We start from the raw sequence: 114,508 nt of genomic DNA, 5'->3' as shown, positions 1-114,508 counted from the left end.
ACTACCTGTATACTGTTTAATTGTATTTCAACAAATCCTTATTCCATTAGAAGTAGCTTAGCTTTCGCTGTGATGCTCAGTGAGCTTACTGAAAGTATCAGGGCAACAGTAAGTGGACAATCGTATTCCTTCAATGCTTGAGGCAGAGCAAAATTAACTGCTCTGCTGAGTTTTGGCGACCAGGGCTCTATGTTTGTGCAGGGGCAGATCTGCTCGGGAGAGGGCAGTGATGCACAGAGGCACACTCCGGCAAGGGCTGCTGGTGGCTTGCATAAACACAGACTTTTAATAGCCATCTGCTGCACCTACAGCTGAACTGTTCTTCTTCTGATTTAGTTTACTCTAAATGTGAAGTGTTTAATGCAAGATAAACAAGTGCGATACCACTGGATGGAAGCGTGAGGCTTCTTTGACCCTTTCCAGTTCAGGAGTGAAAAGTGTTTCAGTGTCGTGATTTTTCTCTTTACTTCCATGTCAGCAAGGAGAGCAGTGTCACGAGGGGCTTTCAGGTGCTGTCAGGCCAGCATCAGCGTAAAAGGGAGCCTTTAGCCTGCTCTTCACCATAATAGCCATGGTGGGGAAAGTACAATATGTCAGATAGGAAGGACCATACAGACAGGAGGATATTAGATATGACACAGAATAATCACTCAAATGCAAGCCACAGTAGGGGGATTTCAGTGGAATATGGCAGCCAGAAACATGCTCTCCTGCTGGAGGAGATGCTGTTCAGGAATCTGTACAAGAAGGCTCTTGCAAAGGGCTGAAGATGGGAAGGCATTACAGCATATTGACTCCATAGATACCTGGGCTTAAGTATTACAGTTTTCCCAACAAGTGCTGATGATTACTATGATTAATATTTCAGTCTAGTTTGTGGAATAGAAGATACTAGGATATACCTGGATGCAGAGGGCTGAAGGTTTTATTCTCAGTATCTTGTAACACAATTGCATAAAGCTAGATTGCTTGGGCTTTACTCTTAAAAGATGCAGTAAGTACCAAAAGATGCTATTACTTGCTCTCTTATAGGTGACACTGCAGAGAATCCTCTGGCCAAGGCAGTCCTGTTCCTTTATGTTTTACCACAGAGCAGGATCAGCACAAAAGGTTCAAATACCAAAATACTCCACAAAATTAAGTTTCACCTGATTTATTCAAATAGAGAAGGTAATAAAGGATTAGCAGTGATTATCAACAGATTAAAAGCAATAGCATTTAAAGGTAATGCATCTAATCATTACTACATGAAAATAAGTATAGTGATTAAGAAAGATACATTACCAGTTGCCCTATCAATACATTACCATCATCCAGATCCACAGTCACTGGGGAGCCCGGGTTGCAGCGAGGATTTGGAGAGCCTGTCCTGGCAATTGGGAGGTCCACTCATAGATGAAACAGTGCATCCACTCATAGGTGAGTTCTCCAAAGTTACTGCAAGAGGCTCCAACCTTTTATAGTCCTAAATAAACAACTTTCATTCTTCTAAAATGTGGAACCACCTGGTTTTAGTTACCCCGTTGCGCCCCACCTCTAGAGCTTGGCCAGAGCTCCAAAGAGGTAACAAGGGAGTTGCTGTGATGTAACGCTTCTCTCTTGCATATCTTCTGTTTTTTCATACACAAGGCCAAAGAGTTGTTACCCATTCTTATGATGTACTTTCTCACACTCTATGTATACTGAAGAAGTTACAATTAAAACAACACAAGGCTAAGGAGTTGTTAGTTATTTTTATTATGTACTTTCTCACACTCTGTGTATACTGAAGAAGTTATGATTAAAACAACACAATCCTGCTGAACATAGCAGTGTGATACGGATCATCCATGGGTCAACTCTGGCTCAGGCCTATTAATCAGGCCCGGTCACTTCATCACCTAAGCTGTTCATCTCCATGAACACCAATGGCATAATTTTTATTTAGCTGGATTCTCTGTAAATTCTGTCAGCCTTTTTTTTCGCCTTCTTTTTATTTTTTCCTAACAATAGAAGTTGAAATGAAAAAGTCTGAGACTATTATATAGCACATACTGTTCAGGATTTACAAAACGGTTGATCATGTTCTTGGATGTACTCTGTACAATGTACTCTGAAAAGTACAATGATAGATCCATGGAGTAAAGAGGATTTTAGCTCTCGGGACAGTATTTATATAGGAGTTACGTGCTATGGGGAAGGTATACCTGTGGGTCACGTTTATGCCCTTGTTCCTCACACTGTAGAGAAAAAGAGCCTTGAGGCTGTTCTAACTTGTATCTAACTACAGCTGCACCTGGATGGTTACAACATCAGCCAGAGATATCAGGAATGCAGTAGCAACGAAATCTTGCTTCTTTCCGTCCTCTGCTACTTGCTAATTAAATTAGCATCAAGGTGAAGAGTCACCGTAGAGGAGTGTAGAGGCAGACACTGAATGTGGCTGTAACTTCTGTTCCGAGGAGAAAACAAGAGCAAGTTTCTGGCAGCAACAACTAGCAACAGCCAGTTGTTAGAGACTTTTTTAAAAGTAGAGTCACCAGGTTACATTTGTGAAAGCTCCGGCATCTCAGACTTCTAGATAGGTTCGGCTTCAGGTTTCTCTATCCAAACCTTTCCAGGGGAGTTGGGGCTGGAAGTCATTGCTGTATAACATCTGTTCACTGATCTCACTCCAGTTTTAGTATTTTCTTCCTACAGTATTTGTTGCCCAGCAAGGAGCTCGCATAGACTGTATCTATATTGCATGCAAGCAGTGCCTTGTGAGAGATCTCTGAATTAATTTAATTTCTCAGTCCCTGTCAATGTAGAGTTTAAGTGTTCTCATATATATCCTCACAGCAGCGTTCCCCTTTCTGAACAGGGAGATGGAGATGTGGAGACAGGAGCAGCTTGCCTGAACTCACACAGGAAGACCATGGCATGCGCAAGGAGTAAAGGCAGAAAGTCACCACCCTAATCTGGCCTTCCTGCCTTTAAACCTTACCAAATGGGGCTGCATGGACAGGCAAAAATGTCACACAATTGCTGCTGTCACCCCTGTTCTTGTGGGGCCTTGGACTACCTGGCTGCTAAGCAGGTGAGTTCTTCTCCCCTGTACCCCTCCTCTTGGCCAGGAGAATGGCCAGCAGGAATGAAGAGAGGGCTGGTGCAGCAAGTGCCAGCTGAGGGCATTGGAGGGAAAGGTTTTTGCTAAGCTGGCAAAGCAAGACCTGTTTTGTAGAGAAATAAGAGCCAAAAGGATACGAAGACAAAGCGTGGAAGTTACATTGAATTAAACTGGGATGTGCTTGCAGAGATTAATAGCTGCTTCCTGTCCCATATTTCAATATGTCTTCTGCTTGCAGTAGTTTGCAAACATACACAAAAGATTTTCAGGAAAGGCATCTTTTACTTCTCCTTAGTCCTGCTCATTTTCCCCTGGTTTTCAAGGGTCAAGTACAATTGAAAAAATTGCTTAAATCTACATTAATAAGCTCAAACACAATTCGGGGCACAATCCAAAACTGCAGAGCCAATGCAGACATGTTCATTGTTTTAGTGGGATTCAGATCAGATCTTGGCTAGATAGTTTAATTAAAGTGTGATAGGATAATAGCAGTAGAGTGAAGTAGAGCAACCTGGAAGGAATCCACTTACACTCATTGTCTGTTAGCCTCAAATGCTAGCAGAATTAATACAAAAGAAGAAGGGAAAACTGGGGAGAAAAGATCCCTGTACTAAACTATAGGTGCAAAATCTAAATAGAACTGGCTTGACGAGGTCCAATGTAGTCATTCCCTGCTCCCTGCAGGAACTATACCTGAAGGAGAATAAATTGGACAAATACTTGCCGATGAGGTGATGGGTCTCAGACTGAAGCTTTTGTTCCAAGACCTTACTCGCTGTGCTCCTATCTCTTTCATACTAGATGCCTTGCCTTCAACTGTACTATTCTGGCTGAAGTTCCAAGAAATAGACTCACCAGCCTGTCATTGCCCATCCTATCTCTGTCACTGCTGCGAGCTCTCCTCCCTTCTAGCACGGGACAATCTCATTTCAGCCTGCTACGCACAAGCTGCTTGTGGAGCTTTCCTTTATGCAGGGTCTCAAAACTCCTTTTTGTTATGACAAATCTTTCCCATGCTGCAATTGCTTTTTCTGTGGTACCCATATCTTCTAAGCCGTAAACCAACTACTTTGCCTCCCAGCCCCCTTAGTTCATTTCCCCTTGCTTTGGCTATTAATGAGATCTCAAGTCTTCCTTCTGAGTTGCTATTTTGTTGTTCTTCAAATGTCATCTTTGTTTGCAACAAAATTGACTGTATTATTGGCTAGTGGCAAAGAAGGATGACATTTAAAGACACTTATAAAGCACACACCAATCAGAGGCGAGGTCGTGTGCTCCTGGTAACCCGTCACTTTATACATCAGTGTATTAACTCCTCCATTTAGATTGAAAAATCCATAGGCAAAGGCATTCCTCTGTATATGTTTAATGTTTATTCTTCTAGGAAGAAGAAGAAAATATTAACAGAAACAGGATTAATGTGAAGAATTAAATGCTGAAAATAGGACTGATTTTCTGTTTCAGGAGTGTGATCCACTAGACATTTCAAAAGAGAGAGAAGGAATACCACAGATCTTGGAACACTGCAGTAAGACTCTGGAGAAAGAACTGTATTCACTTCTAGCTCTGCCGTGGCAAGAATGACCTCAGGTATTGTTATTTAATTTCCCTGTGACTTAGTTCTCTTCTTGTAAAGAGTGTTTGCCCTCTCTTTGACTTGCAAGGTTGTTCTGAGATGTTTTGATCCAGAGAGATGAGTTGGAGGATCGCCTATGAAAACTACAAGATATGTAGTTACTGGTGAAATGTTGAAAGGAAAAAGCCAAAATAATGAACATTTCAAAACTATCAAGCCTTCAGGAAACAAGGGTGAAATCCTGTGTGAAGTCTGTTCCTTCAAACCAGAGTCTTGTGGTTTAAGCAGTGAGGAGTTTCCACATATCTTTCTTCCTCTGCTTGTGATAAACCTTTAGCACCAGGACATTTGTCAAAGTGGAGAGGGCTGTGTGGGTGCCTGTACAGAGAAGTTTGTCATTCCATACCTCAGCTGAATAAAACCATTTCTCGTAACAAAAGAGACAGCGCTGACTTTGGGTGGCTCACTAGTGCAGTTCCTGGGGCTGCTGACGTGCACATGGAGAGGTACACAGGCATGCAGAACTGCTCTGTCTCTGCAGTCCCTGGGCCGGTTGTACCCTACAACCATCCATTACAGGTGCATCATTTGAAGGTGAGGTCGAATAGCATGATGTCCAGGGCTTGGCTTCAGTAAAAGAGCTGCACAAACTTGGGGGAATAATTTCCTTTTATTGTTTTTTTTTTTATTTGTTCTCATTGGTTAAAAATGAGTCTAGTAGTTCTCAACCTTGTATCCACACCACTTTGCACACTGTGGTTGAAAAAGGCTAATCATTCATTATTCATCTATCCGTGTGTGTCGTTACAGTTCACTGTTGGAGTGCTGTCTTGGGCAGAGACCTCCTGGGACCTCTTATCCACATTTCACTGTTCAAGTGACTGGCGTGTGCCTGACCCTGACAAACTGCCTCCGAAGTTGGCCCGTTACAACTGGTGTTTGGAAATGGGGACAGTCTAGGAGACTCAGAAGAATTTTAGCTGCATGCTCCTGAAAGTGGCTCTGAAGGATCTCAGGATGGAGGTTCACACTGGCTTTTGCCTTGGTCCATCTCTCCATCACCAGAAAAGCGCCTGCAGCCAGAAGGTAGGAGACACTGGCCCGCACTAGATCCCAGCCTGCCTTCTCCAGCTGGTGTTGTAGGGGGAGGCTGCTCCAGTCCTGCCTTCCCAGCAGCATCTCCCAGACGCAGCTGCTGGATAATGGACAGCAGCCCCAGGTTTTGCTGCGGGAACTTAATCTGCACTGTCGTCCCTCATTACTGCCACTCAGTGCCGTCGTGTCCAGCCACGAAGGGTCACGAGATGACATGAGAGAGGTCGGGCTGAGGCTGTCTGAAAGGGCCCGGCAAGTACCGGGAAACAGGGAAAGGCTAAAAAGAGAACAGCTACCCCAGCGATGCTCCCAGGGGCTCGGCGGGGATGGGGCTGAAAGCGGCTGGGTTCACACCAAGTTTTCGGGAAGGTCACTCGGCAGGACGGTAACCGCCAGCTCGGCTGTCAGCGCCCATCACGGTCCCGCTGCTCACGGCGCGGGGGTGGGGAGCGGAGGGAGGTTTGTTTAGAAGCATTAGCGAGCCCCTCCCCCGGCCCCATTAGCGGCCCTTATTAAACCAACACAGACAAAGAGCAAAGATGCCCTCGTTAATGGAGAGTCTCCGATAATTACTCTGCTCTGCCGCTTCTTTTGGGGCCTGAATGGCCTTTGAATAATGTTTCTCTTGCTGCGGCCGCAGACAATGCCCTCGCAGGCCGCTGTAAGCGGTGCCAATCCCATTAGCGGCAGAATAGCGGAGCTCTCGGGCGGCGGGGGGGTGCGCTCACCGGGGGCACCGCGGGCAGGCAGCGGGGACGGGGCTCCGCCGCCCCGGTCCCCTCCACGGCCCGCCGCAGGGAAGCGCCGGGCACAGCTCCGTCGGGGAAACCACCTCTCTGTTTGAGCAGCGCCCGAGCCAGGGGGCTTGCGAGAGCCCCTCGAGGGGCAGAGGTGGCACAGACCCCACGCAGGGAGAGGGGTGCCTCGGCCTCTTCCCCAGGCACAGCTCTTTTCTGGCACGCACGCAAGACACCGAAGACGGAGGCCCAAGAGTCTCCGAAATCAGAATCAGGCTGTGCCACCGCTTTACCATACAGATGAAGTGAGGTGACAGTCATCCCTCTGCATCCTGTTGATTACAGAGCATGAAAACGGCTACACCGCCCAATTTCGGGATGGTTAATTCTGTGCTGTACACCCCAAGCAGGCAGCTAATTAGTGTGTTCAATAGGCAGCTATCAACCAAACTTGGATGAGTTGGAATAGCTCTACCTGAGCCTTTCTTTCTCTTTGATCTCCCCTTCTGCGTGATAAGTGAAAATAGCATATAGCTGGGCTGGCTGCGGTGTTTAATTTAATCATCTGATGATATTTATTTTCACAAACATGAACTCAAGGAACAATTATCGGAAAGGTTTCATCTTGTGCTGAACGTGCCAGTTAACGGCCTTTCTGTGAGGTAATAGCTTCTCTGTAGGGAGTCAGTAATTAAAATGTGTGAAAAAAGGCCTCTTCAGAGGCACTGGGGAAAGACAGTGAGTGGGTCTAACACTAAGCTGGTATGAACTGGCAAGTCTGTCAATGGCCACAATAAATGGGCAACGCTCCTTCCACATTATGCCAGCACAGGATGTGCCCAAAAGGGTTCTTGAGAGTTTCCCAGTTTGAGAAAGATGCTGGATTCTTATCAACAGGAGCCAACCTCAGGAATACAGGGTACAATGATCTGGTCTTTGGAAGATGATTCTGCAGTACCCATAGGAGATGGTCAGATCTAAAGAGCACTTGGTCCTGCAAACTCTCCCACAAAGAAAGCAGCCAAGGTAAGTTTCTAGTGCTAACAAAGCCATTTTATCCCTCTTTCGGTGTTAACTCTCTAAACTTCCAGAACCACAATCTAAAAGCTAAGAAAAAGCTGACATGTGAGACATTCCAAGTAGAAGGAAGATGACTTCCTGTATGTCTTCGTTGCATGAGCATACAGGGCACAAATTGTTTACTCGTACAGGTAACCACCAGATGGCTCTATGCACCCCAGTTTTGGGTAGTATGTTGAGGGTTGATGAGCAAGGGGGAGAAAGGTAGAAGTCAAGCTGTGTGGAAGGTTCTATTGGATAGCCACCACCATGACTTTAACCAGTGTGTCCTGCTTGAAACAGCTCGTGATCTCATGTTGGACGACGGTGATATGCTTAAACAATGAAAATTGCAAAATCTGGAACTTGCATTCTTAAAAATACGTAGTAATAACGAAAAAAAAACAACTTCCCACAGTTCATGTTGCATCAGAATTAGAGTGTTTTATCCTGCAGCTTTGAAAGATAATGTTGGTCATTTATTATTTTCCACTGGCACACAGGCTGCAAGAAGAGAAATCTCTAACACACTAGAGGAAGAAAATGTAGTCATCTGTTCTCAGATTCAGTTGTTTTAAGCTGTGGTAGAGGGATATGTGATGAATCACAGATACAAAAATGTAATTTAGAAAGGAGATGGAATGTCCTCCTCCTGTCAATAAAATGGTGATGATTGTTTATAAAGTACTCCTCTGACAGAATTGAGAATTAAAAACTCAAACCCAAACTGTTCCCTAGCAGCCAGTGTAAGAAAGGTACATGTTAATTGCATTTTGCCTAGGAACTGGAAAGTGTAACCCATCCCAGTACCTTTTTGCAAAGGGTTTCCAGCAGATAAGGACAGAGTTAGCAATATCTGGAGCTGGGAAAAGTGCTTTTTACGGGGCTGAGAAGGACAGAATTAAGAGACTAGTATCAGCCTCTTTCACTATCTACTCTTTCTTGCGGGAGCACAGTGTTTCCTACAGACCCCCGCAGTGCACAAGGCAACGCTGCGAGGCTGGGGGCCTCTTGGTACTGAATGGCTCCAGGGAAGTGCCTGGCAGGGCATGGAACCCTGCCAGGAAGTGCCTTTCCCACCTCCCACACAGCAAAGTGCTGGGGATTGCACACTGCAAAGCATTGCAGCACCTGGATGTGTTTGGCAAATGGAGTCCCAAGGAGCCCCGTGGGACAGGCTTGGGATGCAGGAAGGAGAGGAGGGCAGGAACAGTGCCTGAATTTAGGAACTGTCCTAAATGCCTGGGACTTGGCTTGGCTGCTAAGACAACTGGGATTGTTTTGGGTTCGTGGCACGTGGTTACTGGCCTTCCAAAGTTACAGCTGCCAAGTGTCTCTGGGAGCTTTTTTTTGAGCAGAGTGATAATTGTTCTTGAACAAGGCCTCTCTGCTGTTCTCCCCGTAAACGAAATTACATCTATGTCCTTCTGCAGCCTGAAATCCCTTTTCCTGAAAAAAAAAAGATACATGGGCCGCTTCCCAGAAAACTGAGTGTAATGTTAAACACAGGCAATTTCTCTTCAATGCAGCACTCTCTTTGAGTGCCACACACACAGCCTACCTGCTCTCCTCCCCTGACATTCCTGTCCCCACAGGTGATCAACCAGTGTGCCCTGTGCCTCCCGCGTGAGTATGCTGCGAGGGCAGCTTCTAGTTTATAGTCGGCAGAGATGCGAAGTCCTGAAGCATCGTCTGACCCAGGAGGCCTAGAGAGCCTCTCTCTTTTTAAGGAGCCCAAGAGATAAGTCTTTCAGTGCCATTTGATAAAAGGTTGCATGGTGATAAATAACATGGCAAGTGATGGTGCTGTCTCATCCTTTGAGGGATTGCGGTGTATACAGTTGAGTTAGAGGAAAAAGATCAATCTTTGACTGTTACCCAGTGAAGAAGCCATTTATCTCTAGGAACAGGACTTGAAATGTATGGTGCTCTAGTAATACATTATTGTAAAGGCCAAGACTGATTAATTTTCAGTCAGATAAACTGGTATTTTTTTTGTGCCAAGGGCTCTCATTTGTCCTTGCTGTCACTGGAGTGAGATAACCCATACGAAAACAACTTTGTTAATTGTGCCAGTAATATTTTACAGTATGTACTAAATGGTTGGTGTGTGAGGAAGAGATGGAAGGTAACCTAACAACTTCCTTTTGTCCTGGATTGTGAATTGTCTTTATGGATTCAGCTCAGCACCACATTTTTGTGCAGTTACATTTCAGCACTGACCTTGTCTCTGCTGCTCGGTGCAGCACCGCTCGCTCCCCTGGGATGCACGGCCGGTGAGGCAGCACAGCGCCCGGGATTTTGGACGTCTACACCATGCTGCTTGGAATTGGTCTGCATACACTGGACATCAAAGATGAGGTACATCCCTAATCTGCACACGGGTATTTCTCACCATAAGGTTATTTTTACAGAATGTGTATTTCTGGGTGGGGTGCCATGCGACATACCAGTGAAATAAGTGATTTGTAATGGTCTTTCAAGTTTTTGTTTTCTTTGGGTAACAGGTTGCACCAGAGATCTTTTTGCTGCCCGGTGGCGATGTGAATTTGCACCGTGCTGGTCCCTGCAGCCTTCATGCCTGGGTAAGTGTGCTTGCACTGGGGATTGCTAAAAATCTGCTTAGTGTTCTGCATTTCCCATCTCTCCTGAGATCAAGTAGCAGCTCCCTGAGAATCTCAGCAGCTTTACACGTGGAAAGCTGCAGCTTTACCCCTTGTGCTTGTACAGGAAAACCTGAAGGTTTTTCTGATATCATTTTTTCAAGGGGAAGCAGGAAGCTGGCAGGTTCCCGGGACAGCCGTGACGGCCGGGCCGCTCTCCTGCCGTCACCAGCGTTGGCAAGGCCGGAGGGGGACCCGCCGCGCCACCCGGGCCCCGCTGCCAGCGCCTCCCCCAGCGCGGGGGCTCCCGGCTGGGCGGGCGGCGACGACGGCGGCAGGAACCTTGGTGCCGCGGAGCCGTTTCCCGCGCCGGCCGGGAGGGCTTTGCGGCAGGACGCGGCCCCGTCGCCCGGCAGCAGCGCGGCGGCAAGGAGGGGCCGGGCCGTGCCGGGCCGTGCCTGCGCGCCGGCGGCTCCGCGCCGGGCCGCGCCGGGGGAGCCGTCCTCGGAGCACGGGCGGAGCGCGGCCCCCGGCGGCAGGTAAATACTCCCTTCGGTCGGTGCGGGGCTTGAAGGGTCTGCAAGGTTCCCCGGGCAGCCGAGCCGGGCCGGGCTGCCCCCAGCCTTCGCCGTGCTGCCCGCCTGGGCGTGCGAGGGCCCGGGCGCGGCCGTGCTTGCACTCGCAGCACAAACACGGCTGCAGTCATGTGCCCCGTGCGCAGAGAAAGGTCCCGGCCCGTCCTTTGGTTTTCCCCACCCATAGCCGCTCACGAACTCAGCAGGAATTCGGGCTGCTCCCCCTCGGTGGAACCGAATTCCAGTGTGTGTAGGCACAGTGCGCAGGCAGCGCTCCGATTTAGTAGCCCAGAGTATGACATAATGCCGTGGTCTTCTTACATTGTGGTAAGATTGCTTCATTTACGGAGCAAGCACCCACACGCAGCCAGTGGAATTGGACCTTCTGGAATCAAATAGGCCTGACAGGAGAGTGTCTGTTGTGTGGGAATGCGTGCTAGCTGGAGTATCCGCAGAAATGCTAGGATCACTGGCACTGCAAGGTAAGATAAGAGAAGAAAGTTGAGATCAAGTTTGTGTAGGGAACCATGGCCTGCTCCTGATCTGTTTTCTGTTCTGCAAATACGCACTTAAGGCCCTGATCCTGCAAAGATTTACAGACAAATCTAATTTTAGCCACTACATGAACGCACTAAATGTCTACAAAAAAATTACAATATGTAAATATAAGAAGGCATCTGAATCTTAGTAGAACCAATGCCCATACACCTTTAGCAACAGTCTTTTTAATCTTGCTGCTTTCAAGCCTTGTTTATCCAAATTAGTGAATTAAATTTGCGGTTTAAAAAAAGCAGAAATCTAAAATGTGAAATAGGGCACTATGTAGTGCCATGAAGGATCTCATCAGTCTACATTAGCTTGATACTTCACTCCTGCAGAACCTTATCAAACTGAAGTCACGTTATGTGTTAACATTTAAATTTCATCAAATGTTTTCAGGTTTTTATTTGGCTTCTGCTGAGATTTTGGGTAGTAAAGTTGTAGTTTGGTTTAGAAAACAGGAAACGTTTGTGCTGAGTAGTCACACGACTCTGTGGCGGTACATGTGGTTACAACCAGCCCGCAGCGTTAGCTGTTGTGGCAGGGCTGCCAGCACCTGAGGGTTTGGGTTGCTCTGGTAATTTGCCGAACTTCAGCATTATTTGGATCATTGCTTCCTTTCCTTCCCGTGCCTCTCTTCCTCTGATAATTAATGTGCCAAACCACCGTGGTCCTGGCTGTTTGAAAGAGAAGAGAAGGTTTGAAATGAGTTTGTTGTTAAACACTGTATTTCCATCAGTGTCAGTGTTCAACCACTAATAGTTATGGGTAATTCAGGTCTCGGTGTAGAAAGGCTTGTACTCTCCCAGCTGAGCTCCTTGGGTACCACAGTTAGAGAGAGAAGTTGGGTGCAGTCACAGATCGTGGCTTCTCAGAAAGCTGTGTGCTGGACAGATTTGAAGGTCAAGTATATTTTATTATGACCATGCCATGATCCCAGGGAAGAAATGTCTCTCATGTTCCTGTGGAAATTCACCCTCCCTTGGGTTGTTATTTGGGACTACAGGTATGCTGAAGACCACACATCCGTGCCTCAGGCTGAATCACTGCACTGTTTCATTCCATTTGTCCACATGGATTTTGTGCTTGAAGTGTGGGTTTGAGTTGTTTGCATGCAGACATTCTCCAGGGGTAGAATGTCCTAGAACTCGGGAGAGCCTCTGTTCCCTACGCCCGACACCCTTCCCTGCGAGGTCAGCCACCCAACAGGCAGCATGTGCAAGGAGGCAGTCTGGATTTTAGTCCGATATAACCTGTGAAGGTGCCCACATGCTGATCAGTTTGGCTGACCTGCAGCCTGGGCTGTGCGTCACCATCAGCTAACCTCCGCTGGTCATTCTGCTTTGCTTTCTGTTCCTTTCCTTGCCAAGAGTCCCGCATCCTTTCCGGAGTCCCAGTCCAGCTACTGAGGTTTCAAGTGGTTACTCATCCACGGGAAGTGATACAGCCCCTCATTACTTGGTGGTACTCCCCAGCCGTGAGGGATGTGTGTCAGATGGCTGCAAGGCAAAGGAGTCAGTGATAAAGATCTAAGGAGAGCTGTAGAGCAGTCAGTCTCTGGAGAAAAAAAGCTTTCTGTGGTCTGTCTTCCTCCACTGCTGGGTCCTCCTCACCCTCTGGACCCACTTTGTTCTGGTGCAGCAGGCTGTTGTGTGCTTTTCAGCTTAGAGTTTCTTGCATTTTAATTACTGTTTCAGAAGTGCAGTTAAAATTAAAGATAATGTATACTATAAGCACTGTTTACTATTCATTACTGTGTGCTCATCACTGGATGAGCTGTTTTGTAGCTATGATGTGTTAGTTCCTCCTGCGGGGAGGATGCCTGGGGAGCTTTCCTGTTAAAGGCACTGGGTCACATCAGCAGCTGGGGAAAAATCTATGCTTTCACAGAGTGACACTCATGTATCCTTGCTAAGGGTCTGCTTCCCCTCACAGAATATAGCATTTGGCTTCCTCCCTGGTTTCTCCTATTTCTTAATTTCATCTTTTCTGGTTGGTTTTTGTTTTTTTTTTTCTTCCTTTTGTTTTCTGTAGTGTGGAAGAGATCACTGCTGTATTTTAGCTTGACTGAGATCAGGTACCAAGTTAATTGCAGTTGTTCCTGCTCTTTGCCTGTCTCTAGATCTAGCAGACAGGATGTGGGAGCTCTTCTTCACTGATAAATGTTGGCAGTCAGTTTCATCCTTAAGGGCAATGAGACTATAGGAAACAGGTGGATTTGCAAGGTGGATGTGGTTATGCTTACATTCAGTTATCCTCACTAGTGCCTGGCCCTGTTGCCAAGCATTCCCGACCAGAAAGCCTCTTTCTCCAGTTTTTGTGTGCTTTTCCTGAATTTTGTCAGTGGTGTTGTGCAGGACTATCAGTCAGAAGATATTTATGTCAGACGCTTTAAATTTGGGATTGTCTGAAAATTTTAAGCAATTAATTTCTCAGTAGTGTGCTGGGGAAAGAGGCTTTGAAGAGGGGCTTTAAAAATGTGATCTAAAGGTGATTATCCAGGCCATGTTGAACCAACCATTGACTATCCTATGGCAACCTCTTTGAAACTGTGATCCTGTGTTCCATATGAAAAGTTTCTTGTAGTTTTATCTTCTTTGTGAGGCACTGTAAATTTCATCCAGACATTTAAATGCTTAATCTAACAAGCTTATGTGCTGTGTTTCTCAGTTGGTGTACACAGCAGTAGTCATCTGGGGTTTTGGAATGACTTGGGGAGAAGGCTTGTTGTGTGCTAAGGGAACGAAATACAGCCAGGATACAAAAAAAAAAAAAGTGACAGTTTGCACAGGGACAGTGTCCCAGCTGATACTTACTCCCTGCAATCATCAATTATGAAATTCCTAGTTACCAGTTGCCTCTCCAAATTGAGTAGGAGAGGCAAGCAGGAGTGCAGCTTTCAATCGCTGCTCAGAGAACTGGCCATTGTATGCATGGGATTCGCAACTGCTAAAAGTATGAATGTTTTGAACCAAGACTGCTCTTTGGTTACATATGGATGGCACGCAGCTTGGAGGACCTGACTGGGGATGTTGTGTGCTGAGGCTTCAAGCACAGCAGCTAGAATACTGTGCTTCCTGTACAGCTAAGAGAAAGAGGGCTTCTGGCTGGGAGAGAGACCTAGGCGCCATCATGCTTTGAAAGAGCTTCTGGTCAGAACAAGATTGAGAATATTTGCTGAGTACGCCTTGCTATACTGTAAATAAATAAAGCATCATCTGCCATCTAGTTACAGCAGGGGGATGCTGGAAAGAGGGCACTGCGCAGTACCTTGCACTGTGCTGCTGCTGTCAGTTCTGCAACTTTTTCTGTGAGCATTCTGTGCCAGTGATGTATAGAAGTGGATAGGCAATGGTAAAGAGTATGTGTGACGGCCATCTGTGCATCCTCATTCTCTTTTCTACCCATTCAAGTGTGCCCACCTGACAAACACAGCTCAACCTCTTAACTGAGAGGTAGCACCTAAGTCTTCAGTGTCATAGCTTTTTTTCAGGGATTCTACACAGCAGAACCTATTTTTCAGGGGCTGTCGTTGACCTAAGAGTATCCTATTTAGATTCTGAGCAATACTTGGCTGATGCGACCCATGGAGCTAGTCAGAAATCCTTGGAGCAGCAAAACTTTTAGGCTGTGATTGTTCAAGGTGCCTGTCCTGGTTCTGGCTAGGATAGAGTTAATATTCACCTGAGCTGGGTGGAGAACTGGAGCTGGTAGCCCCTATGGCTGGGGCACCCAGCTGGGATAATTAACTAATTAGCTAACAGCTGGGGTTAATTTACCCAAATTAGCCAAAGGCTATTCCATTCCATCTGACATGATGCTCAGTAGGTAAGTGAGGAGGGTGCTGAGGGGAGCTTTCTGTTACTTGGAAGAAACTAGGTGGGGAGATTTGTTGTAAGCCATTATACTGTATTTGTATTCCATCACTGTTTTGTTTTCTTCTGTTATTGCTGTTAAATTTACTTTTTGTTCAATCTCAACCCACATGTTTTTGCTGGGTTTTTTTTTGTTTACCAATTCTCCCTTCCGTCCCACTGGAGGGTGGGGGGGAGTGAGAGAGAGAGACTGCGTAGTCTGGTCCTGATCGGAGCTGAACTATGACAGTGCCGCTGGAAGACATTCAGGTCACAGGCTGAGATTGCTCAGACTAGCAGGCAGAAGAGCTCATTAGGTACCAGCTGCTCCAGCCCCAGTGGATTGTATTCAAGGGCGCTGTAGATCCATCTTTTCTTCAGCTGACCTGTTGTTCAGACCAGGCTTGTCACCGCCCATAAGCTGGACTGTAGTTGTCCCTGGGACTGTTTGAGTTTGCGCTGCTACCAAATTGCTACCCCATTGAAAGAATGTTTCCTTCTATTTTCCTTGTTGGCGTAGGCGTTTCAGCCCACAGTTGCAATGCAGCACAAGATAAGCAGAGCTGGTTCCAATGGCAGGTTCCAGGGTGCTGCGAAGAGCACAGGGCAAGCTCTCCAGTGGCTGAGGCACCCCAGCTCTCTATCTGCATACAGGTAACTTGTAAAACCCCTCTTGTGCTCCTGAGATAAAATTCTCAGAAACACCCAAATCTTTGCCAGGAATTTGAGCCTAAGAGTCATTAGGAATCAATAAGACTTGGGGGACTTGTAAAAATATTACCCACCTTTTGATATATTTTGCTGGCTAGGAGCTCCTCTCATCTATGCATTTCCTCCTGAACACATTGCTTGTGAACGTCATTGATTGTTCCTTTCTAATTCTTTCTCCAAATACAAGAGAAAAGGGGAAGTCCTTATTAATCTGTTGTATATCACTCATTGTTTTATACATCTCTATGATCTGTTCACTGAAGAGGAGGTCCTGTGAGCGCCAAAACCAACAAGACAGTTTATCAAGTTGTGTGATACCTCCTGTTCCTCCTTCCTGCTTTCTCCCTCTGGTCCCCAGTGTTTTCAGATCCATCTCACACTAAACACTTGTGCTGTGGCTAATTTGGAGAGACCTGTGTGGTGGCACTGGCCTTCTAGAAAGGATAAGGGAACAAGTTTTGCCTGCTTCTCCATTAGCAGGAGGGTGAGGTTGGGTCTGTTTCCTCTCCAGTGTTGAACAGTAGTGTAAGAACTGCATCTTTAAGGACAATACTACTCTGTCACACCTAGTTGAAGTTACCTTTACAGTTAAAGAGAGGGAAGGAGAATTAACTGGCAGATGGGTAGGATGGTGGCACAAACCCTTTTTCCTTAGGAAAATAAACTGAAAGGTGCTTCTTTTATATATACTTTTCATATGGATTGGTGGGCTAAATGGATCTCTTCAGTTACTCGTTCCTAAACACATACTGGCTCTAGCTTTCTCTGCTGCCTGAGCTAGAATGAACAGTCCTGAACATAATGTGTAAGCTGAGGGTACGCAGTGAGCGCCTGTTGTGGTGGTGTGTATTACCTGTAAGATTGCGTTCTACCCTGGCCTCTTCCGTCCTTTTCAGTTATTGCCATGCGATCCTTGGGTATTTTCCCTGGCCCATAGGGATCCAGAAAAGCACATTGGGAAGTTAACTGGTCTCTTCTGGTGTATGTTCCTTGCCATTTATCGTCCATGTTTTTTCTCTGCTGTCAGACTGTGCTGTCATCTAGTTTAAGTCCTTGTGGCTTCTCTAAGGGAAGTAATCTTGACTAAACTGAACTTCTGTGTCTCACGTGGCAAGACCAGCAATCCTTGCTGTTTACCTCAGCCAGTTGAGTAATGTGGCCACTATAAACTTGTGATAGTAAAGACTTTACTCATGTTGTAAGTGCACATTAATTATCTGACTGCTGCAGGTTCATGGACAAAAGCTGTATCTGTGCTAGACAGACATACAGAAAAGCATGTTTTTCAGCTGCTGCAATCCCTGTCCAGCAGTTTTTTGCTAAGTATGGTGCACCATGTTCCTTCACCTTTTTTTTTTTTTTTTTTTTTTTTTTTTTGGTAAAGCTGGTTCCCAGAGGCCTGGATGAGCTGTTAGGTTTCTGCTTCCCCTAATGAATCCCTGCTTACAGTTGCCTATATCGTTGGCAGCCTTTAATAGTTTCGGCTGATACTTGTGTCTTCCTTTTCTATTCACTGCCTTAGGCTGAATGTCTTTGGAAAATTTCAGGTGTTTCCAAGAAACAATACGTAAAGCAATACGTTTATAGTTATTTAAAAGGAGTTCATCCTATCCTATTGTTGGCTTTTTTTTCCCCTCTTGTGGTGGAAGTGATTTCCACTGGTTTCCCTCCTGGAGGAGACTGTGATGGAGCTGTTCGCTGCTGTATCAAAATTTGCTTTCATTTGGCACCAAATCTGTGCCTGTATTAAATTTTTGTTGAGTACCGCTGTCAGAAAATGCCAAATTGTGCTTACAGAGGATACGTGATTGCAGAATCCCAGTGCTAGCGGGAATTACTGATACAACTCTTTCTTTGATCTAAAGAGGTTCTTGGTGGTGTAGGAAGGGATGAACTCGCCACCATTGACGTCACCTTTCACATCTTTATTGAGCAGGACGAACAGACTAGGTTGGAAGATATGAGTGCTGCAATTTGTGAACCGTGTGATGCAGAGGCCTGTCATCTTCTCATGACCTCATGATTCAGCATCTTACTGAATGTGAGGTCAGTTTGTAGTTCGGCAACACCACACTGGGCTGCACGACACTGGATAACTCCAGTCTCACAGGATCCAGAGAAACGTGCAGCCACATGAAGCCCCCAGCACTTAAAAATGGACTTGTTAAATGTAAGTGTCAATTTTCCCCCCTTTCTGCCTTTCCTAATGATTTGAAGTAAATAACAGAGCAACATTGCATCTGCTGGCACTGAAATGCTTCAGTGGCATGTCACAAGCCCTTCTAGAGTGATTGCTGCTCCACTCTCTTGAGTTGAATACAGCCTTGCTCTCTCTACCAGCCGATGTGAAGCGGCCAGCCTGTAGCTTTCACTGTTGGTGTATGATTACGTTAGTGCTGGTTTTGCTTAAGGAATGCCTGTTGCAGTTTTGCAACTTCAAAATACCATTCTTGCTTTAAAGACATGCTGTAGGAGGATGGGGAATAAGTGGACAGGTTGCACCACACCATGTCTCTTAGTCTGTTGCTGAGCTCCCAGGCTCTAAGGTACCAGGGAGCAGATTGCTGTTTTGAGATTGCTGGCAGGAATGAGCTTGAAGAGGGAACTCTATGCTGTATTAAGCTGACAATGCAGATGTACCAAGGATGACTTTATTTCCCACTCCTGTCAACTGGCACAGTTGGACAGCTTTGCTCCATATTGTTCTCATTTGAAAACACTCCAGATCTGTTTTGTTCAGCCCTCTGGTTGCAGTTCTGACTCTGCTTTCAGTGTCTTACTCTACAGTTACTTATTGAAGCTGATCCTAGTCCTGGTTCGCTGTGAGGCTAGTGAAGTGAATCCTTGCAAAGAGATAAGGGGAGAAAGATCCCAGTGTAAAGGGTTTAAGTTTCCAGAGTTACGTGCATAATAATTTATTACTTCTTAGAATAATTTACTTGGAGTGCATTTGCAGAGATCATGGTCTGAACTGCTGATCTGTTAGGAGGGAGGGTAAGCTGCTGCTTTCAAACACAGCTGTGCTATGGCTGGCCACAACAAAAGCAGGTGTGGGAGGAAGCCAGTGGGTGATTGCAGAGGGGGTTGGTTTGTGCTACAGGAGTCTGTGCCCCCTTCTTGGGGGGCTGCTGGCCTCCTTCCTCCCTCCAGCTGGCCGTAGGAAAGAGTGCCTAGTTAGACTACTTTACTAATATAAATTAGGGTAAGGCAAATAGACTGTTCTGGGTTTAAAAAGAACCTTAAATAGAGGTATTCTTTGTGTTTGATGCTGTTTAATAGATGTTTTTTTCCTCCTACGTGTAAATCTTCATGGGTCTTGATAGCACTTCAGCAGTATTCACAAGCTAATGAGCTGCTAATTATCAGCCCTGCCCAGGCTAATTAGTTCCGTTAAAGTGTATTAATCTAGGCAGAGCTCTGAGCTACTGCAGCTTTGCTGCTTCTAGGACTTGAGCTGCTGTGGTCAAAACTGGGATGTAGATCTCTCTGACTTTGGGCTGTTGTGCATGTACAGGCTCTAGGTGCTGTGATTTCTCCTAGCAGCCATGAGAGCTTTCTCCTGCTAGCACAAATGCCCAGTCTCCAGGTCCCAAGAGCTTGCACACATTTGCCTGATTTTCCCCATTTAAGCATACCTGCCATGCATTTCCCTCAAGCATGGCAGCACTGTGGACAGCACTTAAGAGGGAGAGGTTGGAAGGCAACAGGCTTGGCATGACACAAGTCAGCAACAGGACAGCCCCTTATTGGACCCCAGGGAATAGAAACCCCTCTTCCTTCCTCCTCACCAGCGTGAGCTCAAGTGAATCAATACAGCTCTTCAGTAGTTCCAGCCTTAAACCCCTGTTTGTTGTTTCTTACGTTTTGCTCAGTGAGTCAGCTGCTTGGAAAGAAAGATCTGCAGATTTTCTGATGGTAGAGAATATGGAACACACAGAGTTCACAGAGTGAACAACAGAAACCCCCAGAGGGTTCTTCATACGCAATAATGTTGATGCCAAATGAAGGAGAAAGTAAAATCAAGGAGAATGTAACTGTGAAAGGAGTGATGTGATTAAACATATTTATCTGGGAAAAGGTCCCTACTAACATGATGTTTTACTTTGCTTTACAGGTACTCTCCATCACTATGAGCTTATTTCATAGAGGGATGGTAGCGCATTTGATCAGTCGATATTAAGTCTCCCATCTGAAGGTGGATTGATTTCGTTCCTTTCGACCACTAAGGATTGTGGTTGGTGAATGTATCTGCCCCACCACCTCTAAGTTAATGATGTGCCAGGGACAGATATGAAGCAGCTCTTTCCCTGGATATTGATGTGGTATCTTCTTAACACATCACAACGCCTCGGGCCCACCGGCAGCACAGGATATGGAAGCTCTTGAAGTTGATGACATTAGCCCTGCCTTGGAAGTGACTGAAGACTTTTTCAATAGTTTTGATACTAAGCTTGAAAAGATTGTGCAGCCCTCTGAGGTGTACGGTGTACAGGACGTCCCCGAACTGGTTGGGCATGAGGTATTTGATCAGATAACAGAGAGCAGGAATCTAAGGAATGTTGCCTCCTTAGCCAAAAGTAGCCTCATCTGGGATCGCTGCAAAAATGGCCTCTTGGAAACCAAAGCGCAGACAACATTCCCTGCCAAAGACCAGCGTGTGGTGCAGAGGGGAACAGCAGCTGACAACATTGCTTGGGCAGGGGAAGGGGAGACTGCAGCTTTTAACATCTTCAATGTCTGCCAGCGCAGGAGAGACAGGCCTCGCTCAGTGAATGACATCCTGGTGCAGAATGAGGAAGCCTCCACGTTCAAGCCAGGACACAACAGGTCACGCTCTGATGTCAGCCATGTAAACTGGGGAGTGGTCTTCACGGGCACCTCTCTGCAGCAGCCCCCTGCGCCTGGTCAGGACAATAACTGTGCTTTGCTCTCGTACCTGGCGTTAACCAAAGGAGAGGACATCCAAGGAAACACAGGTTTGTGCTGATGCAGTATTGTTTCTGTTGATATGGGGACCTTCCCATTTGTTTTTAATATTTATCTTGAAAGAGGAGCTGCATGTTTAAAAAAAACCAAACCGAACCTCCAAAAAAAAACTGTGAGGTAACTCTTAAGATGATAGAAAACAGCATGGCTCTGTTGTCTTTGATATAGCTCTGCCTGCCTGTCTGCCAGCCTATGGATTAGTTTTTAAACCAATCTTGACTTCTGCTCCTTTCATGGTTTGAAAAACTAAGCTTGTTTTACTTTTTGCTTCTATTTTGTTCAGTTTGACTCAGGAAAAAATAATTTGTTATGTATTTCTGATCATTTCCTTACCTGATTTTCCCAAACTAAAAAAACTTTGAATGCTAAAGCTATTGGGAGAACGGCAAATCCAAACAAAGGCAGTTTTCATAAAAGTTAAAGAGTGGCCATTAAAAAGAGGGCATACAAAGCTTTACTGTGAGGCCTGAGATCTCTGCTCTGTTTCTTTAAGGAATGCTGGCTATTCAGTCCGTAAACAATTAACAAAAACTCAAGCATGCAATTTGTGCTTGTCAATATGAAGGCATCTCTGCCAGCTTTGTATCGGGTACAGGAAGTCTTGTTATCAGATGGAGGCAGGCGTCTCCAGTGAGCCATATGAAGCGCTATTTCAGCAAGTGATACTTTTTCCTTTTCCTTTCTCAAGCACTGCACTGGAAGAGGTTGTGCTCAGGGCTTTGGAAACACTCAACCAGTGTCTCCATCTCCATGATTTATTTTGTAGATGCCAGAAACAGACTGGCACTTGCACAAAAGAAAAGCAATTAGTACCACAGAGGTTTTATAATCTAAATAAAGGCAAGACTTAACAAAGGAATTTAAAAATCAGACGGTTGTGAAAGCATGCATGTGTATGAGGTACATGTTTTGAATAAATATCCTGGTTAGGGTTCAACCAAGCCTTTTGGGTTAGGTTTTCCATATATGTCAGCTATTTTGGAGCATGAAAAGCAGGTGCCTAAATGATTGTATTTGTGGATGTGTTCATATATAAATATATGTAATATGTAGGTTGCTGTGCATATATACACACACAAACTTGTAGGTTATTGTGTTATATTGTGACATAGTTGCTGAGCACCAAAGAAGGGTGCTCTTGGTTTACAAAGGCAAGTATACTTGCTGGTATTTTTGTTTAGGGAGATGTGTTGCTTCCTGCAGAGTGGAGTCTCTGCTCTGTGTCCTTCCTGTGGAAGGGATGCAGAACAGGAACACACCCAGAAGCCTGGAGACAGAGCTCTGAGTTTCTGTCAGGTGTACCCTGGGCATCTCATGTGTTTAACTTAGCATGTAACACCTTTATATGCCCACACAAACACCATTAAAATCTAGCCGTTAAAGGTCAATGCAGGTCCCCGATAGTGTTTTAAGCTTAATCTTTTTGGCTCAATTTCCCCATGCAGCACTCAGAAAAAGAAGATTCTGTTGCTTATACTGTTTATAATAAGAAATACGTAAGCCATTCTGTATTTAAAGACTTGTTCATGTACTTATTCAGTAAGAGTAATTTCAAACTGCCACTGGATCTCCAGCCTGCAAGAGGCAAGTCACCAGTCCAGCTGGTGCTGAGCAGCAGAGTCCAAGGCCGAACTGGTCTCCCTTCTGTCAGTGCAGGGCTTAGGCAACTGCAACAGTGTGTTGGGATGCACCCTAAAGCATTACACCTGTCTGGGGTGAAGCACATTACATTCCCTTCTCCCTTACACACAGATGCAAGGCAGTGTGACACAACTGTTTGTAGAAGAAAGCAAAATGAAAAATGGGAACAATGATGTAGATTTTTCTTCCCTTTCTGTCAAACAAATACATTTTATTAGGAACTGCAATGCTGGAACACCATTGCTTCCAGAGACAGGGACCACATACTGCAGTCTCTCCCTCATCCTGGGTGAGAGTATCTGTGCTTTCAGAAGCTGGACTGTCTGTAAGGTTGTCTTCCTTTGACTCTGGCCCACTTCAGCTGTTCCAGTCCACTTTGCTTAGAGATGACAGACCTCAGGGAGATGCACCAGCCCTCTGGAAGCCCTAAAAGGGCCTTACTGTATCCAGAGTCAAGTCTACAGCAGGACTTCAAAACAGTGTCTAGAACAGCTTGATAGAAAACCTTCTGTGATACAACCGTAAGAGGAAGAGAAAAAACAAGAAACATGCTCTGCGTACAGATGGCTCTAAACCATGGGATTCCTTAAGCTCAGTTGTGTCGAGAATTCGGTCACCCCATCTCAATGTGTACCCAAGGCGTGCCGCTTTGGTAGTAGCAGTGGAGTTCAGTTGTACTCTTCCCAGCCCCTCAGCAGGCACTTACACTGTTTAAGTGCAGTTAATCCAATGATGTTTTTCTCTGTACAGAAAAAGTGAACAAACTGTGTTAGACTATGATATACTCTTTGTCATTATGATTTCATGTTAAACGCTTCGTAGGTGCGAGTTATAACTGTGACGATCTCACCTCTATAAAGTAGTTTTGTGAAGTATGGTGATATTAGCACTCTTAAGAAAAACAGAAATTGACGGAGTTCTGTGAAGAAAACTCTTGGTTTTATACTGTCTGCAGTAGTGCCAGGTGTCTTATAGCCCATCTATCCCTTGATTTCTCCGTGGTACAGGAACAAGTCCCATTGCTGGGCTCAGTGCTACCAGAAGCATAGGTCTTTTCAAAATGGCTTTTTACAGAAGAGACTCAGTAGGGTCAAGCTCTGAGATCTCAGAGGTGAACTGAGCAAGAGAAGGAAATGGATTAGTGGGAGTGGCTGAAGAACTTCTCCCACTACTTGCCTGTAGCCCAGCAGCAGTCAGTACCCCTAAGGCACTGAGCCCACACTTTTTCTACTGCTTTTTGCAAAGGTGCAAGGCATTTGTCAGTGCTTGCTGTGGGCCTTCCAAGAGCCTTTCTGCATGGGACGTTTAAAGGCAGTGGTACCTTCTTTGACAAAGGAGAACTTCTGTGCTTTTTAACCCGTTTCCTTAACCTGTTCTGTTCAGCTGCTGCGCAGGTTTTGGAAGGTAGTCATGGTATTTCTTCCCTCTGCATTTACAAGAGAGTCTGCCATAGAGTTTGCTGCTACTGTGAGCTGAGCTGAAAAGCGAAAAGCAAATGCGAGAAAGTAGATGTTGCAAGTATGTGTATCTGGGACTGGTAATTATTCTCCACAAGAGACTGAAAAATGTATTTTAAGGTTGGCTAAAAGTTACTGCAGTGGTTGAAGGAGTCATAGTGGCTGCAGCCTGTGGAGACATCCCTTTCCAGGGCTTTAATATAGATTAAGCAAATGCACATGGGATGCTGTGAGCAACTTCAGCTGCTCCTTGTCAGTCCTCATTGCAGTAAAGGGCTGTCCTCTGGAGCCTGCAGAGGTCTCCCAGTCCTCCCAGGCTGGCCAAGTTGCTCCACAGATTAACTCTTCACTATATTTCTTCCTTATCTTCATAGTATATTTATTACTATGAGCTTATCTGTTCGTGCTGCTTGCTTTTTTATAATACAAATAAAATGAAACTGGATCCTTTCCATGTGCTGTGAAAGAAAAGGATCTGAAAAGAAGCTGTGCCTTTTGGGGCAGTATCCCCTTAGACTGAGGCAAAACAGCTAGTAGACTAGAAGTGAGCACTGTTTGTGCTACAAAGCAGCGTCAAGCAGTAAGTGGAGCTAGCGAAGACGGAAGTTATAAGCAAATTCAAGACCGGCTTTTGTATTTCTGGCCACGTAGCCTGGCAAACAAAGGGAGAATGCTGCTTCTGTAGTATCCAGCAAAAGCTTGCTTAGATCATTAATACGCAATGTGTGAGCAGCTATATTTACTAGTCATGTGGATGTCTTCAGTCGAACACAGGCACTCCTGAGAGTGTGGGTGCTGTAGTACTTTTCCCAGGTAGCTGTTTTGTTTGCCTGCCATGCCTATGAGCTTGGGGAACTCCAGAGCTGTCACTGTACTGAGCACCTGTATGCTGACAAACTGTCCTTACTGCAGAAGGCTGGCACCTTGTGCTTCTCTCCAGCAAGCAACTATGGAGGAACTCAGCCAGCCCTGCTGATTTTGTCCGTATGCTCTGTCAGGAAGCTTAGCCTACTGGGTATTTGCAGCACCATTTGCAGCCCTAAAACTGGCCCACAAGCCCAAATTCTAATGTGTCTGATCAAGGCCAGGATTTTCCCTCCTTCTTTCGATTGATTATTTTAAAAAAAACCAAACCTTTTTCCCGCCCTCTCCCCTCTCTTCACATTTTTTTGTCTGGCTAGGAGCCTAGCCATTGTTTGGGACATTTTCAAGGTATGATCTTTTACTCAGAGTTTGTGCAGGGGATGTTTCAAGAGAGGCTTGGGCCCTTCTTCATGTAGCTCTTCTACAAATTACATACTTTTCTAGTCTGTTTTTGTAGAGGTAAGATATATAAATCTGTATTCATGAGCAACACACCACTGATTCACAGGTTGGGAACTGGAGGTGACCCTTGAGTTCTGAGGGGTCATTTTACAGTGCTACTTTCTCTTATTCTGGCAACCACACAGACTTTATGTTGGGATGTGTTCTTTGTCAGATATCCTCACCTTCAGCAGCAGTAGTGGCGGCTGGTATTAGCTCTGTGTCTGTGACGGTGGCTCAGGCAGCATTTAGTGGTACACACCAATGTGCTGAGCAGGTTTGTGGTAGTGGCTCACAGAGCAGCAGACCGCAATGCCATCAGTTGCCACTGTTGTTCAGCTCAGGGAGGAGCTGCAAAAACAGCTAGTTGTAAAGGAGAGGTGTGGCAGGTAAGGGAGCAGAGGTGGAGGTGGCCAGAGATCCTGAGAGGTGTGAAACATTGAAGGTGTGACATCCAGCTTTTGTGTTTCCCTTCCAGTGATGGCCAAGTAAAGCCTTGCTCCTGATCCATCTACCAGGAAGATTTCTGAAGCCTAATTGCCATTTGTGATTTTGCAAAAACAGCCCTATAGCGCTCTGTTATGTCTGTGGTATGTAGAAGCTACACAGCCAGGGCAGACCACTGGAATGGCAGAACATTATAGATCCATGGTTTTGTGTGGAAGATAATGGTGCTGTCATCCAAGAGGCAGATGTGCGGAAACAAGACTTCTGCACCTTCCTCTTTTGAGAGCAGGAAGCCTCAAATCGCTTGGAAATAATCCCAGAAGTATCAAGCCAGTTGGAGAACTGATGCCCCCCCTGTGGCCAATTTATTTTCAGCGTTAAAAGCTAGTCAAGAAAAAGGTAGCTGTACTACAGAGATTTGGGACCTTTCAAGATTTAAGGAGGCAAAAATGTTTTTTAAAATCCAGTGTGAGCTGGATGCCCTCCACTGCAGGGGTCCATAAGTGCCAGAGACTGTCTGTGCATCTAGCAAGAGACAGCCCCTTCTCCCAGGAGGTTACAGCTTAAACACACCACACAGTAAGGATAGGGAGGGTGAGTAGGGATGAAGAGCAGTGAGGCGCTTTGCCCAAGATCAAATGGCAGTATAATTTGGATCACCTGACTTTAACGTGTCTGCTGGATGGTACTTCCCCTCTAACCCCCCTGGCTGATTTGAGGAGTGCAGCACTTACCCCCTGCAGGCTCACTCATGATTGCCCCATGGGCTTGGGCAGCCTCCGAGCTGCAATGGCTGCGGAGGGGCTGGCAGCAGCAGCTGTGGAGGGGGCTAGGCTGGGCAGTTACCTGGGGTGGAGGGAAAGGTGACCAACTCCGCTGGCTTGCCTGGGAGGCTGTGGGAGGGTGCAGAGTGATGGGGAGACGATGAAAGGGGCTCACATACAGTAGATAAACTCAGTGCAGGAGGACTACGGTACGCAGCACTGATGAGCCTGGTTGTGAAGCTGTTCTGGTTGGGAGGGTTATTCTTTATGGAGATTTTTGTTCTGGAGTTACGACACTCCATAAAGCTAATGAACAGAGTTTTCATCTCCTGGGGCATTGCTGATTGCTTCCGGTGATGTTGTGATGACTTTCATAATGGAATTTTCAGGTTAGTTGCTGTTATTCCCTTAGTGGTGCCAGCTAACTCTCCTAATGTGAACTGACCCTGTTTCCATAGCTTTGACAGTCACTTTATGTCCTTTCTTCCTTCTTCTTAAAGCTGAATTGAGTGAATTTATTAAAAAATCAGCAAATCCATCTTCATTTTATATTCTCACTTCTTTTACAAGTGCTGCTGTTTTATGCATCTCCTAGCTGGTGGTAGGTAGTCATCTCTTTCAACTCATTATACTTCTGTCCCTTCCAGAGTTGAGTCCTCTTCTGGGCTGGTCTTGCGTTTTCACTGAATCCGACCTTCTCCACTGTCCCGTTGGCACAGGCACTGTGTCAGTATGCACACGGCGCTGGTCATCTACTCAGCAAACACTATGCAAGTGTTCGACTTGCTGCAGAGAAACAAAAAGGATTGGATGGAGTGGCTAGGCAGCTGAGATCCTGTAGACATGGAGTTTCTCATGTTTCTCACACAATGCCACACCTGAAAAGAAAGACAGAACGAATAATTTGGTCAGGTTCCTTATCCATCTGTTTAGGCAGCTCATTCAGGAAGGAGCTTCTTTTTGGTGCACAGCTAAGCCAACCTCACTATCAGTGCATAAATCTAAAATTAAGAGTTTGCAAGTTTAACATTTTCAAAGCAAGTTTTGCTTTCCCTAAGCCTAAGGAAGATGAAAAAGAGCAAATGCTCTTCTGGTGGTTTCTTTATATAAATTAATGCAAACTGCTATGTAGTAACAAGTCCCATTGCTATAGTGGCCTCTTAAAAAGAGGTGGCATTGGGAGAAGAAGCCAGATTTGGCTCCAGGACAGTAATCTGCTGGAAAATTGTGCGTAAATATCAATGCCATTGTTTCAGGACCAAGTGGAATCAGATACATCTCTTTCAGGCAAGTATATCTGCAGACCTGGACGGGAAAATAGGTCGGAAGAAAAGACTGTGTTTTTAAGTAGGAAGGAAGTGGACATTGTGGATCTGAGTCACACCGGCTGAGGCACAGTTTGTCCCTGATCCAGCAAACCCTACCAACCAGGTGACTAACTCAACCAAATTTGAGAGCATTTTAAGCCCCAAAGGTGTCTGCTAAGTTCTGTGGAAATCAGAGAGGAGGACTATTGATAAAAACTCAGTAACTTATGCTCATCTCTTATGAAGCATTAGAGTACCCAGAGAGGAGTGCCACCTCAAGAGAGAAACCCCTCAGAAACTGTACATCTCTGCTTCTGCTCTTCTCCAAGTTACTTGGTATTACTGCCATCACAAATGCTTTAGTGGTGGAAAACAGGGCAAGTTTTCCTGCCATACGAACAGGGATGCAAGTACAGCCAGTTGTTCGGAAGCATATATCTCTGAACATGCTGAGACAACATTTGGGTTCCCTCTCCTGCAGTGCTGGTTGCACCAACCGCCTCTAAGTGCGGAGAGGGGTAGGTGTGTACTCGGTGCAGGTTCCTAGCCGGAATGGGTGGGCAATTCCCAGAGGAGAGACACTGAGGAAGATACTGCCCTGTCCCCAACTGCTGAGTCTCTCTTTGTTTCCCTCTGCCTCTTTCCCCTTCTTCCCTTGAAATTGTAACTCCAAATGGCTCAGGCATGGGCTATTTACTGTGATTATTTGCCTTTTTTTACTCTTCCTCAATTTACTCTCCCTGTCTCTGAAGGGAGGAGAAGAGATGCAGTTTCTGTTTGGAAAGTGGATGGAGAGATGGTAGCATTTGCTCTCTTGAGTGGAAAGGTATTATCTGGCAGACTGCACGTTCAGGAGATAAAGGAGCAGAGGGTTTTAAGGGATGAGGAGGATGTATGTGTAGCATATGGATTCAGCTTGTTTGTGCCAGCATCTATTGCCCCACCTAAACAATGGGAGGCATTTTAATTTTAATCAAGTTGGCTGCTGGTTCTGTCCCAGTTGGAGCGAGAGCCAGTAGAGCAGATTCATAGGAGACTGAAGGGAGGGAGAGGGGGGTGCCTCTGTGAAAGGCAGCAAGAGGTAGCCTTTCTCTAACTCAACAAAAGACAAGCAAACCTGTGTGCAGATGAAGGAGGGGTGGCTGGGGGAAGGTTACAAGTTGTCTTATTATGGAGAAGCTTAAACTGTCATCTGTACTTGATGGAAGCGAGAGAGATTGCAGTTGGAGCTGCAGAAGCGCTGCCTCCCTGATTGGATTAATAGAAAGGGAAGATGACTCTAGAATGGCTGCCCATTATCTGCACTACAAAGGGATTAGTGTGGGTTTCAGAGAAATTAATGGCTTTTGAGTTAGCGCAGAAATACTAATGAATGTCAGGGCCAGAGATGTATGGTGAACAAAATTGGTTCTCTTTTAGTGTGTGCATGCCTGTATCTATCCATTTGGGATATGAAAGTGTGCTTTTTCTCCATGATTTTGAGTTTTGGATTAGGCTTTCAGTTTTTGTATTTAGCTGAAATACTCTCGAGGAGCTTATTTGTCAGCAAGGTATAGTTATATTGATTTATTTTCCACCTTTTCAGACCTAGTGCCAAAGTAGCAATTTTTAAGTTGTTTTGATTTTAGTCATATATGCAAGAAATCTTTGAAGGTAAAGGGTAGAGCGCTGTGAACATGATGTTAAATGCAGGCTGTTCTGAGTAAGCGGGTGATGTGGGAAAGCTGAGGCTGATCTGGCAAGGTGAAACCTAAGTGCCTCCTTTTTGTTAGTGTGGACAGGATGTTACCACATCCTTCCCCCATTTTTTAACCCCATGAGATTTGTGTACTGACATTAAGTATATCAGTCAATTAATTTGCATGTATGTTCATTAAGCTTAACTGAAACTTGTCTACTTAATCCTTACAAATCTTTGAAGTTGGTCTTCACTGGAGAGCTAGCCATAGCTTTTACGCTCTTGCTGTCCTGAATCCTCCTCCAGCCCATACACAAAACTGTCACAACCAACTACAGCAATACTTTCAGCCAAGGATGGGAGCATCTCCTTAGACTTTAGGTGACAGCCCAAGTTCTTTCTCATCAGTTAGTATCAGAAGCCCTTTGGACAATAACGAAGTCCCTCAAATACTCGCAGTCCCTGACTCACCCATTAGCTGGCAGTGGTGAGAGCAGCTTGCCCAGCAATAGCTGGGGAGCCCAGTACAGATGGGGGTGCAGTAACTTCTGTACAGTCTCATCTTTGGCTCTTTGTTTCCGAGCTTTGTCAAGCCCAGACACTTCTGGTCTCTTAGCTCTGCACTGAAGACATCCTAGGTTATTCTTGGAGGTGATAATGTGTAAAGCTGGTTAGAGTGTGGCCCGTTAACGTGTGTGGTAACTGGTTAAGCTAAGACGCTGAAAATATTTTGTGCCTCCAGCTGTCATACTCTGTCCCTCTCTGAAAGGTTGTCAGCCTGAGGGCAGAAACCACGAGTGAAACAGCTGGATTTGTAACGCTGTGTGTTATGGTCAATTGATGCTGATTTTGTTTTGACCTAATTGTGCTGGGCAGTGGATGAGGAGCTGTTCCGAGGTGGCTATCTTGCTCTTGCATTGGGAATAGCATTCTCCAAGGGCCATGGACAACTGGAGGCAGAAACGTCCTCACTTGTGTCTGTTAATTCTGCCACTGTTTAAGTCAAGACCCATCACAGGTACCCTTAGTGGAAAGGTGAAGTAGAAGTCCAGTAGGAGCAAGAATTTGTTCCTCAGGCTGCGTTGTTTTGGGGTACCAAGTGTTAAAGTTGGTGCTAGAGCGTAGCAGTGAATGCCACTGAATTTGTACCAGGAACAAGAAAAATCACATAGAGCCACATGTCCAGCCCAAGGTGAAAATACAATGCTTGCACAAATTTTGCACATAAAACTTTTTTAAAACTCAAATTGTTTCAATACCTCCATTTAAATTCATATTGCTTTGATGCCTAGAGTGACTTGTGTATAGGCTGGTTTTCTTGGGACTAAGAAAATTCCCCTCAACTTTGCCTTAGGCCAGGGTTTGTGAAAGGGTCTGCTCCAAAGCACCTGAAGTGCAGGGGCAATTACTTATGTGTGTTTGAGTCTGGGCAGCCTCTTCCTTTTCATTTTTGGTCATATCTGCTGGCCCTGAGCTGAATTCTCATAAACCAGCAAAGCTCCTGTCTCGTAAATGGACCTGTGCAAAACATTCTGGTCCTGGTTTGTGCTGAAACATGGTAGAAAGCTGCTGTTGCTGGGCCCAGTTCTCCATTCCCCGTGTCCTGGGTAAGCCCAGGTGCTGCCAGTTCTGGCAGGTTCCAGCAGCCCCACCACGAGGCACAGCTGTGCCTGTCAGCCACAGGTGGGTCCTCTCTGGCAGAGTGTGTTTCAGAAAGGGCAAAGCATGGGGAGACCATGGTGCAGCAGGTATCTCTCTGCAGCTCATGCTGGAGAAGATGGAGATTTCCTGAAGGAACTGTGGTGATGGAGTGCTGATGCAGGAGCAGGTTTATCCTGAAGGAGTGTAGCCCTTGGAGATGACCCACACTGGAGAAGAAGGAAGGAGTAGCAGAGAGGAACTGACCATGGCCCACCACTCCCTTTCCTCCTGTGCTGCTTAGGACAGAGAGAGGTGGAGAGGTTGTGTGTGAAAGCATGAAGGTTGAGCCTAAGAAAGAGGTGGGCATGAGGGGAAGGTGTTTTAATTCATATTTGTTTCTCACTGTTGAAATCTATTTTAAACGGTGATAGATTACTTGATAATATTGTACTGATCTGGACTAGGTTCTGGGAGACTTGTAGTGTTTTGTTGCTCTGTCACTATTCTCCTGGATAATCTCAGGAAAATTGCTTTGTTTCTCTGTTCCTCTGTTTCCCTGTCCCTTTTTTGTAAAATGTTTTGGTACCTCTGGGTAAAGAAGTTCTGTATTCTCCTTGGGTCAAATATAAAAGTTATTGTGTTTGATAATAATAACCTATTGGATGAAGGCTGTTTCTGTGATCCTGTCCTCCAGTTAGATCATGTATGAGTAGGAGAGATAAGCCAGAATGACGTAGTAATTTGAAACTATTATTTAAAAAGAATTAATGGTAACGTTCTCATTTTGTTTCCTCCAGAACACAAGCCAGCGTTCCCAAATATTCTGAAGAAGGGATACTTAGAAATTAGAAGAGACAATGACAGCTACTGGCAAACCTGTTATGCTGAGCTCTCCCCGTACAAACTGTACCTGTATTGCCTGGACAGCAGTGGCAACCAGACTCTTCCCACCGTGTATCCACTCATGCATTTTCAAAGGGTCACTGTTACTGGTTGCATTGAAACCAAGGTGGTGGACACTGTCCTGTCAGACAACTCGCAGCTACAGCTGAAGGCAGAGTCCTCATGGGAGGCTTTGGAGTGGGGACAGAAACTCTGGGAAGTGGTGCGTGCTTCTGTGCCTGCTTTCACGAGACAGCAGGAGAAACTGGAGAATGTGCCAAAGCCTGACAATAACAGTGACCTTTCTCAGACCAATGGATTGTTAGAGAAGCCTGTGGAGCTATTCCTATCTATGAATTTGACTGAAAACACTAAAGAGTATAAAAATATTCTTAAATCAGGGACTCTTTATAGATTAACTGTCCAGAATAACTGGAAGGCATTTACTTTTGTCTTGAACAGGTCTTATCTCATGGCGTTCCAACCGGGTAGGCTTGATGAAGATCCTCTGCTGAGCTACAATGTCGATGTGTGCCTGTCAGTCCAGACAGATACTCAGGATGGCTGTGACTCTTGCTTTCAGGTCATTTTTCCCCAAGATGTCCTCCGCCTGCGTGCAGAGACGCGTCAGAGGGCCCAAGAGTGGATGGAGGCACTGAGAGCAGCAGCCAATGCTACTAGAAGTTTATCTCAGAACCCACAGGTCACACTTAGGAACAAACCTGGAGATCGGCCCTTTGGAAACGATCTTAGAAAGACCAAGCGCCAATCTGTGACCACCAGCTTCCTGAGCATCCTGACCACGCTGTCTCTAGAGAGAGGGCTCACGGTTCAGAGCTTCAAGTGTGCAGGTAAGCAACCAGACTGCAGCATCTGCATCCACTCCCCTTCTGCAGGAAAAGAAAATCACTTGGAAGAGCATGTATGTGTTTTTGCAGCACACAGCCACTCCCTGCCTCTCACTATGGCCATAGACACTTTGGTGTGTTAGCCTTTCTTTGCTCTCTGTAAAACGTGGAGAAAAGCTTATGGGATACTTAGGGATTCACGATTAATGAGCAGTGCTGAAACAATAGATCCTGCACATGTAACACACAGCCTTCCGTGGACAAGGGCTGCCTTACAGGGTGGCTGAGCTGTTTTCTTGTTTCAAGACACTAGAAAGGTGGTTCAGAATCAAAGGGGTTTGAATTCTGGATATGCAACTTTCCAAATTCTAGTGCTTTTGTTTGCTTACGTTACTCTGTCTCCTCCAAGTTGTTTTTAGAGTTAAATTTCAGCTCTGGGTCTTCTGGGGAGAGTCCTCAAAGTATATATGCTTCTCTGAAACACCATTGTTCGGTGACACGTGTTCTAGTACTGAGGTTCAGGCATGAGCTTATCTGCTTAGCTCTTCCCTTGAGGCAGAGATGAAAACATCACCTTAAGCCTCTGCATCTAATTGTAAATCTCAGTTGACTCCTGACTCTAGTCTGAGGCAAGAGCCTGATTTTGTCCAGTTTGGGAATGAAGTGAAAATAGAGAGGACCTGTGTGAATGCAGTTCTTTGTCCTTTTACTTCAGCAAGGGCACCTCTGTGGAACAAATTTGTGAACTTTGTGCTTTAATTGTACTCTGTGGCTGGCTTAGTTACATTCACTTTGAAATTGTCAGCTGTGTCAGAAACAGCTTTTCTGGAGGGTTTTCCTCTTTTGTTATGGAAGCTGTGAGGGTCCTGCCTCCTCTCTTCTCTGCTTTGGTGTGGGGAAGCTGTCTGTTGTGGGGATCTCCTGTTGCTCTGGAACCACATATGGCTCTAAGAGGGGTCTGTGTGGGTCCAGGACCTACTGGTTGGCCTGAATCCTTTCCCAGGGGAGACCTGAGCCCCAGGAGTACTGGGCTTCCCTCAGAACTCGCTGTGGGTGCAGCTGGGTTCATCCCTCTCCAGTAATGACTCTGATTACCTGAACACTATTGGAAAATGGTCGTGTCTTAGCTTTAAAGGCAGTTGTGAGATTGAAAGCTGCAGGGAGACTCTGGAAATGGGTCAAATAAATATCCCCAAGATGGATCCAGCCCAGTGCGTTACATAGCAGACAGCCTTGTGAAACTCAAGAATGCAGCAGAATTAACAGCCTCATTTTAAGATAATGTCCCAGATGACATTAAAACTTTATTCCTTTCTCCTAATTTCTTTTAATTCAAAGCTCAGTAGAGAAGGGTTTTGTAATTTTACTTCATCCTCTGACAGAGATGCAGCTGAGGTTCAAGTGAGCATTCCCAATGACCTTCTCAAAAACAGGATCCCACTCTGGGATGGGAACAAAATGTGTGTCTCCAATGTGAAATAGGTTTTAGTCTTGCATTATATAGTATGAGAGCAAACTTTTCTGTAGGAAAGGGTGGATTTCCTCTCCTAAAAATGGAACTATTCATCTGCACTCACCTATGTATTCCCCACAGATCTAAGATAATCTGACCATGTCAGGGTTGCATGGAATCTTTTCCTGATATACGTGCTCGTATGGTCTCCTTCTAGTCTGCAAATCTGAACAAATGCTCTTGTGCAGAGAAATTTGAGTTCTGGAGAGTTCGTGAGAAGTGTGCCACTGGGATTCCCTGTCCCTGAGGATAGGGATACACAGCACTTATTGTAGGAGTGGACCCTTTGCCGTCTGTCTGAGATCCTTAAAGTTGGTCTTTAAGAGTTGACTGGAACTTGTAGCTGTTACCATGGCGCAAATAAATGAATAATTGTAATTATAACTAAGAGAAACTGGGGAAACTTGTCTGGCTCAGAAAAGTGTGTGCTGAGGAGACTTCGGAGGCACACCAGCAAGCTGAGGCTCTCTCCTTGTGCCTTGCTCCCTGCAGGCAGTTTGTGCTGTTCCCCAGCGTGGGCTGCTGTTTAACCTGAGGGGCCTGCTGTTGATAATTACGGCTTGCAGGCATTGAGAGCGGTTTTCCCCAGGGCTGCTGAGAGGGGTAAGCTTGGAAAAGGATGAGGAGGGGGGAGGAAGAAAAGTTTTGCTGTGAATTCTTCAGCCATTTAGTGCAAATTCCTGTAATTACCGTCTTTGTGTCCTGTCCCAATGGCGCATAATACAGCAGAAGCCTTTCCTAATTGAGACCTTACAGGAGGTACAAATCCCTCCTTTGTCCGGCCTGACAAATTAGTGCCAGAAAGTGGCAAGGTCCGAGTGGGAATCAAAGGCAAGCAACACAAAGATGGAACTTAAGGCTACAGTAATAACCCTCTCTAGTCCTGCAGGGGTGGGAGGGAAGGAAAAGTAATGACCAATAAAAAATGAAGGGTTTTTTTGTTATAAATTCCCTTGACATGACAGCACCTCAGGGCTGCTTTATTTATTTAGGAAAAGTGATTAAATAGTAATACAACAGGGCAGACCATTGTCTCTCGAGCTACCCCCCTTCCTACAGACCCCTGCTGCCTTGGCTAATTGATTGACAATGAACCTCTGATAAAGAAGGTTGTTGGGAGGACCTGATGGGGACAGGGTTTTGGTTGGCTTTTTTAAAATTTTCTCTTTGCAGTCTTTGTGGGGTTCCCCTCACCAATATTTTTTTTTCCTGTTTGAAATACCCCTCTGCATCCCCCTTTCTTTTTTTCCCCTCAGTAAAAGCTTTTCAAGGGACTGCTCCCAGAAAACAGCTGACACTCACAAGCAGGTAGGGAAAGAATGTGAATGTACGCGCTTCTCTTATTGATAAATTTGTCTTGGAGTCTGACTGGCGCTTTTCAACTCGTAATATAAGCCAGGGCAGTGGTGTCAGGTGTAGTCATGGGGCAGGGGAGACAAACTGTTGATACACTGCAGTCAGAAGGGCAGCTTGAAAAAAAGTTTTCTTTTGTTTGATCAGCAGGTACAGAAGTTTTTCTCCACATTTCTAACTCTTTGTCTTACTGCAGAGGGCAGAGTATTATTTCTCCCGATTTCCAGAAATGAACTAGTAGGCCATTGATTAACAGTGGAAAACCATATTTTTATAAAACCTTTACCTTTACGGGTGTTATTTATAGTTTTGGCTTGGAACAGCAATACATTTTGGAACATGGGGTTAACTAGAAACTACTGCCACTGGAATGGCAGCCTCCTCTGTCCTTTGCATGTTCATGTAACTGCAGGCTTAATCTTGCCCTGTGACTGGGGTACAGTGATCTTCCCATGGGAAGTGTTTGGGGCTCTGAGCAAGAGTGGCGTTTGTGAGACTTTGGAGGGACCTTCCCCTTGTCTTCTAATGGATATGAAGTAAAAGTTGGTTGCAAGTCTGAGCTGGTAAATACCAGGTTTTATGGTTTGTTCTTTAGTATGTAGGAAATAGATGTGTAATGTTAGGTAGATCTGGGAGCAGGTGTGTGTTATTATTTTTTATGTATTTATTTCACCTGGATTCAAGAGAAATCCCCAGGTTGTTTATGTTACAGATTTGGGATGAGGTGACTTTAATCAAGACGTATTTTTGGCAATCTTGCAGACAACAGTAGCAGGTTGTGAGTACTCCAGTGGCTGTCCTGTCTCCCTTTTGGGCCATCTATGGGCTTCTGGGGACAGGCAGGCGTTTCTCCTGTAGGACCTGTCCTGGAGATCTGTAAAGGAGCAAATGTCCCCAGCTGCCCTTCACTGTTGCTATTCTCTTGGCCTGTGCCTTCATGTTTCCATAGATGGGACAAAGAGCCTCTGCCCTTGCCTCCTATTTTTGCATAGCTCCTGTTCTTTTGATGTCTTCTCTTCCTTTTCACCTTCTTTTTTTCTACCTGTCCTTTATTAAAACAGACCTTTTTTTTCAGTGAAGTCAGTTGTGTCTGCCAGGAACTCTTGTTCCTTAGACAGCAAGTCCTAATAGATGTGGGAGTTTCTGCCTTCTGCAAAATGTGCTCTACACTCTTTTGTTTCTCTGTGGCTTTCCTTGCTGCTCTTCTGGGGTGCCTTCTGTCTTTTCCTCCCTGCTTTCTTCATGTCTCCTCTCTTGCCAGAAGGATAAATATTAGGGCTATTAGGGCTCCACTGGCTTGGCTGGCTGAGCTGAAGACTAGGTGCAGAGAAGCCAAGGTTAGTAAATGGGCTATTTCCTGAGCTTGCAGCACTGTCAAATTGAGCAGCAGGTGGAAAGCTGTTGGCTTTTAAGGAGTCATTCTGCCTCTGCTGCTGTGATCGTGTGTGTACGTGGGGGACAGTCCGGTGCAACACGCCCAGCTTGTGCGGCTTCTGCTCTAGCTCACCCCACTGGTCTGAAACCAGCCCCTACTGTGATAAAAGTAAAGTTCCTTTTTCTTTTTTTCCTGTCAATGAAAATGAGGTATTTTCCTAACACTTTGCAAGCCAGCAAGTGTGATATATTAAAAAAAAAAAACAACAGAGGAAAAAAATTAACCAGTTGTGATGTTGACTTTGTTCAACTTCTCAAAAAAAACATATAGGTGAAACTTCTCAAATCCAGATAGTTGAAAAGCATGGGTGCTCCTTCTGTGAATTTAGCAAATACTTTGTGAACTGTCGTCACACCCAGCACCTATTTGTAGCATGTCAGTGAGAGAAAAATAGCAGAGGGCAAATCTTAGCAAACGTAGCACAATAACACAATACCAGAAGGTCCTTTGGAAAGTTGTCAGCACTCTTGTCACATTTTTAATCCTAAATAACAATTGTTCTTACCTGTCTGGAGCTTTTAGGATTGTGCTTTCTAAGTGCTGTATATATTTTGTGGTTGGTTTCATTTCAATTGATCTCTTTGTTCCAAGATTTCAGCAGCTTTTTGCCTTCCTGGTATTTGAGACTCTGTAAAATCCCCTGAGAATGTTTTGCACTCTAAAGGTTTTATTGTTCAAGTATCTTCACCTTAGACCATAGTCTCCCAGTCTTGTATGTGACTTTCAGGCCCCTTTTCTGTTGATTCAGAAGTAAAACTTCCACTGCTAACAGTGGTGTTTCTAAACTCTTGTTCTTTGTCAGCCAAAACCAACTGAGCAAAAAAACCCATTGTCCATGGCTAAATTAGTATTTGGAAAATATACTGTGTCTAAATAAGGCCACTGACTTGTTGGGAGGAGCGGGGGGAAGGTTTCCAGACAAGGGTGACTTGAATTGGTGTAGCAAGGAGCACTTACTATACAGTGGACCTATATGTATCAAAACACAAGGTTGCTGGTCTGCAGTGGTTTTCCATGTGACAGCTGTTGTTTGGGGAAAGATCAGAAGGTACTGCATGGTATCGCTTTTACTCGCTTGAGTTGATTAAACCTGTTATGATCACAGAAGCCATTTAATTTTCAATGGTAAGCTGAGTGAGCTCTTAAATCCCGTTTTAAGATGGCTTGACTAGGGGAAATGGCAGTGAAAACTGCTATCTTTGTCTAAGCTGGTAGGTTAAGTTCTTCACCTTCCTGGGATCTGTCTGGCACCTTCACAGTGTGGGATTTTCCCCTTCCTGGGATTTAGTTTTGAGTTGTCCTGCTGCTGCCCAAAAGGGCAGTTTAGCTGAGTACTTGACCAGTTCAGAGCCTGTTCTGCACCCTGATGTGCACTTTGCAATCCTCAGCTGGCATTTTACTGACTCCTTTGCCTCAGCCCTTCAGGCAGAACAGCTGATACAAATGTCTTGGCTGATGAATCTACATATTCCTCCTGGCAGGTTTAAAGGGCACCTGTGGTGGCTGTATGGGGACAAGTGACCCGGTCACTCTAATCTGCCTCTGTGAACAGCTCTGCAGGTTTCAGTATGTTCTTTCTTTTTTTTCCTTTTTTTTTTTTAATCACAAATAAAATATTTGTGTTTATTTCTTTTACTGTTATGAGCTCAGTTCTGCTGTGTATGAGCATGTCTCTACTCTCAGCGTAGGCTCTGTGGTTGTCCTTGGCTATGCCTTGTTTCTTCCTGGCTTGTGGGTGCTAGGTGTTACTTCCACTGCCCCTAAAGAACTCTTACTTGGGGTTTTTTTTTTTTTTTTTTTTGGAGGCCATTTATTGTGTGAAGCCAGTCTTGAATCTTTTGTTCAAAGAAGAGAATACCAAAACCAGGGAGCCTAAATGTCCAAGTCTCACCTTTGTTAGGATGAAAAAGCTACATCTAGGCAGAAGGAAGTGTTTTCAGACCGAAAAAGTCCAGCCTGTCCCCCAGCTCTTTGGAGATCTCAGAGGTTCCCCTATGAACTGCATTACAAGAGACAGCTTTGTTTGTTGGGCTAACATCTTTTAAATCAGTCAAGCCAGTTTTTGCCCTTCACAGAAGGGCACAGGCAGGGTATATCTGCACAACATTTTTTTCTGCAGTTTAATAATAACTGTTAATTTGACTTCCTAAGAAAACAAAGCTTATGTTATAATGCTGTTTGCTTACAGTTTTACCCCTGCCCCACAAGATTTGAATCTACCTGTGTTAGCAAAATTTAACAGAGAAGAGGTGGCAAAGATGTGGGAATCTGAGGTGTGTTTGCTTGGCATCAGAGCATCCACACAGGTGTGCAGCCTTGAGGGACAAATACAGAAGAGAAATAGCTGCTTTAGGTCCACTACCACAAAACTGGAGCGTTTGTGTGTGTGTGTGTGTGTGTGTTGGCAGGGCTCTCCCTCTTCTGTCATATGCCAAACCAGTGTATTATTGGCAGAACATGTGGATCAGATCAGGGTGAATGTAAAAAGTCACAAAATAAACTACAGGCCAACTGGTGGACAGGTTTCAGGTGCTGAGTCTGGCCTTTTGCAAGGTCAGTAGACTTTGATACATACCTGTGCTGCATAAAGCTGAATACTGCATATAGCCAAGCTAGTGCTGTGGTAGTGGTGTGTGACCAAGAAGAAATTCAGCTAGATAGCATTGGCAAAAAAATATATACCCACACCTACTGCAGAGTTGTTCCTCTTGTTAAAAGGAGGAAAAACCAGCAGTGTATTCAAACAGAAACAGAGCTGACTATTTCTAGGTATGTTAGTAGCTGCTATATCAAGTAAATGAAACTTGGCAAACCAGGTAGCTGTCAGTGTAGGTAAATGAGTGAGTAGTGCAGGGGTGAGTGGTCTTCAAACTAACTGCAGAGCAGAAATGAAAACTGAGTTAAGTAGAGATTCTTTTTGCTAAGTGACTTGGCCAGAGCTGGGGACGCTGGCACCAGTGTTTGCTCTGATCACACAAACGGCTGGCCTGCTCTTTGCTCTGTTCTCTTGTCTGACTTCTCGGTATATAAAACCAAGCATGAGTGTAATCAACTGTAGGAATGGGAATACCATTATTAATTGTGCTCAAATTATCTTCTTACTCCTAGCTGGCAGACTTCAAGAGCTGGCCCAGAGAGTGTGTTCAGTTCCCATCCCTGACTAAAGAGCTGGTGAATTACTGAATCCTGCTAATAACTTATTCTACAGGAGCTCCCATTCCCTGCTCTCAGGCAGCGCTTCAGGGTCTGAGCAAAGCAGCAGATATTGGAGAGAATGATCCTGTAAGTGCATGGGGGAAAGAACAGCAAATTAGCTTGAGGTTTATGGTATTCTTCCTCAGCACTGTTGTTCTGGGAATGAGGAGAAAGGAGTTGAAAGGATGCACTAGGAGAACACAAACTGGCCATTTGCTAAAGGATTCACAAACTATACCTGTGTGTGAATTCTGTCTTTATAGCTGTTTGTAATTCCCTCTGAGCAAGTTCTTTGTTAAGAATGGCATCTCAGCCCCTCTCAGCATTTGACATTAAAGGTAAAAGAACCCTGTATTCTGGTGAAATACAAGTGGGCGAATCCAAGCAAATGAAAAGCTAGTTTCCAAAAGTATAGTTTTGTTGCAGCCCTTTGACACACAGCTAGTGTTTTTTGGTCCTGATTTATTCTTGAAATTTTGTTCTTGACTTATACATGCAAATTGCAAGCTTACACTTTGATATTTTTGCTTTTTCAGTGTTACATTTGCAGGCCCAACTGCTATTAGTTTTATTGGGAAGGCAGAATTTATTTGTGTAATCTGTAGCATGCTTGTATACTAACTTCTACAAAGGATAACACAAACATGCAGGATGTTGTGTGGATAAGTATAATACAAACATGCAGAATGCTGCATTTGCACATCTGCGTGCTATCACCTGGCTTGTTTCCACCAATGATTTTTTTTTCTTGATTGTTTATCTTCTTGGAGAGGGTCACAGCTCTGTATGTTCAGCATGTGTGATGTAAAGGGTGGTGTTTACTTCACCTGCCCCTAACAGTCTAAATATTTGATGTCTACACTGATCTAGCCTTCACTGATTGGAAGAAAACCTAGGTGCCTAGAGGATAATTAATCTCATCTGCCTTGGAGAGATGCTCTGCGGCAGTGTGCCTGTGAGACATAACTAGTAGGATGGAGTGGGTCACTCTCTGGAGTGGCCTGTTTCCCCAGACCAGGCAGGAGGCTGTAACCAGCAAGCCTAGACTGGGTAGGCTAAGTTAGCTAAGCTGGATTCTGCGAGACAAGAGAGACAGGGCTGTGTATTATATCTTCAAATGGCACTAATGAAGATATGAAGGCTGTTAATTTAGGGCTTAGTCCTGAGTTCCAGCTAATAGTCAAAGTTTTCACTGACTCAGAACGGTTGGTCCATCCTTTGGAGGCTATTTAAAAAAAAAAAAAATTATTCTGGGAGTGGAGGACTAGTGAACCCTTCGTTATCTCTGGGAAACTATCTAGTTTATAATTAAAGTGGGATTTGTATGTTGCTTAAATAATTATAACCAGATAGAGTCAAACGCACATGGCTTCAACAGGGAAAATGTTCTACCTTTAATCTGTTAAGGTTTTGTTGGATTTTTTTCAAGTCCCTAAGAAGCTCATAAAAAAAGTAGGCAAGGAGATTAAAGTGTCAGACTTTGCTTAGAGGTTTATGAGCTTTTTATTATTTCTTTAGAAAGATAATTGCTTTGGAAAAAAAAAACAAATGCTGGGAAAAGGACAAGGTATAATGCAAATTTAAACCTGGGTAGGCATGAGGGAGAACTGAGCTGCATTGTTAGTGTCTTCCTTGAGTTTGAGTTTTCCCATGGTGGAATGAATTGGAATAGATGCAGAAAAACACAAGGCCAGCAACTGAAATAATTCTCACCTTCTCTTTCTGTTTGTGCTGAGCAGCTGGAGCAATGTTGTGTGTCTGATCTAACACTCTGGAAATTTTTTGCTGTGCTCCTTTTTCTTAGTCTGCTTTATGGCTTTATCAAACTGAAAGCCTTTTGAAGTCGGAGGGTAATTTTCTTCATATTGTATGTTGTTTCTAAATGAATTAGCTTCTAAGCTAATCTGTCACAGATTTAATTATGGTACACTGTCACGAGGGAGTTGCTTTTTCCTGATACTGAACAAGGAACCTTATTAAATAAGCGAAACAGTTGTGTACTTGATTCTAGTTTGGTCTTCCAGTTTCTCTGTTTCACTGTGGTTCAACTTTCTCTCTTTCACTGTGGGGCTACTCCAATCTTTTCTTGTTAAAAGATTAAAGAAAAATGTATCTGGATAAAAAGAAGAGTTGTGTGTGTCTTCCTTGACCGTAAGAGTATGCAACATCCTGAAAGTGGCAGAAATGGTGTTTTCCACACTTTGCAGAAGAGGAATTGTATTCAAGTGTCTTAGATTCCTCCTCCATACTGTCCTCATGACCACCTTAAGTCAAGGAGAGAGACTTGCTATAACTTTTTAACCTCAACTTCCTGTACTTTTCTTCCTGACGTCTTTGCACTTGGAGATGAGCCTCTTGATGTTGATACTTCTGCTCTGTTGACAGACGTGTTTTTGAGAGAGGTTCATCTGTGCCCAGCAGCACTTTCTTGCTGCTGTTTTTTCTAACCTCTCTTTTCTTTGCTCAATTCCAAGGCTGTTTTGTTATATTTTCTGTGATGAAAGGTTTGGGATTACTCCTTCCGTCACTTTGCTAACAGTATACCTACAGCTACACTTCTTGCCTCTGTAGCTTGCTCTGTAACATCCTTTAGGTAGGGATGGTTTGGGGTAATAGTAAATATCGCTGTATTATCCTTGCTCTAGGCTGAGGGTTTGCCAAGCCTTTGTACAGATGTTACTTGGATAATATTCTGTGCGAGCATTAGGAACACGTGAGATAGGCTCGGTGAAAGTTGTGCTGCTTTTTTCCTCATCCCGTGGAAGGTGCTTTCTCTAGTTATAGGCAAGTAAGTGTTTTCTCTGCAAACATGAAATGGTCCCTTCCTCTACCTCAAACTATTTGTTGAGTTGTGTTATCGATCCCTGAGGTGGTCAGCTACACCTGATTTTCTTGCTGGGAGCAGTGCTCAAGAGTTTAAAACTAGGAATCGATACTAGCTTTGCTTCTGGTAAACATGATGGCAAGTTTATGTACTTGAATGTCCAGGTGCAAGATTTCCAAGGGCATTAAGCTACAAGCTATTTCTTTCTCCTCTTCTTTCTCTCTCTTGCTCTTTTTTTTTATCTTACAAAAAAACCAAAGTAGCATAAGTCATCTATGTCACAGAAATATGTTTGTCACACTACATCACTTTGAACTGCATAACATCAAAGAAAATCAGTGCTTTGATAACTTGATTTGAAAGGATTGTAGAAATAGCCATCATTATGAATCATAACAGGTAGGAATGGAAAGGATGGTGATTTTCAAACAGCAAAGCTTGTAAGGTAGGTGCCAGTGCCACATTCTCATCTAAAATACCCCAACCTTACAGGTGTTATGTAGCTTTGCAGAATATTATTTTCTTGAGAATATGAAGAGGAATGAGAACTACTCTGTGTAAAGATGTGTTTCTGAGGAACAAGGAAACAAATGTGGGCTCAGAGAAGGGCTGGAATAAGAAAGCAACGCATGCTGCTTGGGTAGGAACTTCTGCTTTCTGCTCTTTATAAAATCACTGAAGGGAAGGGAATCCAAGATTGTTTGCTAAGACCCTCCTCAGCCTGTAGATCTTCAATTCTTATGGGCTGGACATAGCCATCTATAGAAAGGAGGGGGAAAGCTTCCCGAGCACTTCTGTGCTTTGTCATTCCTCTCCTGAGGAAACCAGCTGCGCAGACTGGAATGAGTTTCTGGCTCTAGGAGGCAGCAAGAAATTAGACCTTAAAATCATAACTTCTCAATTGCAAATACTTTAGTTTGGGATTATGGCAATTCAGATTGGAGTTTGATTTATTCTTGCCTTTAGTCTAATGGATAGGAATTAGGTGATAGGTGATTAGGTGATTAGTAACAGTTACGTGAAATCGGTGTGTCCTGCCCATCCTCATCCCCCAGATGAGTAAGTATTAGCTAGTGGGGAGTATTTAGAAAAGTGTCAGTGGCATCAAGTTAGGAGACTTCAGTCTCATTCAGCTGCAGCTTTACCAATAGTACTTCATTAACTGGTCCGTACACATTGAGCTAGAAAATACTAGATGTCTTTTAGCAGTCTCTGTTTCATCCAACGTGATGTGATGGATGTATGTAATGAATGCTAAAGACGGAGACAGTTGAGATATAAAGATGAATGCTTGTCGTGGTTTTGTTAGTGAGGGGGGGGCCTAAGGTGGTAGCTTCTGTAGGAAACTGCTGGAAGTCGCTCCCCTTTGTTCAGTGGACTTGGCCGGGCCTAGGGCAGACCTGCTGCTGGCCAAGGCCGAGCCGATTGGTAGCAGAATGTTCCGTGATAACGCCTCTGCAATAACATATTTAAGAATGGGAAAACAGGAAAAAAAAAAAAAGAAAGAGAAGAGAAGATGTGAAGAAGCTGAGCGGGGGCAGAGGCGCAGAGGGGGAGGCGCAGGCCTCATGGGCTTTGCAGGCCTCACCCTCTGGCCTCTCGCCAGGCAGCCGACTGGGCCCGACTCAGTCCAGCCCGGCTGCAAGAAGTGGAAAGGAGATGAGAAGTGAATAAGATGTAAAAAAAGATCCTGAGAGACATCTGCCAGCCTGTTGTGAGGAACGGCTGCAGACGCCAAGGTCAGTTCAGAAGGAGGGGGAGGAGTAATGCGGCTCCTGGCCAAGATTCCCCTGCAGCCTGTGGTGACGACCATGGTGGAGCAGGTTGTCCCCCTGCAGCCCATGGAGGTCCACGGAGGAGCAGAGATCCACTTGGAGCCCATGAAGGACCCCGTACCGGGGGAGGTGGATGCCTGAAGGCAGCTGTGGCCCGTGGAGGGCCCGCTGGGACAGCTGTTCTAGAGAGACTGCACCCTGTGGAAGAGATGACCCACGCCGGAGCAGTTTCAGGAAGGACTGTGGCCCGTGGGAGGGACCCCATGATGGAGCAGAGGAGGAATGTGAGGAGTTCTTCCCCCGACCATGAAGCAGCGGCGTGAAACAACGTATGATGAACTGACCGCAACCCCCATTCCCTCTTCCCCCTCCTGTGCCGCTCGCGGGGGGGGAAGGTGGTAGAGATAATGTTAAGCTTGGGAAGAGGGAGGGGTGGGAGGAGGTTACCTTGTTCTCTGTCTCATTATCCTGCTGTTTGTAGTAATAAATGAATAGTTTTCCCCAGGTTGAGTCTGTTTTGCCTGTGACGGTAACTTTAAGGATTTCTCCCTGTCCTTATCTCAAACCTCGAGCCGTTTTTCCTTATATTTTCTCTCCCTGTTTTCTCGGAAGGTGGGGGGAGTGAGAGAGAGACTGCGTAGTCTGGTCCCAATCGGGGCTGAACTACGACAATGCTTCAGCGCTTTTCAGAGATAGGAAATTCAGAGACAACTAGCAAGGAGAAGGGTTCAGATCCTTCACTTCTTTTAGCAAGGCTGGCACAGAAGAACATGCTGTACTGAGGTATTGCTAACACAAACATCCTCTCTGAGCGCTTGTTCCCATTTATCTTGGGAAGGGGGAATGTTCTCTTTCATAAATTCCTTCATCTTGCTCCATGAGAAGCGGAGTGGGAATAACTCTATTTCCTTTATAGAGGAACAATATTTACTTCTGTTGTGCTTTTAAAAATATGGGCTCCATGGCAACAGTGTGAGTACCTTCTACAAGCATCTTCCACGGCTACTAGTCACATGGATGTCATGTCAGACGAACAGGGCTACTATTTCATGTCTTGTCAGCTGTTCAAAACCTTCACCTTTATGTACGAATGCATTTTTAAAAATGAAAGAATAACTCTGTGTGTACTACAGAGCACTGATACTGAGCTTACTACCAGGCGTGCCTGCTGACTTCATCCATAACAGCATAGTGGAGCAAGACTGCATGGAAACTTTTAACTCGACTAATCAGGAAATTGATTTCTTAAAAAAAAAAAAAAAAAACTGGGAAGGAAAGATGGGAAAATGTGTGCTTTGCACTGAGGGAAATATGAAGTTGTTGAGTCCTAAGTTCTGATCCCAAGCCATAGTTGTAGGTCATATTTTTTAGTAACGCTGCTGAATTACTTGAATTGACTTCATCCTTATAAAAGGCATACCTGCCTTCTTTCTACCCTAAAAACACTGCTTTGCAAAAAGTTCTGCTAATATGTACCATACAAAAAATATTTCTACAATTATAATAGTTTACAATCATAATGTTTTGGTTTTCTGTTTGATTATTAGCTGATATTATTGATTATTATTTTTTGCATTGTGTATGTTGAGTAATACCACTTGAGATAGATGTTTAAACTTATGCTCTGATCTTTTGAATGGTAAAGGAGGAGACATTAACATAAGTATCTTTTTCATCAACTAACCTGTTTATATATTCACCTTTTTCAAGAAACTGCATATGCTCACTTAAAAAAAAAAAAAACAAGAGAAGAGGGAGAGAGAGATGGAGACAGGACATGTCCCACACTGATTCACTTGATAGTGCATATTGCAGAGAATCGATGGCCAAATGCCTCTGGAGTGTGGAAGAGGAGAAAGTGAACTAATTATGTTGGTCAAGCTATTCTAATAACTTTGATTAGAGCAGAGAGGACATGGTAGCATCAGCTAATGGGGAAAATGAGCGGCTTCATTTATACCTGGAGTAGTTGAGCTGCAACCTCTCCTCAAATCAGAATAACTTATACTGGGGAAAAAAAGATGCCTTCAATGGGAGAAGTTACCTAATTAAACTAAACAAAATCAATTATATTGACAAAAGCAGTCAGTTGACTTCTGCCTGAAAAACTGTTTAACCCATAGTTTTGTTGTAAAAGTGAGGTACAGGGATTCTGCTAATCAGCATTACTAATCAGCTCCAGCAGAGACTGTCTGAGCGTGCAACACGTGCTGGTGTGGGGCTCTGGTGCTAATTGTGTCTGTAACTGTAAATGTCATATGGGGACACTAGCATTTGAAGGAAAAGCAGAAATACTGTCATGTGTGCTATGTCAAAGAGGTGTTAATAACAGCCACAGACATCTCATTATGTCTTATCCAAACATTTTTAGCCTTACTTCCTGAGCAGGTTGTTTAATATGACTGTGCTGTCTGTCTTCAGCCCTCCACTCTAATATTATTTGAACCTGTTGGCTTGTTTTAGCCACACTCGAGAATAAGACAGAGGTGTCAAATACATTGAGTTTCTATGTGTTTTGTGAAAACAGGTGCTCAGGTGAAGGAGAGCTCTGCATTAGTTCTTGCCAACTAAAACAGCAGCTTTTGACTACATTGTTTTACCCCAGGGACTCCACACAAGGGAGCACAGGAAAAGCAAGGGACCAGCTGTGAAAAAAGTGTCAGGCAGACCTCAGACCCTATAATAAACAGGGTAATCCAATTGTAAGGAAAAAAAAATATCTGCAGGAAATTGAGCTGTGTCACTGCTGCTAGTCATGGACTACTTGTTCTCAATGTGACTGCTGCTCACAGTTATTATTCATCGTCTGACTGTGGTTTGCCTCAGCTGTGCTAGTTCTGTGGCTGGATCCTTCCTGCCAAGTCAGCATCTCTTCTGGCCATCAGCAGGAACTGTCTTCTGCTCTTCCAGGCAGCCAATACTGGCCCATTCCGTTGGGAAAACGAGAGTTGTCTGGAGCCGAGTGCACAATACTTCTGTGGTCTGGTGTTTTCTGTCTAGGCTTCAGATCATGGTTTTTAGATGGCCATGGCTTTTAAATGCCCAGTGTCTCAAAGCTGGTCTTCTGCCTTTGGTTCTTGAGAAGTGCTAAATATCCTTTGGCTGCACTCTGAACTCTTTCTCATAGAGGCTCAAGTTAGTGTATGCTGTTTGGTGCTAGTCCAGAAATACTGATACTTATTCCACTAATTTTAGGGAATGAGAAATGGCTTGTTGTTAAAATAAACAAATACATTTTAAAAAGGGCCTTAGATGGGGGAATAATTACTTTTCTTACTGCATCCTGAGTGTGTACCTCTGGCATGGTGTACAAACGCAGTCTTTTCACTGTTTTCGCCCTCTCTCTTTTCTAGGCTGTCAGCGCCCTATAGGTTTGTCTAATGGGAAAGCCAAGGTGTGCAGCTACAGTGGATGGTATTACTGCAGCACCTGCCACGTGGATGACAGCTTCCTCATCCCTGCACGGCTGGTTCATAACTGGGACACTTCCAAATACAAGGTAATCTCCCTGCAAGTTGGCTTGCTAGCAAGTGAACTGAATTTGCTCTTTAGATAGGAACACAGACATTGTGAAAAGCTGACTGACTGCTAATACTGTCGTCTTTGTCCATCTTGCCAGAATGGGCTATGCTATCTCAACATGACAGATATTTTCATCACAATTTCCTTAGCCAGGCCTAAGGCATTCTGCCACAGGAGCAGCCATGCCTCTCTCTCTTGGTGGCATCTCTTCCATCACTGCTTATCTGGTTGTTCAGGGAGGGACAGAACACAGAAACCTCTCTTTTAGTCCTAATCTTTGCAGTTACTGGGCCTTTGAGGAGTACCTTTTTTCATGAACTCTGGAGACTATGGATTGGCACTGCTTGGTGATGGATGCTAAAATTGTGGAAGTGCGCACAGGAAACTGGCATACCCAGAAGTGGTTGCAAGACCCAGTGTGTCCTGGCTCTTGGCACAAACCTCTTGAGGACACTAGAAGGACATTACTATAGCACTGGTTCGGACCAGACAACTGAAAGTAACATAAGGAGAAAATTCTACAGTTATTTACTTACCACATTTCTAAAACTTGCTGCTGTCTTGGTGGCTGGTTGCTAGATAGGGGCAACTGCTTATGTGCCTCAAAGCATTATGCCAGCAAACACGGTAGCAGTGTTGTTTTGCCATCTTGAGGAGCTTGTGCTAAAACAATAACAAACTCCTAAGGAATCCAGACCATGCTAGAGCTTCAGACCTAGCAGCCACTGTTAGGAGAAGCTGTTTGATGTTTTGTGTCTGTGAATATTATTATTATGGGCTATTTGAGAAGGAGAAAAATAACCACTAAATGCTCTATTAGAGGAAAAGCAGGTCTCTTGAAGAAGAAAATTTGTCAGACGGGAAGATTATTAAAAGGTAGCCAGAGCCTGCCATCAGGAAAATGATAGTCTTGCGCCATGAAATGCAAGAATCTTCAGAGTTACAAAGCTCCTACATGTGGAGACAAAAACCTCTCCCTTTCCTAGAAGCTAGGAGTAAATATTTAAGAGTTCGTTCTTTGGATGCTTTTACCGAGGACTAAACTTGCCAGCTCACGGTAGTATAGGTAGCCCTGATAATGGGCAAGTAAGGCAAAGACGTCCTATCAAGCTGTCAGTAATACTGCCAAGAAAATAAACTGGTTTGTTTTTTAAACCTACAAGGTGAAAACTATGCTCTGTGGTCTTGGTATAGGCAGTTGAGGCATAAAATGAAATTGGACTTTTAAGCTTGTGCATTAGTTGAAAACGTAATCTACTGTAATCTCACTATAATTGTGAGAAGTTACCAATTTGCACTTTTTGGAGACAGGCAGAACAAGCGTGAGGTGGCTTGGAAGCAGAAGCAAATTCTATGCAGATACTTTACCAGTCTCTGTGCCAAAGTGCTCAGAAAGGTGGATTTAAGAAAGGAACACCATCCCTTAGGTAGGAAAACACTACAGCGTCCCCAACTATTAGAGCAGAAACTAAGGCAGGGAGGGAAGGTGAAGAGGACATCACGTACCATGGTGGCAGTGTGACAACTGAGCTGAGATCACTGGTTGAATCTCCTCAGCTCCATCCTATCCATGTATAGCATTAAAATAATAAGTAGTTCTTGTTACTTTTGTGACATCTTCGGAGTTTTCCCCCTTCTGTTAAATTCTGCATGTGCATGCTTTTGTTTCTGTTCCTGCTATACATCCATGGGACCTAAGCAGTACTTTTCTGATGTAGAACACGTATTGCCTGCGGTTTTACATCCACATTTCCTTTCTCCATTTACAGATAAGGTCTTATGTTTTTCTTCTGTATGGTCTAAAAGACAACTTAGTGCTGGCTGCTGCACTTAATAGTTATAATGAAACTGCATGATTCCTTAGTAGTGTATTGATTAAATGTCCTGATTTGGCAAAGACGGATATCTTGTCTCATTTCCTTGAGGTGACCTTGGTAGTGATAATTTTCTTTGGGCTCATTTTTAGAGGAAGATCACTTAATTTGTCAGCATTTCACCTCCCATAATTGGCCCGTGTGCCCACACAGAGCTGTGCAGCAACATCCCAAAATGAAGGTAAACAGCAGAGCTTGTCCTAAATGCACAGCCCTGCCCTTCACAGGTAGTGCACCAGTGCCTGGAAGTGGAGCTGCTGCGGTGAGTCATTTGCTCCTGGCCGGACTCATAGCATCCCCCAGAGCGGTCCTGCAGGAAATAAGCGCATACCACATTTGATGGTCAGAACTGAAACAGGACTTCAGTCTTCAAAAGCTTCTGTGTTTCACACAGTCAAAATGTGCCTGTCAGCCCACCAAATGAAAGGAAAGTGAACGAAGTGTTTGAAAACCTGCACTCCTTCCCACTGCCACTTTTTCCCTGCCTCTGCAGGGATTTCTGGGGTCTGTCCTATCTGTCTTTGCAAAGCAAGCACCAGTAGGTACTCTAGGACGTGAGCTTTTATGATGATACAATAAATTGAGCATGCTTCTCTTTTATGTTTCATGGGCTCCTAGACATCTGAGCAGCAGCTGTAAACTGTTGCATCAATTAAGTTTTGCGAATGGAGAGGTTCTTGTCTACTTTTGGCAAGACAGGTCATGAAAAAATAAAGGTGGCAGAAATCTGTAGAGTTGTGTCTTCCCATACCCAGCGTCTTGAAAAACAACAATGTACTTACCTGAAAGCACATGGGTAGGAAAACAAAAACACCTTTGACTGCAATAAGAGCTCTTTGAAAAGACTTGGCGGTTAGGCGTGTTTCTTCTGTCATAACCAAAGCAACAGTTCAGTCCTCAGGATCACTTTTTTTCCCTGTCTCCCTACTGTTTTCATATTTGTGGTTTTCATGCATTTGTGTAAAAGGAAAGGAAGAGAGGCAATCTTGTGAACATCCTTTCTTCCTTTTACTTAGGCCAACTATTTTCCCTGTTTGCACGCAAAAACCACTAAGTGTTGCAGTTTGGTTCAAGTGGCTTCCAGCCTGTGCAAAATATGAGACAAACACAGCAGGAAATTAACTCCCTCTGCCAGAAGACTCCAAGGGAGGTTGGCTTCTGGAAGATTGAATTCTGAACTGTAAGTTTGCAGCCTCTAGAAAACAAAGGTCTGGAAATGTTAGCTTCAATCCTTGTATGACATTTAAAGCTAAAACCCTGTTGCACTCTGCATCTTCTCACTCTGTCTGGCTTATTTAATAGGATTGTCTAGTCTGCACAGTAAAATTGGGGGACTGTGAGTATGCTAGTACGTGTACTAGCATATACGTGTGTTGGCTGGTAGAGAGCTGAATTATTATGGCTGCCTGACCCCTTCCCATTATAAGACTGCATTTCAGCTTCTTGTAACTTTGCTATAGTTGGCAATGTCAGTTAACGTTTTAAGCGTCAGACATGCAGAGTGAGCTAACACCTGCTTGTCAGCTGGTGATGCTCAGCAAAGCTACTTTTCCTGCAATCAGTACTCTGCAGGTACATTGTGTTATGAAGGAGGGAGAAAGGTTTGCTTTGCTCCTCTCTCCTCAAAGGCTGCATTCAGACCATGCAGCACCACAGCCACACAGTAATATTTTGTTATCGTAGTGCTCATGTATTGCAGAGTCACTCAGGTGACCTCAGTTCTGGCATTTTTTTGTTTCTGTACTCCTAACATTGCAGCCTCGGGAGGGTTGCCCCATGCAGGGTACAAGTGCGCACAGGTGTGGGTGTAGTACTTACACAGTAATCGCCCTCTGGTTCCCGGGGCGGCAGGGCAGGTGGATGAGGAGCCCATCACTTCAGCAGGGGTTTAAAGCCAGGAAGTAAGACTACACAGGACACTGGGCCCCGGGTCCTCCTAGTGGGAGGTGCTAGTCACTGTACCAGGCATTCACGTGCCTCCTAGGGAATCACTAAATTTGTGACTTAATTTACCCATTAGTGGAAAAGTAATGATATTTACTATAGATACAGCAGTTGTCAGGGGATTGCAGAGATATTACAGCCAAATAGTTTAATTATTGTCAAAGCAGGTTGTTTAACTGCAGTCTCTTTCGTGCACTGCAGTCAGGATGTCTAATAAAACATCAACATTGCCGGTGTTGGCAAACTTGACATATTTGGGGTTTGTAGAGTTTTGTTCTACAAAATCCAAGTTGCCTGTGTTGCTCCTCACGCAGCATGTTACCTGTGCGTCCATTCAGACAGCACAATTCCTTGTACATGCATTATTGGGGCGGGGGGGGGGGCGAAGAGAAGAAAAAGGAGTGGGTGGGATGTTTAATATCAATAGATGAGATACTTAATACAGCTTCATGGCCTGGGAAACCTGTGGAGTTATGGTCTGCTGTATTTAAAATTACACACTGTATTATTTTTGTATTTATTGGTGTGAAGGCTGGCCTTGGTGTTATTTCTTGTATTTTTATTATGCATTGTGAAAAGGTTACATTTGGGGCTAGCTTTCCCTATAAGTAGTTAGTGATTCCTGTAGCTAGAAACTTATGCTGGTTTTGGAAGTGGTGCTATTTATAAGGATGTATATTGCTTTTCCCTACTCCTTGCTTTACAGCACCTGAAGGGAAATAACATCCTAAATCTCAAGAGGCTCTGGTGTGCCCTTTCTGCTTTTGTTAGCCTAAGTCATCCCTCCTTCAACTCAGTGTAAACACTTATTTAAGGTCTAATTGAATTGTGGAAGAACAGTATTTCTCTAGCACAGTTTCAAGTGATTTGCAGCTCATTTCAGATAATCCCATCTTCTCTTTTCCAGCTGTGATAAAATGCAGAAATAAGGAATGAGAGGGAATTTAGCCTTCTCACCTCAGAAACAGGAGTATCTTTTCCAGTGGGAACAAAAGTCCCATTAATTTATCAAGATTACAGTAGCTCTTTGCAGGTCGAGATAGAACAGAGCACTATCATGAAAAAGGCCTAAGAAAAATTTCTTGCACGTGAAACACTAGCAGTGAGTAATACCAGGAAAATTAACCTTTATTTATCTATATTTAAAAACCACAACAACTTGATAGATGTTTCTGATTATTCTCTTTTTACATAATTTTAACTATACTGCCTGAGCATGAAACAAATGGGAGTAGTACTCTAACCTGGAGTTCTATACGCGGGTGTAGTGCAATGTGGTTGGATTTGCAGTGTGTATGTTTCCTTTTCTGATGTTGTGCTTTGGCACTTACCTAATCACTTGCTTCTTGATGAAAAGAGAATGGCAAACAGGAAAATAATAACAGTGAAGAAACTTGGTAATCAGTTTTTAGACTTGGAAAAAAATCTAGTAAGTTATGTTACCCTGCAGTGAAAACATGTGTGGCTGCAAATATCACTGTACTTCAGGTAAGTAAGCAATTATCTCATACACTCAACTTTGGGCTTGATGAAGTTTGACTTGGCTATAAGCAGAGACCATTGGATCTCCCTCAACTCTGTCTTCATCTGTAATTGGTAACAGAATAAGTTTTCAGATGCAGAGAATAACTGACAGATCACAGAGGGGAAGATCTGCTTTAAAAGAGTTAGGAGGAAAGCCTAGCTAAACAATTTGCTTTATTTTTCAGGTATCAAAACAAGCCAAAGAGTTCCTGGAATATGTTTATGAGGAGCCATTGATTGATATCCAGCAGGAAAATCCCATGCTGTACAAGCATGTTGAACCTCTGGCAACTGTTGTGCGCCTGAGACAGCAGCTAAAATCTCTCCGAGCCTACTTGTTCAGTTGCAGAGCAGCAGTGGCTGAAGATCTGCGTAGAAGGTAGGAACCACAGACAACATACAACACAAAGATGTAGTTTCCTTGTCATGTTGCTTTTCTCCCTCCCCTCCCCCTCCCCTTCTAGTTCTGAAGATATTACTCATTTAGATAGATGTTGTGTTTGTTTCTTACTTCCCTGGGCAGCTGAGTTATGTACTGCCAAAGAAAATTATTTTACAGGATCTGAGTATCTGAAGTTGTTCTTGGCAATTGTTAGCCCAGGGGTCACACATTGTGGTGAGCATCTTTTACTCCTCAGGTTTCCTGACTGTGCATATTTTCAGTCAGGTGTGATATCTCATGCTCCCTGCCATGGCATTCCATTGTGGTAACTGCTGTTGGAACCTTTGAAACACCTCACAGTATGGCAAAGCATGAGAGAGGCCAGAGTCAACCATCTATCCAGTGCTTCTGCCCTCTTCTGCGATATGATCTCACACAAAGGCGGAGGCCAGAGGTAGTCCTCTGGCCCATGACCGAGTGTATGATTTATGTGACACCAGAGCAGTTGTGTTTTTGCTCAGCCACTGTCTTTTCCATCCATGACATGGCCATGCTGAGTGTTTTGTTTATTGAAAAACTCATGGTCGTAGCAAAGCAGAAGGTGTTTCACGTTGAGTTTTCTGTGATGGAAGCAGTAGTTTTATTAAAAATGAACTTTGTTTTAGAGTGCTGTATCTTAGTCTATTCAGCTGCTACTGCGTTTTTCTAAGAACCTAAAAATTAATAATCTTCTTAAAACCATCAAGCCACAGTTGTGACCTTAAAAAAGCTGAGTTACTTTTGTCATGGATCTCTGAAAGATATGAGATGTCTCTGCCCATGCTGTACTGTGAGGTGAGTGGCTCCAGGCACATGCAGCTGACTTGATGGTAAATGCATCTGTAAGCATTTGTACACTCCAAGTTTGTAAGTAAGACAAGACCGCAAAGAGGAAAGCCACTGCTTTAAAGTTATGAGCTGCCAAAGGGCAAGAAAGCAGATTACATCAGTGACTGTATTTTGAGCATGCTGTTTTAGGGATGGGGGACTTGAATTCTCTGGGAGGAAGAGGAGGCTCCACTAGTGTCTTTATGCTAGGTGAGGAGTGAGGTGATCTGCTGTTCAGTACATAACCTATGTCATTACTTTGATGAACTTACGTAGAACAACTAAGAGAAGGATATAGTAACAGGTTTCTGGAGAGCACTACTGAGTTCTTGTGTCAGACCCACTGTATGTTAATGTGTGTTTGTGTCTTACTGCTCAATTCCTATTATTTGATAGGGCAGTTTACAGCATTTTAAAAATCAGAATGATTTTTCTTTTATTCTAGATGGTGCTATTATCTTGCAGAGCTGTTTTGCTATTCAGCTATAGTAACTTTCATATGCCATCCTCTTTAACTGCAATAAAAATAAGAGGAGAATAAGATTTGTAAAGGCTGCCATTCAGAAAAAGTGACAGAAAAGAAATTACGCTTTCTGATTAATGCTGAAGAAAAGAATGCTTTGATTAAAATAGACAGAAGGACATGAGACTGAATGGACTTGGGTAAGAGAGTGAAAGAAGAGAGATCAAAGGAGGCCTAAGCAGAGAAATCAATAGACTAGAGACAAAGGGATGAGGGAAAGCCAGGAGAAGGAGGAAATTCAAAGAGGGAAGAGATCTCAGGAAAATAAGAGTTAATGAAGAAACCAGGACAAAGAGGGAGCCCAAAAACCTGCTTCCAAAAAGGAGAGATGACAAGTGCTGAGGAAATGGAGAGAAGAGAGAATGGACAAAAAGTAGCTCAGAATGGTCTTTTCTTGAGGTGGGGAGGAGAGAGGAAAAACTTCCTGTATCAAAATGAAACACCCAGAATGGCAGAACGGGAAACTGGGAAATACTCCAAATGCTCCCTTTTCTTATCTAAGGGTTCCTTCATACTGTCTCTAATAAAAGCTCTCTGTGCTGGAGAGGAGGACCCCAGCCCAAGAAGGATTTGCTTTTGTACTGGGTAAGCATCTCCAGTTTGGTAGGACTTCTTAGAAGTGCTGTAAAAGCCACTGATGGAATGTAGAATACACATGTTAGAGTCCAGCTCCTCCTTGATCTATGAAGTCTCTGTCATGGTGGGTTTGGTGCTCAGTTGGCTCCTCAAATCTTCCCTAAGAGGTTTGCGGAGATGGAAAGGAAGAAAGGTTGTTTTTCCAGAAGGAGTTATTCTTTGCTCAAAACTGGTCCCAATGGCTTTGCTTTCTGCATGTAATATCACAGTGTGCAGACATTTACTGTCAATGTGATGCCTTCATGGAGCACAGCTGAAACAAAAACGAAGAAAATATGTGACTTAAATTTCCCTTTGGCTCATCATATGGGCAAGTTGCAAGAAGAGGAGAAGTTTAAACAATACGGTGAGACAGCATTCCTAAATTTAGTACTGTTTCCTAGTTAGAAATGAAAGGGTAGGGGAGAGAATCCAGTTATCTGTCCTGCTCTAAAAACATTCTTTTTTGCTTGGTCTTCACCTTAGTATGTGAATTACTATTAATCACAAGAAAGTGAACACAGCATCTTGAAGACCTGTCAGACCCATATAAACAGACTGAAACAAACTGTTACTATTGCTGTCTAGGGAGAACTTAAAACAGACTGATTAATTGTATTGGCACCTTGCTGCCTTTGGGACACTGATAGAGCCTGCCTTATTAGGGAAAAGCAGATCACTGTGAGGTTTCTTTTATTAATACTATTTGCATTATCATCTTCTTCAAATTTATACCTTGCTCTTGAACCCAGATCACAAAATGAAGATGGCAATGCAGTTGGAAACTCTTGGTATCCTTTGGGAAGACAAAACTGTTTACAGTGCTTACAAGTCACTTTTTCTGAAGAATTCCAGATGGCTGTAAACCAGGTTAGCTCAGGATCCAGTTGGCTTAAATGTGGAAATTTTATTTATAATGCTTGGTGTGCATAGATAGGTACTTTGGGAACTTTGAAACTTGGCATCTAGCAGAGAACTCAGGGCTGAACTACATTGTGAACTTTGAAGAAACAAGTGAATAAGTAGGAAAAAAAGGAAGGAAAAAAAGAAAGGAGAAGAAGTAGAAGAAATCCGAAAAGTAGCTAGAAGACTCACAATAAAATTGGTCTTCCATCAGTTATAATGATTTGTTCTCACCTATTGCTCTGCTGTATTCTAAGATCTTTTTATATTTGCAAGGGAAAAAAAACAAGGGAACTCGGACTTAGCTGGGAGGAGAAATAAGGCCCTCCACTGGTGCCTATCAGCAGCATTCCTCTGAGATTAGCCAGCTGAGATTCTGAGACTGTTGCTGAGCTCCTGTTTTACAAGGGACGTTGTTATGCCTCGTTTGCTGTGGCTGTCACCTCAGTATTGCAACAGACATAATTTGCCTTGAAGTCTTTACTCAACAAGTTCTTGCTTGTTTTGGTTGCTTTGCTTGTGTGGATGCTGTTCAGGCAGAAACATAACAAGACCGAAACCTAGAGCCAACACAGAATTAGCCTACAGATCCCACCACCACCTGCAGATTGTGGCATGATGAATGATGAAATGACAGAAGCGAATAAGATGGAGTCAATAAAATTGATAGCTGGGAAAGAGCAAGAATCTCTGAGTCCATTAAATAATGAGGTTATTCTGTGAAGCCATGCTGAACAATACAACTTGTATTCTGGCTTTGCTTTCTTCCCTTTATATGTAAGATACATTAATGGTGTGTCTGTATGCCACAGCATCTTTTCCTCCGTTCTTGTCATGGTGGAAGGCTCTCCAGGTCAAGGAGCTGTCGGAATGATTTTTTTTGGGATGTCTTCAGGCACCTCCATGTCTCCTGTCGTGTAGGCTAACCTAAGTCAACCTTGGAGCTCTCTCTGGGTTCTCTGCTCTCAGGTGTACACCTAAACTTCCAGTTCAGGTGTTGCTAGCCCAGATATTTTAGACAGATGGCAGTGACGCAAGGTAAATGTTCTGCAGCATATTCCCGCATACGTTAGTGCTCATTGTGGTGCCCTCGCTCTATAAGTAAATCTTCTGAATGATGGTGAGAAACTATACGGAAAAATTTCCCTCTTGTTAGTCATCTCTGTCTGATACCATTTGTCCATCAGCGCTAGAACAGCAATGTATCAGTTTTACCCTAGCAAAACTCCAGTGCTGGATACATCACTTAGTGTCTTACAAGAAGACCAAATTGGAGGCTGCTGTTGCAGCAGAGGGTTAAAGGTACACCTCCAGTGCTGCAGACGTGTGGTCCTGGCTGAGCCTGCTGGTCTGTCAGCACGATGCGAAACAAGCCCAATTTCAGTTATGCTGAACAATAGAGTCCTGTCACTTCCTACAGTGAAGCCTTAGACATATCACTTCTGACACAGGAGTAGATTACTTTCAAAATATTTGTGTGGCAATTGGGGAACCTGTCTAAACACATCACAGGAATCCTGATTGATCTTATGCAATCACTATACCACCAAATACCTCATGTATGTGAAGCTGGGACTATGTCATCTTTCAGACCAAGGACAACAGAAGGTCATTAAGTCATGTCCAGACTGTCCAAGGAGACTGTTTTCTCCATTTTCTTTGCAATGGGTAGGCCATTTGGAGAGTGGAGGATCCCAAAGCAGGAGAACAAAGACAGAACTTGGGAAAGCAGTAGACTGCAAAAAGAAAGTTTGAGCAGGAAAGGAACAGAAGGGTGTGGTTTCGTAGCACTCAGGGATCCAATTTAACAATAAGACCAGCAGAAGAAGAAAATTTGTTGCACAGATGATTGGAAGGAGAGTGAGAGAGAAACTCATTCAGAGAGGTATCTGGATATCCTGAGAGGATCCAGTGTTAAGACCAAACAACACCGCAAAGTGAGGAAAGGTGAGAAAATAAATGCAGAGAAGTATGTATAGATCCTGTGTGCATGTGGTCATTGCAGTAGCTGAAATAAAGCATGCCTGTTGATGGAGCTCTTAAAACAGACCACCTCTTTGCTTAAACTCTTGTGTCTTTTATAAGAAGTAAGTGCACGTGCAGCGTCCTTGCAAAGTAACATCTTAGAAAGTGTTTGGCTAAAACTGTAGGGGATGGAGTTACGGCAGACTTGTAGCTTTTGTTTCAACTAGAGGTAACAAACAGAGCTGGATCAACAAGATGTGTGCCAGGGCAGCCAGGGTGGAGGCAGTATTGCTGTATCTGTTCAAGCTAAGGGAAGCTTAAAAGCACAAGCCAGTACTCTACCATGGTAAGCATCCCGCTGAGGAGGATGCCAGGGTATTTATGGTAAGTTTTCCAGAGGACAGGTGGGCCTTTCAGTTCATGTTAGCATTTTCCAGCTTAGGGGCACACCTGCATCTCCTTGTCAAATAGATCAGTAATATCAGACATCTTTCATGATGGTAGTTTCCATTCACCTTTTGAGGCTAGACTGCTTTAAAAAACCATATGATTTAAAAAGAAGTTCCTATTAGATGTGGACACCATGTTAAATATGACTAGTACCATTTTTATCTCTGTTTTTATATCACAACTTCCACCAGCAAACTGCAAGGGTTCAGAAGTGCCTGATGAAAATAAGAGAACATTTTCTTATTCTTCATTAATTAATTTGGGGATCTAAGCTATTTTGATTTCAAAATGAAACTGTGTGCCTCTAATGCTCTGCATCCTACTTCTAGTAACAGTGGTTCTTGATTCCTGAGTTTGATCTATAGTAGTTCTTGTCTTTCACAATTTACCATAACCTTGCTCAAGTAACCACAGAGAAGAGAGTTAGCGTACTGCGTTTTAGTTGAAAGTTAATATACTGGTTCAGGATTGCTGATGGATGATAAGAGTAACTGTTTTAACATAGGGATGCTCATGGGGTATTTCATAACAACATGAAACAATACCTTACCTGGACATGCTTGTTAGTAAATCTAGCACTTAGTGTGGGCTGGGGACATTTAGGAGTGGCTGCTCACAGAACATAACCAGAAGAGTGTTCATACCTCACAAACATGAAATGGTTCATAAATGCTTCTTTAGCCAACCGCATAGAATTAGAAAAAAAAAAAATCATTGATCTGGTGTAATACCATAAGAATTAAATAAATAATTTCTGGTTTGTTTTAAATTCATTTATTTGTTTTTAGCTTTTGACTTTCACATGACTAGGTTTTTCAGGGCCCCACTTCCCTGAGTAATGTTTTTGGCTAGAAAATTGGGGTTCTCTCACAACATACTTCGAGGAGCTGGGATTTCCAAGGAAATAAGAAATCAAAAGCCTGAATAAAACTATAAGAATTAGCAACACTGGAAAAAATCCTACCTTTTCCTGTCATCTCTGATGCTGTTCTCTGCCTTAAATTAACAGATTCTCTGTCTAAGTAATTGCAAGAGAAAACCTAGCAAGAGATGTTATTTATTACCCTGCCACATATGTTTGGGATAACTGACAATTCACTGATATCCCTCTGTACTTTTTGAGAAAAATTTGGGCTCCTGTCAATGAGATCAGAGTGTGCGCAGTTCCTGCCCATGTGCTGCGCACACCGCCGCAGCTGTTGGTGGTGCATGCTGCAGGGACTTCAGAGGTCCTCTGGCCCCTCGTCTAGGGACCAAAAAAAAATAATGTGAACAGCATGTGCTTTCCTGTCAGCGGCTTTAGTGTGCAGCGTGGCGCAGTAGCTTAAAAGTAAGTTGGTGCTGGTGTCAGCTGCAGTGCCAGGGTATGAACTGGGCTGGCTGAGGAAATGGACTTGGTACCTGTGGAGCTGTGCCAGCTGTGGGTGTAGCAGCTTCCTGCAGAGGGGTGGAGAGGACGTCTGAACGTGGCTGTGTGCTGGACTGGTGCGTCTGCATCTCCCGTGAGTCATGGCGCAGTCATACAATTCCCAACCTGGTCAAACAAGACACTCCTGGCTGGCACATGAAATCGTGGTGCCAGCTTCCTCACCCCTCCCACCTCCCATCCTAGGTTTCAACAGGCTTCTTGGTACAAAAGAGGCTTGGTTGTGCCCACCTGCCAGCTAACTTGATTTCTTTTGATTGTGTTGTAAAAAGAAGAGTTCGCTCTGCTTATCATGGTTGTACTTTGGTTATAGTGTCAGGCTTGGGCAGATTAATTGGTTGTAGCTTTAGGAGAGCTGTCAGGGTATTTAACACATTGGAGAAAAATTACCCCAGCTGATGATAAACAGGCTTTAAATGCAGAGCAATTACTTAGTGCTAACAAAGCACCATGACTACACACTTTGTCCAAATGCAAAAAGCGAAGTCTTATCAGTGGTTCTGTTTGCAGGAGGACACTAAAAGATAACCTTTGTTTGTGCAAATACTTACCTGATAAGATCATCCGAAGGGGAACGGATGAAATTTTCTGGTTCTATCTTGCCTGAAGGTTATGCTTCAGATTACAAAGTATCAAACAAAAAAGAATAATAATCACAACCTGAGAGTGCTCAATTCTTGCTTTAGTTGGACCAAAAGTCTCCGATGGTGGATTTCTATGCTGCTTGCCTTGATTGCTTTTTTTACTAGCACATAACAATAAAGCAATTTAGAGACCTTTAACCAATAGGACTTTGGATTTCATTGTTTGCAGGAACTGGCGAAGCTGGAGGGCTGGTTAGCATTGAACTTGATTTGTTCATTGCAGGCTTAACCCTGACTGGTAGCCAGGGTTTAGAGCACAGCAATCCTGTGACTCACAACTGTTCTGTTTTGCATCGGTGGTGAAACTGGTCTGGGAGTTTCCAAACTGTGAAAGCTCAGGAGGTGCTTTTAGTGGGACATGCACTCGATACCATTTGCCTCTCAGGGGTCACAGGTCACATTCTAAAGCAGCAGAGGTTTGAGTTTTTATTGTGATGAGTCTTAACATCTTGCATTTGACCTCTGTCTAGCTCACTTGAGTTTTTTTTTCTATGTTAAGATTTGACTGAAAGGACACTGTTTATTGAATGCTTTTAATTGGCCAACTTTAAAAAAAATTCCAGTTCACTATAGTGCATCGATCAAAAGATTTACAAAACTGACATCTTCTATTTTGCTTTCAAATAACTTATCAGAGATTTCCCATTCAGTGTTTGTAAATGACCTTTATATCAAGGGAAAAATAAAATGCAAGCACATGTTTTGGTCTTTTTGGATCAAGGCTTTACATTAACCCAGGCATGCTCAAGGCTCCATCTCATGCAGAAAGTAAATATGTATTTTCTAGTTAGATGTTTCTAAGTGTAGTTATCTTAGCCTGCTGTGTGGTCTCTGTCAGGTTTCTAGACATGAATGTGATTTTTAGGTTGATTTGGATGCCATGCAGTGCTTTGTTTGGACACTAATGCAGTGGCGTGGTGGTTGCCTGAGCCCAGTCTTGCCTGCTGTACTCTACTGATTTTGACTTCCTTTGGCCAATTGTAGTTGCAGTTGACAGAGGGATGGAAATGGCAAGGATGTTATGTTCCTGCTAGTTAGATGAGAGAAGTGTCTGGGTCGAGAAGTAAAAGGCTCTAAATTAGTCCTGTGTGCCCGCTACTGAAAAGGACCTTATATGAGCTCAGCTGTTTTTCTGTGGACCACCACAACCAGATTTTGATTTTTCGAGTCACTACAAGGACTGCAAATCTGGAGCTGGACCAGCCTTACTGAGGGTTTTTTTAATGCCCCAGTTTCCATAGCAATGGAAATAAGTACTCCTCTCACTCGAGTGCCGAGCATGTGTGTGTATATATGTCTTGCGTAAGTCTGGGAGGGCATTGCCTGCTTCTTTTCCTGGAAATAGATTTGAAAGGGAGGAGAAGTGTTGGATGCTGGCTCTGCAGAGCTGCTGCTGCAAGCTAACCTATCTCAGGGAGTGGGACAGGTACAGGGAGAGGATGACTCACCAGGGCCCGTGCTGGCTGAGACCCCCTTGACAGAGGGAGTCCCTCGATCATGAGTTTGCTTTTCATCTGCACACTTTTTATGAGGAGTTAGAACTTGCAGGAAATAAAATGCAGTCCTTGAAGGCAGGGGAACTTGATGTTAGTCATCGATATTAGTTGTTGACAGTTTCTGCCTTATGGGCTATTCAGGCCATTTCCTGAAAAAGGAAATCTTTCATTAGCTAATGATTTTCCTCAGAAGTGCTGTAAGGGCATCAGTAAATAATACAGTTCCTGGCAAAGCTACCACACTGTTTAGTGCCTGCCTGTGTGAGCAGGGGAGTGTGATGGGGAAATTTTAATGAAATAAATTCTATCAGAGCTGAAAAATACTAATGGCTTCAAGATACTGTTCAGAGTTGATGTTTTAGCAAACAATTTTAATAAATCTTCTATGTGCAAATGAGGAATCGCAATGCCATATATTGCCTGATATATGGATTTTGACTGTTTTCTAATGATCTTTGGCATTGTGCCAAACGTTTTATGGAGGTGTGATGCAGCAGTGTTCTGGTTTTGTTTAGTGGGGGGGGCCTAAGGTGGCAGCTTCTGTAGGAAACTGCTAGAAGTTGCTCCCCTTTGTTCAGTGGACTCGGCCGGGCCTAGGGCGGACCTGCTGCTGGCCAAGGCTGAGCCAATTGGTAGCAGAATGTTCCGTGATAACGCCTCTGCGATAACGTATTTAAGAAGGGGAAAACAGAGGGGGGGAAGAAAAAAAAAAAAAAAAAAGAAAAAAAAAAAAGAGAGAAGAGAAGATGTGAAGAAGCTGAGCTGGGGGGGAGGCGCAGGCCTCATGGGCCTTGCAGGCCTCACCCTCTGGCCTCTCGCCAGGCAGCCGACTGGGCCCGACTTGACCCGGCCTGGCTGCAAGAAGTGGAGAAGAGAGGAGATGCGTGATGTGAAGAGATTCTGAGAGGCGTCTGCCAGCCTGTTGTGAAGAACTTTTCTTGTGAGAGGAATGGCTGCAGATGCCAAGGTCAGTGAAGGAGGGGGAGGCGTAATGCGGCTTCTGTCCAAGATTCCCCTGCAGCCTGTGGTGACGACCATGGTGAAGCAGGATGTCCCCCTGCAGCCCATGGAGGTCCACGGAGGAGCAGAGATCCACTTGGAGCCCATGAAGGACCACACATCGGGGGAGGTGGATGCCTGAAGGCGGCTGTGGCCCGTGGAGGGCCCGCTGGGACAGCTGTTCTAGAGAGACTGCACCCCGTGGAAGAGATGACCCATGCCAGAGCAGTTTCATGAAGGACTGTGACGTATGGGAGGGACCCCACAATGGAGCAGGGGAGGAATGCGAGGAGTTCTTCCCCTGACCATGAAGCAGCGGTGTGAAACAACGCGTGGTGAACTGACCGCGACCCCCATTCCCTCCTCCCGCCTGTGCTGCTCAGGGGGGGAGAAGGTAGTAGAGATAATGTTAAGCTTGGGAAGAGGGAGGGGTGGAGGGAGGTTATCTTGTTCTCTGTCTCATTATCCTGCTGTTTTTAGTAATAAATGAATAGTTTTCCCGAAGTCAAGTCTGTTTTTGCCACTGCAACACATTAATCTCTAGTAGGAGCAATAGTATAGCCAACAGAACTGAAAGGGGAAGATGCGGTATGTCAGTGAGACTGCAGCTGGTAACTAGGTGGGTAGAGCGGACATTCGTGGTGAGTCAGAACGAGCAAGGGCGCTGTCCTGCTCCGGAAGAGTGCCCTAAGATCGGCAGTGCCCAGTTGCCAGTGCTTTGCTTGCAGGACTCTTCCCCTCCTGCCCCAGTAAAGCTTAGATTTTTTTTTCAAAAGTACAAAAGAAGTATGAGGCCTCGTACCACTCACATTAGCAGCAGTGAAATGTCCTTGTCCCTGCAAGACAGCTTTGAAAGCATCAATTTCAGGTAGATATTTAAGACACCTAATGGAGTAGAATGAACCAAGGTGCTTCCATTATTTCTTAGATTCAGTGCTCTGTCAAAGATTGCAGTTGGTACTGTTATCCCTGCTGATCTATGTTTTAGCTAATTATGTTATCGTAGCTTCTGAAATCTTTTCTTTGAGTTCCTGTGTACTTTCTCACTAGTCTCACATCATAATCATGTAAGTTCATATCGGCCTTTCAGTATCATTCATTTTTTAACATGTCCGGTGGTCTTTCTGTTCACTGTTATTCAGTTCTACCATTACAAACCAGTCTTTGCCAGAGCTGTGTTAATGCATTTAATAATATCAGGGATTTTGTTACATGATTGTAATGTAGGAACTGAGTTCACCATTTCTTCTCTAAAAAACATGTAGTGTAAAATAGTTGCACCTCTTGAGGTACTTGGTTGCTTTTTTTTGCAAGAGTGATGTGATTATCTACTCTCTATGATACCTTAGCATGGTGTTATATTTATTCTGTGTGGATGGAAAATAACGCTGGTTGGCTGGTTGTTTCTCTGTGTGTGCACATAAAGACATTTTAGTCATTTTAATTAGATGTGCCTTTTCTCTTCCAGACATCTTCATGTCAGATACATAGGTTTTCATAAGCTTTCTTGCTAATATCCACTTACTTTTACAAGGGCCATTTTTCTCTGCAATGTAATTTTAGCTCAGTTTTTCATTTTACTGCAAGTCGCTCTAATTAGGACATCTCTGTTCAGGTTTCTGTAGTTTAGCTTTACTGAACAGGCCTGTCAGTGGATAATCAATGGTCTTTATGCAAGGAAAATACACCTTTCTCAAATAAGTCATTATAAAGCCTATACCAATACATATATTTCTATATGCAAAAGGAAATTTATATCAATCAACTGTCAGACCAGGAATCGTGTACTAAAACCCATGAGAAATACTTCTAATGTGTAGTTTGAGTTACTTGGTTTTATTACTGGATTAATTGTTTAAAGAAACACCTTCTGTGCTCAGAATGAGCTTTCAATGGCTGTAAATGTTGTGGTACGTGCTTACCTGACAGTTGGAGAGTGACATTGGCACCGCGTTCATTCTTATTGTGGAATTGTTGTGCCCATGAGGAATGCTGTAAAAGTAACTGGTGCTTACAGGGTGACATAATTCCAGTTTCCGACAAGCTTTCTTGTGTCATTGTTCTACAGTCTTTTGGTGGGGAGAGAAAACCTTTGAGCTTCCCAGTCAAAAGGGCATGAGACACATCCATTTTTCTCTTTTCCAGGATCTTTCCCAGAGAGTATCTTCTCCAGCAAATCCATCTTTATTCTCTCGCAGACCTTCAGCAGGTAAGTTTCTTCGACTAATTCTACCTGTTACACGTCAAGCCTGTTCTCACCTTCAGTGATAATTGTACATTTCCCCTTCTAGCCTATCGTAGCATAAATAGCTGTACTTCCAAGCCATCTGTGGTTTATAGTTTAATAGAAGAATGAGTTAACAGAGGCATTGGTTAGGGATGAGAGAGAGGAAGCCTCTCATCAGAAAGAAGAGCGTTAGTGTTGAAAAGGGACTGGAAAGAGGCTGTGAAAGAAAACTGTAATCTGCAAAGAGAACTTTGCTGTGAGAAATTTTTAATCTGATCAGTGAAGGCTTATCTACAGGTGAACTAGTGTTATTTATTTCTGTGCTTGAAAGAATAGTTATTCAGGAATTTGTGAGTTTGTACAGTCCCTGGTCCAATGTGCTTATTGAGGGGAAAAAAAAACCCGAAAACCAACAACAAAAAACCCACAAAAACCTCAGCAAGCCTGCTACACAAACTGAAGCTGTGCACTGGTACTGTAACAGCCGTGACCACAGAAGAGGTAATGTGCCAGCAAAGCGTGTCTTCGTGTTGGTATTGATTGAACTAAGCAAGCACCTTGCAGTACATCTGCCTGAAGAACAGAATTTTATTACATAACGGATTAAACAAGAAGAATTTGGCAAAAAGAGCTTAAAAGAGAAGATAGGGAATGTAAGGTGAATGTGCTGCAGGACTCAGATATGTAATGGAGGAAGCAATGAGGTGAGATAACGCTGGCTGACCTGGGCACATCTGTGTTCACACTTTAATGTTGCCAATGATATGTAAAACAGAGTATTTTAAGCTTCTTCCACTGATGTTTCTCTTGTCTAGTGGTACCTTTTCTGCAGGATAACATGTAGTATAGTCAGTTCTGGATGTTCAGTTGACACATTTAAGTTGAGATAGTTCAGATGACCCTCAGAGCTGGAGTCTACAGAACTACAGGAAACGTGGCTTTTGTTGGCTGGTGAAGTCACAGGGTAGAAGTGATTTCATATATAAAATAAAAAGGCCAGTAATCTGAGGTCTAAAACTGTTTCCACATCTTTTCAGCATGTTCTGCTATCTCATCTTTAATAATCAAGCCATGAAAAAGCAAGCTACTTAACTCCAGAGCTGCATTCTCCCTGGTGGGCCTGTCTATTAGCCTCCAGTGCTTTGTAAGCTGCTTAATCAGTTCCTAGCATTGGTAGTAGATGTTTTAGAAGCAATCAGCAGCTTATCAAGCACCCTGTGGGAGGGAGGGAGCGTAGAAGTCAGAATTCATCCATTGATTTAGCAGTTCCCTTTAGCATGTTTCTTTGTGTTTGCAAGACACCTTCTCTTCCCCTGAGGGCCCCAGCCCCAAACTTATCATATTTAGAGGCAATATAACTTGATTATCATTTCTGCTGGGGTGGGTTAAATTGCATTTACCTTTTAATCTAGCTATATCCTTGTTGTCGGCCTGGAGAGGGTTTTCCACATTTCAGAGGCTCCGAGTTTGAAATTGAATTACCTGTTTCTTGTCAAAGTGGAACCAGAGTGGAAAGGGGAGGAGGCTACTATTGAGAAAATGAATCCAACAGTTGGAGAAACACTTATACCCTTATAGCCCCTGCCTCCTCCCTGGTTTGCCCCTTACCACTGCTTTTTCCTGATGGCTCATAATTTTCTACTGAGCTGCAGTTTTGGTGTTTTTTAATCCTGAAAGTTTCCCCTCCTTTTGATTCCTCTGCTGCCTGTTTCCTCATATCTGTGGGCTGCTTTTGCACTGTATCCTGCTGTCATGTAGATTGCGTATGTTTGGGGAATTAACTAAAAGGTTTATTAAAGATTAATGGAAAGATAAGGCATGGTGAGTGAATTAGAAAAGCAGAGAGGGGTAATCTGAAGATATAAGCAACCTTTACCCTGGTTAGTCCCAGCTCAATTCTAATTTGTTTCCTAGCCAAGTTCTCTTTAAATATCCTAGAGAATATGGGTTGTTTCCTACCAAGCAGCTGAGTTTCAAAACTGTGTTATGAGAATCTGTTCTTAGTTGAAATGCCTGTTTGCCAGTAGGTGAAGCAGCATATAATACTATTCTAAAATGAAATCAAATTTAAATCTCTTTCCAAGCTTAGTAGAGCTCCATGCCTAAACCTCATGGATGTGGCAGAGTACATACGTGAACTATCTGATGGTCTGGGGATGGTTGTCACTTGGATCTGTTTGGACAGGGCTCTTCTGGGGAAGACCTTAATTGTGACGTTAAAAGCAGAGTGCAAAAAAAAAAAAAAAAAAAGAAACAATGTCTTTAATTTTGGAAACTCACCAAATCTTGGTGAGGTAGTAGTTTTGCTAGTACTTTACTCATGTTACTTTCCCTAGCAAATGCTGATAGTGTAGATGTGAGTAGATCTGACCTTTAACCAAAGAGGCAGCAAGTGATCTTTGGTTGTCTGTGCACATTTATTTGAAATAGATGCAAATGTGCACATGCACCCCAGCAAAGTTTCACTGCAGACCAGAGACTACATTAAAGTTTACAGCAAGTCTATCTATGGGCTGTTCACATGGAGTACATATTCTTAGAATCCTCTTGTCATTGTCATTGGATGTGTTAACAAGCAACATGACTAATTAGGTGCATTTGGATTTAACAAGCAGAAGCACGAAGTGTGACAGCTTGCCTGTTCTGCCCCATTGGCTACACTCGCTTTCCTTTCCAACCCTCCCTGGCATCATCTGCCCAGAGAGTAACAGCCCTGCGTCACCCGTAACACCGCTGCATCTCTGTTAGCCAGTTTATCCAGGGCTATTCCAGTCAATTAGAGCTTTAAAGAGAAAGACCTCCAGTTGTTAGGAAGCAAGTATTCACTCCTGAAATTGCTGGTCTTAGCAGACATAGTACACTGGAAAATGGATGACTCTTATTTATGTGCATTATAGTCCCTGATGGTGCAGTCACAGTCCAGGGTAGCTTCACCCTAAACCTACTGGAGGTGTAAACTCTGTTCTCTGCTGACATTACTAACAGACGTATCCCTGGTTTTGTGGGTGTGTGAACACAGTTCATGGAAGCTGAAGTTAAAAACTGTCCATTCATTTGGTTTGACTATGAGGCTGCTTTTGGTGAGACTAAACATTGATTTGGATAGAAGCTGACTCAGACAAGAGTCTTGCATTTCTTAGGAAAAGTAATTCTTTCTGCTTTAATTAGATTTCGTATTAATGGGAGCTTTTAAAGTGAAAGACTTGAAGTGGCTGTTGTGACAAGTTCAAAATTCCGATGCTTAATCCACTCAGGGGGTTAACTAATGTCTTGCCTGTTTTTATTTATGTAAATAGCAAGGCATACAAGTGTACAAAAATTATTGCAGTGATAGTCTTTACTGAAGAAAGACTCTTATTCATGGTAATTATTTCATCCTGGTTATACTACCCCCAAAAGATGTGGTAAAATAAATAGGATCTATGTAATGGCAAAAATGACTGGATGTCAAAGATGGCAATTGTGAGTGAGACAGGAGATTTAAAAAGACAATGATTTGAAGACTTGTTTGCACGGGAACAATCAGGAAAAAGAAATTGAAGTGACAAAATATGGGAATTTAAAATGATGAGTTGAATTACATTGAATCACTGTGGTAAATACTGTTACTCAAAATATAAGTAGCTTTCATTTGGTTTATCTCCATTTACTTTGGAAGCAAATTGAACTAAATTGTATTAAGGCCATTTTCATTCTGAATGTGTATGTCCATACGGGGATTTAATGTAGTATAATTTATCCATTTTAACCTTCTAGATAAACTAATCCATTAAAATTTAATTAAAACATCCATTTATTTCAGATTAACTTTTCCTGACTATCTACCTGTAGATGAACCTACAAACAGTGTGAAGAACAGTGGAGAGAAAGGACGAACAGGAGAGCTCTGTTCTCACAGTTATATAGCACAGGTCATACAGTGAATATGAGATACGCATAAAAATCCTTAATGGAAATGCTTCTTCACAGAACACAGAGTGAGCAGGAGGAACTTAATGCCACAGTAATGTTACTGAGGCCAGAAGTTTATCATCTTTGAGAGGATTAAGTATCCATAATGAGAATGTCCATAGTTACTCTATGTAAGATAAAGAGATTATAAGGTTTCAGAATAGACATATTATTTACTGAGGGGATTAGGAAGATGTCTTCCCTGTTGACAGACAGATCAATGATTTCATCTTCCTCTGACTTATATAGTACTGATTACAGCATCTGATAGGGTTTTGGGCTAGGTGAACAGTTGATCTAACAGAAGCATTCGCAATATGAAAATCTTAATGTTTCTGTTCAGGATTTTGCACGTATAAGATTCCCTAACAAAGACGTAGGGAATAAAAATGAGTTTCAGTTAAACATAACTTCCACCTAATTTGAGCCTAGTACATTGTCAGATCAGGATTAGGAAGCCTTAGAAGAACAAAGAAATTGTTAGGTCGTTAGCTTTTCTGGGCTTTTAACCCGTGTTGTATTTTCATCACATCTCCTCTTTCAATGGCAAATTCGAATCCTCCCTGTATTTTCCTAAACTGAGGTGGAGGAGATTGGAGATGCTCTTTCTAGAATTTTTACATGTGCAAAACTTATACATTGATTTAGACAAGTTGTTTCCTGAGTCCCAACAATAGCAAACACTGCAAGGGGGTGTGGACTTTTTTTTTTCCCTCTTTACTTGCTGTCTTTTTCAAAAGTGAAACTTCTTTTCTGATTACTCAGTCCTCATACAATTACTGAGAAATGCTCAGCTTAGATTTATGACATACAGCCAGATGACTTCCAAGCCCATCAGTGGTGGTGTTCTTTGCCATCAGTTTCTTTTTATTTGCACAAAAAAAAAAAAAAAAGGATGGGATGTGGCATCAAACCTGCATGCCTGTCCTGGTGAAAGCCACTAGTGTGCATGTGGCTATATTAATTGACAGAACTGGATTTTGGCTAACATACTTCGGGCTTGCTCTCGTTTTAGAAGCATTACTGGGATAGGTGCGTGACAAACACCCCCCACGCCACCCCCTGCTCTTAACAGATACAGCCATACCTGTAAAAGCATTTGTGTAAACTTGATTATATCAATGAGAAAGTCTTTTGCTGTCTTTTGTTTCATTCAGTGATTCAATATAAGCTGTATCAGCGTAAATTTTTATTTACCAAAGAGGTTTACCCATGTAGCTGTACCAGCAGATCCTTTTAAGTTTAGGCAAGCCCTTTTTAGCTTGAGGGGCAGGAGGTGGCAAGTGAGGAGGAGAATTAGGTTTTTGGCAGGCCTGGCTGTGTTGCGATGGCTCAAGTTTTGTCTGTTGCAGTTCTCTGTGGAGTTCACTGTGCTCAACAAGGGCAGCAAAATGCCACACATCTGTGCCATAGCTGCCGCAAGTCAGACCTCAGCACTGCAGTGAAAATGTTGGTTTACATCTGCAGCCTCCCAAGCAAGGGTTGACACAGCAAGTGTGACAGAGATGCAAGTCCTGCAGTGTGTTACTACCAGTATTCAGCTGACCACGGGTTGGAAGACGTTGGTCAGAGTAGAGCTGGTTGGAAACAGTGGTGTGTTTTAACTGATGTGTCAGATACAGCCCCTGCCCTTAAATTTCTGGTAGGAGATAGACAGAAACAAATGGTTGTGTGGGGAGGTGGAAGGCGTACACATTGTTAGTTTGTACAGTGACCCAGTTCTCGTCCTAAGGCACATGAGATCTGGATGCTCTTCCCAGCTCTGCTGCAGGCTCTCTCTGACACACAGGACAAGTCATTTCAAATGGGATTAAGGTAAAATGGGTCCTACTTTACTATGTGTGTGTTTAAAATACACATCCTAAGCACAATCGAGTTCAAAGGAGGGAAACTAGCACTTTGGAGGGGTAGTCTGTCTGACCTATTTTAAATATGTTGTGCAATTTAAATACATTAAGATTTCAAGGCACTTAAATAATTCTGTAGTTGAACTGTGTAAACATGCATCTTGGACCATAACGACGTAATGCTAATAGCCATCTTTATGTCCTTTGTTTACGGCTTGTCCCTGTATGACTGTGGTAACTGTATTAACAGAAGAATATGGAAGTATTCCTAGGATGGGAAAAACACACAATATACACTTCTATAAATATTAAATGTCTGATAGCAAAACAGCAATTGAACAGCTTGTGTACTTTCCTGTGGCTATGGCTCCTTTATCACTCACTCCTGTCACTCCCTGGAGTTTGCTAGCACTGAGCTGCCTTTCAGCAGAACAGGAAACTTCAGGGTAGCTGATATTCCAGGTGTGTGTGTATAATTCCCCACAGTGCTGACAGTTTTGCTTACAATTAGTGGTAATGGCAATGATCTTACTGGTGTTTCCTCTTTGCCACAGCTCTGCTGGGGAAGGGAGTTGCTGTCATTCAGAATGGCTCACCGTCAGGCAGAGAGCATGGCAGAGCCGGCCAGGCTCGTAGGGGAAGAGCTGTCCAGGAGCATTTTGGCAAGTGGCAGCCAGGAAGACAAGTTTATCTGAGCTCTGTTAAAGTCTCGGAGGGAAAGTATGGAGATATAGCAAGATTGTTAATAGATAGTTTTAATAGCAGAACTGGTTTTTGCGCTGCTTGAAACCAGAGTTTTCAACAGGACTTATTAAATACACGTGGTGCTTTTTCACATGAATATGTAATCTAGGCTGTTTGGGGTATGTGTGACTTTTCAGAATTGAACTCTGTTTAAAACAACCCGGCAGTGGTGCCAGTGGCTCGCAGGAGCTTCTGAGTTGAGATCTCCAGAGATATTTTAATTTTTTCAGCCCCTGGAAGAGGCAGTAGCAATATGAGCTACTCCTTTTCTAGTGCTTTGTGCTAACCAGGTTTCTTCTGTTCTTTTTTTTTGCTGTCCAGAATGAAAGGCCAAGTAGGGGAGATCAGGGTTAGCAGTGTGAAAGATTAGGCTGTAACCTCATTGCCGTAGTTCACATAAAATTATCTATTCAGGAGAAGGCAGCTGGACATATCTCAGGGAATAACATCCCAGAAAATTAAATTTCCAGAGGAGACAAAATACTGTCTCAGAGCTACCTGCTTGGATGAAAGAAGAAAAATTTTTTTTAGAAATTTTTTTTTAAATATACTTTGTATGCACAGAGGTTTTTTTCAGAGTAACTTTAGCCATTTTCTTGACACGTTGCTTTCTTATTCTAAAATCCTTCAGAGGGCTCCTCCTTAAAATGCCCTGATGCAGCCCTGTGCAAGGCAGGAAAGTTTCTAATTTTGTGATATCACTCATGAAATAACATCTTACTCAGTGGGCATGTAGAGTCAGTTAGTATCTCTGCATGCAATTGCCTGCTTAATCTTAACAAAAAAAAAAAAGGGGGCAAAAGAAAAAGCCCACGTATGTACTCTCTACCTGAATGCATATTTGCTTGTGTGTGTATTTAGAGTCACATATATTTTCAAGCTAAGGAAAGTGCTTTCTGTTCTTTAGCAGCCAAATTCCTGGTACTCTTTCAACCTTGTTTGATTAAAACAGCCTTTAACCTTTGCTTGAATACCTGTTTCTTAAAACAACCTATAATTCATCCCTGCAGCAAGATTAGGAGAACTTGGGGTGTGACAGAATTGACATGTAGCTGCCTGGAAACCTTAGGGGGAGGAGAAAGGAGGAAAGACGATTGAAACACAGTGAGTGTGAAGGCAGAAGCTGTGGGGCTGAGTCTCGTTGCAGGGCTGGCTGGGGAGCTGGCACAAGTGATTTCCAGGTGTGTTTTTTTGTACTGAGACAATTCCATCTCTTTCTCAATTGTGTCAGCTTGCACGCAGAGACCTGAGAAATTTCAGACTTTTCTTCCTTTCCGTGAGAGGAGTCGGGGAGGGCTTGGAGGGACCTTCTCATCCTCTCTGCTGCGTGCTATAAATTCACTTGCACTGTCACCAGTTTGTTCCTCTCCCCCACCAATGTAAAACTCTGACTTCACCTTGCCCCTTGCCTATATGTGCTTGTCACAGATTAGCAGCATTTGCTCTTGACCTTGTTTTGTTTTTCCTGCTCTCCCCAGTCCCTGTTATAGTTAGTGGCTAATCTGTGGGATCTCACTCTAGTACCAAATTGAAGTGCAGCATGTTGAGTGGTCTGGTTTGGAAGGACCACAAAGAGCAAATGGCTCTGCCCTCAGTGCAGTCTGCCTGGTTCAAAGAAGTCAAAGGGAGCTTGTGATTTCTGTATATTCAAATTCTCACTCATTTCTGCTTTAGTTTGATTTATTTTGTGGTTGGTTTTATGCAGTTTTTTGTTCTTTGTAGTGTTTATTACCAGGTTTCCTTTCGGGATGTTCTCTGCCCTGTGTGGGTGATGAGTTAGCACGGCACAATGTGTGGCTGGGCCACATTACTTTGTCTTTGTCAAGGCCAGCGATGGCAAAATGGTATCACGTGTGTCAGAGCCAGCACCTTGCACTGGTGTCAGCAGTGGATGAATGGAGTCCCTGGCCTCACCTGCTCCTGTCCAGCCTGCTGCCACCTGTACCACAAGCTGAACTGGCCCTGGGGACAGACGGGAACCTGCAAAGGCTGTAAAGGGAAGAGAAGAGAGGGGATGGGCTGATACCACCCTTACTGTTGGGAGCTGGGACTGTGGCCCGTAGTGTGGCTGTAGCAACAAAAGATGGAGCTCTCCTGAAGTTACTGCTGTGGGGTTTTGTTTGTTTTTTTTTGTTGTTGTTTTACAGCAATGCATAATGACTGTAGTCTGCATGCACACAAATATTAAGAAATCATTCTTCCCTTAAGTCACTTGCAATTTAAATAAACAGGGCAGGCAATCTGAAAGAGATAACTGGGAGTCAAAATGAAGCAAGGAAAGCTGACCAGACCAGAATATTGCACAAAAGATAGGGCAGAGCTGAGATCTGATATCTGCCTCCCTGGGGCTTTTACCTCATGATCATCCTTCCTCCTTCCATTTCCCTTTCCTCTGAACTAAAGATTAATTGTGCATTGAAATTGTAACAAGAATTTGCGATGTTAAGAATCTGGCAAACGGAAGGGAAAAATTCCTCAAGGAAATTAGCAGTCCACAGGCATTGTCTGTTCCCTAGATATAAATGACTAGGAACTTCCCAGCCAAGTGATGTGTTTTCCCTTTCTTTTCTCTGCAGCTTGCATTATCCTAAGCTAAGCATATTGTAGCATGCTTGTCTCCAAGCCCGTGTTTTCATCGCAGGAATTCTGACCCTGCTGAAATCTGTCACAGAGCAGAGATTCCGTTTTACTCTTTGCGCTTTTAATGCCCAATCTCCACGTTTAACAAATGCAGAAAATACCTGCTTGTCGTGCACTTAGCCAATAGATAAGGCAACCGTTGCAGCCTTCCTGCACCCCACTCTGCTCCTGCTCTTCCCAGCTTGCAACAGAGATCACCTGTGACAGAGAAGAGAATGCGTCAGAAAATGGTTTCTGAAGCAGGTTGCACAACGTAAGGATAGGAGGTAGAGTGCGAAACAAAGACCGTCAACTGCAGCTAAAGAGATCTGAGGCAGGCATTAGGAAAAACTTTGCAGCTGTTTTGAGTGCTGGAGAGCTGTGGATCTCTGTGATGTGAAATTTTTAAGCAAGTCAGTCATCTGTCAGTTGATTGTGCTGCAGGGTCACGAATAAACAGGAGGTTTCTGGAAGTGGTTTTTTCTAGCTTTATTTTTTTGTATCATTGTTAGTTCTTTCAAAAGCATATTTCTCATCTATCCTGGAGGTGGAGAAAGATTACTGGGTGTTTAGTCCTCCTCTACAAAGCTCCCACTGGTGCAATTTGGATGGCAGTGAGCACCATGGTGGATCTAAGCCAGTCTATTCAGAAGGAGATTTTATTTTCCATTTGATTCAGTTCAGGAAGCGCATTCTCTGTGGAACTCTGAAGTCTAGGCAAAGCTGGAGCTTACTTCTGAGCTTCTTAGCAAAAGGCTTGATTCACACTAGCTGTTTCTGGAGAGGTGGAAAGAGAACAATCAGGAAGAGGCAGGAACCTTGACGTTAGAGGATGGTGGAAAGCTGTGCACAATTGTTGACTGCTCCTTCAGATAACTTCCTTCTGCCAGGCATGCTTGTGACACTAATCCCAATAATTAAAGGACTTTCTAGCCCTTCAGTGTATATAATTGGGGATGGTGAATGAGCTTTGTGCCTACCACCCCTTCTATTTTCTCAGTGCCTCTTGGCCTTTTCATGTCTCTTCTGCATTGCATCAGTGCCTCCTGGCAAATTCTGTCTGTCTCTCAGATAGAGCCAAGTGTGTGTCTGGCCTTCAGAAATAGTCGTAAGTTTTATTCTGTCAGGAGGGGAGGCCAGGACAATCCAGTTGAGATTTGAACCTGTAGTTCAAGGTGTTTTAGGGATTTCATACCATTTAACCCATCCCCTCCAGGCATCGTTTGTGTCTGACGTAAATCAGACTGGACGAACAGATTGCTTGGTGCTCCAGGAGAAGGTTATGAGGCAAACCTGTGTCTGTAAAGAGAGTGCCTTCTAATAAATGCTATCTGCAGAGAAATACACCAGCCCCTACAGAAGTAGTTAATGTTACTGCTTCAGTGTTGGCTTATAAAACAACTTTATCACCTCTAGGATGATAATGATTAACAAGATGATTTACAAGGGTGGGGTCACAAAGCCATTTGGCAAATTTAGCTTGTCTCAGTGACAGTGATACGGTACCTGAGTTTTACAGTATTTTCACCACTTTATCTGGAATACTAAAACCTAGTGACAGGGTGCTTAAGCAAAGCAGTAGCAACAGATACTCCTCTATGAGGATAATAACCAGTGTCTCCTTCTGTGCTTCTCGTACACGAGGAAATGACAGGTCCAGGTCTGAGAGTTCAGGAGAGTTGGGGACATTTATGCCTACCTCCCTCCTCGGTGTTTATTTCCTGATCACTTAGCCACAGTGAAGTGACACTGTTCCTAGGCACGCTGTTAAATGATGCCTGTGGTTGTTGGCTGTCCCTTCTCAGACTGACAGAATATACAGATATTGGTAGATTTATCTTCCTTCTCTTAGATTCTGGATAGCTTCTGTTAAAATATCCTTCATCTGTGGATTCTCCATTATCTTAGATCTTAATATGAAAGAAATATTTTTTAACTTCTTCTGATTTTACTTTCATTGTCATATCTTCAAAATTACTCAGACTAGCAAATTCAGTCTAACAGGTATTTTGATCCAGAAACTCTTGATGTGGTTTAACATACTCTGACACTTTTCAGAATTTGGACTTCTTAACTTTGGCAGTTGCTCATATCGAGCAGAACAGTTTATCCAAAAGCTTGACAAGCTATATCCCCTTTACCACCTGTTTTGACAATCCTTGTGCAGGTGATCACAGGTATTGGTGATCTCCATGCTATGTAAACATCTACTGCACTTTTAGAAGTTGGTAAAAATGCACAGACAGAGTAGGAGATTTGATGACCCTCACTCAAATTCACAATATAGACTCCTGCAGGGACAGAGGTCTTACTCGTTACCTTTTCCTTCTTAGCTAACGTTGTTGACAGGAGCCCTGCCCTCAAGACAAACACTTACTGTCCTGAGAAATGTCTTAGAACTGTACTGGTTTTTCTCTCCTGTCCAGAAAGTTCATCATGTCTGTTGTGGTTTTGTTTAGTGATAGATTTTGTTTAGTGATAGATTTCAGTGTTGATTTCTGTGGCCATGATGCAAAGGTTGGGTATTTCTATGGAATAGGTCTAATAGATGGGCGGAAGGCTATGTGGAGGCATTACTTGAGGCAACAGAAGATTATAGCTGTCTCATTTTTCTTTCTCCGTCTGCACATGCACCCTCTAGTTCCCCCTAAAGCCCTTGTAATATTACCTCTTCAGGAATGACACAGTTTTGGAGAGGACTTCCATGCTTACCTTGTCTAATCAATATTTGATTGCTTTTCAAGTGACACCCAGTCAGACTACTATTATCTCTTTTCTAATTTGAGCTACTGTCAGGGACTGGAATGAACTCCAACTAATTTTGTATTAGGTTTTTTTTCATGTATTTTTTGTCTTGTTCTGTTTTCCAAACAGAAAGTTATTACAAGCTGTGAGTTTAGGTTACATCTCTCTGGGTTAGAACTCTCAACAGGGATGAGAAGTTCTGCAGCTGTTACCTTGACCACTTTTTCTAGTTTGGTTTTTAATATGAAAACATATGTATTGCAAAACTGTACTCACTACATTGCTCTCCCGTGGGACTAGTTTGTGCAACTCTCCTTCATGCTGGTAAATATGTTCTCATATAAGGAGTCTTTGTTGACTGAAAAGGGAAGACAAAGTGACTTGACTTCTCTCTGCTGTGTGTAATGGGCTGGAGTTTTAGACCCTCTGTACTGTGCTGCATGGGAGGAGGAGGTTTAGGGGTAAGGCTAGGCAGTGGAGGCCTTCAGAGGTGGACTTCTCCCAGCATTGTGCTCAGCACTGAGAGCTTGGAGGAGGGATGGGGTGAGGACAGAGCTGTAGCTCAGCATGTGCCAGAGGTGAGAGGACTGCTTCTCTTCTGGTGCTGGGCAGCATCTTGGGCTCAGAAGTGTGTCATTAAGGTAGGGCACAGGGATAGCAGTGAGAGTCTTCTGGGCAACACGTGTTGCTCCTGGAAGTTGTCTGTGAGCAACAGCCCTGTTGTGTGCATAGTGGGCCACTGAGGAGGATGTCTCTGCCTGTGGAGGATGCTGTGGTCTATGGCCTTTACAGTTCTTATTCTCTGGAGAAAGCTGCCTGCCCTCTTGTTTCTGAAAACCTCACCTTACTAGAATGAGAGAACTATAAGTAATTTCCAGTCTTTGGATAGAAGGATCAGGAAACCTCTGGGAACCAGCAGCCGTTCTGACAAGTACTTAAATTTTGACTGATCACACATTGCCCTCATGATCATATTAATGTGATGTATCCAAAGGGATTTCGGCTTGTACCACAGCCCCTACTGCCTTTCATCTTCTCTGTCTTCCTACTGAATCAGGAAAACATAACCCAGTGCATGTGCGTCGTGTCTTCCTGCTGCCCAGGGCTTGCTTAGCTGTTGCTGACATCAGCTTGTTTGCCAGCGTTCAGCAGTCCCTATGTTTCACGCCAGTGTCACTCATGCAGAGCATAATTGTTTCTTTGGATTTATACTGCTACCCAACTGAACAGTAGCACAAAGATATACCGAGAAGAAGGTTTGATTTACCTTTATTCATAACTTTGACTTGTATGAAAAGCCTCTCTTCTATAAATCATCTGAAATAATTGTCCCCACACAGCTTTGGCATGTGTTCAGATGCTGTATAACCCTTTGATTTCTCTCACTGCTGCAGACTAGTCTCTGCCTTCCCCTCTTGCTCGCCAGTACCACCTCAGCTTTCCCAAGCCGGGAGCAGGAGGCTGGGCAGCAGGGCAGGTTGCTGCTGGCTCTCCTGCCTTCTCCTCTCCCCTCCCCCGCAGCCCTGGCGCCTGCAGCCGTGCTCTGGCCAGAGGGATGCTCTGCAGTGTGGGCAGGGAGCCTGTACGGGAGGCTCCTCCAAAACAGTTCGTCCCACTTAGGGTGGGAGATATATGGCAGTTAGTGTAAAAAGCAGTGCTTGTTTTGTTGGTTTAAATTGTAAGTGCTTTGAGGGCAGGGCCTGTCTTTTACGTGTGGGTGTATATTTTTATACAATTCCTAATGCGAGAGACGCAGTTAGGAACTGCAGTATGCAAAGTCACGGCTTTCTGTCCGGTGGTAGCTTAGAAAAGTGTTTTTCTAGATCCACAGAGATGGACAATGGTGGTGATCTGAAAACTGGAGCTTTTTGGAGACACAGCTTGCTTTGGGCTTCCAAACACAAGTGTTTTCCTCCTGTTGTCACCAAGTAGCATATCTCAATATATATTCCAGGTGCAGCAGTGGTAAGCTAACTGTAAGAGCATGGCCCCATGTCCAGAAACCTTTTGGGATGGGTTTCTTGACCAGTTTAGGAAGGGAAAGCTGCACTGGACCCTCCATCAGTTGATGACCACAGTGCCACTGTCAGTCACCATTCACCCTTAATTTTGGACAATGAAACAATTGCATGCACTGAAAATAATTTGGATTATAAAACAGACCTTGCTCTTCATGTCTGCTGTAGTTAGAAGAGAATCTGAACTCAGTAAAATTTTGGTTTAAGCTTGATGCTCTTGATTTTTTGTTGTTTTTTTAATTTTTATTTTAAGAGGCAGGAATATATTTTTAAGCCTTTGCAGGTACATGTTGAGGCTGTATTGCAGGGATAAGTCAATGGCGAAATTTTTGGTTTCTGTTCCTTTGGCATACTCTTGACTTAGTTTTGTGCTAAATTTCCACATTTCTCACAAAATGTGATGGACTGTTCTGCAGCTCATAGTGTGTGATTTCACAGTTTCTCTATTTTGTATACTTATTTTGTAGGCTTACTTAGTAAATGGAAATGTCCTTAGGAAAGGTTCAGGTGAAAGCTTCGGAGTGACTCCAGCACCGAGAACAGATGTGCGCTGGGATAGATTGCGTGGGGGCTGTGGAGTTTCCATCACCGAAAGGCTTTAGTAACAGATACAGCTGTAAAGAGTGACAGAGATGCTGCTGGCTCTGCCAAGGTGCCCTCTTGAGGGTTTTTTATTTTTTTTTCCCCCATGATTTCCCTAATATCTGGATAACACATTACATTTCTTTAACACACTTCTGTTCTTTAATTGCTTGTATTTCCTTGGAACTCAAGATCAGATTCCAGCATCAAGTGGGAGAACATCCTGGGGCTCTGCCGTCGTGGTTCTGGGATGTCTAAATTGACTGAACCTGGGCCTCCAGCTGTCACAAGAAAGTGCTTAGTCACAGGAGAAGTTTTGACACTTCTGATTACATGTCCTACACTCCTTTTGCCAAGCTGTAAAACACTCACTGGGAAAGTGAGTGTTTTACACGTGAAACTCCTCTTGGGGACAGCAAGTAGAAATAATCCTTTTTACTTGCTGGGGTAAATGGAGATGAGGATTTATTCTTACTAGCTACAAACATGAATGAGAGATGGTTGCAAGGAAAAGTCATACCCTGTGCACAACCCTGAAGTTCCTGATGAAACAAAATTTACAGATGCTAAAAATAGCAGTAACATCAGTTTGATGTTGCATTTTGTTTTCTTCCTGTAATACAGTAAAATGGCCCATAATTCACATTGCAAAATCGGCATGCATGGCTCTTTGAAGATATCGTCTTCGTTGTATGTCTGCAGTGGGGAGGTTTAGAAGCCAAGCCACTACAGTGCTATGACAAGCCGTACAAATAAAATAAATAAATAAATAGGGACAAATAACACAGCTACTTGGGGATAGCTGCCCATACTCAATCTGTCTTGTGAGCCCTTCAGGATAGGAAATCTTTTGTGCCTACAGACTTAAATTCACCCCTGGTGCCTAGGAAGGTAATAGGTTATGTTAATTTTGTTTATTACATAATATCAAATATGGTTTTAATTCAGAGATTTAACTGTTAAGTCCTTGCTGGCAGTGACATTATACAGACTTAGAGTTTGGTTGCAGCTCTGTCTTCAGACTGGCATTTTAAGCTGATGTCTTGTGGCCTGTCAGAGGTGATTGCTGTAGCACGAAAGCATGTATGTATTGTGGTTTATTTATTGTCTTTGTATGTGTATTTCATCTAGTAGTGCTAAGTGGCTTTTTGGAGGGTGATTGTAGCTGTGTCACTAGCTGGGTGGCTTCGCTGTTTCTTTCCTCCTGTTTATTAAATACTGTTGCTTTTGTGTTTCTCCCCTGCTCCCAATTTGTTTGACTTTCAAACTCTGTAACTTTGGAGCCTGCAAGCAAAAAATTTCTTTCTTCAAAACAAAAACCAAAACCCAGCCTAGGGGAGCTAAACTAACTTCTGACCATCTGTTAGGAGGTTAGTAGTACCAGTACCTTGAACTATGGCTTCATTTTCGTATTTTATGCAGCAGCTTCTCGGCATTATTTATGTTCTGGTTGAAGGGGATCTTCCGATACCAGGATGCAATAGGAACGTTGTTTTTCCTCTAACATGAGCAGATGTCCTATCTAGCTATTGTACTAGCAATAACATTGCTGCTTCCTGTTGTTGCAGATGTTGTTAGCAGGCTAGGACTGAAAGCAAAGGGGGCACGTTTCAGCCCGTGCCACTCCATGCCACCAACTCAATGCTACCTATCCACTTCCTTTTCCACGTCTACTCTTTAATAGTGGCTATCCCAGCTAGTGGGCAAGAAGTTGCCCTGGAACACAAATTTGTTTCCTTTCTACTTTACACAGGGGAGGAGTGTGTCCAAAATCTGTGGTGGTGTTCTCTGCCTTGACCTTTGCTTTCTCTAGATTTGTTTACACTAAACCCGAATTACAGGTGATGCATAACCTTATTTAGGAAAGGGGTGCCTGAACTGAATCTGACACACATTTAAGTGTAAATCTCCGTGCTCTTATGTTTCAGGGCACAGCACCGTGCAAGCCTTAAGTCAGCAATTACTGCAGTCTTTTTCCTTTTTATAGGAGGTCACTATCAAGTCCGGAGAAGCATTTCTGTCACTAATCTGGCAAGCTGCCATTCAGACCACAGGAAGCCTGGGAGAGAAGAATATACACTTAGGGCCTTATTCCATCTTCATTATTGCCTACACTAGCAGAATTCCTTAAAGTCTCTGGAAGTTTTATCTGAATGGAAAGTATTTTGCCTGAATAGCACCCCTTATTGAGGCATTGTCACCAAGTCACAAATTTAGATTAGTGTTGTGGCTAGCAGTTTAATCTATACTGCATGGCTGTTTTTTCACACCAACACAGGGAGTGCTAATCACTTCTAATGGTCTAGCAGGATTGTCTGGCAGTGAGTGACTTCCTGATTTCAGAGCTGGACACTGAAGGAAAAAGCCACCATTCCTATTCAGGAGTTTATCTGAGAATGTATTCATTTTGGCATGAGGGGAATATTGTATTTTAATGGTTTTCAACGGGAAACATAACCTCACTAAAGGAGGAAAGCCAGACAAAACTGCAATTTATGCATAAAAATTAACAAGAAATGAAAATAATAAATGTAAGGCAATATCCATAGCTGCCAGTTAGATGATAATATGAAAGCCTTAAATTCTTTTCCTATCTATTTTTTTGTGCCTTAGTATATGAATGCTTTGTTGTATTTAAAATGACTACTAATCTTGTATGTTATTGCCATAGAGAGACTGACAGAGAGATAATAACTTTGTTTTTACTTTTGGATCATTGACAATTCATTGGCTACTGTTATCACTTGTAGTTTCATGGAGCTGTAATTGTTAGGAAATAATTTTCCTGTTGTTTTAACCAGCAGCACTTAGCTGCATTTCTGTATCAGTAAATATTGTCTTAGTCCTTCAAGGAGTTCTACTCATCTTTTTGGGGTTCATTCAATTTTGTCTTCTCATTTCAGGTTATTGAAGGAAAGCTGGCTCCTTTCTTGGGGAAGGTGATCAAGTTTGCCACCTCTCATGTGTACACCTGCAGCCTTTGTAGTCAAAAGGGTTTCATCTGTGAGATTTGCAACAATGGAGAAATCCTTTACCCCTTTGAGGACATTTCTACAAGCAGGTACTGTAATGTCAGTCATACCTTTGACTCACATATCATATCCTTGTGTATTCTCAGCCTTGTAACTTCTTATTTAAAGAACTAGGGACTGGATCCCACTAATGCACATTTCTGGGCAGCTGCACTAGATTGCTGGTCCAGGGAGGCCACAACGAGCAGGCTTGGAAATAGATGGGAAGAGCTACTTCCCAAAGCCCTGTAAGTGTCAGAACAGCTGTTCAAAAAGGGAAGTAGCATCACACAGTGTGAATTATCTAAAGCTCTTCTGAGTTTGCAAAGTATCCTGAAAAGCCAGATGGATTCTCTGGAGTGATCACAGACATCTTTATGGTATCTAATGTCACTGGGCCCGTGATATACTGGGATTGTCAATGATAAAACAATAACCATCTATTCTGAAGTGTTTTCCACATGAAATGTTATGGCTAATTCTCTGCTTTTTGTATGCATTTTTATCTTAAATGATGCTGCTATTCTCAGGTGATTAAAATATAAATATAAGCATATGCCAGTCCTAAGCTAAACAAAAGAACCTTTATTTCACATTATGTGGAGTGCTGGATGCCACATCAGGGACAGGAGTTGCATGGAAAACCTAGAAGCAAAATGGAGGAAATCAGAGCAGGCTTGACAATGCAGCAGTGCTACTACTCTTTTTCAAAAATGCCTTGGATTTTGAATAAAGGAGTTTGGTGGTTTTGTTTTTTTTTTTTCTTTGTAACTCGACAGAAAGACAGTATATCTGACAGCACAGCATTCCTCCATAGATAAGTACTTTTCTGGCTGTTTCAAATACAGTCACTTTAATTTGTTCTCCAAAGTGTTCCATTGAAGGAAAAAATTTGAAGAGCCACCTTTGGAAACAATCAGGAACAGACTGTTTAAAGGGCTTTATTAAGAATCTGATTCCCGTACATGCACAAAGATGTTAAATTACAAGTAACCAAGGACGACTCTTCGGGGATTTTCAGCCTGACTTGAGTTTCAAAGACTTTTGCACATTCTTTTTCCAGACTCTCATTCTAAAAAATGCATTGACAAAGCAGTGGACATAAGCTAAACAAGGTGTGCAGCTGAGCTCTATAAATGGTTTTCAAGAAAGAATGTATCTAGGGTGCATGGTGAGATAGGCTGAGTTAAAAAGAGAGAGACTAAGATGATATAAAACATAAGATATCTATTGAGATTGTATAGAAGGTGACTGAAGATATTCCCAAAAGATTGATGACAACCATGTAAAAGCATTTGGGAAGCCAGGTTTGCTTGTAATATCTGTGCATTTAATTTGTCTGGGGGATTTTTGGTCACAAAAACATTGTTGGGTGTGTATAGTTCCCCCACCCTTCAGCTGAGATCAGACATACCTTGCAATTACAGAGTTTAAAACCTTCTGGAATCAAACAGTATTTGTCAGCAGTTCAGTTGAAAGCCAAAAGAAGCTGCTCTGGCTCCTGTTTTTATGTGAATTAGAAGCCAGAAAGGACTTTTGTTCATGTTTCACAATTGTGAAGTTGTGATTGATGTCATGCCAAAGACAATGGTCTTTTTTAAATGATTTTAATTAAAACACAATCAGCGTGAAAGGTTTTCCAATATTTCTCTTCCTTATTTTGTCAGAGGTCATTCTACTTACTCTTTTTGTACTCCTTATCACTAAACTTTGCTTTTATCCCCAGCATTTTCCATTTCCCTTCCTAGTTAGTTTCTCATCTCATTAATGCTCCTCTGTGCACATGCACCTCTGTGAAACTAACCCGATTACTTCCGTTCCGTATTTTTTTCCTCTTTTCCACGTTCAGGCTAGAGGAAAGTCGTGCCAACACAGGTGCTTGTGTGCTTTACTGTACAGCTCCATCAGCTGCAAAGCAGTGAGAGAGAAGACGAAGTAGAGGGGGTTTGTGTTTGTTTCCATCTCTTACATATGAGAGAGATTTCTGAGGTCGCTGTGCTGACCACTGCAATGACAGGTGTAAGGTGAGGAGATGAGTTAGAAATAAGGAGGTGCACAGAGTAATCTGTGGCAGATGGAATGGCAAGTCGCAAAAGATTCGTGTGAAGACTTGCAATTATGCCTGAAATTTCTGATGACGCGTTCAGCTTTCCTTGGTAAGTGTCATACAGAGCTCTGAGTAAACAGCTCAGATTTGTGATTTAGTTGAACTATTCTGAGTCCACAATGTGCAGTGAGAATTGGCTACAATTCCCTTTCTCCATCCTGGTTTTCTGGAATTGCTGTCTATAAGAGCACAGTATTCACATTCTGTACTGAATACTGGACTGCCAAGTACCCTGGCTGTAGCTGCTGAGTTAAGGAGGGAGGAGCAGCTGAGCTCTCAAGACATGTATTTCCATCTTGCTCATTCACTTTTGAGTGTGCTACTAATTCTACTGGCAAACTGGGCTGTTAAGTTAGAAATACTCGAAGGTGGGTGCATGACAGCTTTTGCGAACTTCACCTCTCTGTAGAATGTTTGAAAAGTTAAGTTTGGGGGTGGGGGGTGATGTCTGTGTTGAGTTGGCATTTGTTTATCTGGCTACTTCCCTGATCTTTCTCGTTCTCTGGAGAGAAGAATGACAGCTGTCAGAGAAGCCATTACGATTCCAAGGTGGTTCTCTGCTGGCTGGCACTTTTCCATGTTCCTGGTCTGTTAGGCCAGCTTTGAGGTGGAGAGATTGTTTCTCTCCAAAATATTCTCAGCAGTTTATGGAGAATTTATGAAGGATGGGTCTTCTTCAGATAGATACAACTGAGAGAAAAGGAGGGCCCCTCTTGAGGGCTGGAGTTTCTCTTTGGTCAGGTTATTTGCTTGAGAGTCATTTTTGTCAGTCCTTGAGCAAACAAAGTGAATACCTGGGTTATGCACTCCTCAGGGTTTGAATACACATATATTGCATACCCTTCTCTCACTAATCAGCATGACACATTCCTTTGTTGGCAAACGGTTCCAAAACAAACACAATCAGTTCACTTAATTAGCGGGTCTGTGGGCTGTGCTTGGCAGGCTCTTTACATCCTGCTCAACAATACGGCGCAACAGTTTGCTGCCTTGAATGTAAGGGTGGGCTCACAAAGTCATAAGCTTTCTAATGCTATTTCCTTTCTGTGGCTTTTCTTGGGAGGTGGCAATTCTGCACAGAGCTTAATGAAAGCCGTGATTCAGTAGTTAAATAATTTCTTAGAAATGGTCTCATCCTTTTGCATGCCTCATCCAGTCAATTTGATTCCTCTGTCCCCTGTTTTCTTTTCTGTCTTACCCATATTTATATAACAGTTCATCAGAGTTCTTTCTGAATTTCACAATTTCGGCATCTTTTTGAAGGCCTTTAAGTCATGAGAACTGTATTTAAAGCCTCCTGAGTTAATTGCACGTTTGATGGAGCAGATAGTCAGCTAATGCAAACTCTCACAGCTCTGCTTTTGCTGGAACTCTGGCAAATTAAACAACCTGAGCACCTACCTCTTGTTTTATTTCTTGGACTAAATTTGCCCTGGGCTAATAAACATATAAAATTATCCTATTGTATCACTATTTTTATATTTACAAGTGTTGTGAAATGAATTTAAATATCCCTCACTATAAATTAGCTTGTTAGAGCTATCCTTACCCATTTGTTAGCAACCAGACACTGACGCTGAAGTTGTTCTGGTATTGCTTGTTCTTCATTAACATGTTGAAAAGTTTTTCTTTCCCCTAAAATTAAAAAAAAAAAACAAACACCAGAAGTGAAAGGAAAATGCCTTTGTAGTGGTACTGTTGTCCATAATATGTGGCCATATTTGTTTTATAACCTAGAACAAGTTTTAAATCTTAAGGAATACTGAGAAAAATACTATTGTAATGAGAATACAATTATTAATTAAAAATATAATTAAGCAATTATAATTATGGTTAAAATTATTATATGCTGCCCAGTTAATAAAGTTTTGGTCTTGCCTGTGTGTCAGCATCCTAGTGGCTGCTTTTACAGGCAATTTGTTGTGTTTTGCTAGTAAAGCTACTTGCTTGGTTAAGAACTATTTAGTCAATTCCTTGCCTTTTATGTGATGACTGTAGATGTATGTGAACCATGGAGAATTGTTCTTTTGTGTTCGTATTCATTTATCAAGGCTAAACTGTCTTCACTTTGCGAAGTTGATTTGTTCTGCAGATCAGTTAAGACATGTAGACCTTTTAAGATACAAACCAGAAGACCCAAGTTTAAAATAGAAGTGCCACAGAACAGGCTTGACTGTATCAGCTCGGATGCCTCTATAATCTTTGGCCGCCATCCTGATAAGACCTGTGAATGTGCTTAACTTTACACATAGGGAGAAGTCTTGCTAAAGGTTCTGAGGCTGTGCCTAGCTTCATAAAGTCTTTGCAAGATTACAGCTCGCTGTGTCACTGCAGCTCGAAATCAGCTTTGAGCACTTGGGAGAATGTTGAAGATAGTTATTAGATGGAGAGATTGAAAGATGTAGCATAGAGCATTTCCAGGAAATACCTTGGCACAGGTCAAAGGCATCGCTCAGAGTACACCAGTTTCCCTCTTGCTTTGATTAGTTTGTTTTATACTTGACAGCCTTTCCCCAAGCCCAGTTCCCCTGAGCTGTGCTAGTAGTTTAGTACCTAATTTTTGAAAGAACTTAGCTTATCGGATGTTGATAGTTGGTTCAAAGCACTCTGAAGTGATCTGCTCAGCACTTTCTTTAAAGAAAAGTAGGCACCTAAGTAGATGCTAAGTTCTCTTGATAATTTAATTTCACCCAAGTCTGTGAAAACTGGTCAATATCTTCTAGCCTGGATCATCTGATTTTTGTCTGTGCAGGATAGTGCAGTAATGTTATCTAGAATACATAAAAAGAAAGAGATAAAATAGACTAGCTTGTTCATCAAGCATTGTATTTTGGAACTGAGTTGGCTTTAGAGGTTGATTTTACCTGCCTCATGTCAGCGTGGTGTTAACTAGATGGTTTAGCATAAAGGCGGATATTTATTTCAAGTAGGAAGATCTCTGCAGCGCTGCCTTGTGCTCTTCCCCGCTAGCTGGACATGGCAGCCATCTCGCTTCCAGTTTCTATTTTGCAACTTCCCTGCTGTGCCATCTTCCTCGCTGTAGATATTTCCAGCTTGCCAGTCAAGACCTTTTAATTCTTCCTCCTTCCTCATGCAAATTCCCCTTTCAATATAGACTTCTGTGTCTTCCAAATATGGTTTCTTGTAGACTAGGCAACAGCTTTTCAATTACTTTTCAGCCCATGAAAGCCAACGTTGCCAACTCTAATTGCTCAAAAATTCTAAGATTATCTTAATAATGTTGGTTTTTGTGTACTTAACTTTGTTTTTTAAAATGTTAGGCTCCTTTTTTCCATCTTGGGTCCAGGTAGGTACGTCTTCAGCATTATGGCAGAGCTATGAAGTCCAGGTGCCTTTGCCTTTCTTCTATACTAAAAGCATAAATCCTGGCGTAATCACAGGATTTCCAGAATTGAGACTTACAGAAAAATGCAAAGTAGTAGGATCGTGCAGTCAAACTGTAATGATTGAGGGCCATATGTTAATATTACTGTTAGTACTATTGCCTGACTTTTTGCTTTTAGGTCTGAACCACCACTTTGTGAATACAGGTCATTAATAATAGGAGAGGTAGAGGGGCAAAGTCCAGTTCATGGCATGGCAGCTGGCAGAGGATATATGTCTGAGCAGTGTAAACACTTGAATCTCTCTGGCATCTCGGCCTTTCCAGTGGTTTGCAGGTAGTGGATCTACCATGTGCAGGCTTTTTTTTCCCTTTCCAAAGTAACTTAGCTCCACTGACTAAGGTGTAATCACATGAGTTTCAGATTAAATGTTTTAATATGGACTGTAGTATTCCTTTACTGATTTCTCATGAACTGCTGTATATACACCACATTACTTAGCTTGGGAACTTAGACAATTTGCAAAGCGTGGTACTGAGGTCAACAGTCAATCCTTAGTTCTCCTGCTGGATGCGAATATGGAAATACACATAGCTAAGTGTAGCATAAGTCCCTGCAGCCACAGCTCAGGGGTAGCTGAGGACGTGCTTCCCTCCTTAATCCGGAGCGACAGAGCTCTGTGAAGAGGGGTCTGGGAGCTGCAGGATCCCTTTGCTCCTCCTAGACCGTGCTGCCATGCTCCGGGTGCAGTAACTCAGACTGTATAGACAACTGTCACAGGAGGATAGCAGGCAGTTAAATCAAGCTGTTCTTGTTCAGCCCCAGCCTGTAACAAATTGTTCTGCGAGCACCCAAAACAAAGGCCTGCTCTGCAGTTTCTCTGGGTCTAGCAATGGAGGAGTTGACACTGAGGCTCCTTCCCACCAGTGGAGCACTGGTAGTTTTCTCTCCCCTCCAGTGAGCTGCCTGCTTTTCTCCTCATTTGTGAGGCTTTAATATCTCTGACCACTTTGCGCATCTGTTGAATGCCATTGACCTTGGCAGCGGGTGCTGGCATGGCAGGATGAGGGGCAAGAGATGGTGCAGACTTGGAGGCACCCAGTGACAATCCCTGGGCAGCCAAGCCAGGATAGGGGCTTACTCATTCCGCTTCTCCAGCAGCTCAGTCTAACCCACGCAGAGTGAAAGCGAGCAGACCCTGGTCTGGTGGTTTTCATGCACAGACGCTGGGTAGCATGTCATTTGGCCATCCTGGGGTGGCATTACTAGAGCAGCAGTGGCGGTGTTGATCGCAGACGCTGCATCAGGCTGTGTTTGGGCAGGTCCCTGTGGCTGTTCCAGGGGTATGAACTGCGGGCGCTCTGCTTGGTGAGTCCCATCGGTGCAGGCTGGCGGTCGCTCTGCACCCGTTGCTAGCTGCTGCTTATACCCAGCTCAGCCATCTGCCTTGGGTCCCCCAGCACACGAGCTGGACCCATGGTTGGCAGTTACAGTTATTCCCACTGTTTCTGTCCCCTCCGAGGCCGGCCAGGACCCAGCCATGCCAGTATAAATGAGGAGCATCTTCAAGCTCTGCTGGCGTATCAAGGGTAAACTCTGTCTGATGAGCAATTATATGGAAAAGAAAACTGTGATTATGCTTTGAATCACTGCTGACTCCCTGAACACTGTATTTAGAATTTCAGACATATAACAGTTTGAGGGTCTGGGTAGCGGGCTCTGCTCTGTTTTTGTTTAGCCTTTTTTTTTTTTTTTTTTCCCTCTTCACAGGCAAATTTTTCAAAAGCAAGTCTGAAGCATTAACAGTTCTTAAGTATGGTATTTTAAAAAAACCTCTGTATCTAGTAAAGAACATAAGTGTGTCATACAAGACATTATCTCAACAAGCTCCTTATAGGGACAAATCGATGTCATATTAGTGCCAGCTTTCTTCCGTTTCTTTACTATGTGGGCATCCCTCCCTAGGCAAGCTCCTTGCGTTGGTTCCTAGGCAACTGTAGTAATACTGCTGCACGTGTGTCAGGCATCGATTGCCTTTGGGGCTTTTTTTGTGTTGTAACTGAACACAGGCTAGTCTATTTTCTTTTACTTTGTGTTCTGCTAAAGTCTCTGAGAGTTCTGAAGGGCACGTCTGTGATATTCACAGCTGAGCAGTTCAGAAATACTTTCAGACAGGTACATGTGCGTCGTGTGAGATGGTGATCAGGCTGGGATCCCTAGGCAAGGCTTGCTTCAGCTACTCTGGTTTGCTGTTTGGGGTTTTCTAATAGCCGTGTTACAGGTGGCTTAGTATTTTGGATGGCTGATGAATGTATAGCTCCATCTGAAGAAAACATAGTGAACAACCCCATTGTATCTTGGTTTTACTCTGCATAGAGGGAAAGAAAAAAAAACTAAAAAGTTCTAGTCAGCGAAGGGTTCAGCCCTAAATCAAATCCCTACTGAAATTCCTTTCAAGGGGTTGCTCACTTGAGCAAATGTGTGCAAGGGTCTGGCACAGAGGAAGTGGCTTTTTAAAATGAAAGTTAATGTATAAAATTACAAGAGAAAGGATGGTGGGTGAATACAGCACTGCAGTGAGACAGAGGAGCTCTTTCGCCTTCTCAACTCTTCTGAGAGCTCCTCGCTGACCTTGAGCAAGTCAGTTCACCTCGTTTCCCTTTTGTGAGATAAGAATGGTGGTGTATCTGTCATCCACTGTTGAGTTCAGGGATGAACAGTGTAACCATGAGCTGCTTTGATTCCCCTCTTGGTGCTTGGAAGCTGGGCAGGTACAGCCCATGTGCATGGGACTGAAGCTGGAAACTGTCCTAATAAACCTTACTGGTCCCAGCAGCTTCATTCCAAAATGCTCATGCTGCTCAATCTATCAACCTGTAAGGTTCCTAGGAGGTAAATAAAACTGTCTTTCAGATGACATCCTGTGCCACCAGTTGATCATCCCTGGTTTATTTTGTCTGTTTAAGTTGGTAGGTCTTTGAGGCCTCTTTGTGTTGCACCTCCTTCTTTGGCACCTAAATAGTGGTGCAGTGCAGAGGGGAAATACACGTGTAATCAATTGGTTGTGCAGAATCTATAATTACTTGAGCCATAAGCCTGTGAAAGACACCTGGGAAGCATGAAAACAATTTGCTAGAATTCACAATTTGCCAAATGTTGATATGTATATGTTTCAAATGTCCAGACTTAATAGACGATACTTACATTGGCATTTCCTCAGCATGCAAGGAATTAATTTATGCTTTTAAAGTAGAAAGGCTTTTCTTTTGTAACTAGTAATGATGATAATAAGAACATTACAATGCCTGTCCGGCTGTAGAGAACTCTGCCCTTTCTCTCTTACACTTTTCAGTGCAATGGAAATTATTTAGAAGGTTGAGTATAGATTTAGTCTAGATATAAGGAAGAAATTTTTCATTATGAGGGTGGTAGAACACGAACAGGTTGCCCAGAGAGGTGGTGGATGCTCCATCCCTAGAAACATTCAAGGCCAGATTGGACTGGGCTCTGAGCAACCTGATCTGGTTGGAGATGTCCCTGCTCCTTGCAGGGGAGTTGGACTAGATGACCTTTGAAGGTCCCTTCCAACCCGAACTGTTCTATGATTCTATCAATAATTCTCTGCATTTTTGTTACTCTGATGTTCAAACAAGTAAAATGTCCTTAAAACATAAAACACCCCCTATAGTCTCAACAGAAATTTTATTGATCAGGAAAGAAAAAAAGAGAAAACACTGAAATAGAAAGGAACCTATTTCAGATGACTCCTTAAAAGACTGGAAGTCTGTGTGAAAACAACATGCAATGTTCGCCAGTTCTTCAGATAATGTTTGAAAAATAGCAAAGTGCTGTTAATGTGCAGTATCGAAATACCATTCATTAAAAGAAGAAAACATGAAAGGCCTGAATGGCTACAGGCTCATCAGCTTATTGTCAGTGGTGTATAGATGTCTCACAAAAGATACAGGGACTTCTTGGCCTCTATCCAAAGAAGAAGTCAGGATTCAGAAACAGTACCTGAACTGTGATTTAGCTATGACAACAACAAGGGTTAAGGGAAAGATATAACTCGGTGTAGTGAACTGTTATGTGAGCCTTTTATAGACTACAAAATGTATTTTTTCTACAGACAAATAAAAGTGTTTTAGAATACTGAGGCTTGAAAACAACAGTAAAGAGAAACTGTGAAACTCATGTGGCGATAAAATTAGATGCCAGGATTAAATAAGAATCAATCTATTTGTAACATTGTCAGAAGGAATATCATTTTCGTGGGGGTTTTAGTATCACTCACTTTTTCTCAGTGAGATTAGGAATGGTCAACCAGTTGACATTTCTGGAGTCATTTAAGACTGACCATATTTTATATGATGAAAAGCAAAGCTGTAGGTGGCTTGGGATATTATAGCTCCATCACTTTGAAGGGAGTAACTTACCATTTGCCTAAAGGCAGAGCAAGATTGCTCCCTGACCTTGGTGACTGAGTTTCTTTAGCAGCGAGGGGATGCTGGGAATACATCAGCCTTCACTGGAGAAGGCAGAAAATTCTGCCTTCAGAAAAAAAGGTCTTCAGAGCAGCAGTCAGGTGGCGGCACCAGAATGGACCAACAGTGGTCATGATGGCTTCCAGCACAGTGGACTGAGAGATGTGAGGCTGGCTCTTTGCACTGCCTCTGGTTAGTGCCTGACAGCATGGGGTCCTGGTCAGAGCTTGAGCTGTTGCACCAGCTCTAATAAGTTCTGAGCAATGTGAGAAAAGTTTGTTAATTTTTTCCACTGAGCTTATTTCTGAAAAATGAATTCATATTAATTTAAACACTGTCAATCTTTTTCTCTGCTGATGGCTTTTGGGGAGAGCAGATGTGCTGGCACCTCTCTTATCCTGCTCCATCCATTTCAGCAGCAATTTCTGATAAGTTTTGTCACCTCCGTGCGTATTGTGGAGAAATATTGAATGAGCGTAGGGAGTGGCAATGTGAGAGTACAAAATTACACTTCTCATCAATCATTACCCTCTAGCAACTTCCAGGGCACTGTAAATTGCTGACTAACAAGGGAGAATTAGCTTGATAAAATCACCATTAGTGTCAGTTCAGAATGATGTAAAGTAAAGACACTGCTGTCCTCTCTGTCTCTCCCTCATCCATTAGTGTGTCTGTGTGTGGAGATCCCAGTCCAGCAAAGCAGGTAAGCACATGCTTAATTGTAGGCAGATCAGTAATCACAAGGAAATCACTGGGATATGAGTCCTTAGCATGTGTTTATGTGCTTCACTGGATCAGGGCCGTAACACACACACTCTAAGCACAGAAATGATAAATATCTCTGTGTGAGCCAGTTTCTTGATTAAAAACCAGATTCAGACTCACTAGCTGCACTTAGAAATATGACAGTCAAGTTTTACTGTACTAGAGCATAGCAGTTAGTAGACATACGGCATTACACTTAGCCTCTTTAACCTTCCCTTTCTTACTTGTTATTTGAATTTTATCAGTTTATGCTAGGTAGAAGCATGCTCCTCTAAACCTCTACATAGCCTTCTCAAAGCTCTACACTTACTAAAATTTAGATCACATTTGGACCCATGCATGAAACTTAAAGTGCAGCCAGATCAGGAACAGTTTTTTAAACGTTAGGTGAGATGCAGATGCAGCTGATAATAGCTAACAGGTTGTATGGACTTCTCTCAGAACTGCCAGACTGCATACCAAATATTGCAATTTGCCTCATGGCTTCTCAGTGTTTGGGGTTTATTTGTTCATGTTTTTAATTTTTCTTCACAGTCTTGAAGGAAAGAACCTTATTTCTAAGGGAAAAAAAAACACAACAAAAAAGCTCAAAGCAAACAAACAAAAACACCCACTAAAGATAGAACAACGGACACTTGAGTTCTCATGTAATAATTTGATTACAATAACTGTGAAAAAAGGAAGAGTGCAAGGCATTTCAAGACTTCCCACAGAATCACCAGGGTGACCAGTGCCCCTCATTTGTATTTCAAAACTGCTCTAAAGTTTGATATTCTGTTGCTTTCATTAGTTGATTACCCAACTGGAATCTAAGACTTTGTACCTCTGACACTGTCATACTTTTCTTTTATTTCATTTGTTACAAAGCTGTAGTGACTTACGCATCACTACAGATAGTAACCTGCATTGAAAGGCTGAGAATGTCCATCTGTCTGGTTGTAGCCCTCTCCATGATCACCAGATGTTTCATTGCTCCACAGCCATCTGGAATTGGGGCTTCATTTGCTATGACATTACATCCATTGCCTCAGAGTGTCCCAAAAGTAATCCAGTCATCTTGTTTGTGCAGTTGATTTGTTTGAAGTCATGATATCACATCTGAGAACAGAATAGCACACCTTTGAATGCCAGAAGCTGAAATTCTGTTGATCTAGTCTGATCTTCCACAGAGCAGAAAATATCACCTCCCTCTGTTTCATTTTTCACTTTGTGGAATGACCTCTTCTCCTGCTGTTGAAGTGAACTGTACTTTTACTCTTTCCAGAACAGCTGACCACTGGAACTTCAATGAGGAAAATATCATATATTGACTGTTGCAAATGCTCAAGTATATCTTAATGGAAATGAATATTGTTACTCCTCAGTTACAAAGCAAAGCAGTAAACTTGTCTTTCATAAAACAAAATTGATGTCTATTCTGTGATAGACCTGAATGCTAGCTACGAAGAAGATAAGTATTAATCCTTCTAAAAATTTGTCTGTGAAGCAGAAGTGCTGGGACAGATTATCAGCAACTTCAAATGGATGCAAGTCAACTTATTTTAGTGGTCTTAAGTAGCTTTACACCAGTAGAGGTGTGGGCAAGCCAGCATCTTTTACAACTCCATTCTTTCTAAATATAGCACTCTGTGACCTACCAGAAGTGTTTGAAGGAATGTCTGCTGCCCACAATCCATGTGAAGTCCATTGCATGCTCTGGTCCTACTTTGTCATTCAGTTTTGACGCTAATTTGTGTTTGCAGGTGTGAAAGCTGTGGTGCTGTCTTCCACTCTGAGTGCAAAGTGAAGGCTGTACCATGCCCCAGGTGTGTGCGTAAAGAATTGCAGAAGAAGCAGAAATCCTTCTGGAGGCGACTGAATATGGACGAAAACTTCGAAGAGTCTTACAACATGTTTGAGTTGTCATATCAGAACACATGAGGTCCTTAAGGCAGTGGTCAGCCTGAAGAGAATCCCTTTCCCAGCTGCCAGCTCAAGCAATTTCTCAGCTTCGTCAGGCAGAAATATTTTTGCAAAATAGTATCTGACAACCTTCATCTGTGAAAAGCAGCTGGCAAAGTGTCTATAAAGCCTTGTTGGCTTTGAAGTACCAATGGCTAAACTGCATTTAGCGTTGAAGTCCAGTTGATAGCTCTCATACAAAATGTGGTTTACTTGAAATGCTTTAGGTCTAGCTAATTAAGCACCCAACTTTTTCTTTTCCACCTCTGGAGAAAACTTTTCCTCAAGGCAGAAAATATTTGCTACCATGACCACATTATTTTTTATGTTGTTGATTTAGAATTGATGAATAATCTGCTTATTTATGTGTATTATTTATTTATTATTAGCCTTCGCAGAGGTTCTGGTGAGGTGTTCCACAGAACCCAATAGGACAAGAATGATTTTAAACCCACCTGCTCCTTCTGATATGGACATGTGGTTCCATTTCCTCATGTTTCCAGAGACCTATTTTTAAAGGATCAGTGCATTTACATGTCGCTCCTCCCCGAGGAAAGAAAAGTATCTCACATCAAACATCAAACCTTATTCAGGGTGCTTGCAAACGTAAGACGCAGAATAATTCCTTCAGCTATGTTTATGTATTTATAACCACCCTAGCGAACTATTCCATACATAAATAAGCAGGGGACTTGCTACTGGTTTTGTTCAGACTGAGTACATCAGTCAAGCTCTGTCACTGAAGTCTGTTGAGTTTTACCCTGGTTATTCATCTATGTGAGGCCATGTCCTCATCTCCAGTAACGTGATGTTGATTCTGACCTCTTGCGAGTCTCATGTTTTAAGACATTTTAAGTGTTCACATTGTTTTTCTTTTTATTTCATTAAGTTTACTTTAAATGTTTCTCTATCCTGAACCTGTTAGATGGATAGTCAGGAAAGTGCTTTTGCCCACATTAGTTAGAAAATATCTCCAAAATTGTGAAATGCTGGTTTGCTGTGCTCATGTGCAGTTTGTGTCCTGTGTTCTCTGCAAACTCTAAAGGATTTTATACTTCTTCGTGGTGGAGAGTGAAGTTCCTCAAGGTATGATTCTGCTCCACAAGCCTGGAACACAGGGAAGTATTAAATGTGGCAAATTACATATATTGTGAAAGAGGAGTACATGATGGATTTAACTGGGGAGATGTGTGTCATCACTGGCAGTATATTTAAGGCATTGTGACTTCACCTCCAGTGAGCGCTTAGAGATCCTCCTCTCTCCAGTCCACATTTTTAACTCTTTCCACACCCTGCACTACTGTGTGTGTATTACATACGTATGAAAGCATTCACATATATATACGCACATGCATCTATATACAGAAAGCAAATACGGTTTCGGGAGAAAAAAGCCAGTCACATGCATGTGTATTTTTCCTCCTTTCTCACATAGGTTTGTGAAATTGCAGAATACTGATCTTTGCTTCCTATATATTCTGCAGGCTGTTGTATTCAAGGCAGAAAGCAATCTTGATAATTTAAGCACCTCGCTAATTGCTGAAGTATTTTAAATAAAAGAACAGGGTACATCATGCTTACATTAAAAGGTGGAATGCTACAATGAATTACCTTGTACTGGAGTATAAGTGGTTACTTTTCCAGCCTTCAGTTGAAGTAAGTAGCTGAATCTGAGCTTTCTCAAATTTGAGTCCGACTACTATATATATAGAAGCATGTTTATATCTGTATACATTAGACAACCAGTGCCTTTCTTTTCCAGAAGTCCTTCTGGCAGTGGGATTCTTTGGAAGGAAGTAAGGGGTTTTCTGTGTTCTTGGCAAGGTAGTGTAGGGATTCCCATATTTAATAAACCTGGTGAATCAAGCATCTTTGTCACTAAAATTAATACTTCCCCTACGCAGGGCTGTCTCTGTCTCAGCTCACTGTTCCTCGTGTGAAATGAGTTGCTTTCTGCTATCGTCCTTAAAGATACAATGTTCCTTGCAAGTCCATTCCTACGTGAAGAATTCCCTGCATGTTCACAAATGCAAACACTGGGGAAGTATTGTGGTATTAGTCATGCAAACAGGAATTGCAGTGGTGCTGGCTGAATAAACAGTACGCTCCCGTGTTTTTCAGTATGTGTCACTGCACCTAGTCCTGTGGCAAAGCCAGGAGCTCTGAAACTCTCAGAATCTGGCAGGTACTATTTTGAATTAGCTCTAGACATAATGGTGGGTCATTAAAGAAAAAAAGGTGGTGTTTTTCATATCATCATGCTTTGGTATTTAAGATACCTTATAGCACGGGTTCCTGTCCAGCTCCATTTAGAGAAGGCTGCTTGTGTGCAACATCAAAAACCCAATGGAGTCAACGACTCAAGGTTCAGACATTGCAAACTATTAGTTACTTTGACAGATGTCCTGATCTCCAAAGTACCAGTCATGTGAGTGGTTAGTTGAATTCTGGAATAACAACACAGACAGCTGCTCTGGGTTTCTACAGGTATTACGTAACAGGTTCTTTGCTAACTGAGATTTATGGGGGAAAAAAAAAAAGATTATCATGTCGACAAAACTGCTGGAATCAGTTGTGGGTCTGGAACCACTGCTGTTACTAACAGCAAAGAGCAGAAGCGTGTTGTTACGATATGTTAACAGCACCCAAAGCTTTATGTAAAAGGATACTGTACAATACAGATCAGATTAATTTCTTTAAAATCCAGTGTTGTTGTAAACAAGCCAGATGATAAAAGAGATGCACGTTCATTTCTGCCTTGGAAAAGTAATACAGCTTCTCACAGTAGCTATAGGAGCAGATTGTAATGTGGAAGATGCTTTCCTCTCAGGGATGCCTAGCTCCTATCCAAAAAAAAAAGTTATTTCATATGAACGGGTAAGATAAAGTGTTCTGTTGCTGCCTTTAGTGAGCATAATGGAAGGCTTGATCCAGCCCTCAGAAGGTGCCAATGCAGTAGGAACAAGCCCTGGTAATTTTTCAGAACTGCAAGGCAAAAGAATAAACTGAAACTACCAGTCACATTACTAACTCTGAAAAGACCCAACTCTAAAAGGACAATTTTCCTGCAAAAGCCGTCTGCTAGCAGGACACTCAGCCAGGGCTTCTGTAGGTGGTTTGGGTTTCAGGCAATGCTCTACCCTTGCGCGGTTGTCTCTGGTGTACTAACAGTGCTGCGTGCTGGTCCCCACTGCTGCTCTTTTCCCATTCTGCAGCTTGAAGCCTGCATGTGGCTCTGCTCTGCGGGCTTCTGGGTGGGCATCAGCTGGAAAAGTACCTGGGGTCTTTCCAGATTGCACAGCTGTCTCCTCCCTGACACACACAGGTGAATTTACGTATTGATACTTCTAGTCTCACCCTACTGTCACATGAAATAAATTTGAACAGTAGCATTTTGTTGTGAATCAAGAATAAAATGTGCTGTTTGTTTCCTTCACCTAGCAGGTGCTTTCCTAGCTGAGGGAGGAGGAATTGATCTGTACATCCACTTACTGCTTTTGCTTGTACAGAACTTGTAATCACTGTAGAAATAGGGTGCTTCACTGCAATGGATGATAGCCTGACCCTCTGCAACTACTTAGAAACTTCACATCTCAGTTGTTAGTCTGAGATTATTTGAATCTAGGACACTGTAGAGATCCTTATTCAAGTCACTCTTCCTCTTTACCCTGACCCTCTAGCTTTCCTTTAATGGAGAGAAGGACCTACCTAGGGGATACAAACCACACCTTTTTTTTTTTTTTTTTTTTTTTTTTTTTTTTGTATTATCAACCTATAAAATGAGAAATTTGGATCTTTTATGTAGAAAACTTTGTTTTTCTTTTTCTGTCTTAGGTGATGAAAAATGATGGGTTTGTGATGTGATTCAATATCCTGGCTGGCACATACTAATATGAGCTCACTGCTGGGATGATAGGAATTGGCAGTTGTGAGAGTTTCATAGATGAGTGAGAAGAAGGTACTTTTTGGTGAGGAACTTGAGTTTTTCACAGTACTCCACAGGCTCTGATGGCCCTGTTAGTAGTGAGTACCTCATTAGAGTACCTCTAGAGCTCCTCTTGTCAAGCCTTCTCTTAGTATCAGGATACTGTGTGTATTATAATGGATTGATGATAATGTCTTGAAAGACTTTAAAAAAGGAAAAAAAAAAAGCAGAGGGTGTCTGTTTACAATGAAATGGGGTAGCTGCGCAGTTGTATTTTGCTTTTTTCTGTAGCGACAGAAGCCACTGAGTTTCCTGGGCTTCCTAAGGTCATGGCCTGAATTGCAGCTGGCTGTTGATCTATATAAAAGAAATGTAATCGAATAATCATCATAATCTTCTCTTTTTTTTTTCTGCTGCGCAGCTGCAAGCCAGTCTCCTCCCTCTCTCTCACTGTCTCTGTCCCTGTCTTTGCTCACAGTGCTGAGCCTACGGCTGGACTTTGAGCTTCATAGCTCAGTGTTGCTTTTGAACCAGTCGAGTCTCATCATTCTCTCCTTCATAATTTGCCTTCCAATTTTCCCTTCCCAGTAGGAGTGCCTTACAGTACTGTATATTAGTGTCTATCTTCCTGTTTTGGATTTCCTGATTGAATCTACTGTTCGATTAACTGGTGGGCTTAAGCTGGAACTCTCCCCCCGCTGCACGTGTTCTTTTGCAGGGGCAGCTGAGTAAATCTGTGTGCTAGTTCTGCCCTCGTGAAATGAGCTCTACAGGCTGCGTATGCCAGCTCTGAAAACACCAAGCTGCATGGAAACCCCTCACTTTTGCTCAGTTTTGTGCCTTAAATTTTCAAAAGTGAATTTTGTCAGGAATGCTCTGCCATGATGCAATGTGCTTGGCATTGGAGCTCAAAACCCTTACTCATGGCAGTTTTCATCTTGCTAGGAGTGGTGACCATAAAATTTGTTTACTGTCTGTGCTTTGCGAGGGAAATACGAGAAAGGATAGCATGGATATGGCATTGGGTTTTTTTACCTGTATTTTGGAGACTAGCTGGGCTTCTCTTCAGCCAGAAACGTGGTTGTGCTTATGCAAGACCTTCAGGAGCTGTACATATGTGATAATGGCAAGTACTGGGCATAATACAGGATCAGGTCACGTGCAGTTTTGTTCCTCCTGGAATCACTGGCCAGCCCACGCCGTGTGGCAAGGGACTCCCCTACGGCACTCGCTACCTGCATGGCGCAGCTGGGTCCAGTGCTGTGGGGGTGAAGGCATTTCCTCAAAGCTTAATTTTTATGCAGCCTGGTTCCCTGAAGGCTAACCCAGTGAGGGTTTGGTCAGCATCACCTTAGAGAGAGGGTCAACCTGCTTAAATTTTAGCGTTCTTTGCTAAAGTCTGTGGCTAACTCTGCCAGTGTGTGTCAGCCCTGGGCACATGTCCATACTGACTGTGATCTTTTAAGTCCATATTTAACACCAGTAGCAGGAATCTCATTTGACAACAGTGCTGTCACTGCATTTTAGCAGAGTAGTGAGGAGACAGCCTAGAAGGTAACGTGCAAAGTCCTTCTTTACTTGAAAACCCTGGGGTGCACATGCTGGCTTGGGTCATACCTTATTTTTGTCCAGAATCCTTAGAGTGGCCATTGATCCAAATCACAAAGGTGCTGCTTGTGGGCGGCATCAGAGAAATCCAGGCCTGGAAAGCTGTCAGCTCTCTAGGACCAAAGTGTATTAGGCCTCGTCTACGTGTACAAGTGTCAGTGGCTCATTTATTTGTTCATGTCTAATCCATGCGTTAAACCAATATAAATCCTTGAATACACAGCGTTGTTTTGGTGGGAAAAGGATTTGTTTCAGTTTTTCTTATGGACTTGCCTACGAAGTTGATCTTGCTTAAACTGAAGTGTATTTTCTGACTGATTTTTCATGGCATTGATACTTGTGATTCAAGCTTAGCTTATACCAGTCCCTTCTATACTTGAGCTAAGCAAAAGTAAGAATTCATGAGCAAAACAGGTGTCTGAAGGGTTTTAAGTGATAAAGGCAGCTTCCAAACTGACTTTAGTTCAGCTGAGGCAGGCAGAAGCTGGGGGAAGCGGGGCATGAGCAGCAGAACGCAGTGGCTCCTGCTGTCCCTGGCCACCTGGGCTTTCCTTCCCGCTGAAGCACCGGCTCGCCTGCAGCACTTGCAATGGGTTTTAACATCACTGGCAGCGCACCCTGAGTTTTTGGAAAACCATTACTCGTGTGTGCTACTCCGTTAACTTATTGGCGGCAACATTTTTTATGTCTGTTTCATTGTTTTTACATTGGTTTAGGTTTTTTTTTTTTTTTCACTTTTGACAAAGATTTTTTTAAATTATCTGCAACTACTAGGCAGTAGTCTTAATTTATTTATTGATGTGTAATAATGTTATAATTTAAATTCAATGAGTTGAATTGCTTGTTGACTCTTGAGCAGGGTTTATTTGGGTTCACTTATGACAGCATCAGAGCACCAGTCCCTCATGTATAAAGACAACTCTCAATAAACACTAAAAAAAATGTATTTGTCCTTTAAGACAACTCTCAATAAACACTAAAAAAAAAAAGTTAATCATCCTTTTTTTTTTACTTTGCCTTTTTTATTTTTTTTTAACTTCTACTACTTTGCCTTCTGCTGGGTACTGCACCATGGGTAGGACAAGTTTTGAAAGAGTGCTAATTTCCTTAAAAAAATGCTAATCTACTGGTGAAAGTCTTTCAAATCTAAGCAAATTATGATATTTACTGTTCTTGGGTCTGAGCCAGGAGGTCTCTGGAAGTACTGTCAATGATTGCATCAGGCTTTGTGAGTTTGGATTCCCAGTTAAATCTCCTAAGTGTTTTTTGAAAGCCACAAATGCCTGGATTTTTAATGGTGATCCTCAACAGCTGCCAGGGGAGTTTATTGGGAGCTGGTGGTGTTGGGCACCTTTGGATACAGAGCTCCTGGGAGGCACAGGGAGGCAGCTCCCCACTGTGTGGCTGTCACATTGACCTCTGACAGAAGGGTCCAGGTTCAGGGCCTTCACTCCTAAGTAAGGGAGTAATCTCCCGGCTGGACTGAAGGGACCACTGAAGGGTGGGGAGGACAGGATTTTGCCCACTTTGTAAGGGCTCTCTAACTGATGGGTGCAGGAGCAGGCATGATTCCTGCTCTTCCAGGCTGCTTCTTCCAGTGCACCAGATGAGTAGCTTCTGCAGTTCCCTGGAGCTGTGGATTTGGTGACTCTAAGGACAGCAGACCTGAGCTGTGGTGGAGCTCATGGCCCTAAATCTCCTGCCTGAGAGCCTCCAGAGAAATCCACACCTAGCCCCATGTTCTTGTGGCCTTCAAGGAGAAGGATATATCCCCTCCCTCACTGCCCTCCTGCCCCTTCTCAGAAAGACCAGAAGTCCACCAGGAATGTCAATCCTCTCTCCTGCAGGAACCTTTGGACTTCATCCCTGTGATGAAATCGTCTACAAGTGACGAGTTAATATTTGACTGGAACCACAAAAGCTGCATGAGAACGCCATGTACAAGACCTTCTCTTCCTCCTTATTTGCTTTACAAGGTGAGCAAATTGGGTTACGACGTCTCCTTCCCTTTTCACTGCCACCTCCCCTCCTCACTTCACCCTGTAAGAGATGCTCAGAAAAAGCATCAGCAGAGACTATGGGGTCTAGGGAGCCCTGGGGGGAGCACTTTAGTTGATTTTTTTTCTGTCCTCCTGTGGCTGTATTTACACAACTTCTCCTCGCCCCTTCCCAGCCTCCCTGTTGTGCTCTGTTACAGTGTATGACCCATCACTGAAATGAGCTGCTGAAAGGACATAGTCCAATAGTCCATGGGCAACCTGAGGCTGGAGTTTCAAGCAGTGTTTCTTTTTGTTTCAGTCAGAAGCTAAAGTGGTGGAATTTTTCTCCCTGTTGTACATTGTCGTTACATAAAAGCTGTGCCCTCCAGTTAAGTGTAACTCTGCCAGTAAAACCTTACACTGGCAGCCCTGTTCTTGACTCGTGCATGCAAGCTCCCAAAACTCATGCTTTTTGGGTTGTTCTGTTGACCATTTGTGTTAATTTATCAGCTAGTCTTTAAAACAGCAGGCCACAGAAAATACCAGTCAAACTGTGAGTTGCAGCATGCCCTCCAGGTCCCTTGGAAAACAGTAGCAAAATGGCATTTGTTTCTGATGCTGAGCAAGGGGGACAGACTGACACGCACAGAGTATCCACCCTCCTTGTTCTCTTCATGAGTGATACTCCTTATGCTGGTGGGACAAGTCAGTGTTTTGTAACTATATAAGCTCATGTGTTTGGGAATATTAGATCATGGGCAAATCTTACAGCCCCGTAGGTCCAACAGTCAGTCCTTTGTATTCTGTTCTTTCATGTTCTCATTGCATGTTAAATGCATGTAGGTTGAGACAGGAGAGTTGATAATCTCCTGTGGCCAAGTCCCGTGAGTGGCTCATATCACCTGAGCATGCTAAGCCAAGCTCCAGCTCTTCTCTTAAGGATCAGGATAGTTCATTTTTTAAAATTACTCTTCTAGCTCTTAGACCAAAATTAACAGTATTTGGATTAATACAGGAAGATCACTGGTTTTCTAAAAGGCAGCAGAACTGGAATGCAGCTCTTCTCCTGGGAATAAGTGACAGTGTCCACAAGCTTATGAAGTCCTGAGGACACTGTCTAAAATCAATAAAGTGGTACAAGCTCCTTGTTCAGAACTGTGCTCCAGGCTCAGGGAAGCTTTTTTTTTTTTCAACTTTTCCATAACATGTATGATACAATCCCAATAGCAGTATAGTAATAGATTAACCTAAATGGAGCTAGCTTCTTCCTTCTTTCCTTAGGGATGGAGAGGGACCTTCCAGGTCTGGGGCTTACCATACCTTTGCAGTGAAAAGCACACTGAGGGCAAACAAAAATATTCTGGGAGTGTGTGTACATATCTCTGGACTGTCTTTTTAAAATAGCTCTTGTTTAACTAAATACTCTCCAAAACAGTGGTCCCATCTAGAGGCCTGAGTATTACCACTATGTGAAGGTGGTGAAAAGCATCTCAGATAATCAGGTGTCACAAGTAAAACCAGACAAAGTCTCAAAGGCAAGCAGGAGTAAATTCCAACCATTTTAAGCATAGACAAATATAAAACTTGACATTGAGGCTGTAAACATGCTATAAAGTCAGTTTACTGTTTATAATAAGTGACTTTTGATTTTCTGTAGTTGAGTTTGAGGCATTAGCCTCAGATATTAAAAATGAAGTTGTGAGGCTCATCTGGAAAGCAAGAGAAGTCAGATAAGAGCTTGTGTTAAGGACTGAACTTTCATTGACTGGAAATTTGCAAGGTGTTTATCACATAGGTACAATATGATGTATTTACAGGTGAGTAAGAAGGAATTGTTAGTATAGTTAAATATTGTTTAAAAATAACAAAGTGCAAATTATTGAATCTGTGTAATAAAGTTGTAGATGTAATCAGTGTGCATGGAGCAGTTCAGTCTGAAGTGCTTTCATAGCACTGAAGTTTGTAAGTTAATCTCATTTGTGACTGACGCTGCAGGCAGGTACCTAAAGTGCAGCAACTAAGTCAGGAAATGACTTGATTGGTGTCTCTCCACTGAATTGTGCCTTGCCCTGCAAGTAATTCCACTGATTTCTGAGAGCAGGGGGCACAGACTCCTGTGGGAGCAAGGTTAGGGTGGAAGAATTGAGACCCCAGCACCATTCTGTCGTCAGACATCGGCACGCAATTGCGTGTGACACTGGTGGATGTTGTTTGTTGTGGACATATTGCAAAATGTCCTGTTCTGGTTTGGACTCTGCACTTCTGAAGAGCATTCGTCTCTGATTTAACAGACAGCGTGATCAGTCCTTTAAGCAGGTACAAGCTCTGCTGACTCCAATGAAAGCTGCAGTTTGTGGAAAAAACAGAGCTGGGCTCTCAGTGTTGAGAGACATGAGCTGTAGCAGTGTATAAAATTGGCAGATTCCTTGTAAAGTGCATTTGCATCTAGCACAGAGTTAACCCTGAGTGATAACAGGTAAAAGAGGGCAAAAGTATCATAAAGTATGGGTCTCTTCTGTAGGTATTTACACATTATTGACATTGTTAGCTATGCTTAAGAGATTTATGTCAAGTGTTACTCTGCTGTCATAAAACAATAAAGTACTTCTGTGAAGGGCTTAGGGCAAAGGGGAGGCAGAGAAGTCTCGCTATATAAGGCCCTCCTCCAGCACCCGTGGTAATCCATGGGAATGTTTCCATAGCTGTCGGTGGGAGCTGTGTGGAGGCCTGCTAGGGGAGGGCAAGCAGAAGCAGCACGTTTATTATGTTTAGGGCAGGTAACTAGGGATTTTGTCTCAGGGAGGATATTGCCACCACCAAATTTTAGGAGACTAACACAACTGACAAGTTCACCATGCAATCAGTGGAGAGAGAAGAGGTTTCCTTCTAGGAGCAGGGATGTATCTGAACTGAATTGTCCTCTGGTGTTTCATAGAAATGCTGACAAGGACCCATAAAAGCCAAGAGATGACATTAAGAAAAGAACTGTACTCAGGGTGACTATGAGGTGAAAATAGCAAGAGTCCAGTGCCCTGGGGTTTCTGCACAGCATAGCCTGGACTCAGCACACTTTCAGCTCTAGGCTATTGCAGCTCCACTTCTCACACTGGGCTCACAGTAGGCTTCCCTTCAACATTTTGGCTGCAGGACCAGACTTTGCAGCTGAACTCGGTGTTTATACGTAGTGGACGAAACTGAAATGCCAGTCCCAATCAGTCAGAGCACCAGGGAGTTTAGATCCAGGCACAGTGCCTGCCTTTCCATGGGTCTGTAGCTCCAGTTTGTCCTCCCGGCTCATTGTCTCTGCTCTTCATGAACTTTTGACACAATTTCTCCTCCAAGCCATGCCAATACATGAAACCTGTTAGTCTTGCTGCAGAAAAGTGTTGCTCTTCCACTAGATGTGGTTGCTCTGTAGTTGTTCCCTGGTTAGGTGCCACTGCATGGGAAGCTGTTTTCCTGCTTCTTTCCAGATGCAGGAAGTAATTATTTTACATCAAAGCATTTAGCAGAAGCATTCTCCACAATAGCAGTTCCACAGCTGTGCTACAAGGAGTGAGGGAGTTACCTGCTTCCTGAGCCTGCTATGGACAATGCTTCTCAAAAATCAGCCAGCTTCAAAAAAGAGAAGCATTTCTGTCGAGAAGGGACATTTCAGAGCCCTTCATAAACCCAAGTGTTGCTGCTAGCCTAGCTTGCCTTGCTTTCTCTGTCAGAAACCAGAGTTCTTACCTGCTCGTCTTCACTGTTCTCTGAGGGAGCTGATATGGGCTGTTTGGAAAACATGGATGGGTAGGTGTTGAGCATTTTAGCATCTGACCCCATGTTTCTCAACTGTTTGAATTAATTTTGAGCCTAGGCAACTGGATGAGCCTTCCATACTTCTTGCTCAGAAGCATTGCCCAGGCCGTTTCCTATCCCAGATTTTATCTTAAAAGCTAATGAGCAGAGCTGAAATCTGTCCCTCACTCGTCACATAATCAATCTCCAAACTTCAGGGCTGAGTTCACACTGGGGCAGCTCTCAGAGTCTATGGGCTCACTCCAGCCGGATCTCGGTTTGAGATTGGGTTGGTCCCTCCCTCTAAGTCCTGTGAGATGTCACAGTGGCAATAAACAGCCTCAGGCCTCTGGCACCTGATGTCCCTTTCATTCCTCTGGTTCTCAGCTCAGCTGGTGCTGAAGATGTGGCCCAGGTTCATTCCCCTGCTCCCAGCAGCACTGCAGGCTCCTGCAGGACCACCACCTACCCCGGCAGAGCCCAGTGGGACACCCTGTCCTTGCATCCTACTGTCCTTGTGCGGAAAAAAAAAAGGGGTTTTAAGCTCAGTTCAGTCAGAGGTGAGCACTCCCTCTCACATGTGTACCCAGAGCAGAGTGCTGCGGCACAGCGCCCTCTTGGCTTTGTGTGTGATCTTTTCCCATGAATATCTCAGTGGTGTTCTCATCACATGAGCTCTGCAGCCTCTGGGATGGTGAGACAGCCTGGGAGACTGAGGTAACCCTTTTAGTTTCCACATCTCTTGCTCTGCATAGCCACCCATTAAAATTGTTCGCTTTACCCTTCTCTGTAGGAATTTGGGGGGGACCTTGGAGCAAACCGCTTGGGACTGGCAGGGACACGCAGGCCGGAGAGACACGGAGCAGAGCGTGTCTCTCGCTCCTCACACTCCTCCTTCTCTTCTTTTTATTGACCTGCCTCACTGATTGGAAAAGACCCATGTCCCCCGCCACGGCCCCCTCTTCCTCCCCAGCCGCACAATTGTCACCGCCAATTAGTGCATTGTTAGGGCACACAATGGCGCCGTGGCCACTGGAATGGGCCGCTTTTGTGCGTCTCCAGTCGGCCGTAGGGGCAGTCAAGATTCATTTAGGGCCTTACACAACACGGACAGAAAATACTATCAGAAAAGCAAAAGGGGGAAAGAAAAAGGGAGGGAGAGAGAGAGGTAGCAAGGCGGGGAGGGGGGCGAAGTCTGCTATTCAGGGGTTAGCCCAGCCGCATGAAAGGCCCAAGAAGCAGTGCCACATTGAAGACGCCCCTTGGAACACAAAAAGGAACCAGGGCTTAATAGTAATTAGTGGGCAAACTGCAAAGAGCGCCGTGGCTCTCCAGTGAATTGTTCCTGCACTTTCTGCCACCGCTACCCCTTCCCCCTTCCCTCCGGATCCGGCCGGGAGGGGAGCGGCTCAGGGATGGGAATTGGCAGCCCTCCTTCACCCACCGCGCTCTGGGGAGGCCCCGTCCAGGCCTTCTTTGTGGCAGGTAAATCGGATTTTGTTCTCTAAAGCTCATAGCCAGTTACAGGAGGTATTGTGCAGCCTGGGCACAGGGGTATGGTTTTGGGATCAGCGCTGTGCCCGTGTCAAGGACCTTTAAAGCAACCCTGTCCCTTTTTGCAGCCTGGCATGAGATGCCGTGGGGCTGGGCTGTGGTTGCCCACGGCCTGTCCCTCTTCCCCAGCAGAGCCTTGGAGGTCACCGCTCTCGTTCTTTTCTGCTTCCGTTGTTTCCCTCTTTGCTCGTAAAATAATCACCTGTACAGGTTTTTACAATCTCTTCAGGGAAAGGCCTGATAACAGCTCTGTCAGCTTAGTAGCGGTGAGGAGGTGAGGAATCTGCTTAGGCCGAAGATCAAACCTTGCCCTCCCTTCTCCACAGAGGTCTGCACAGTGCAAACAGCACCTGCAGCCACCCCTTTTCCCTCGTTTATGTGCTAGCTCTCGGTCACACTAAGGCCTCCATTGGTACATACAGAACTTTTAAAGCACATTTTGGCCCAGCACAGCTTGGGCTTGTCTTGGATAGCTGCATTAATATGCAGCTGAATCTGTTTATTTTCTGCTTCTGTAAAAATCAGTTGTTGCTGTTACCAGTCTTAGCTCATCTCCTGAACTGCTTGTACTAGGTTTAGTTGGGACATTATGCGCCCAACAGAGTTAGCTGTGTCTCAGGAATATACCAAGTTAAAAGATCTGTAAGGCAGGTTTGACCTCACATAAACGTGCTTAAGTATTGAGGAGAAATCCGGGACATCCTAGCCCAAATGGAAGGTACACAGAGACACAGAATTATGAATCACTCATTTTATGTGGGAAGGGAATCTAAATATAATCCATGGAAGAAAGCTGCAGGGCCTGGTGGTTAGTTTGTTGGCTCTTCTCAGCTATTGGATGCATGGTTTTGTTATCCTTGGGTACAGGGGTGCTGGAACAGGTGCTGATCTCAAGCACAACCACACACAACCCCACAAACTTAAACTAGGCTCTTGCAGATTCAGCTCAATATAAATGAGACCAGATGCCAACCAACCAAATTTAGTAGTCTGTGCTTGAAATGTTTCCAAACTGCAGCATGTGAAAGTGATACACGCGCACACACATGTACAGTTCTGAACTACTGTCTCTCTTCAGGTAGAGACTGAAAATACCTCCTCATTTCCTCTGTTAGCTACAGGCACAACACTCCCCTCTCTCTAAGATACCTGAGCAAGCTTAGGAAATGCAGTTGCTGCTCCAGTGCCTGTCTTTTTCCACAACCTGGAAGCCACAGCCACTCTGTATGTCTATACAAAATAGGCTTGATTGTATTAGAACAGTGAAAATAGGATTCACAACCAAGACTTTTGGTCCATCCAAAATCCCATCACGGGTTTCACACGAGGCTGAGGGCAGCACAGCGGGCATCAAGGACTCGGCTGGCATTGCTGGGATGGCTCCCACAATGCAAACACAATCAGAGTTCACAGCGTACATGTCTCACAGATAGAGCTGGTTGAAGGCACTGTCTCGCAACACAGAACGTGTCTGTCTCTCACCAGCCACAACACGTCCTCTCTCTGCTAATTAGCAACATCCCTGGCAGAGTCTCAGCTGAAAGGATTACACTGTCTTCTCACATTGCCCTCTCCCTTCCTCCCCCAAAGAGGGATGTTTAGGTCTGTCGGGATGAAGCCTGCCCAGCCCAGGTGAGGAATAGGCCTCGTTCCCCTCCAGACTGCCCCTCTACCAGAAAGGGATTTTGTCTCCAGGACGATCGGTCTGGCCCTGACTGAACGGACGCGCAGCCTCGCATCCCTGCAGTGTAGTGCCAGAGGTTGTCAGCCTAATGTGCTCTAGTGGAATGGAAACAGAGAGCAGCATCTGCAGTAGGAGCCAGAATGGTCGTTTTCCAGCTCAGGACTGAAGGGTTGATTTCCCAGCTCTGTGTGGCCATAAGGGCATATCACAGAATTTTTCTGTCTGCAAAATGAGGGAGAATTTTTTTATCCTTTCACCCATTTTTTGTGTTCCCTGGCTGCTCAGTCTGAGAGCTGTTTGTACTGCAGGTACATTCAGCACCTAGCACAGTGAGGGGCAAATAGCGGAGTTGCCTGGTGGAACCTTGCACAGTAGTTTGTCCGAGTGCACCCAGTGGGGTCCTGTCTGCCTTATGCCAGTGTAAGGGCTGGGGGTCTGGCAATGCCAACCTGTGGGAGGCATGGGGAAGGGATCGGCTGCTCCCTTGTCCCAAATAGTTTCACCAGCATAAGGGAAACACATACAGAGAGTGAATCCTGCTGCAGCTTGACAGACTTCTCTGAGCAAAAAGCTGAACATAGCTACTCCACAATTTTTGCACCGTAAGGAGAGTACTGGCTTCTGTGAATCCCATCTTTCGAGCCGTTTTGCCATCTTTTTTGTCAGCGTGTTGCTGTTTATATAAAACCAGTTTGATTGTATCAGTTTTGTAAAAAGAGCCTGTAAGAGGACTACAAAACCTGGTCATCAAAGATTTTTGGCAACCCTGTGCCAGCACTTGTTGAAGGATTGAAAGTACTTTGGAGCACTTTCTTGCATCACCAGGACGTATCTCAGGCAGGGTAACGTCATTGTGTGTGCTTGATGGTGCTGCACATTGCAGTGAGGTACAGGATTTAGAGAATGGATTCCTTCTTTTGCCCAGCAGATCTCTTGATGTGCACCAATTCTGTAACACTAGTCCCTGCTAATGCCATTGCAATTTAAGATTGAGCTCTGTGGATCACTCACATGTGTTAATTCTTTACATTTAAGTAATGCCTGAATATGAAGGTTGCTAGCCAACATCCTTTCCAAAAATCACTTTGACCTGTGTATCACATTCTCCTGTGAATGACTTGCAGAAGGAAGTAATCAAAACATGTATCATTCCACCTAGTGCTAATTGCCTTTTCATCTGTTTCTGTCTCTTTTTACTTGTGTCTGATAAATGTTGATTATGCAGGGATTAAAATCTGTATTTCAACATAATTTGGTTCATTTGCTGTGAATGACATGACTCACTAAGCGTTAGCTCCAAATATTCCTCTAGCCCCGTGTCAAGCACTTCAAGGATGTCAAAAGCAGATACAGGGAATCTGAAGTGCCTGGTCTTAGCAAGAATGCCTAAAAGGTCAGGGAGAGGACAGGGTTTCAGGAGGTCTCTGGCCTTGATACTTACTGGTTCATGAAAACCTGAAAACACAGCATGTGTGTATTGCATATGAACTTTCTCCTTCTAGGCTATTATTGATGAGTACGCATACAGGATAAGACTTTCAAATGTTGTGTGATTTTTGATTGCCTTTGATCTTGGCTGGGCAATGTAGCATGTCTTAAAGGAGTCCAGTTTCCAGAGGAGAGGTCTGTAACAGTTTCTGGAAATAAAGATCCATTAAGGTGCTTCAAGAGGGTCGTGAATCACTGCATCTGGAAAAACTTGATCTCAGTGTCTTGAGAGGTTAGTGAAGAAATGTGGTCAAAGTGGCTTATGTGCTTGAAACCTATTTGGATTGCATGAAAATTCATATTTTCAGGAAAGGCCAGACTGAACTTGAACTATTCTGAACACAGACTGAATTTGGTTTTAACAGCGACACTTGTTATCATATGTTTTTCACATATTCATAGAATTTTAAGACCAGGAGAGACCACCCATAACTGTAGATGTTTGTACCAGTAGCAGTTTCTTTGTAAAGTGCCAGTAAAGTTTCTTGGAAACATTTTTATTTTGACTGACTGACTTTCTCTGAAAGCCAGGCAGGACCTAAGGGACAAGTGCTCACCAGGCTGATTCCTGGCTGAAGTCTGCCCAGTTTCCCAGCAAGCCTCTGGCATCCCAGGATTTCCATGTCCCCCATTCTGGGACCTCTGCGGTCCTGTGCTCCCAAAGCTTCCCTGGGCAGGAGGCTTCTAGGATTTTTCCATGTTGCGACAGGAAACCTCTTAGCTTTTCCTGATGCTGCAGGATTTCTCAGAAATATGGGCAGCTTGCCCTGTTTGGCATAAACTGGTGTGTTTTACATTGTTTTTAATGTTGGAATTTTCCGCAAAACAGAAATTGCAAGTTTCAGCCAGCTTCAGTCCAAGCTGCTTGAGCTTCAGTTCAGGCCATTACAAACTTGCATCCTAACTCTAAAGTATTTGCTGCAACATTTTCAGCAAGAGGTTCCCTTTAACCTGTCTCTCTTTCTTTGGTGGATTAGAAAACTGCATAGTACTTTTCTCCCTGGAAATAAAGTACTGCAACTGTAACAGATATTATTTTCATTTTGGGGTACAACAACCAAATAAAAACAAGTTTCCAAAGGTTGTGGCCAGGGCAGGGAGAGCATTGTGCCAAAGCTGAACTGCTCTGAGCGGTTTCACCCTGAATGTCTCTCAGAGCAAAGGAGAGGGCAGAAAAAGGAAATACCTGTGTAGAGATGGCATTGATCAAAATAGTATTGGTCTGAAGCAAGCAGTAATTAGTCTGTATTGTTATTATTTCGTAGAGAAATTTGATAGCTCCCATGTAAAAGTCGGGGTTTTGTTCTACTTGTGGTCAGAGTCAAAGCTGGTGTAAGTGCTGGTCTTCGCTGGGTAGTGAAGCCGTGCTCCTTCACGCCTGTGGAGGAGCCTGGCCAGTGGTTAGGCATCTCAAATCTGCACCAGTGCTCAGGAGCCAACACTTGTACTTCTGCATGCTGGCCCCCAGGAGGTTACAGGGAGGTGGTGGTGGTCCCACCTCATGTGCACATATGTTAGATGTGCCACGGTGGAAACCACAGTGTCGTGGCTGTTAAGGTCGCCTTTGCTGGACATTCAGATCAGACAGGGCAAAACTCAGGATGCCCTGCTCAGCTGGGAAGTGGCCTGAGCTGCTCAGACCGCTAGAGAGGCGAGCACTGGCCCCTCGGTCAAGAAAAAATCTCAGATTTCATGCTTCAAGGTTGCTCATTTGGCAGCTTTCCTGAGAGCTCAATTCACTTACAGCTATAAGCATACAAATGTATGTGTGGTACAATCCTCCTGCCTGGAAATCCCAGTGGAGCAAAATATTTAACTCTGAAAAATACTTGGAGTAACTTCTTTGCAATGTATAGAGCAGCAAGCATTTCAGAAACAATCTAACTCTGTATTTAAACAGTCATTACTGCCTTCTGGGTAAATAACACATGTTTTTAAAATGGTCTCTATACACAATAGACGCCAACACAATAAATCCTAATTGCTCTGAAGGACCCATTAGGCTCTATCAGGTCAATACATGGCAGAGGTTTTTTGAAAGTCACTCACTCTGTTGTTACATAAGCCACAATTTGAAAGTCC

General features: G+C 43.5%; 1 protein-coding gene across 4 annotated transcripts; it reads left to right on the top strand.

Annotated features, from left to right (window-relative positions):
* The first annotated feature begins 10,577 nt into the window (after window positions 1–10,577).
* PLEKHM3 (pleckstrin homology domain containing M3) lies at window positions 10,578–98,274 on the top strand. 4 transcript variants are annotated; one of them, XM_086750766.1, is made up of 9 exons: window positions 10,647–10,697; window positions 17,775–18,008; window positions 19,953–20,814; window positions 31,862–32,797; window positions 48,243–48,388; window positions 53,939–54,132; window positions 66,169–66,232; window positions 83,660–83,817; window positions 96,210–98,274. In XM_086750766.1, the coding sequence occupies exons 3-9, from the start codon at window positions 20,211–20,213 to the stop codon at window positions 96,385–96,387; spliced, it is 2,280 nt and encodes a 759-aa protein (XP_086606892.1). In that variant the 5' UTR covers window positions 10,647–10,697; window positions 17,775–18,008; window positions 19,953–20,210; the 3' UTR covers window positions 96,388–98,274. The 4 variants fall into 4 exon arrangements, with proteins under 4 accessions (XP_086606891.1, XP_086606894.1, XP_086606892.1 ...); XM_086750765.1 differs by lacking the exon at window positions 17,775–18,008 and having other exon boundaries at window positions 10,578–10,697; XM_086750768.1 differs by lacking the exons at window positions 17,775–18,008; window positions 96,210–98,274 and adding an exon at window positions 83,897–84,515 and having other exon boundaries at window positions 10,578–10,697.
* The last annotated feature ends 16,234 nt before the right edge of the window (window positions 98,275–114,508 follow it).

Source organism: Chlamydotis macqueenii, chromosome 6, assembly GCF_036417535.1.
Source record: "Chlamydotis macqueenii isolate bChlMac1 chromosome 6, bChlMac1.mat, whole genome shotgun sequence".
NCBI lineage: Eukaryota > Metazoa > Chordata > Aves > Otidiformes > Otididae > Chlamydotis > Chlamydotis macqueenii.
Note: the sequence above shows the minus strand (reverse complement) of the source record. Positions and strands in the feature narration are given on the sequence as shown.

Bases quoted from the DNA above. Each gene is read 5' to 3' on its own strand.
- PLEKHM3 (XM_086750765.1), top strand. From the start codon at position 20,211: ATGGAAGCTCTTGAAGTTGATGACATTAGCCCTGCCTTGGAAGTGACT. The intron at 48,389-53,938 runs GTAATCTCCCTG...TTTATTTTTCAG, and splicing joins GGGACACTTCCAAATACAAG to GTATCAAAACAAGCCAAAGA. The intron at 83,818-96,209 runs GTACTGTAATGT...TTGTGTTTGCAG, and splicing joins GAGGACATTTCTACAAGCAG to GTGTGAAAGCTGTGGTGCTG.